This window comes from Lemur catta, chromosome 19 (assembly GCF_020740605.2).
Source record: "Lemur catta isolate mLemCat1 chromosome 19, mLemCat1.pri, whole genome shotgun sequence".
Lineage (NCBI taxonomy): Eukaryota > Metazoa > Chordata > Mammalia > Primates > Lemuridae > Lemur > Lemur catta.
This window is the reverse complement of record NC_059146.1, coordinates 18,258,111-18,388,546: the sequence shown is the minus strand read 5'-3', so window position 1 is coordinate 18,388,546 and position 130,436 is coordinate 18,258,111. Positions and strand designations below refer to the sequence as shown.

General features: G+C 46.0%; 7 protein-coding genes and 1 non-coding gene across 9 annotated transcripts; 2 read left to right on the top strand and 6 right to left on the bottom strand.

Moving 5' to 3' along the window:
* Window positions 1-5,476: 5,476 nt before the first annotated feature.
* On the bottom strand, window positions 5,477-11,060 carry LOC123624168 (zinc finger protein 587B-like). Its single transcript, XM_045531800.1, is given in 4 exon segments — window positions 5,477-6,021; window positions 7,689-7,778; window positions 7,781-7,811; window positions 11,028-11,060. Coding segments are annotated over 4 exon segments (699 nt in total).
* Window positions 11,061-14,789: 3,729 nt separating this feature from the next.
* Window positions 14,790-20,805, bottom strand: ZNF256 (zinc finger protein 256). The gene is made up of 3 exons (XM_045532475.1): window positions 20,547-20,805; window positions 18,427-18,553; window positions 14,790-16,747 (listed from the first exon to the last, which is right to left on the bottom strand). Exons 1-3 carry the CDS (start codon window positions 20,577-20,579, stop codon window positions 15,018-15,020), a joined length of 1,890 nt encoding a protein of 629 aa, XP_045388431.1. The 5' UTR covers window positions 20,580-20,805; the 3' UTR covers window positions 14,790-15,017.
* Window positions 20,806-28,128: 7,323 nt separating this feature from the next.
* On the bottom strand, window positions 28,129-36,338 carry C19H19orf18 (chromosome 19 C19orf18 homolog). The gene is given in 6 exon segments (XM_045531892.1): window positions 28,129-28,394; window positions 29,351-29,517; window positions 32,250-32,352; window positions 35,072-35,113; window positions 36,049-36,153; window positions 36,236-36,338. Coding segments are annotated over 6 exon segments (639 nt in total). The 3' UTR covers window positions 28,129-28,275.
* Window positions 36,339-50,916: 14,578 nt separating this feature from the next.
* Window positions 50,917-72,223, bottom strand: ZNF606 (zinc finger protein 606). Of its 2 annotated transcripts, XM_045531923.1 has the most exons (7): window positions 71,781-72,223; window positions 70,657-70,750; window positions 69,830-69,886; window positions 69,237-69,325; window positions 60,036-60,162; window positions 59,641-59,736; window positions 50,917-54,872 (listed from the first exon to the last, which is right to left on the bottom strand). In XM_045531923.1, the coding sequence occupies exons 2-7, from the start codon at window positions 70,685-70,687 to the stop codon at window positions 52,894-52,896; spliced, it is 2,379 nt and encodes a 792-aa protein (XP_045387879.1). In that variant the 5' UTR covers window positions 70,688-70,750; window positions 71,781-72,223; the 3' UTR covers window positions 50,917-52,893. The 2 variants fall into 2 exon arrangements, with proteins under 2 accessions (XP_045387879.1, XP_045387880.1); XM_045531924.1 differs by lacking the exons at window positions 69,237-69,325; window positions 69,830-69,886; window positions 70,657-70,750; window positions 71,781-72,223 and adding an exon at window positions 60,585-60,750 and having other exon boundaries at window positions 51,643-54,872.
* LOC123624941 lies at window positions 62,045-62,152 on the top strand. Its single transcript, XR_006730296.1, has one exon. It is a non-coding gene; the product is annotated as a U6 spliceosomal RNA (small nuclear RNA).
* An 8,105-nt stretch (window positions 72,224-80,328) lies between the features above and the next one.
* LOC123624167 (extracellular calcium-sensing receptor-like) lies at window positions 80,329-92,564 on the bottom strand. The gene is made up of 6 exons (XM_045531799.1): window positions 92,556-92,564; window positions 91,432-91,755; window positions 87,674-88,489; window positions 85,074-85,286; window positions 83,765-83,888; window positions 80,329-81,374 (listed from the first exon to the last, which is right to left on the bottom strand). Exons 1-6 carry the CDS (start codon window positions 92,562-92,564, stop codon window positions 80,395-80,397), a joined length of 2,466 nt encoding a protein of 821 aa, XP_045387755.1. The 3' UTR covers window positions 80,329-80,394.
* Window positions 92,565-106,817: 14,253 nt separating this feature from the next.
* On the top strand, window positions 106,818-117,326 carry ZNF135 (zinc finger protein 135). Its single transcript, XM_045532447.1, is given in 5 exon segments — window positions 106,818-106,866; window positions 107,504-107,654; window positions 108,943-109,069; window positions 110,175-110,270; window positions 113,398-117,326. Coding segments are annotated over 4 exon segments (2,010 nt in total). The 5' UTR covers window positions 106,818-106,866; window positions 107,504-107,594; the 3' UTR covers window positions 115,125-117,326.
* On the bottom strand, window positions 116,819-129,180 carry ZSCAN18 (zinc finger and SCAN domain containing 18). The gene is made up of 8 exons (XM_045531798.1): window positions 129,107-129,180; window positions 123,054-123,581; window positions 122,455-122,601; window positions 121,428-121,534; window positions 121,042-121,144; window positions 120,252-120,344; window positions 118,457-119,256; window positions 116,819-116,869 (listed from the first exon to the last, which is right to left on the bottom strand). Exons 2-8 carry the CDS (start codon window positions 123,460-123,462, stop codon window positions 116,819-116,821), a joined length of 1,710 nt encoding a protein of 569 aa, XP_045387754.1. The 5' UTR covers window positions 123,463-123,581; window positions 129,107-129,180.
* Window positions 129,181-130,436: the final 1,256 nt, after the last annotated feature.

Sequence of the window (130,436 nt, the reverse complement as noted above, 5' to 3'; positions counted from 1 at the left end):
ACTTACAGATTCCTTTAAGAATCTGATACCAATATCAAAAAGAATACAACAAAACAAATGCTATTATGGTACAAGACAATGGCTGTAGTGTTCAAATGTGAAGCATGTATGCCCAAGGTGTTCTGACACAGGTGGGAATCACTTGAAGTCCAAGTGGGTCCTTGGCTTCATGCAACAAATTCAATAGTGAGCCAACAGTAAAAAGTGAAAGCGAGTTTTATTCAAGAAGTATAGAAAATCTAATCCACAGAGTAGATGTTAGTTCTCCCTGCAGAGGAGAACAAGCCCCATGGTTCCTTTAGCCCCTCTATTTAGGCAACAGCTTAACTATAGGCTAAACAAAGGGAGGAATATTCATGTTATTTCTTGGAAGGAGGCAGTGTTTTCCTAAAATTAGGGTGACACCCTCCTTTTGACTAAATATGGTCAAACAGAAACTGTCATGGCATCAGGTGCATGATGGGAGTGAGATTTCTTTAGAAAGTTTTATGGTAATGAGGTATGTAATGAAGCTGCAAGGTCAAGAGGTCAAGAAGCAGTGGATTTCTCCACCACCTTGGTTCTAACCAGTTGGAACTTGTCTTGCCTCCATCTTGTTTTTTGTTCTTTTGTTTTTTGGTTTTCTTTTGAGACAGAGTCTTACTCTGTTCCCCCCACTAGAGTGCAGCGGCATCATTATAGCTCACTGCAACCTCAAACTCCTGAGTGATCCTCCTGCCTCACCCTTCCAAGTAGCCAGGACTACAGGCACGCACAGAACGCCTGGCTATTTTTTTCTATTTTTAGTAGAGACAGGGTCTCACTCTTGCTCAGGTTGGTCTTGACCTCCTGACTTCAAGCAATCCTCCTGCCCTCCCAAAGTGCTAAGATTATAGGCGTGAGCCACTGTGACCAGCCCTCCATCTTGTTTTGCTCAGGATAGCTCAAAACTTAGTTTCCAGACTTTCTCAGTTAAGCAATGCCTGCGCAATTAAGCAATGCCTGAAGCAACACCTAAAGTAGTGCCCGAAGCAGTGCCTACCAATTCCTGTCTCACTTCAACACTGAGATATTTTAGGTACTTTAAATCCATGATTTCATCTCTTTGCTGAAAGTGATTATCATTTCTCCTCTTTGGCTAGGACTAAACACTGTGGGGAATTGGGTTTGTCACAGAAAAAAGTTGGAAAATGCAAATTACAAAAAGCTACTAACAATGACTGTGTAGTGATTCAAAGGTGGTGGTAAAAATATGTCTGGGGAACATCAGTGGATGCTGAAAAAAGGTAATACCTCTGAGAAGTTTTAGCAGTGGTAACTGAGAAGAGATAAAATTAAGCTGAGCATATGACTACAATGGTTATTCTAAAGACTTGTCTCCAAAATGTAGTTGTTCTTCATTCTTGAAAACATTGAACAATTACCAGCATAGGAGAGCTAAAGTAGACATTCAGAGTAACCAGGATTCTGAAAATAAACGCAGAAGTTGAAATTTACAATATGGGATTATCCTTTTAGAATTATGCATTCACATGACTGTGCCAGAATAAGTGTATGCCTGTGTGTTGAAACTTGTTCCTATATAAGTTGTCTTAGTAAAAATAAAATCATACGTTATATACAGATCTGCACTTTTCTCACTTAATGATATATCTTGGCTATCCTAAACCTTCTTCATTTTACTCTTGATATGTCCATACCTCCATATTTAGTGGACCTCAAATTGACTTTTTAACATGTTTATAATTTATATTTTTAATTTTATTTTTAAATTTTCTTAACTTTTTAATTTTTTAAATAAAGTTCTTATTTTAAATTTTTTATATTTCAATTTTCACTCATATCCTTTGGGTAGGTATGAACTGACTCTTTTTTAAGACTAGTTTGCATTTCATTGACTATATGCTCCATGGCTGGCCAGCTGCAGGGGACAGGAGCCAGGATAAGTCTACTAGTCTCCCCTTGGCTCCTGCAAGGTCCTTCCTACAAGACCATGGAAAACTCCCATGAGGGACCTGGGGTTGTCCCAAGCCTATTCCTTCACATTTGGGGTTTCCCCAGGCTGAGAACCATGACTGGTTAGTGTTGGCATGAAGTCAGGGAGCATGGCCACGCTGTCACAGTCCTTGAGATTCAGACCCATTCTATCATGTGGGGTTGGGTCAAGTTTAGCCTAAGTGTTCCCTGAGGAGTCCAGGAGGCAGCGACCAGAGTGGCATCCTCCCTGCTGCATTGGGCCATGTAGGCTGGTCCCAGAGATTTTCCTGACACTTGGAGCCAGCACTGTTTGGGTGCCACAGGTGAGACATCAGCCTCTATTACAAGAAGTGGGGACTAAATCTCTGAGGCCAGCAGTGATAAAGGTGCCTCTGGTAGAGGAAAATGGGATTCAGTGGCAGGCTACACCTGACCTCTGATGTCACAGTGAGGGTCTCTTCCTTTGGGATAGAATCCAGGGGAGCCAGCCTGAGGCCTTAGATTGCTCCTATCCTGGGAGCCCCTCCCAAACCCCAGAAAAAATATCCTCAGGGTTTCCTGTCACCTCCTTAGCACTGGGCTCTGATCTCAGTTGTCTCCACCCTCTGCTGAGCTTCAGTTGCCTGTGCAGGTTTGGAAAGTGCCCTAGCAAGAGGACAGGAGGATGAGACCTCACATACTGTGCTGTCCTACTTGAATGGTTGTGTTATATCCCTGTGCTCTTTTCTGTCCTGTGCTGACAGTAGTTGCTGCATGTAATCTTTTATGTGCATAGTATCTAAAAAGAACTTGATATATGTACAAAAATATGGAGAAAATCACAAATATTAATAGAGAAGGTGCATATGTAGCAATAGATACATCTTCTTATATGATTTCATTCACATAAAGTTTCAAAACAGGAAAAGCCAAGCCACAATGGTCAGTATTTCCCGGCTATCAAGAAAAGCAAAACCAGGTGTAGTGGCTTACACCTGTAATCCTAGCACTTTGGGTGGCCAAGGCAGGAGAATATCTTGGGGCCAGGAGTTCAATACCAGCCTGGGCAACATAGTGAGATCCCATCGCTACAAAAAATAGACAAATTAGTTGAATGTGGTGGCATGTGCCTTTAGTCCTAGCTACTTGAGAAGTTGAGGTGGAAGAAAAGGATTGCTTAAGCCTAAGAGTTCAAGACTGCAGTGGGTTATGATAGTGCTACTGCACTCCAGCCTAGATGACAGAGCAAGACCCTTTTCCTAAAAAAAAAAAAAAAAAGCAAGAAACGCCATGTTAAATATAAGAGAAAGGCTTAACATTTGAGGTTTGGATAATTCAAAATGAGGGGAGTGGCCAATAATTAATAAAGATAATATAACATATTACATACTAAGTCATAAAGCGATAAGTTCTGTGGAAACATAGAAGAAGTGCAGCACCTAGTAATGACAAAGATGTACAGAAGAGAAAATTTAAGGAGGAAATACAGGTGTCAGCATTGTTCTCATAGGAGAGATGATATCTGCACAAACATTTCAAGAAAGAATATGTGGGGAAGATGTCCCATGGAGAAGAAACAGCTAGTGCAATGTCCTGCGGGCAGGAACTTACCTTGGGTTCATTCCTATATCCATTGTGTCAGGTCCAGGGTAACTGCTGATATTTTTCTGGTGGATTTTAATATACCATACAAAAATCTTCCCACTATACCTTAAGTACATCCACATGTCACAAGACCTCCTTATCAATTATTTTCCTAACTTCTCCTTCCTTTCTAGGGATGACTATTGACTACTATCCTGGGATCTATATATATTGTCACCTTCTGTTATATTCTGAATGTTTGTGTGCCCTGAAAATTTATACATTGAAGCCCTAAACTTTAGTGTTTGCAGATAGGGTACTAAAGGAAATAATTCAGTTAAAATTAGGCAATAAGAGTGAGGCCTTGATCCCATAAAATTGGTGTCCATATGAATAAGGAACTGAGAGTGCTCTATCTCCTTGCGCCTGTACTAAGGAAAGGAAAGGCCATGTGAGGATGTGGTGAGAAAGCAACTGTCTGCAAGCCAGGAAGAAAGCCCTCACCAGAAACCAACCATGCCCCATCCTGATCTTGAACATCTATCTAGTCTCCAGTACTGTAAGAAATAAAAAGTCTGGTTTTTAAGCCACATAGCCTGTGGTAACTTGTTATGGCAGCTGAAGCAGACTAATATACCCTGGGATACCTATTCTTCCACACATAATAGATGACAAGCTCATAGCTCTACCCAATGGAAAAAATTAGCTTATCCAATGTCTTTTGGGGATACCCAAAATATGCCTCTGGTACAGGCATCATGCCTTTTACTGAAACCCATAGAGCAAAATGATCCATGTGGAATCCAAGCTCATGATTTCTCCACTTCTGGCCATCTGTGCAGGACACACAGTAGCATTGGAGTGGCCAGTTACTACCGTTATATAAGACATGGGGTCTGCATACCTGTTCATGCAGCTTACCTGTGTCATCTGCACTTGCTCAGGTTCAATCTTAGCTATGCACTTGTAAGTTATAATCAAAAACAGAACGGTGCCTCTGCCTTTACAATGTAGTTGGTTCAAGAGAACTCTGCTCATAGTTGGCTACTATGGGTGCATGGAGATTTGATGCCACATATTCAAGTGTTTTCTCACATTCATTGCACTCAAAAGACACTTCTGGATAAAGGATATCCTACATTTGTCACACTCATAAGGCCCTGACCCAGTGTGACTCTTTGAAATTGAAGGAAGACAAACTTTTGGTTAAAGAATTTCCCAAATTTATTTCACTTGGAAGGCCCTTCTCCAGTGTGAACTCTCTCGTGTTAAAAAAGGGAAGAGCTTTGATGCAATGATATTCCACATTTGCTGCATTCATAAGGCCATCTTCCAGAGTGAACTCTCCTGTGTTTAATGAGACTGGAGGTTTCAGCAAAGGATTTCCCTCATTCACTGCCCTCATAAGGCCTTTCTCTACTGTGAACTCTCTGATGTTGAATGAGCACAGAGCTTTGGGTGAATCTTTTTCTACATTCACTACACTCATAAGGCTTTTCTCCAGTGTGAACTGTCCTGTGTTTCTTGAGTCTGGAGTGTACAACAAAGGCTTTCCCACATTCATTGCATTCATATGGCCTTTCTCCAGTGTAAACTCTCCACTGTATAATAATGTAGCTCCTCCGGCTAAATAATTTCCCACATTCCTCACATTTATATGGCCTTTCTCCAGTGTGAACTCTCTGGTGTTCAGTGAGGTGGGACTTTTTGATAAAGGATTTCCCACATTCCCCACAATTATAAGGTCTTTCTCCAGTGTGAAGTCTCTGGTGTTCAATGAGGTGGGACTTGCACCTATATAATTTCCCACAGTCTCTACACTTGTAAGGCCTTTCTCCAGTGTGAACTCGCTGATGTTCAATGAGGCTGCCCTGATGACTAAAAGATTTCCCACATTCTCCACACTCGTAAGGTCTTTCCCCAGTGTGAACTCGTTGATGTTTAATGAGGGTGCCCTTTAGCCTAAAAGATTTCCCACATCTCCACATTTGTAAGGTCTTTCTCCAGTATGAATTCGCTGATGTTGAATGAGGTTGCCCTTTCGAGTAAAGGATTTCCTACATTCTTCACACTCATAAGCTCTTTCTCCACTGTGAACTTGCTGATGTTTCATGAGGTAGCCCTCTTGAGTAAAACATTCCCCACATTCTCCACACTCATAAGGTCTTTTTCTAGTGTGAACTCTTTGATAATAACTGTAGCTATTCCTGTGGCTAAAGGATTTCCCACATTCTCCAATGTGCTGCTTTTGGTGCCAATGAAAGTTTGCACCATCATACAACTTTTTCCCACATGCCACATGCCTATTCAATTTCTGCTTGTGATATATTCCCTGGTGCTCAGCCAAGTGCAAGATGTCTCCCAGGATGGGGCCACACATTTCATAAGGGTGGACCTTCTTGGGAGACAGACCTGTCCTACAAGTCCTGATCAGAGACGCTGTTTGTGTAGAAATGCTCTGCTTTGAAAGTTCCTCCTCATCTTCAGCTCCACACCAACCGCCTGAAAGCAAGATGATGCTGGTGAAGTGAATGCTAACTCTGGAGGGAAGGCAAAATCCTCCCACAAATGTGTCAACAACACTGAGGAACTACTCCATGGACATATCTGTAGAATATTGGGTTCACATGAGGATGGGGCTGCTTAGCATTACTGGGCTATAAAGATCAAAGAATGTACAAGGCCTCATGATGCAAAGGATACAATCATACATGCAACCACAGGGAGTACAGGCAGGGTCTATAACTTCTTCCTGTGCAGAGAACTTGTTGCAGGACCTTATCTGCTCCTGACATGTGAGTACTATATAGAGGGATATGTCCAGGCCCAAGAAAATACAATTATAACACAGAAGCTGTTCTTTAGGGACAATTTAACAATGGGTACACACTTCCTAATATAAAATCTATATGTCAATATTGGGAACATGAGAAAAAAGGGTGAGATGTGGAGTCCAGAGACATGAGGATTAGCCCTATACTCAATATCAAAGTAGAAGTGACAAAGTATACAACTGACAAGTCTGAAACTCTCAAGAATGGAAAAGAAAATACAGAAATAGTGTGTGCCTACTTATATTGGCACCAAAATACTAGTCAAACAGGGTATATCTCTGGTATAATTTTTATAAAGCCTTGACATCATTCCCTCCCTCAGGGACAGGCTCCCTCTGAGCCAATCATGCTGAGGCCATATTCATTTGCATCTTCTGGACCACTGAGGACTCTCTACCCCACCACCAAGATGATTAAGTCCATGGGACCTGGATGATATCAGTAGTCATGGATAGACAGGACAAATGAATAGCCAACACTGAACAAGTCAGCACATGACAGCCCACAGGAAAGGAAACTAAATAGTACAAGGACAATTTCCAAGGAGGGTCTTATAAAAACAGCATGTGATCAGTATAAGTACTGACCATGTCAGTGGTGGCCATTCTTGGCACATGCAGGCATTAAGAAATGTCAGCAGCCGGGCGCGGTGGCTCACGCCTATAATCCTAGCACTCTGGGAGACCTAGGCAGGAGGATCGCTTGAGGTCAGGAGTTCGAGACCAGCCTGAGCAAGAGCGAGACCCCGTCTCTACTAAAATATAGAAAGAAATTATTCGGATAGCTAAAAATATATATAGAAAAAAATTAACCGGGCATAGTGGCCTATGCCTGTAGTCACAGCTACTCAGGAGGCTGAGGCAGAAGGATTGCTTGAGCGCAGGAGTTTGAGGTTGCTGTGAGCTGGGCTGATGCCACGGCATTCTAGCCCGGGCTATAGAGCGAGACTATGTCTCAAAAAAAAAAAAAAGAAAGAAAAGAAAAGAAATTAAGAAATGTCAGCTAGTGGAAGGAAGTAGAACTTGGGCACACAAGAGCCCTGGATCTGGACAATGTCACCAAACAGGCAGAGGGTAAGCAAGGTGGGATGGATCATGGTGACTGCAAGACTCCTGACCCTGAATCCTTTCCTGGGAGCCTGCAATGAAGGAGGTGCTGGGGCTGCTCCAGTAGAGGAGAGGGCAGTACACACACCTCAGCACTACCACCAAACCTACACAGAGAACTGGAGAAAGAAGCTGTGTCCATGTTAACAAAAGAATTTCCCCTTGTCAATGAGGAAAAGGTGAAGGGCAGAGACTAGCTCAGCTAACAGGGTGAGTATGAGGGCCTTACCCAGGGAGGATAAAAGTGCCACATTCTCCAGCATCACATCTTGGTACAGGCATCTCTGAGCCTCTCTAAGGAGACTCCATTCCTCCTTAAGTTCACAGCCACATCCTCAAAGGTCACAGGGCCCTGCTATGATGATGACAGACGAAACCACAAACAGTCCCTATGCTGTGGTCCCACAATCCATCTCTCCCACACATACACCCTTGCCTACCTCCTCCCAAGGGCCCCAACTCAGAGGAGAAACTAGGCTTACTAGTCACAATATACAGCCATCAGCAATAAGAAGCAGGTGAACAAGTAGGTATCTATGCTGTGGTCCTGACATAAAAGGGCTCATCCCTCCTAACAGGCAATTCCCCTAGTATGGCCAAGGTCATGTGAATCAGAATGCACTGCCCTGGGGACATCAGACATACTCTCTAAATACACATTATTCTTTAGACTGCACAGACATATGCCCATGGCCATCCCAGTGCAACCCTCCACACCTATTGACCTCGCTCTGGTCTTCACAGAAGTCAAAGCATTTTAATCCCCTCCTTTTCCTTCTTCTGTTGAGATTGGGATTGTCACCCTAGGGTTTTAGTGGTAGCCAAACAAACAACACCTTACACTGGACAGATGCCATCAACGGTGGTTTACAAATCAAATAACTCACAGCCTGGCAGAGGCAGGCACCACTCACCACAGAGGGCCACATGGGGGCTGTCCTATGGATAAGACTGAGCAACCAGGGAGTGTGGTATGCAAGCTTTGTAAGATGAAGAAGGCCCCTGATTCACTCCAGAGGATCCAATTAGCTTGTTTGAATACCTCTGGGGGTAGGGATGGAATTGAAACTCACTACAAAGTATAATAACCAAGAACTCTGCCTGGTCCCCTTGATGAAAGGGGTTGTTAGGCTAGGATATATTATTCAAGGGAACAGAGTGGGAAGGGGGTTTGCACTGAAGCTATTTGAGATTGTACCCACATCACCAGATGGTGAGGTGACACGTTACATTGAGCCTTCATTTTTAGCCTTATACCAAAACCTGGCTGACATCATGCTTGGCAAATTCAAATGGAATCCAGTATTACCACACAATTCACATAGTTCAAATAGCAGTAGTCCCAAATCATTCTATGAAGGCCTTGCATGGCTTCATAGCCATGCAGAGCCACGTGCAGCTTCAGATATCCCTGGCCCTATTCTACTTCAGTAGTGCTTTTCCTCACCCCTTAGCAGTATAGACCTTGTGTCCGGCTCAGGCCATTCAAAGCCCCGCCCTAATGGTCATCTACCCCCACTCTAATGACTCTCACAGAAAACCATATTTGCCCCTGACTATATCCACCAGGATGAATGAAACACCACAAGCCCCACCAATGTCATTTCAAAATCTTGGTGAGTTCACAGTGTTGGATAAACGACAGCTCTGGCCTGAGTGTTATCTTATCTTCCCTCAATCACTCCTATGCTTTTGCCTGCATTTCTTGTCTATTCTCTCCTTTGAAGCCTATCTCCCCCGCCAAACTATGCTGTCTGATACACCTTACCTTCATAGCCACTCACCTCCCTAACCTGTGTTTAGAAAGCCCAATAATGTCACCAAGGTACCCAGGCAAGAGATCCCAGTCCTCAGCCTCCAACCTCCCCTTCCTGGCAACCTAGTAGTTTTATCACCCTAATCTGAAGATTTCCCATGCTAAATGTGACCCATCGCTCACTCATCTTGGTTCACACAGCAGCTACCATATATTGGTTGTCTCCAATATCAGTCCATCCCCAGATATCCCGACTGTGTGTTCAGCTCTCTATTCGATGCCTCCACTTAGTGGTATTTAAAATACCTCAGACTCTTAACATAGCTAAAACAACACTCATGACATCCCCAGTGAATATTATAACTATTACAAACTTGCTCATCTCAATTGATGCAGTTTCCATCCGTATAGCTGTTAAGACCAAAATCCCTGGGGTCACACTTGATTCCTCTCTTTCATGACCTTGTCATCCAGATTAGAAAATCTAGGCCAGGCACAGTGGCTCACAACTGTAATCTTAGCATACTGGGAGGCTAAGGTGGGAGGATTCCTTGAGCTCAGGACTCTAAAGGTTGCAGTGAGCTATGATAATGCCACTGCACTCCACCCAGGGCAACAGAGTGAGACTCTATCTCAAAAAAAGGAAGGAAGGAAGGAAGGACGGAAGGACGGAAGGAAGGAAGGAAGGAAAATCTAGTTGTGCCTTTACAAAACACAATCCAGAATCCAGCCACACTCCCTAAGCTATGAGTCTGGTCCATTGGCCCTTACCTGGACTATGGCAGGAACACAGTGATCTTCCTTCCTCCTCCCTCAAGGCCACACCCTTGTTTTCCACACTGCATCCAGATGAAGCCTCTTCAGACCTTAATAACATCACTCTCCCCACCATTAAGTTGACTTCTGAGCATTTTCCCATCCTTTTAATAGCTCCTGGATAAATCTTCCACATGTGCTTACATCATTTGACAAAAATGGGAACACCCCCATATAACCTGCATCTTGGACTTAGGACCCTGGGTTTGGGGTTTCTCCAGGGTCCTCACATCAAAAAACTGGAGAAATGGCACTTAAGAGTCCCAAGAAACCACAATCTAGAGAACATGTGGGTGGCAGTCAGGGCACTGAGGAAGAGGAACATCTTTTGCTTCCCTGCATGGGTTTCTTAAGAGCTTCTCAGCCATGAGAACCTTGACAAAGAGGCCAAATTTACAGAAGTGTGTCCATTGTGGGATTTAATGGACTTGTCACTTACTGTATCCCTGCCTGATCCTGGGGTGAGGTGGCCTCTGGCTGGCTGTCTTATCTCCCCTTGCCTCAGTGCTCAATGTTACCTCCCACTAGCTATGTGAACTTGAACAAAGATTCCAACTCCCAGTCCCTCAATGTCCTCATCACTTCTCTCAACTCTGTTCTTTGATCAGCCTTTGGGAAACTATTACAATCCTTACATAGATTGTATTCTTACTTTATTCTACAATCTCCGTGTCTTTCGGAGTCCCCTCAATGAAGGCACAACCTCAACCTAGTATATTCCAGGAGTAACTCTGCCTCACACCCTTTGTTCTCTGCAGGCCCAAGACGACCCTGGATTCTGAATCCTCCCGGCGTTTGCACGTGCCAGTCCCTCTGCCAGTCACACTTCCACATCGCATCACACCGGGTGTCAGAAACAGGGACCCCACCCACGTGCGCCTCACTGTCCTGGACACCGGGGCCCGGGCTGCAGGGACGTGAGCGGGCGGCCCTCACTCGGGGCTTCAGAACTTGGGTGGGTGAGGGCGGGTGAGGCCTGGAGGACGCGGCACTTACCTGAGCCGGGTCCCTCAGCGCGGCCGCCGCCATCGGACTGTGAGCGGATCGGGGCCAGAACCGACGGTCCCTATGCCAGGCCCGGCCGGGCCACCCCAGGCTGCGTCGCCGAGCCTCAGACCGGACTCTGTGCCGCGGGGAGACGATTCTCCTCGTGCCTTCCTGGTCCTGTCATCCTGCTCTAGACACGGCGCTCCCGACTCTCCAACAGGGAGATTAGAGAGACGATAAACTAACCGCCACGAGAGGGTCGCCAGAAGTCCCGGCCTGATTCTAAGTGTACCTCCCGAAATGCCTTTTCTGAGGCCTCATTGGTTTGTCGTCGTTGTCGCCCGACACGGGACTTTCTGGGTAATGTGGTTTCCACAGACACACTGTGGGCTACTGTTGTCGCCTCCAAGGGGACTTAAGAAAAGGCCCAGGCCAAGCCCGGGGGCTCACGCCTATAATCCTAGCACTCTTGGAGGCCGAGGCGGGTGGATCGTTTGAGCTCAGCCTGAGCAAGAGCGAGACCCCGTCTCTACTAAAAACATAGAAATTAGCTGAACATCTAAAAATATATATACAAAAAAAAATTGGCCGGGCATGGTGGCGCATGCCTGTAGTCCCAGCTACTCGGGAGGCTGAGGCAGGAGGATCGCTTGAGCCCAGGAGTTTGAGGTTGCTGTGAGCTAGGCTGACGCCACGGCACTCACTCTAGCCGGGGCAACAAGTGAGACTCTGTCTCAAAAAAATAAATAAATAAATAAAAAATAATAAAAACCACATTCTCCAGGCCTCTCCTTTGTCAACGAGCTCTGTAAGCCTATGTAGCCTTTATTACTTCCCCAGGTCATGTGCACAAACATCTTAAGAACCACTGACCCAGAATATTCACTTTGTAAAATATGAACGTAAGTCTGTGTGCTCGGTATTGGTTCCCAAGATAATATTGGTTACTAATTATAAAGAATATAGGGCCGGGCACGGTGGCTCACGCCTGTAATCCTAGCACTCTGGGAGGCCGAGGCGGGTGGATCACTCAAGGTCAGGAGTTCGAGACCAGCCTGAGCAAGAGCGAGACCCCGTCTCTACTAAAAATAGAAAGAAATTATCTGGTCAACTAAAAATATATAGAAAAAAAATTAGCCGGGCATGGTGGTGCATGCCTGTAGTCCCAGCTACTCGGGAGGCTGAGGCAGTAGGATTGCTTAAGCCCAGGAGTTTGAGGTTGCTGTGAGCTAGGCTGACGCCACGGCACTCACTCTAGCACAGGCAACAAAGCAAGACTCTGTCTCAAAACAAAAATATATATATATAGGAATCATAGATATATAGTATATTAGGGGTTATAATAAAAATTATTATGATACAATATGAGAATAATACAATATACATATAGCATAAGTAAAATAATACAAAATTTATAATATCTAATGTGTCACGCTTTGGTACAGTGTAGCTTTAAAATATCCTAACATAATATATAAAAATAGCACTAACCCCAGGACTGAGAGAACCCATGGAAAAGCCCCAAATTCCACAGCTGAAGTCCAAACCCTGCTGAAGAGGACAAGGCTGGGCTCATTAAATGGCAAAGAAGTCGCCATGGTGCCGCAATGGCAGAACTTGCTAAATTCTGGTCTCTGGACCTGGACAGAACCCTCAGTCTGCACCTCCGCGGAGGTGCTCTGCTACACACCCGCCTGAAGGAGGGGAAGCTGCAGGCGGGTACTGAATCAGCTGCCTGCATTACAGAGTGGAGAAGCCATGGGCCCTGCAGAAGCTGGCACTGGGGAAGCCAAGTGCACTGTGGGACCTTCCTGGATCTTCATGACAGCCAACACCACAGTGACTTCTTTTTCTACATCCTCAAACTTGGTAACTTTTCTTCATTATGTTATCTCAAAAGACTCTGAATATCTCCCTTGAAGAACATAAATTTTGACTAAATAATCTTTATGTAACTATTATTATAATGTTTAATTTATGGCTACAAAATGATGATAGTGAGGGCAGTGATCAAGGATCTCTTAAACACATGGTATCCGTACTCCTAACCAGGTACCTGGCACTTAATAGCCACCAAAACTTAGGAAAGTGTAACTGGCTTCCCTGGAGAGAATAGCAGTCTTACATGCACAACCAGGGTATGCGTCTAATAAGAAGGTTATGAGATACATAAGCGGAATATGCATGGAAAATTTTCTTAAAAAGGTTATTAGAGAAGTATTTTCTTTCACAGCAGCAAAAGCAGTGAGACTCAGCTTCACACTGAAGAGCACACAGGGAATGAATGCTGGGAGACTGGAAGCTGTAGCACAGAGGTGAGCAGCAGGAATGGCCCTGGATTTACAGAGGGAACACGGAAGTCAAAATGGAGAGCACACAAAAGGAAACATGGAGCTCGTCAGAATTGGGATGGTGCACGTGGCTCTCACCTTGTGTCAGAAAGTCTGTTGTTATGAACATGTTGGACTTAATGCTTGTACTTGTGAAGGACAAGGATTATGGAATCACTGGCCCAGACCATGAGACCTAAACTTGCTTTATCAAAGGAAGAATACATGACTGTGTGTAGTTCACCTATAAATTTTTCCAGAATGCTGGCAGAGCAGTAGCCCTTGTATTAATGCTATTTGATGACCCAGTCATTTTTGGGGTACTTAAGAGAGGAACAATCCAGAAAAGAAAACAACAGAAACCAAAATACTTTGGAGATCTCACTGTGAGGTCCAACCCTCTAGAGTAATCAGGACAAAACATAATGGTCTGGACACTCAGGAGGCAGGTGGGGCTGAGAGAAACCCTCTGCCACTCTGAAGGTAAAAGACAAATTTACACACAGGATAATCCAGGAAATATTTCCATCCAAAAGATGACACCATCTGAGGGATCCCTTTGAAGAAAAGCATCAAGGAATTAGCTAGAAACAGTGGGTTGAAAATGAAATCTGTGGGGCTCACCGTGTGACTATTGAGCAGAATGAAGTTAAAATGACGAAGGAGGGAAAAATTCCCCAGGATTCTGACTCCTGTCTGAGGAAGATAATCCCCATTTGCAAGTTAACAGAACAAATCACATCAATTTCTAGAATGTCTTAGTCTATTTTCTCTTGCTTATAACAAAATATCTAAAACTGAGTAATTTATAATGATTTTTTTTTTTAGAGAAAGGGTCTCACTATGTTACCCAGGCTAGTCTCAAATTCTTGGCCGCAAGTGTTTCTCCCACCTCAGCCTCCCGAGTAGCTGGGATTACAGGAACAAACCACCACACTCAGCAAGAAAAGGAATTTATTTATTACAAATATGGAGGCTAGAAATCCAGGATCAAGGGGGCACATTTAGTGAGAGCAAATCTCCCACAAATATTGAGGGACAACTACATTTCACTCTTTATGAACTGCAGTTCTTCAAAAATAAAGGTTCTTAAATTTACCCAGATTATAGAGTCTCTATGGGCGCACAATCAGGATCTAATTAAGAATTTCTGGTATTCCACAAATGGGCTAGGGAGCTATCCATCAGATCAGAAGCTGAGAAGTGTAGTGAGAAGGGGGAGATAGGGAGATATTTGTTAAAGAATACAGATTTACAGCAAGATAGGAGGAGTAAGTTCTAGTGTTCTATTCCCCTGTAGGATGACTACAGTTAACAATAATATATTATCTAGCTTCAAATAGCTAGAAGGATATTGAATGTTCCCAATACAAAGAAATGGTAAGTGTTTGAGATGATGGATATGCTAATTACCCTAATCTGATCACTATATGTACTGAAACATCACTATGTACCCCATCAATATGTACATTTGTCATTTAAAAATTAAAAATTGAAAAAAGAAACCATTTGGTTTCATATGTATGAGACAGAAACAGTAGTATGCATGTGTATAAACTTATTAATATAGAAAAAAACTGGGAGAACACACACTGAAGTGTTATTTAAAAAAAAAGAAAGAAAATATAAATTTTGCAGAGACACTTTTCAATCCCTAACAACCTAACCTTTATCCCTGGTGAACAGTCTGGTGTTTTAGAAGATTACAGTTGAAGGTAAAAGACTTCCCACATTCACTACACTCATAAGGCCTTTCCCCTCTGTGAACTCTCTGGTGATTATTGAGGTTAGAGCTCTGGCTAAAGGATTTTCCACATTCATTGCATTCATAAGGCCTTTCTCCAGTGTGAACTCTTCGGTGTTTAACAAGGCTAGAATGGTTGCTAAAGGATTTCCAACACTCACTGCACTCATAAGGCCTTTCTCCTGTATGAATTCTCCTATGTCTAATAAGGCTAGAGCTCTGACTAAAAAATTTCCCACATTCCTTGCATCCATAAGGCCTTTCTCCAGTGTGAACTCTCTGGTGTTGCTGGAGTGTAGAGCTATGGGTAAATGATTTCCCACAATCCCCACACTCATAAGGCTTTCCTCCAGTGTGAATTTTCCAGTGTGCAATGAGGTAGGATTTACAGGTAAAGGATTTTCCACATTCATTGCACTTATAAGGCCTTTCTCCAGTGTGAACTCTCTGATGTACAATGAGGTCAAATTTCCTGATAAATAATTTTCCACATTCATCACATTCATGAGATCTTATTCCAGTGTGAACTCTCTGGTGTTGGAAGAGACGGGAGCTATAAGTAAAGAATTTTCCACATTCACTACACTCATAAGGCCCTTCTCCAGTGTGAAATCTCCGGTGTTTAATGAGGTGACAGCTCTGGCTAAAGGATTTCCCACATTCACCACACCTATAAGGTCTTATTCCAGTGTGAACTCTCTGGTGTGTAATGAGACTAGAGCTCTGGCTAAAGGATTTCCCACATTCACTGCACTCGTAAGGCCTTGTTCCAGTGTGAATTCTCTGGTGTGTAATGAGGCTAGAGCTATGGCTAAAGGATTTCCCACACTCACTGCACTCATAAGGCCTTTCACCAGTGTGGACTCGCTGATGTATAACGAGGGCATATTTCCTGCTAAATAATTTTCCACATTCATCACATTGATGAGGTCTTACTCCAGTGTGAACTCTTCTGTGTGTAGTAAGGCTAGAGCTTTGCCTATACGATTTCCCACATTCCCCACATTTGTAAGGCTTTTCTGAAGTGTGAACGCTCAAATGATCATTGAGGCTATAGCTAGTGCTAAAGAACTTTCCACATTCACGGGACATGTAACATCTTTCCCTACTGAGGGCTCTCTGGTGCTGAAAAAGTACATGCTTATAGCTGAAAGCTTTCATGCATTCTCCCCAGCTGTAATGACTTTTTACAATGTAAAAGGCCATAGTACTCTTGATTCTGCTGTTTGACATCTTCCCAGTGTGAGTAGCCTGTTGCTGGAGAAATCCTGAGCTGGCCAGGAAATCCTCCCCAACCTCCCTGCAGATAAAGGATTTCCCAGATAAATGGAATTTGCAGTTGTTTAAAAACAAGTCTCTGCTCATGTTGCTTCCGAAGTATTTCTGTCCAATGTACTGCTTCTGGTGCTGATGAAGGTATGTAGTGAATCGCAGTCGTTTCCTACATGCCCCATCCATGTACGGTTTCTGCCCATGATGTGACCCCTGGTGCTCAACAAAGTGCAAAATGTCTCTCAAGACTGGGCCACATATCTCACAAGGGCTGGCCTTCTGGGGAGAAGGACGGCCCTTGGCAGTCCTAACTTGCAACAGTCCTTGCAGAGAAATGCTCCACCGGGAAGATGCCTCCTCATCCTCTGTTCCACCACAATCACCTGAAAGGAAGGAAATACTGGTAAGGTACATTGACTGTTGAATTTAGTGGGAGGGGGCAGCCCATAGACAAATTGTGCTTTTGAAAAACCCAGGAACTGAGTCCATGGTATTGTTTTCAGGACCAGGGTGTTGGATTCAAGTTGAGGATGGGTCTGCCTAGCAGGACTGGGCCTCTAAAGATCACAGAATGTAGGAGACTGCATAAATTAAAAGATACAACCATGGGATGCAACAGGGAGAAGTGGTAGGATGTAAAACTCATTCCCCTAGAACAACTATTTTTTTTCTTTTTGAGACAGAATCTTGCTCTGTTGCCCAAGCTAGAGTGCCATGGCATCAGTCTAGCTCACAGCAACCTCAAAGCGAGCCTCCTGCCTCAGCCTCCCAAGTAGCTGGGACTACAGGCACGTGCCACCACACCCAGCTAATTCTTTCTGTTTTTAGTAGCCCAGCTAATTTTTTTTTTCTATCTTTTAGTAGAGACAGAGTCTCGCTCTTGCTCAGGCTGGCCTCAAACTCCTGACCTCAAGCAATCCTCCCACCCTGGCCTCCCAGAGTGCTAGGATTACAGGTGTAAGCTACTGTGCCCAGCCCCTAGAACAACTTTTAGCAGGCCCTTGTCTCCTGCTGACACATGTACATTATGTAGAAGGGTGTGTCCAGACACATGTACATTATGTAGAAGGGTGTGTCTAGACCCAAGAAAACGTGACAACAAAAAAGCAGCTGATGTGCATGGACTGTTTCAGAATCTGTGCACGCTTCATGACACATTATGTAGAGGCCAACACTGGAAAGCACTGCAGATAAAACCATGAGAAAAACAGGTGAGATATGGAGTCCAGAGATATAGGGATTAGCCCTGGGCTGGAAGTAAAGGTAGAAGTGATAAAAGTCTAGAGTTGACAAGTTGGCAAAGTGTCAACAACAGGGAAGGAAAAGCAGTAATCAAGTTTGGCCTCAACTGTCATTAGACCAAAATACTAGTCAAACAGAATAGGTTTCTGGTATGATTTGAATGCAGCTCTGATATAATGTCCTCCCGCAGGTGCCACTCCTCGAGGACAGGCTCCCTCTGAGCACACTGTGCTGTGGCTGGAATCATAGCCAACCTATGACCCCTGAGCATTGTCTACCTGACCTCTAAGATAAGCAACTACATGGCACCTGGAATATACAAGCACCCACGACCAGCCCAGAATGACTCAGCACATGACAGCCCACAGGAAAGAAAACTACTACAAAGAGAACTTCAGAGGAGGGTTTTGCAAGAGCTACTCATGGTCCACATAAGTAGTAACAATGTCAGTGATGGTAATTCCTGGCACAGACAGGCACAAGAAAATGTCAGGAAAGAAGGAGAACTTGGGACATAAAGATCTCCAGATCTTTTTCAGATCTGGAGAAAGAGAGTCAGAGAGAGGCAAACAGGTGAGATCCATGAGGCTGACTTTGAAACCTTTCCTGAGATGTTGCAGGGAAGCAGTTGTTGCCTGCTCAAGGAGAAATGCAGGCAACATACGACCTCAGCCCTACCAATGTACAACCTCAGCACCTACCCAGGGACAGGGAAGGAAGCTGTGTCCATGGTCCTGATGTCAGAGGGGCATACTTGCCCCTGGGGACAGGGGAAAACCACAGATTAGCTCAAGGCACAGGGTGGGTGTGAGGACCTTACCCAAGGAGGTTATAAGAGCCAGGTTCTCCAGCATCACATCGTGGTAGAGGCATTTCTGAGCCTCATCAAGGAGACTCCATTCCTCCCAGGAGAGGTACACCGCCACGTCTTCAAAGGTCACAATGCCCTGCCAGGATTGGGACAGATGAAAGCACAAACAGCTCCTCTTCTCAAGACCCACATTTCACTCCCCCCACACATCTACCCCATACCCATCCTCCTAAGCTCCCCAACTCAAGAGGAGAAACCAGGCCCTGGTGCTATTGTCTCCTCATGGGCCCACTGATCACTGGGTGCAGCTCTCAGCAACAAGAGGCAGGTGGACAAATACACATATCTAAGCTGTGGGTGTGGCACAGGCAACTACTCCCTCCAGACAGGCAATTCCCCTAGTATGACCAATGTCATGTAAGTCTCAATACCAGGGCCCTGGGATCGTAAGGCATACTTCCTCTCCAGGTGCATATCGTTATTTAGACTGTACATACCTCAGGTCTCCAGACCCCATAGCCACATGACCATGGCCACCACCACGTCACTGTCCCATACCACAGGCAACTCCTGGTCTCCCCATACGCTACTTGGCTGAAACAGTGGATGAACAATGGTTATGGGGATGGGCAAACATGGGACACCTGACACTGAACAAATGAGATTAACACCAGTTTATTAATCACATGTACTTATAGCCTGGGAGAGGACACCACACTCCACACAGGCATACAGAGGGAGTACTCCAGAAGAGAGAACAACCAGGGGCTGAAAGTTTTGTAGTATCAAGAGAGAGAAGCTCCCGATTCCCAAAGGAACACGGGATTGGCTTGTTTGAATAACTGAAAATTGGAAAAGAACTGAAACCTGCTACAAAGGTGATAAGCAGGAACTGTTCTGGTTCCCTTGATAAGAAGGTTTCATTGGCTAAGAGAGCTTACCCACGGGAACAGAGTGGGAAGGGGAATTTGCTCTCAGGCCATTTGAAGTGGTACCATTTTCACCAGATGTCAAGGCAGCACATCATATCAGGCCTTAATTTTTGGACTTATACCACAACTTGACAGATAGCATCCAGAGTATGGATTCAAACAGAATCTAAAATTATCCCAGACTTCCCATGGCTTCCACCAGTGGTAGTAGCCTCCCTGTCATGCTACATTCCTTGCCTCAGACTTAGCCACACATGTGAATCTCAGACACCCATGGCCCTATTCCACCTCTGTGCTGCACTTGGTGTCCTTTCAACAGTCACAACCTTCCTCTGTTCACTCATTCAAATACCAGCCTCATTAGTTGCCCACCCCACACACAGTGACTCTCACAAATAACCACATATGACACTGACCTAATTCTCCAGCCTGAATGAAACACCCCAGGCCCCACAAAATCCTGGATATCCATAGAGTGGTGAATAAGCACCAGCTCGGGCCTGAGTGTCACCTTGCCTCAATTACTCCTATGCCTCTGCATCCATCTCTGTCCATTCTTCCTTTGTGAGCCCTAGCCGCCTGCCACACTATCCTGTCTTTTACATACTGTCCCTTCATGACTACTTACTCCATCACCTGTGCTTATGATGGCCAGCACCATTACCCAGGTGCCCAACCAAAAGAACCAACCAGTCTATAGCCCTCACCCTCCCCTTCTTGGCCACCAATAGCTTCACAACCAATACTACCTAAATATGACCCACAGCTCACTGACCTTGGCCCACACAGTAGCCATGATGTTTTGCATATCTGCATCCTGAACCACTCCCCAGGTTTCTAGGCCTGTGTGTTCATCTCCTCACTTAACACCTCCATTAGTAGGCCCTGAAAGATCTCAGACTTTTAACATGGCCAAAACAAACCTCCTGATACCCCCAATAAATATTACCCCTACTACCAACTTACTCATCCCGGTTGATGGAGCTTCTATCCCTACAGCTGCTAAGACCAAAAGCCTTGGGGTCACTGTCCCACACCGCATCCCACTGAATATCAGAAACAGGGACGTACCACGAGCGCGTCACTGTCCCCGACCCTGAGGCTTGGGCTGCAAGGACGTGAGCAGGCGCCCCTTACTCGGGGCCTGAGGACTTGGGTGGGTGAGGGCGGATGAGGCCCGGAGGACGCGGCACTTACCTGAATCGGGTCCCTCGGCTCGGCCACCGCCATCGGACACTATGGGCGGATCGGGGACAGGAGCGGCGGTCCCTATCCCGGGTCTGCCGGGTCACCACCGCGGCTCCGCCAAGCCTCAGACACGGTTCTGTGCCTCAGGGAGACAACTCCAGTCGCGCCGTCTCGGTCCTCTCACTACGATTACGACCCAAAGCTCCAGCGCCTCCAGCCAAGGGAACAAATCCGAGAAAAGCCAAAACGACCGCCACTAGGAGGACGCCGGAAGTCCCGCCCCGACCTTGCAAGTATCACCGGAATCGCCACTTTTCTGAGACCTGATTGGCCCAGCGTCGTCGCCGGGCGCAGGCCATTCTGGGTAATGTGATTCCCACAGATCCACAGCCCGCTAGTGAGGTTGTGCCCCACGGGACTTCCAGAGGGAAAAGACCCGCCCCGCCGCGAGGGGCGCTGAGACATGGCGCCCCGGGTTCGCGGACAGAGACGGGGCTTCGCCCTTACTTAAAAGAACTGAACTCATTTCTGCGGATTGTTGTCCGCATGTGTTCATTCAAGTGTTTAGGGAAGTTATTTCAGATGTACCCAAAGGCTGTAGATCCAAATGCACATCTTTACATGCAGTTATGCAGTCACAAAATATGTCCACTGCTTGAGAAAGCAAATAAAAATTACCATGTTGCAATTCAAACGCATCACTCTGAAGCATTACAGTCAGTTTATTAGTCTCTGTGTGTTTGGTTACGACAGGAGAAAAAATACTCCACGTAGGGACGTGACAAGGAAGATGGAGGTGGGATGTCGAGGCACCCTGTAGCAGGAGTACATATGATCGCTGTCTCTGGTTCCCACAGAAAATATCTCTCCTGCATGTGTAATTATTGTGTCCCATTTAATGAGCAGCACTTTTATGCATTTAATCTCCTGTTCTATACCTTTATATTCACTTTCTTTTAGTACGCTGACATCAAGCTCAAAAAGAAAACAAAAAGAAACGCTATTTTCATAAGGCACAATGGCTAGAGTGTTCACAGGTGGAGCATGTATAGGAAGAGTGCTTTGAATCTCAAAATATATGGATTATCTTTAATCCATGATCTCATAAATGAAGTGATTATCATTGCCCTTGTGATTACAGGAACTGTTCTGCATCAGAAATTGATAGTATCTCAGAAAAAGAATTGTAAAATGCAAATTGCAGAAAGCTATTAATATTAACTATGTAGTGATTCAAAAATGGTGGCAGAAACTTGTCTGGGGAAATGCCGTTGGATAGTGAAAAAAGCAAAGATCTCAGAGAACTTTTAATAGTGATATCTGAGAAAAGAATTAGTTGAGCACAAGACAAGAATGGTCACTCTGAGGGTCTTGTATCCAAATATGATTCTTTGTTCTTCGAATCATTGAGCAATACCAGCATGAAGAGATAGTTAAACAGGACATTTATGATAGCCAGAATTGTAAAAATATAGAGGGGAGCTGAGTTATCATATTTGTTCACTGGGCTAACACAGATCAATGAGCAAATACTTGGCTTCAGGCACTTATCAGTGCACAGGAGACCCTGGGTCACCTGAGAGACAAAGATCCTTGTCTGTGGAGCTTATATTGTACTTAAAGAAGACAAACAAGAAAGTTGAAAGAATATATACTCATTTATATAGTATGTTACAGTGCAGATGGCACATGGGAAAGAAGATGAATGGTATTAGAAGTAGAGTATGGGGTGTATATTACATAGCACAGTAAGGGAGAACTCTTTCACAAGTGGGCCATTTCACAAACATTTGAAGAATGTGAGTGGTGAGCAATATGGGTACTTCTGGAATAAGTTCCAGACAGAGGAAGAAGGTGGTTAGGAAGGTTTGGTGGCTGGAGCTCTGAAGGGGCTCCTCAGCAGTTCAGGGCCTGGAACACCAGTCCAGTTGGCGATTAGCCTAATTTGCTTACTGCAGAGACACTCAGGGGGTGTGGATGAGAAACCCTGTCTCTGCCTCTGAAAGTCTGCAAATGTCCACAGTGGTTGACTGGAGCCTGGAACCAGGCAGCCTCCCTGGTTTCTTAGTTTTATTCCTGGAACTTCACCAACAGAGTCACTTCAGGACTCTTTACAAATGCACATTCTCATTTGGAACCCCATGTAGTGAATCAGACATTTTGTGGATCAGTCCCAAGAATCTGGGTTTTACCAAAATTCCAGGTGATTTCGATGTACATTTAAGAACATTCCAACCTGCTGGTTATTGTGTACCACGTGTCTGAATTTATTACAATTGTCAAAGTCAAATAAAATATAGAGACAAATCTCTAAATTTAAATGATTTATTTTGGGAAGCAAGAATTGCAATTCAAGGCATACAAATAGAGTAGGTAGTCTTCAGTATGACCGAAGAACAAAGAGAAAGCCAGAGATTTTCCCAGTCTGGCCATTGGGATCACAGACTGTTTCTGATAACTTACTTGCATACATGCATTAATCATTCCATAACTGCAGACTTGGGGCACCCTCTCGGTTTGGCTCCCTTCTGTGCCACTATCTCCTCTGAGAGGTGCTCTGCCCTGGGAATCTTAGCCATCTGGGTCAACGTCACTTAATTCTTTGTCTTTGACTCAAAGAATCAGCCTGATTCTGTTTGAATTTCCCTTCTCTGCAACACAACTTGGAAAAATTCTCTCCTGGAAGTAAGCTGGGACAATTGTAGGGCTTATCTCCTTAATTTTCCACCTCTCAGGATTCACTTTCATGCATTGTGTATTGTTCTTTGTCTGAAAACCATTGTTTTCATATATTTTTAATGGGCTGTCTGGTATGTATGGCTTGAAGTTCAATTCAGCCCTTGTTGCTCCTTTGTGGTTGAAAATGGAAGTTTCCATGTTTTTGGTTTTTTCCTCAGTGTGGTATCTCCTTTGGCGATCTCACCTCAAGGTTGTTATGGCATTTTTGTCCCCAAAAGGTTTCCTGACCTTTTAAGGTACAGGTTCTCTCAGTATAGGAGAAACTGGTACTAAGGTGCTATGGAGGACCCATAGCTATTTGCACTTACCCTTTGTCTTCCAACTAAGATAGGGTCAAGTGTTCTTTGAACCTCCCCCACTTCAAGGGACATTGCCTCTTTGCCTAGCTAATATGTTTATCATTAGAAAAAGGGACCCTGAAAACATGTGTGTGAATCATGTTCCAATGCCCTACTTACCCCTAAGCTACAAATTTCAGTTTTTCCCCTTACTATACGTGGTAGGCTGAATCATAATCCCCAAAGATGTCCACATCGCAATCCCTGGTATATGTGAATATTAGTTTGTATTGCAAAAGGGGCTTTGCAGATGTGATTACCGATCTTGAGGTGGGGAGATTACCCTGAATTTTTCAGGTGGGCCAGGTGTCCTCGTAAGAGGGAGGCAGCAGAGGGGGGCGTTCATCACAGGAGAGGAGAAGGAGACATGACAAGGAACAAGAGGTCCGGAAGGACATGAAGAAGGGATCCCAAGCCAAAGAGTGTGAGTAGCCTTCGGAAAACAGACAGACAAGGAAATGGGTTATCCCCAGAGTCTGTAGAAGGAACCAGCCCCAGTGACAACCTGACTTTATCCAGTGAAACTGATTTGGATTTCTTTCTTTTTTCAATTTAATAGACAGGGTCTCCCTATGTTTCCCAGGCTGGATTCAAACTCCTGGGCTCAAGCAATCTTCCTGCTTCAACCTCCCAAGCAGCTGGGACTACAGCCACACGCCACCATGCCCAGCTTGATTTTAGATTTCTGACCTTTATAACCGTAAGAGAATAGATTTATGTACTTGTACTCCACTAAGTTTCTGGTAATTTGTCATAGCAGCAATACAGAAACTAATACACTGTATATTAGGCTTGAGGCTGCCAAAAATTGTACTGTATAGAGTGAGTGTATTAGTTTTCTGTTGTTGCATAACAAATGACCACAAACCTACCGGTTTAAAACAACACACCCATTTACTATCTCACAATTACCTAAAGTTAGGGGTCCAGAGATGACTTAGCTGGGTCCTCTACTCTCAGTCTCACAGGGCTGAAATCAAGGTGTTGGTCAGGCCTGCAATCTCCTCCGAGGCTCGAAGCCCTCTCCCAAACTCATGTAGTTGTTGGCAGAATTCAGTTTCTTGTTGTTGTAGGACTGAGGTTCCCACTGTCATGCAGGTCACTTTGTTGCCCGGGTTAGAGTGAGTGCCATGGCATCATCCTCGCTCACAGCAACCTCAAATTCCTGGGCTTAAGTGATCCTACTGCCTCAGCCTCCCAAGTAGCTGGGACTATAGGCATGTGCCGCCATGCCCGGCTGATTTTTTCTATATATATTTTTAGTTGTCCAGATAATTTTTATTTCTATTTTTTTAGTAGAGACGGGGTCTCACTCAGGCTGGTCTCAAACTCCTGACCTCAAGCGATCCACCCACCTCGGCCTCCCAGAGGGCTAGGATTACAAGCGTGAGCCACCTTGCCCGGCCAGCACGAGGCCATTCTCAGCATCTAGAGGCCCCCACGGCTCCTTCCATGTGGCCATCTCGATTTTTCAAAGCCAGCCAGAGAATCTCTCTCTAATTTGCTAAGACAGTTTTAAATAATGTAACAATTAAGGGAGTGACTATCCCATAATCTTTGCCTAATCGCAGGAGTGACATCTGTCAAATTTGCAGGCCCATACTCAACGGGAGGGAATTACACAGCTGTGTACACCAGGGGCCAGGAATCTTGGGACCATCTTAAAATTCTGCCCGCCACAACGGTTTTTGCAGAGACAACTGCCCATGAAGATCCATGCTCCTCCCCCTTCCTTGCTTGTGTGATACTTGACACCAAGAAGTTCAGCCTCTCCATACCAGCATCTGTATAAGACATGCAATGTGTTGCCAGCAAAAGCAAAACTGGAGCACGAGCCATGCAGGCCACCAGCAACCAGAGGGCCTAGCACAGTCCCTGATGGATTCCAGAGGTGCCAAGGCATGTTGGAGCCTCCTCCAGATCCTCACTTTCTGGGCCTCTCATTGAATTTAGAACTCTGAGACTTAATTGCTCTGAGAATTATCAATGATGGAATAGATTTTACTACTGTTCTTCCGGGACCACTGCCTCTTACTGCGCTCCCAGGAAAATTTTGAATTGTGGGGCAAAACCAGGTGGCCTGCAGAGATTTTCTTAGAATTGGTATACTGTGTGTGCGTGTGTGTGTGTGTGTGTGTGTGTGTGTGTGTGTGTGTGTGTGTGTATAGTGGCTCAAACACATTATATCCACAACAGTTAATCTAGAAGTCATATTTGTGGAGAAATACTCAAACTTGCTTTGCCACATTGTCTGTGGTATGTACAAGCTGCTGGCACATGATAGTCCAACAAATATCTGTTGAATAGCCAAATATTTTTAAAAGCAGTTGCTTTGGATTAAATGTGTTCACCCAAAACTAATATGTTGAAACCTAATCCCCAGTGTGATGGTATTTGGAGATGGGGCCTTTGGGAGATAATTTAGTCATGAGGGTCGAGCCCTCATGAATAGGATTAGTGCCCTTACAAGAAGAGATGGGAGAAAGCTTGTTCTCTCCTTCTCACACTCCCTCTCTCTTTCTCCTCCTCCCTCCCTCTTTAAGGAATAGGGCCCTCAGGAGAATTCAACCATGCTGACACCCTGATCTTGGACTTCCAGTTCCCAGAAGTGTGAGAAATAAGTGTTTGTTGTTTGGGCCACCCCATCTACGGCATTTGTTATGGCAGCCCAAGTGGACTAAAGCACAGCCTTGCATGTTAGTGCCTCCCTGAATTAGGATTTTATCTCAGAAGGGCTGGGTGTGGCTCTTGACTAAGGGGATGAGGCTGCAGTAAGGGAATCTGGGGCCCATCCAGGCCCTGGGAGATGTGCTCTGCCTGCTCTCACCTAGCCATCTATCCCACACCTAATTCCTCCCTGGCTGCCCTGTCCAGGCAGGTTCAAGCCATTGGTTTAAAAGATTCTCTGGACTGTTCCAATCTCTAATCTTTGTCACATGGTTTGTTCTCATTTTGTAAATTCAATTTAGGAAAGACAAAAACTGAAAGGAAGGGCCAGAAGACCTGGGTCTGGCTTCAGCTCATCCTCAAGTTAGACTAAAAAATTTTTTAATGGCTTGAGATCTAATTCACATATCACAAAATTCACTCTTTTAAAGTGTACAGTTCTGTAGTTTTTAGTGTATTCACAAGGTTGTACAACCATCACCACTATCAAATTTTTGAACATTTTCATTACACCCAAAAGAAACCCCATACTCAGGAGCAGTCCTTCCCCTCCCAACCTCCCCCTGCTCCTGGAACCACTGATCCACTCACTGCACCTACAGATCTGCCTCTTCTGGGAGTCACACAATCTGTGTCCAGCTTCTTACTCTTAGCATAATGTTTTTGAGGTTCATTTATGTCGTATAATGCATCAGGACTTCATTCCTTTTTAATGTTTTTATTATTTTCTTTTTTCTTTTTTAAATTTTGAAACGGAGGCTTCATTTTACAAAATAGAATGAGAGCTCCCCACTTTATCCTTTTTTATTATTTATTTTATTTTATTTTTATTGTTTTAGAGACAGAGTGTTGCTCTGTTGTCCTGGCTAGAGTGCCATGGCGTCAAGCTCACAGCAACCTCAAACTCCCGAGCTCAAGCAATCCTTCTGCCTCAGCCTCCCGAGTAGCTGGGACTACAGGCATGTGCCACCATGCTCGGCTAATTTTTTTCTATACATATTTTTAGCTGTCCAGATCATTTCTTTCTTTCTTTCTTTTTTTTTTAGTAGAGACAGGGGGTCTCTCTCTCTTGCTCAGGCTGGTCTTGAACTCCTGACCTTGAGCAATCCTCCCACCTCGGCCTCCCAGAGTGCTAGGATTATAGGCGTGAGCCACCGCACCTGGCCTATCCTTTTTTATTGCTGAAAAATATTTCATTGTATGGATAGACCACATTTTGTTTATCCATTTGTCAGTTAATGGACATTTGGGTTCTTTCCACTTTTTGGTTCCTTTGAATAATGCTGATGTGAACATTTGTGTGCAGGTTTTTGTGTATACCCGTGTTTTCAATTCTCTTGAATGTATACACCTAGGAGTGGAATTGCCGGGTACTGTAGTAACTCTGCTTAACTTTTTAAGGAACTAACAGATAGTTTTCCAAAGGAACTGTACCATTTAGACTAAATCTTACCTCTCCTATATTCCCACAGCCTGGTGGCTCCCAGCTGACAGCACTCGCTTATTTCCCTCAACAGAGTGGGACCTGACAGGGATGATTGTGTCTTAATCTTGTGTCATATTAATTGTGACATCTTCAGTTCCCTCATGTGTACAATGGAGAGAAGCTATGGAATTGATAGGTAATATCACTGGAAAAGTTTTGTCTGATGCAAGCATTTCCCTAGCATGGTCTCAGGGACTGCCCAAAGAAATTTCTTGTACAGTATTTCCCATCAGGAGGAAGAAAAGAAAATCCTGGCAATTTCACTTTCACCCTTAACAAAGTTGGATATTTTTCTATTTTCCAATTAAGTTATCATTATTCATGAACTACAACAACCAAGAAGCAAGAATTGCTATATCAAGTGAGTTTATTTTCTGTTATATACCTCAGCCATAAAGTGCTCTTCTACAAGGTTCTCCAGGAGCAAGTTACTCACATTCTCAGCCCGTCACCCCTGCAGTTTTTCCTGCACTTTGGCCAGCACATCCTTCATCTCTTCCATTTGTTTTCACAAATTCTCCACGTTTGCATGGGGTGTCGTATTCCTTGGGTTTTTTCCCTTTGCTAACTTTTGCTCTTTCCTCAAATTCTTCTCTTCAATATTTTTCTTTCTTTTTGATCTGATAACTAAAACGTAGAAAGGATGCTATTGAGATAGCAATAAGTGAGGAATAGAAATAGAGACAAAAGGGGTGAAGAAACACATGGAAAAAGAAAGGTACAAACAGTAGAATTTTCAGGGATGATGAATGTTATTTGTCTGACAAGGATGGTGAAAATTGAATTTTAAAATTATTTTCCCACATAGTATATTCAAATGTTATAAATGCGCAGTTTAAAAAAAAAAGAATGTAGAAAAGCTGTAATTCAATGTCACAAAAAGACATTGGAAAAATGTTTTTTATAGGTTCCAGCAAGGGCCTTCTGCTTCAGTGAGCATCAGTGATCTCTTCCACCCTTGGCCTCCCAGCCTCTCTCCACTGTCTATGTCTGGAGTTGGTAGAGAGGAAATCCATGCGCTGTCTACATGTTTTTGCTCTAGAATTTTTGAAACAGGTATCCAGAAGCTCAGAACTTCTGCTAAATCTGGTTTACATGAGCACATGTGTCTCCTCACAAGGATGTGCAGAACATGCCTCTGGCGGACAACCCTCACACAGAGATCTTTCACCTGGGGGTAGTGACCTCTGTTTTGTGGGCCTGGATCTCATTTGCACATCAGACTGAGGCAGATGGTGCAGGTGGAATGTCTGTCTGTCTGTGTTCTAATCTTGGGAATAATGTCACATTAATATGTGTGTTTAGGCGAAATGTTTTGTCCTGGAAAGTTTGTTTCCTGAGCTCTGCGTGAGATCTGTGGAATGGCCCTGCCAAAGGAATTAAGCAGCCACACAGCTGTTTGCCCCTCTGTATGATTTGGTAAGAACAGTTTATTTCTGTAAGTATGGTCATAAATATTCGTCTTTCATTCTTCAAACCCCGTTAACTTCCACCTAACTTTGCCATCGGAAACCAAACCATCCTTGCCAGCCCAGCTGTCTCATGACTTGGGACCTGACAAATTAAACTGGTTGATCCTCTACCTGAGTGAATGAATTTTTCCAATTCCTTCTCATTCTCTGGGAGCAGGTGCATGGACTCATCCTGGCCCTCGTCCCCGGAGCTGCCTTCCTCATCTCCTAGTGATGGTATCCTGATGTTTCTATAAAGCAACTCAAGTTGCTGTCTTTCCTCAGCCTGGACCAGTCGACTGGAGAATAGTCCAAGCATATTTAGAAGCACAGTCTTCACAGTGAATCACCATGTCTTAATCATGCATCTTTTTGCCTGGAAAGAATTCACTTATAGGGGGTGGTAGGTGGAAGGTGAGGAATGGGAGGCAGAAATAGACTTTTAAACCAAACTACTCATAGTCAGAGCTCAACATTCTGTGCTGCCAGGCCATTTTCTGGAGTAAAGGGTAACCCTGATACCCCAGAAGCAGGGACCAAGGCCAGGACTAGGAGCCAATGAGGCACTCCCATTGGTACAAGCCTTAAGGGGTTGACAAAAAAACCCATGATCAAGACAAACCATATTTCAATGCAATATTTTACAAAATAAAAATTAATGACAAGAAATCCATGATGAACAAAACATCAACACGTAAATAAAAAAGATGGGTATTACCGATTTTTCCTTTTGCAGAGACTCCAATATGGCTTGATCCAGCACTGTTATTGATCCCATACTTAAATGGATTATTCTGTTCATTGTGGATATTTTGGGGCATTAATATAAATTTTAAAAATTACTAGATTAAAATTTTATTTATCTTGACTACTGAGTTTTCTTGACACTCCCTTAAATTTTGCACCTGAAGTGAACTCTTCATTCACCTCACCGGAGGTAGTAGGTCCAAACCTGCAAGTGGATCGCTGAACAGCTATTTCTGTTTGACGTGGAAATGGGTGATAGAGTGTTTTACTTTTTCTTAACATACTTACCTTCCTAGTTCTGTGTGACTTATGTAACAAAAAATATTTTTAGGGTTATCTTGTGTTCCAAGGGCCGGTGATGAAGGAAAGAGTGTGTGTCAGGGGCATTCCAGAAGCTGTGAGGCAACAGGAACTGGCCTAGTTGTAAATGTTATTAAGATAATCAAGAGGTTGGGGCACAGCCAGGATTTGGATGAGGAGAGTAAGGCAGGTGCAAAATGGAAGGAGGTGCCAAGACAACCAGCAATAAAGATAAATATCTTAACTCAACATCTTTAAAAATTGAAATGTATGCAAAACAAATTCATGATAAGCCAAATATCAAAAGTTTAGATAAAGACAGGATCCAGCAGTGCAGTGCTGAGCCATGTGGCAGCCTGAGTCAAAAGGGAAAGTTAGTCCCTATGTACATGTTTTTACATATTTTTAAATGCTTATTCTTTTCCAAAACACTAAAGAAGTTGAGAATACATTTAAAAATTGAAAACTGGCATATGAAAAGTCATGACACTAAGTTTAAATATTTTTATACCAGAAATAAAATTAATTATAATTTTACTTTCCTGGTTAAGGAAAGGCAAACTCACCAATAGTGCTTTCAAAATCTACTCCTGGAAAAAATGAACCACTAAAAATTACATAAAAATATGTACTTTGGGCCATGTGGATTTTTTGTTTGTTTGTTTTGGTTTTGGCTTTTGCCTCAGGCTGTAACACAGCTTGGCGAGGATACAAATGTGAAAACTATAAGAGTTGACTTTAGGCTGGTCCGAAGGTAGTGAGTTATCTCACTTGGTTGTTCATAGTCAGTTACAGATTGAACTCCTTGTTCTACTACTTTCCCCCCTCCTCACTACTGCACTTGACTAGTCTTTTAAAAAAAAAAAAAAAGAAAGAGTTGACTTTAGCTCAACAACTTGATTGAACATGGAAAGCCCAGGAGATATGTTTTAGTGAGCTATCTTAGAAAACTTTATATTTGTTAAAATTTTTGTCTATAATAAATATACAGAAACTGCAAGAACATAAATTCAGTGGATGTAGATTGCCACATTAGATAACCCAGAACCAAACATGCAGGTTACATTCTCTCATTAGCAAAATTTCTTCCATTTTACCTTTAATCTCATTTTGTCTTCATATGACATACTTCAAGGTGGCCTTAAAATGGCTACCTTAAAAAATATCCCATATTTAGTAATATATTCCTTGCTTTCATACTTAATTCTAATAGTGCAAATAATTTTGTACTTCCTCAAGCTGTTTCTGATGAGATATAATGGAATCCTAGAACTGCATCCTAGGGTAGGAATCAGAATATGTTGGCTCTGGTTAGAATAGCATGCTGTTGTGGGTGGCTCACCTTTGCCTACTACTAATTTCAAGATTATCACATCACTTCAAAGAGCTTGACCCCAAGCTTTATTTGAGAAGAAGGTGAAGTCTCTTCCCAAAAAGCTATGACCCCAGACTGCATTGACAAATTTCTAGTGAAAATGAGAATGGTCACTCTTTTCTGCTTGGTATTATTAAGATTCTTTCCAATGTATCAAGTTAATTTTAGAATATCCCACTTTGGGAGGATGCCAGCATCTCAAATAGTATCTTTCAGATGTTTTTCACCATGACCCACACTGAGAAATACGTTTTATTTCACAATGGGGTGTGTGTGTGTGTTTCTCATGTGTTTCTGTCTCAAAAGTTTAAAAATCAGCCTTTACTTTAACACTTTAAATAATGCTTTCCAATATTTTCTATTCTGGTAAATTGTGTTCTGTCCTGTTTCTTTTCTTTTTCCCATTTACATCATAACCCAATATGAGTATAATCCACATTTTGAAAAACACTGGTCTGGAAATTTATAATGACTATAATAATTCAGCAATTATAAGAATTACCACCATCATCATTATTATCATAATTGTCATCTTTTGACACTAAAAGTAACCTAGTTGATTAGTTATGTCTTTTTAAGGATAGTAGATGCTATGTAGCAAACACTTACTATATCATATAGGAGATCACAATCCCACATATCAGAGCAATGCTGAAGGCTATACTTGCAATTAACATTACTTGAATAAGAGCAGATCTATGTGGAATTGTTGCTAAAAATGAGGAAAAAAGAAGTTGTCAAAAAATTTCATTATAGCTGCTTCTCTCAGTTAATATATTTGTTAATAATATTGTTGATAGAAAGGGAATAAGAGACAAAATCAGAAATGTCTTCAAAGATAGCATGCTTAATTTTTAAAAATAATGGTTAGATTGCACAGGTTGTATGAACAAATATAATTTGAATTCCCAACAACCCCTGACTCCCTTTTTTGTCCACCTTCTGCCCTTGTTCAAAGCCCTCTCCCTTTCTCTGTAGAGATACTGGATCCCTGACTGCAGACAGCAACACCCATTGTCTAGGCAGCTGAAAGGCGAGTGGCCTTCCTCTTATGATCTAAGTTGTGTGGTGCTGTCATGAAAGATATCACAGGGAAGTTTAGGACAGAATTCCATGAACCTGTGTATGCCAGGAGTCGAACCTTAGGGCTAGAGAATGTGCTATAAAACCATGGCTGTTCTTTGTAGGCTCAGTTTATCATCCTACTTCATATTATCTGAAATTTTAAAAAATAACCAGAGAGTTATTGTTTGTACAAACCAAACAAAAGGGGAATTGGTAAAGTACATTACTCAGCCACTTGTAAAATCTGACAAACTGAGGCAGCTACTCCTTTTCTCACACTTGCCCTTCCTTCAATTTCTATTCCTTCCCAGGGCAGGATGAAGAATTCAGCCAACTGAGCTGAAACCTGCCCTGAAGCTCACACCTCAATGGATGTGAGACAAAAACTGACCTGGGCTATGAAAAAGCTAGGAGTGTACAATGATTATTAGTAGATTAGTAGTAGATTTGAGGCGTGGAGTATAATGGGTGTTTACAGTTTTGTCAACTTTTCTATATGTTTTCTAATTTTCATAATGAAGTATTGCAGGAGAGAAAAGAACATGGGTTACAGGTGGTTTAGGTATGATGAGAACTGAAAATTGACCATGGGATTGGGCATTGGGAGGTCATTAGAGACCCAGGCAAGGGCAGTATTAGCAGCATGGTGGGAGGGTGGGATGCAGGCTTGACTGAAACAGATTCAGAAGAGAACAAGAGGAAAGGGACTGGGGACAGTGAGATTTAAAAATCATTTTGAGGAATTTTTTATAAAAGTAGGAAGAGAAATGGGTGTATCTCCTGGAGGCAGCTGAGGGGTCAAGAGATGGATTTTGGTTTTTAGGATGGAAAAATTGATACCATGTTCATAGGAGAATGAGAATGAGACAGTAAATCATGATACTACAATGTCAGAATGCTAGGGCTGCCATCACAGAATACCATAAACTGGGTGGCTTATAAAGAATAGAAATTTACATCTCACAGTTCTGGTGCCTGGGAAATCCCAGAGCAAGGCACCAGCAGATTTGGTGTCTGTTTGGTTCAATAAATGGTTCCTTCTTGCTGCATCCTCACATAGTAGAAGAGGGGAGTTAGCTCTCTGGGGCCTCTTTTATAAGAGCATAAATCCCAATCATGAGGGTTCTACCTTCATGACTTAATTACCTCCCAAAGGCCTCACCTTCTAATACCATCACCTTGGGGATTAGGATTTCAACATATAAATGGTGGGGGGGAGGGCATAAACATTCAGACCATAGCATGCAGGAAAGGGAGATAGACTTGCCAGGACTGTCCTTGAGTTGGCCTAAGAGGATGGAAGCTGGTACACAGGTCAGCCTTGGCATAGACAATTCAACTATTGGCAGGAGACAGAGAATGAGGGTGTGATTGCAAGTAGATAGGAGGATTCAAACACTCTCTTTTAACTGCTTGTATTTTGTCAGTGAAGGGACCAGCTAATTCCTAAAGATAGTAGATCACTCGCCTGCAAACACACTTTTCACATGCAAACCAACCAATCCACAGCCTGTACCCCTAACGATCTCCTTTATCCAGCTCTCACCCTCAGGCCTCATACACTACCCACCTGCCCTAAACCCCGAGGGCCAGGCACCAGACATCCAGGGATGGACTCTGCGCCCCAGAGCCCACTCAAACCACTGAAACCAGCTGATCTTAACACCTAACCTGGCCCTTCTGGTGAAGACCAGAATAAAGGCTCTCACCCAATTTCCCCCTTGCTCCCTGCACCTCCAACACACCCTGGAGCCTCTCAATGTGGCCCCTGTGTGGTGGGCCATGCTGCCTGGTGCCTTCCTTCCAGTCATTTCCATGTCTGTGTGTCTTAATGTACCTGATCAAAACAAATCCTGGGTATGTTTTAAAATGACAGGGAGGGGTGAGGATCTGACGCACAGTGGCTGACCCACAGAAGGCTCTTAGCAAATGTGCCACGAAAGAGAAGGAAGGGTCCTTCAGTGGGAGAAGCAGCAGGGCATGAGGGTGGCCTTCTGCCTTGGAGGACTCTAGGGCAAGTGGTCTTGAGGGAATTCCAGGAGAAGCCAAGGAGGAGAGAAGGTGCTAAAAAGACTGCTCAGGGGCCTGCTGTGTATAACTGTGCATTTTGTGTGTTGCACAAAGGGATCTCGAATTCAGCTTGTGCTCAGCTGACCAAGACATGAGCCCACAGAGCTGTGCTACTTTCTAACCTGCCCCATGCAGCACCATTACTAATTTGACCGTCCAGAGGGCGCCTTTGCCTAATGTTCACAAAGGTGCTGTGTAGGCTGGTGTTGACCATCCTGGCCCCTGTGGCGCCACACACCATGGCAGCTTTGGGGATGTCCGTGGGCCCCACCCACATGCCCTGACCCTCCACTTACTTTCGTTCCTCAGGAATTCCATGGGGTTGTTAGGTAATCCAGCTAGAAGACCACTGAAGGGAATCAGAGAGGAGAGACAGGTTTAAGACAGATGCAGGAAAATCGGGAAGTAACGTGGCATTAGACAAGGAAGCCTAATGCATAGTTTTCAAATATCTAAGATTGTAAATGCTAACAAATTTATTCCAATGCCTAGTAGAAATATGTGGGTTAATTTGCAAAAGCATGGTGTCCTGTCACATCCAGTGTTTCTTTCATGAATATGGACCTATAAGAACATAATATGTTTGATTTCTGGTCTTTACAGGTTGAGAAACCTCCTCCCAGATTGAGGACCTGGAAAGATGTAAGGGGGACATGATCTCATCGGAAAGTCAGGGAGCTAGTGCAGGGGGACCAACAGCGACATCCTTTCCTCAGACATGAATTAGACACTGTTGTATCACACAGACAGCATTTCCTTTGTGTGGAATTGGTTTGCTTATAAGCAACAGGTATCTCCAAAAAGAGTAGCTGCCTGACTTCATAGATAGTCAGGGTTGGTTTTGCTCTTTAAAGATAAACAGAGTTCTTCTAGCACTCAAATTAAAAAGCAAAGCCTAGAAGACAAATAGTTACAAAGAAGGCTGTACACTCGCAAAACATGTGCCTGGACCCATATGCTCTGCAGAACGTGAGCACCAAATTACAATTAAAGTCATAGAGACACATTCATATAATCTGGATGGGATCAAGGTTTTTATGTGTGTTAATTAAAGTGAAATGAAAGAGAAGAAAATAGTAATCCCCAAAGAGAAAGCACAGCTTACAGAGTGAAGAGCGTAAGTTTTAATTTAGGAGCAAATGTTTATCTAATTACATTATATATTATGGATCTTTCTACTAACAAATAAATACACAAGGCACATTCACATAGCAGATAAGAGAACCCCAGCCTATAATTCTCACTTCACTGAGTGAGTAATTCAATGACTTACCTGCAAGTCTTGAGGAAGTCCCTTGAATCCCAAATAATCGAGTTTCACTAAAGAGTAGTTTGGCCTGGTTGGTGACTTTTCTGGGTATTTGTGATTGTTTATTGCCTTGAAAAAAAAACTTGTAGCAGTGAAATATAATTACCTTCTTTTTATTTTCCCTGAAACAGCTTTTTAATTCTCCTGAGACAAGTAGAACCAGTGGTTGAAGCTACCTAAGGCAAACATAAATGAAGTGGGCACTCCATTGAAAACAAAAATAAAAAAGTGAAAAAGCTTTGAACCTTGTCCATCACTCTAAAATTGTCAGTCTTTTATCATATGGATGAAAGGAAATGTTTAGCCTTAGTTCCCATATGAATCTGAGGAACTAAGAAACTCTGCTTCCTACGGAATGTTCGGGTTATGACTTAGAGCCACCAGTGTGAGGTCAGCCCCGTGGACATAATGGATTTCCTCCATGGAGCCCAGTCAGCCAATGGGGGACTACTAGCCTAGAGTCAGGCGCAGCGTGCTGGGGCAGGTACGAGTAAGACCAGGTCCCTGCCTTCAGCAAGTGCACAGATGAGTGAGGAGGCAGAAGGAAATCAGTTACAGTTGGCCCTCTGTGTCCATGGGCTCTCCATCCGTGGATTCAACCAACCTCAGATGGAAAATATTTGAAAAAAATTTTTGTCTGTACTGAACATGTACAGACATTTTTCTTGTCATTATTTCCTAAACAATACTGCATGACAACTATTTACATAGCATTTACATTGTATTCAGTATTATAAGTAATCTAGAGATGACTTAAAGTATACGGGAGGATGTACACAGATTATGCAAAATACAAGGCCATTTTATATCAGGGACTTGGGCATCTGCAGGTTTTGGTGCCTGTGGGAGGTCCTGGAGTCAGTCCCCCAAGGCTACAGTGGGATGAAAGCATTCAGTTGAGACATCATAAAAAGCCAAAAGAGAAGGTAGCAGAGTTACACGGGGGCAATGGGCTCACAGTCAAAATGCCTGGATTCTAATCCTCGTGTCTGGCTTCCTAGATGTTTGAGCTTGATCAAGTTACTCAACCCCGCTGAGCTTCAGTTTCCTTATCTGTAAAATGAGAGGAAGGATTAGTACCGACCTCACAGAGTTGTAGTGATGGTTAAATAATGCAATCCACGCAAAGCACAAAAAATCCAGAATAGGAGCTGAACAAATATTATATGAGATAGTGCCAATATTTGCAGTAAAATAACTCAGTCCCCCTCCACCCTCTGGGGACTTCAGAAACTGGGACCCAAGTGGTTGCCTCCAAAAGTTTCTTTGAAGGAGAATTCATTTCACTATATTAATTAAAGATGACAAATGTAAAGATTAATTAATAAATCAATTCATTTCACTATATTAATTAAAGATGACAAATTAGTATCTGTCTAATTCTTATATCAGCTAGCAGACTCACCAGAATGAAGCAGGGTACTTTCATTCCATCAAGCGATGTTGAATATAGAATCAGGAAGAAGAGAAATACAATGACTCAGGTGCTCCTCACGGCATTGACTCTCATCATCCAGTGGTTCTCAGAGGGCAGGTGGGCTGGGCTGGGGCCCACAGGGGCTTTCCTCCTGTGTCTGAAACCTGGCGGGGATGAGCTGGCATCTCCAACATGGTGGTCTCAGAGTAGTTGGAATTTTACATGGCAACTGGCTTTTCTCAGCACCAGCTCCCGAATAGCAGTCCTCCAGAGTGAACCGGGCAGAACCCGCCTGCCCTTTTAGACCTGGCCTCAGAAGTCACAAACCTTCATTTTTGACCTTCTCCTGTCAGTTGAAGCTGTCATAAGTTTGTTGACATTCGAGAGGAAGGAACAGACATCTGGCCTCTCAAGGGGAGGATTGTCAAAGAATTCAGGAGATCTTCATGGAGACAGCACTCCAAGGGAACCAGATGGAAGCCTCGGGCCTTTTATGACCTTGCTCTGGGACCCACATGGCCTTACTTGATCCATAATCTGCTGGCTGAAGCCATCAGGAGCCCATCCAAGTGGGTATAGTGGGAAGTGCATCCATGAATTTTGAGGCTGTATTTAAAAAGCACAGAAAACTCTGGAATGAGCATCCTAGTTCTCTGATGGGGGACTCTAAGAAAACTTTCTCAATTAATATTGATTACATGTCAATAAAACTGTCAAATGAAGTAACTAGGGATTCTTAATAGTTAAACCTTGATCTGGAGCTTGGCTACAATACTAAAGGTAAAAATATTTACTGAAGTAGTTTTCCACATGGTCGATTTAAAAATAAAAATTATTAGATGTAATAATTAGAAATAAGGAGACAATTTTCAAAACTGAGAGCTGAACTGGTGGAACACAAGAAACCGTAGAATTAAATGATGTTACGAGAATAAATAAAGAGTCTATAACATACACATATGCAAGACAACAAGCAAAACCAACAGATTTCCTGAATATAGGAAACATTTTATTTGAAAATTTAAAAAATATTATCTTACTATGAAGACAATTTAAATTATGAAAAATAACACTAAAATTAAAATAATAAAGGAAATTTGAAAAAACTAAAACTTTATTAAAGTCACAAAATAAATTCTAAATGAAAGAGAAAATTCATGTTACTATACAGTATGACTAAAGACTGTAAATGATTTAATCCACAAAAAAGGAACACACATAATATGTAAGGTAATTCACAGCAAATTCTGTTTTAAAAATCCATATGCTTATTACAAAAACCACAATGAAAAGTAAAAGTAATAATTTAAACATGTCATGCAATATAGAACACATATTAGCAACAGATTATCACTGGCAAAGAAAAGGGCCAATTAAGACAATTGTTCAAAGGGAAAATCTGGAAACAAGTCATTTTGTATCAGTTTTATAAGTATCTATAAAATCTTACATATAATTAAGATATTAAAGATGTTAAGTCATAAAAACTAGATTATGAAAAAAATGGCATTAAAATATTAGGAAAATTTAAAATAATAAAAATATACCTAAATCTATATGTCTCCTGTAGAGTGGTAAAAATAATATATGGAATTTAAACAAAACCAAAGACAGATCTCTAGATAATGCAAGAATATTTATCCTTGGGTTATGCAGACCATTAGTAAGCATGACTCCAACCAGACTCTATAAATACTTGTGAAAGATGTGAATATATGTAAAGATAATTACAGTAGCAACAAGTGATCAAAAACTGAAAAAGAAATCCAGTGAAAACATTTTAAACAAAAAATTTAGATTATCAAAATAATATTTAGTAGTCATATAAATTAGTTTGATAAAAATCCCCAAAAAAAAAAAAAAAAGGCTAGCCAACTTGTCTGAGTCCTGTGAGACAGAATACTCACACACAAGTCACACGAAGGAAGTTTATTACTTACAGATAGACAGGAAGAGACAATAGAAGCCTAGGATTCATCTCAGCCAGTCCCCTAAGGGTCAGGAAAACTGCCCAAAGTAAATGGAGATTCATCTGCACGTGTTAGCACTGCAGATGAGGGACCCCAGAGAGCAGCCTACGCTGGGTTCTGTACCCCAGGGTAATGTGAATCACTGGGCTAAAGCATTGAAGGACATCCTGTTTCTAGGGGGACTGGAACAGAGCCTGAGACGTTCCAGCCAGCTCCCTCTTATCTCAAGATGCTGCATTCCCAGCACACTCTACAGTCATTCTTGAGAACTGCGTCAGTCCAAGGCCACCCACAGAACTGTCCTGCAGAATGAGATGACAAAGAATTAAAGACCTTTAAAGAACTGGCAAGGCCTTAACAATATGGAAGAGGAGAATAATAAGGATAATGACAACAAATAAAATTTACTGGCCCTGCTTTAAATATTTTTAACTTATATAACTTACAAACCCAGTTATTTTATATATTACTTTTATCTATTAATTTCTTTTCTTTTCTTTTCTTTTTTTTTTTTTTGAGACAGAGTCTTGCTTTGTTGCGCAGGCTAGAGTGAGTGCCATGGTGTTAGCCTAGCTCACAGCAAACTCCTGAGTTCAAGCGATCTTCCCGCCTCAGCCTCCCGAGTAGCTGGGCCTACAAGCACGAGCCACCATCTCCGGCTAATTTTTTGTTTCTATTTTTAGTTGACTGGCTAATTTTTTTTTTTCTATTGTTAGTAGCAATGGGGTTTTGCTCTTGCTCAGGCTGGTCTTGAACTCCTGACCTCAAGCAATCCTTCCACCTTGGCCTCCCAGACTGCTAGGATTACAGGCGTGAGCCACCGCGCCCAGCCTTTTAGTTTCTATAATGTATAAACTAAGAGGTGAATAATATGTATATATTTTTTATATAGAAATGAACAAACTGTGAAAGATGATTAAAGCACCTTGACTAATAAGTGGCATAGCCAGGATTTGAACACAGGCAATCTTTTTCCAAAAATAAATTTGCCAATTTAGAAGGAAACAAGTTTCATGAAAAATGTGACTTACCAAAACTGATACAGAAGATACTGAGTATCTGAGTAGTCCAGTTCTATTAAAGAAATGGAATCTGCAATTAAAAATCTACAAATAGGGACAATGATTTCTCTTTAGGTTTGTTATGGAAGGAAAACTGGCATTATTTTGCAATATTACAAATGCAGGATTTTCACATTCTTTAGGGAAGAGATCTCTAGCAAGAGCCTTAAAGAAATGAAAGCACTTTGACAATTTCACTTTTAGAAATGTATTCTAAGGAAATAGTTAAGGACATGTACAAAGATTTAGTTACAAGAGAGACTGTTCTAAAACTGTTATAATAGCAAAAATCTGAAAGAACATAAAATGTCAAAAATGGGAAAGTTTACATAAATTATTGTACATCTATAAAATGGAATCCCATTCAACCTTTAAAATAAGTTTGTAGGTTAAGTATTTGACATAAAACATATATTAATGTAATATTAAATTATAGAACAGCACTTGGTATCTGATTTGGATAAAAAGTATTATTAAATATATACCCTATATAGGCATACTATATATATATAATAACCACAGAAAATTCCTTGCAGGGCCTTTAGTAACTCTGCATTACCAAGATTATGATTAGGGTTATAAGAGATCTTTTATTTATTTGGTTATCTGTATTTTTCTAGTTTTTCTATAATGAATATGGAATTTGATTATGGCAAATATAAGAGAATTTTTTAATTGAACCATTTCAAAAGGCAGGAGAATTTATTTTTAATTGAAACCAAACCCATAATGAGATGATACTACACCAAAAAAGGAAAGGACTGGCAGTACTTGGTGTTGACTGTGAACAACAATTGGAACAATTGGAACTGTTGCATTGCTGTGGAAGTATAAGTGTGGAAGTGTAAATTGGCCAAAAAAAAAATTAGAAAACTGTTTAGGAGTACCTACTAAAGGCATTATGTATGTACCCATCACCCAGCAATTCTCCTCCTGGGAATATAATGAACAAAATGAGAACATATGCCCATAAAAGACATGTACAAGAAGGTTTACAGCAGCATAAGCCAAAATAAACCTAACCTAGAAACAATCCTAAATCCATCAAGAATAGAATAGATAAATAGACTGTGGTATGTTCATACAATGGAATATTACACAGCAACAAGAAAGAATGAACTAATACTGCTACATGCAACATGGATGAATCACAAAGATATAAAATTTAATAAAAGAGGCCAGGTAAGAAAGAATATATGCTGTATGATTTCATCCATTTGAAGTTCTAGAACAGCAAAATTACTTTATGGTGATGAAAGTCAGACAAATGGTTGCTTCTGGGATGTGTTGAACAGAAAAGGGCAAAAGGGAGCCTTCTGGGTACTGGAAATGTGCTATATGTTGATCTGGGTATAACAGGTGCATGAAAAAGCCATAAGACTAGTACACTCTACTTTATGTAAGTTATACATCAAGAAAAAAGTAGATGATTTTTAATAAAGCACTGATCTGGTAAGGGTCTTGGAGCCAGAATATATGAAGAACTATTTTAACACAATAAATAAATAACTCAAAAATGAGCAAAGGATTTGATTACCTATTTCTTCAAAGATATAAAAATGTCCAATAGGCACTTGAAAAGATACTCAACATCATTAGCCAGCAGGGAAATGTAAATCAGAACCATGATGAGATACCACTGTATACCCCTAGGGTAGCTATAATTAAAAAGATAGATAATAACAAATGTTGACAAGGATGTAGAGAGATTGGAACCCTGACACATTGCTGGTAAGAACGTAAAAGGGTGAAGCAACTTTGATAAATGGTTTGGCAGTTTCCCAAGGTTAAATGCAGAGCTACCATATGACCCACCAATTCTACTCCTGTGTACATACCTGAGAACTGAAAACATACGTTCACACAAAGACCTGTACACAAATGTTTGTATTGTTAATATTTAAACTTCATATTTTCCTGCTGCCTCAACATCCCCTCAAACAGGCTGTGAGCCCCCCACCCAGGTGGCCAGGTGACTGGTGTGACAAGGCTCCCTTGCCCTAAACTGTGGCTCTTCTCCCCAAGCCCAGCCTAGAGACTCCACCCTCGTTCCAGGCAACCCACCTAAACTGAAAGAAGATGCTTGGATGACCCATAGGGCCTGGGTCTACTGGTAAAACCACTAGCACCAAAGAAACCCCACAAGGTGGCAGTATCAGCACAGTCTCATTGAACAGCGGCCATGGCGCAAGCTCCTGTTTGGAGTGTCCCTGTTGTTGGTGTAGACATGGCCTGGATTCCTCTGCTTGGAGTGTCCCTGTTGTTGATGTAGACGTGGCCTGGACTCCTCTGCTTGGAGTGTCCCTGTTGTTATTGTAGATGCTGGACCAGCCCCAGCCCTGGCCCTGCCAGCCAGAACTGCAGGGTGGGCCCTGAGGAGCAGTAAACAGCCACCATGTGGCCTGAAGCAGGGAACTGCTGGCCTCCAGCCTGTTACTCAAGATTACTCAAAGGAGGGGTAATTTTTCCCACCATTTCTCCTTTCTGTAGTCCTATCTGGCCAGTCTTAAAGGTTTCCACCAATGAGGGGTGCTTAACTATTGATCACTGAGACCTCCTGCATTTTCGTTTCGATCTTGAATGATTTTTCTTCTGCCTGGAAAACTACATTTAGTATTTATTTTAGTGCAGGTCCACTGTTAAAAAATTCCACTTTGGTTCATGTGAATATATCTTTATTTCATCTTCATTTTTGAAGGATTTTTTGGAAAGAGAGGTTTATTAATTTGCCAACATCCCCTTTGAAGGATTTTTTGATGGGTAAAAAAACACTAAGTTGGCATTTCTTTTCTTTCTGCACTTTGACAATATCATTTCATTGCTTTCTGACTTCCATCCTTTTCCTCGTGAAATCATATTGTTGTTTCTTCGAAGCTAAATTTTTTTTTCTTTGGCTGTTTGCAAGGTGATCTCATTGCTTTAGTTTTTAGCTGCTTGTCCACAATCTGACTTGTTGGGGTTTTCTTTGATTTGTTGCTTGCTGTAATTGATTTGCAGTCTTTCATCACTTTGGAGAAATTTCCAGCCATTACCTCATCAAATGTTGCTTTATGAGGGCAGGGGTCTTTAGACATTCAGGTTTGGATGTTCTCTTCAGAGCCCTTTTGTTCTGAAGATGAGGCTAGCCCTGCTTGTGGGGCCCACCTCAGAGACCTTCAGCTTTTCCAATTTCACCACCATCATCTCTTTCACATACCATTAGTCTCAGAGACACAAGGCCCCTCGCCTTCTTAAGCCAAGATTCCATTCTCCATTGATGAAGCCAACCCTTCTTGTCTTGTGTTCTAAACTACCAGCCTCCACTTTGTCTATTGTGCTGATCCCTCTCTTCATGGGCCAGTCTTTCTGTAGAATATCATCTTTCTGTGTATTTTACTCCTTTTCTTCCATTCTTATTGCTACATCTCTTTCCTTAAGGTATCCTCCCTATTTCTCTTCAGAATGTTTATTGCATTATATATTTATTCATTGTTCATCTACCCTCACCAAACTTTCAACTGCATGGAAGCAAGGGTGATATTTTGTCACTCCTGTGTCCCAGTGCCTTACACAATGCTTGGCACATAGTACACATTCCGTCAATGTCTGCTGAATGAATGAACAAATATGAGTAAATTCTGTCTCTCGCCCACACTGAAAGGGAGAAGCTCTGCTCCTCCTAGAGGTTCCTGATGAGGTATGTCTCAGTCTGGGCGGAATGGTTGTGGAGGGAAAGCAGTGGCAAATAGAGTAGGATGGAGAAAGGAGGGTGATTAGTGAGGAAGCAAGACTCCAGTGTTTGGGGCCACGTGGCTGATGGAGGAAGAGTTTCCATAGTAGGCTGGAACTAAAGCTGGCTGAGTCCCCCAGGCGAGGGACAGAGTTTGCCCTCTCTCTGCCCCATGTTTCCTCTTCAGTCTGCTTTGGGCCCCAGGCCTTGCTCCTTATTCTCTCTCCCCACCTTTCTTCTTGTTCTCCAGCTTAGGCCCACCTCATCCTTTGCTGCCTCTATAGCATATAGTTCAAAATGCAGAACTGAATGCGCATCTCTTATTGAATGAAACCTTGAGTCTCATGTTCTGAACTGAAAGGCAAGCTCATGTTTTCTTCTTCTCTCTCTAAAAAAAAATGTTTCAGGGCATTGGAAATGGCCGGTGGTTTCATTGTTAGTTTCTGGTCATGGACAGAAACAAGCAGTGGTTTCTTCTCCCTGGAAGGTACTCCCTAACTCCCTGTCTGACTGTGGTGCCTCTCTTGGTGCTCCCACCACATATGCTCATGCCTCTGTTGTGGCCCTGACATCCTGACTTGCCCTCACTGATGTACCCAATACCTCGCTTGTGGGACTATGACTCCTTTAGGGCATCCAGACCCTTCACAAGGGTTTGCTGAATGAATACATCAGTGAGTGTACAAGCATATGTGCTCAATTTTCCAACACACTCTTCCTATCATGTGAACCAAATGTACATGCTCACATCTCACAATTCACCTGTTTTTGTTCTTCATTTGTACATGCATCCAAGTTGCCGTCATGAGATGAAATCACTGCCCAGCGTCATTACCTACAGATCATTACTGTCCTCGGAGCTGGTTTCTGAAAGAGCCTGGAATTCAGTACCCTCCTCAACCCACATACATTCCCTTCACTATTTCTATTATCAGTGAGTAATGTACTCTATAATAGCTAGAACACACTCCACTTACAGTTGAGTGATCTCATTCCCATGAGTGTACTAGAAATGAAGATGTTCAGAGTTAGGATGATTGTGAATAACTGGGGCTATCTATAACATGATCTTAAAAGATTTGCTTATATGCATTTATGTGTCCTGTTAATTGTGTCTGTCCTCTATTTGGGGTGTTCTCACCCTGGCAGTGGTGAGGGAATGGAAGGTTCATTGAGGGATCAAGTGGTCATAGGGCAGTCCCTGTCCAGTTGACACCAAGGTCAAAAAGAATGAGCTCATGGCCTCCCATGTCCATCTGGGTTATTTATTCGACCACGAAAACATCCAGCAAATAGACCAGAGCAGGGACAATACCAGGGTGGAAGTTCTTAAGCAAGGAGGTTCGTTTTCACATTTATCCCAAGCCCAGAAAACTCTCTCCCATTGTTTCCTCTATCTGCTCTAAATAAATCCACCCCCAAGCACTTCCCTTTGACCTGGGCTGCCCTCTGTAGACCCTATTAGGACCCTTCAACTATCTTGTCATAACATGGAAAAATTATTATAGAGTTTGGTGCTTTGGGAATAACCCTAATGCCAGTTTGGTCATCTTGTCCAACGGACATTTGGTCAGAATTGGCTGGGTGGAGTGGCTCACACCTGTAATTCTAGCACTTTGGGAGGCCAAGGTGGGAGGATCGCTTGAGCTCAGGAGTTCAAGACCAGCCTGAGCAAGAGTGAGACCCTGTCTCTACTAAAAATAGGAAAAATTATCCAGGCAACTAAAAACAGAAACAAAAAATTAGCCAGGCATGGTGGTGAGCACCTGTAGCCCCAGCTACTCAGGAGGTTGAGGCAGGAGGACCGCTTGCGCCCAGGAGTTTGAGGTTGCTGTGAACGAGACTGATGCCACAGCACTCTAGCCTGGGCAACTGAGCTCCTCTGCTTGGAGGGTCCCTGTTATTGGTGTAGACATGGCCTGTCTCAAAAGAAAGAACCTTAATGTGTGCCAGACACTGTGTTCCAGGTCTGGGGATATATCAGTGAACAAGTAAAAATCCCTGTCGTCCTGGAGCTTTTAGCTAGGAAGAGTGATACAGGCAATAAAGAGAAACATAATGAATAGTTGATTATTTAGTGTGCTTGAAGTTGATATGCGTTAGGAGTAAAATAGAAAAGTAGAATAGGATAAAGGAATCCAGAATTGGGGGATCTGCAATTCTAAATAGATGTCCCTGGACCTTGAACCTGCCAGTGCTCTGTGCATGCTACTCCTGTGGAGAAGCTGAGAGAATGTGAGGCATGATGGGGTGTGATCCCAAGTATCCTTCCACAGACCTCATATGAAGACAATCCACTTAAAGAGAATTCACAACTGGTTAAAGAGAATTCACAAATTCTGGTTCCTACAAATCAGCTCATGTGCAAACACCTACCTGAGGTAAGCCTAGGCATAACTTAAGAGGTAAAAGAAAGGACGTATCAGAAACTTCAAGAAAGCCCTGGGGTTCATACCTGATTTAAGCTGGGTGGGGGACTGGGGCAGGAGGCAGCATAGCTCAATTGCAAAAGAAAACAGAAAAGGAACTGCCAGAGTTCACTCTTGCTTCTCCCCTGCCTTTTCCTTGGAACAGTGTCTGTCCCCAAATCTGCAGTGACCCAACCTCTGGTCCAAGTATCCTGAGTGAAATCAAGGCAGCGTAGTAGCTAAGAGACAGATGGGAACAACTTTACCTCAGGCACATGTTTCACCACTCTGCCTCCCCGAAGTCCAGGGCTGATGAACCACATTCCAGGTTATCTTGTGGGAAGAGGAGTCAACTGGCTTTCTGGTGCTTGGAACTCCCAACCCTAGGATCCATCCCTCAACCCCTGAACTAATGGGATTTATGTCATATGTATGCATAACACCTGATAGGGGAGCCGATGGCCCCAAGGGAAATGAGCTCACTGGCCAAGGCAGTAAGCGATTTTCTGACCACAACTATTTCAAAAGAAAAATAACACATGGCATTACAGATTCCATCAGAAGCAAATATATTAGAACAAATGGACCAAAATTTAAAATTAGTATTAAATAACTTAAGAGATAAGGCACAGCACTGGAAATAAGACATGAGAATAAGAAAACATAAAACAGAACCAAATAGAAATACTAGATACGTAAAACAATTGTTGGGATAAAAATTCAACAGAGGAAATAAATAGCAAAATGGATTCAGCTATGGAGCAAATTAGCAAACTGGAAGAGCAGACTGAGAAAACATCCACACAAAAGGAAGAGATAAAGGAAAAGGAATTAGAAAACAAAAGAAATGCTAAGAGATATGAACAATAGAAATTAAATAAGAAAAAGAAAGAAATAGACATGCTAACATCCAAACAACAAGCCTAAAAAAGAGAAAGATTTAAAATGGAAAGGACAAAATATTAAGAGATAAACTTCACAGAATGTAAAACAGATTAAAGAGGCCGGGCGTGGTGGCTCGTGCCTGTAATTCTAGCACTCTCGGAAGCCAAGGCGAGAGGATTACTCAAGATCAGGAGTTCGTGACCAGCCGGAGCAAGAGCAAGACCCTGTCTCTACTAAAAATAGAAAAGAATTAGCTGGACAACTAATATATATATATAGAAAATATTAGCCGGGTATGGTGGTGCATGCCCGTAGTCTCAGCTACTTGGGATGCTGAGGCACGATTGCTTGAGCCCAGGAGTTTGTGGTTGCCGTGAGCTAAGCTGACACCATGGTACTCTAGCCTGGGCAACAGAATGACACTCTGTCTCCAAAAAAAAAAAAAAAACAAAAAACAAAAAAAAAACCAGATTAAAGATAACAGATCAAAAGGCCCACAGACAGTGTCTTGTGAAGTTAAATATACACTTACCAAACCACCAGCTATTCCACTCTTAGGTTTTTACCCAAGATAAATGAAAACTTGCATATACAAAAAACCTTGTAAAAGAATATCCATAGCAACTATATTCATAATAGCCAAGAACTGGAAACGACATAATGTCCATCAACAGGTGAATAGAATAAGTAATTGTAACTCACCTACCCAATGAAATCCTACTCAGCAAAAAAGAGCAAACCACTGGTGTGTGCTATATGGATGAGCCTCAAAAATATACTGTTGAGCAAAAGAATCCAGATACAAAAGACAGTGTATGAATAGAATACTGTATGATTCTATTTATATAAACACTTTAAAAAGATAATTCTAATATATAGTGTCAGACAGCAGATAAGTGGTTTCCCAGAACTTGGAGAGGTGGAAGTGTTCTCTATTTTTATTATAGTGGTGGTTACAAGGCTGTAGACATTTTTCAAAATTCACCAAACTGTGGCCTTAAAAGAAAAGTCATCGGGCCAGGCGCGGTGGCTCATGCCTGTAATCCTAGCACTCTGGGAGGCCGAGGCGGGTGGATTGCTCGAAGTCAGGAGTTTCAGACCAGCCTGAGCAAGAGCAAGACCCCGTCTCTACTAAAAATACAAAGAAATTAGGTGAACAACTAAAAATATATAGAAAAAATTAGCCGGGCATGGTGGTGCATGCCTGTAATCCCAGCTACTCAGGAGGCTGAGGCAGAAGGATTGCTTGAGCCCAGGAGTTGGAGGTTGCTGTGAGCTAGGCTGATGCCACGGCACTCTAGCCCGGGCAACAGAGACTCTGTCTCAAAAAAAAAAAAAAAAGAAAAGTCATCATGATGCATACTGGTGATATTTAAAGCATGGGTGAGATCACCAAGGAAGTGCAAGAAGATAAGAAATAGGCACCTGACATTAAGAAGAGAGGTGAGGAGGAAACAGCAAAAGGGGCCTGAAGTAAAGGCCAGAGGAGCAGCGGGAAAACAGAGAGGTGCCCTGAAAAAGCCAAGTGAAGAACACGTTTCAAGGAAGTGACCCAGTGGCTAAAAAGCTGCTGATAAAGTCAAGCAAGAAAACTGAGAATTGAACACTGGATTTAGCAATGTGGTCATGTGGCAGTGAGATGGGTTTGAAGTGGGCTCAAGAAAAAATGGAAAAAAACAAAAACCAAAAAAACAGCAGAGCCAGCAAGAACAGACAACTCTTGAGAAATTTTGCTAAAGTGAAGCAGAGAAATGATGCACAAGCCAAAACGGGATGTAGTATTGAGTTGTTTTGTCTTAGAAATATGTTTGCATGTTGATAGGAATCATCTAGTACATAGAGAAAAACTAATGATAAAGGAGATGGCACACGGGCCCAGCCAGCTCACATAAAGGCACTTATACTGCTGAAGGAGATAGAGGAGGTGGAGGGATGTTATGGAATGCCTCTGTGGATTGCTTCTATTTTCTCAGGGAAATAGGAAGCAAAATCACCTGCTGGGACTTGGCTTGAGGGAAGGTTCAGTCGGGATTGTTAGAATCTAGGCATTAGTCAATTACCTCAGGAAGGGATAATTAAAATGCATTGGTGGAGGGTTTTGTCACTGGTGGGATGGTTCTAGGGATCATAATGGGAGTGACTGGCTGTGGGAAGGTGCTGAGCAAAACTATCAGCATAGAGGAAATCAAAGAACAGTAAGATTGGGACAGTGGAATCAGTAAGTATTATCATGGGGATGGTCTTAGATGCAGTGAAGCAGGAGCTGAAATCTTTTGAGATATGCAGATGAGCAACCCATTGGTAGATGACTGCAGTTAGAAACAGTGGGTGATCACCTGGTGACCCCAAGAGCTGGAGCTGAATTTTAGAGAGAAGGGACAGGGAACAGTCTGAAAGCAGAGAAGAGAGGGAGAAAAAGCAGTCAGCCTTGGAAAGGAGACAATGTACACAAGGGAGCCACAGCAAGACAGTGAAGAAGGACTTCTGATGGCTGAATGGGAACAAGCCCAGTGAGTTTCAGAGTTGAGGAGGAGTGAAAGACAGGGGTCCAAAAGGAAATGAACTAAGCCATACACATGTTAGAATGAGGGAAACATTGGGGACCTGAGCATCCTGGCCATATGAGAACACTGAAATCAGTCTTGATAGTTTAGTGTCATATAAGGCTGTATGTGATAGGTGGTAGGGTAGGAAGAACCAGAAGTCTGAGACTTTTTTTTGACTCATGGATGTGGGCTGAGCCATAGGCCACTTTAGAAATATTTCTTTTAAAGATAATAAGCTTGTTAATAAGGCTAAAAATATAAGTTACCAGGATGCTTGTGGAATATTACCTATGACTTATAAAATCCTTTGGAATCCCTAAATCAGAGAATTTAGACTCACTTTTGGTATTAGAATACAATATCCATATCATATTGGCAATATGATTCCGGATACATCATGCTGCTGTCTCTTTTTTTTTTTTTTTTTTGAGACACAGTCTCACTTTGTTGCCTGGGCTAGAGTGAGTGCTGTGGTGTCAGCCTAGCTCACAGCAACCTCAAACTCCTGGGCTTAAGCGATCCTACTGCCTCAGCCTCCCGAGTAGCTGGGACTACAGGCATGTGCCACCATGCCCAGCTAATTTTTTCTATATATATTTTTTTAGTTGTCCAGATAATTTATTTCTATTTTTAGTAGAGACGGGGTCTCGCTCAGGCTGGTCTTGAACTCCTGACCTCAAGCGATCCACCCGCCTCGGCCTCCCAGAGGGCTAGGATTACAGGCGTGAGCCACCGCGCCCGGCCTGCTGCTGTCTCTTAACAGAGATAATATTGCTAACTCTATTCTATCCTAGGGTCTTTGCACATACCACATGAGACATCTGTCAATAACCTTAATTTGCTCCTACAACATTCAACCACCAATGGTATCAGTCCCTGAAAGGTAAGGAATCAAATAGAAGTCAGAGGGTGAACACAGCCTCCCCACGACACCAGTAAACCATCATTTCTCAACCACCAGGGAGTCATGGACCCCTTGAGAATTGGAATAACCTTATGTACCCCAGATTTCTATTCAACACTCTTGAAGCCTATCTAGGAAGGATCCTTGGCCCCTAGTTAGAGCCCCACTCCAGGGAAAATATAGGAAATATTTATGAATTGGACAGAAGCTATCTGAGTTTTCTGATCCATCTTACCCTTTTTCTCCTGTGAATACTCAGAGACTTCCTCACTCTAGGTGGATTGGCTATCTCCCTTCTCTTCTCCACTGCCCTATCAAGCAATCTTTTCATCTGGGGAAAATAAGGAAAAATTAAACAATGAATTCAAGGGAGACCTTGAGAAATGGTGCTCCAACATGCAGTTGTGTCTGCGTAAAAGAACAAACACCCTCGCCCTCTGCTTTATCAGGGGCATTTTAAACCCATAAAGGGGCTTGCGTAGACCTCCACTGAGTCCTCCTCCATGGCCTATAATCCTCAGGGTTGTGGGCAGTGAAATCCTAGGGAATTCAGGTCCAAGAAAATGCAGTGATTCTAAATGTCCAATCCAGACTTCTTCATATTCCAAAAGGATCTTAACTCTTGTGTTACCAGAAGTCTTTTAGGTCAGAGGGACAAGGTAACTTAATTTCTCATTGTTTAGGATTTTCTTTTTATTATCAAATCCCTACTACAAAAACACTGAACAGAAGGAAAAATTAAGGACAAAAATCACTGGGGAGGAAGCATAACATATTCGTTAAAAACATGGAACTCTGGAGCTAAACAATCTCAGCTCCACTCCTCATTAACTGAGGTCCTTGATCAGATTCCTCAACACTTCTGTTTCAGTTTCCCCATTATTAAACTGGGATAGTAATGTGTCTACCTCATAGAGTTAAGGGGTTTGAACAAGCTAATACTTGGAAAGCATTTAAAACAAAGCCTAGCACATGATGAGTGCTATATGAATTTGTGAAACCGTAAAAAAAATCTTAAATTAACTGGGTTAATTTCTCTATAAATCTTTCAGATCCTTATCCATATACCTTTTTAGATCTGTTATAGCAAATATGTAAATACAATTCTGTGTTTTTTACTCCTTCATGTAATGTGTACTGATGCATGTCCATAATTATAATTTATAATGACTGCCTAAAACAAATTACAAAGTAATTGTCCAACAATGCAGTGAATAAACAATGGACACTGACACACTGGGTTATCAAGTATCACCTTTTGCTCCCACATCAGTCTCATACCTATAGGCAATAATTTTTCCACCATTAGTAATCTCATTTACTAATCTTTTCTAAGGTTAATCTTGATCAGCAGTAAATACACCATTCAATACTATTCTTTTCTTAAATTCAGATTTAGTATTTCATATTCTATTCCTTAAAGGGCACCTAGATTCTTCCCTTATAGTGGCAAAATCTATAATTATGCACAAAATGTTATTATTGTAAAGTTTTCCACCCAATACTCCAGCATGATGAAAATCAGTGTATCTCCAGTCAAAACACTTTTCTCGACATAAGAGTTTTTTCCCTTAATTCATGGTGATCTACGAATAGGTAAGAGCTCTTGCTAAAAGATGCCTCATTCCCCACGGTCATGTTCCTCAAGTATGTATTCCTGGTGGACCGTAAGGGGAGTTTAAAGTTTCCTTCACTGTAATTATTTGATGTTGAATTAGGGCTACATAACCGCTGAAAGCTTTTCCCTATTCCTTTCATTCATAGGATATCTTCTAAGACATTTCCTATTAAATAATAAGGGCAGAAGTCTCACTGAACTCTTAATGAAAATTTTCCCCTCTTGATTATTCTTATAGGGTTTTTTCAAAGTATTATCAAATGTACAATAAAAGAAAAACCTCTCATCAATTCAATTCAGTTTCTCTTCGTTGTGATTTCTCTGGTGTTGAAGTAGGGCTGAGTGCCCACTAAAGGCTTTTCCACATTCATTGCATATAAAGCGTTTCTCTCCACTATGCATTCTCTGATGAATAATAAGAGAAGAATTCTTACAGAAAGCTTTCTCACAATGATTACATTTGTAGGGCTTTTCTCCAGTATGGTTTCTCAGGTGTACAATAAGGGAAGAACTTTCATTAAATGCTTTTCCACATTCATTACACCTGTATGGTTTCTCTCCAGTATGAGTTCTCCGGTGTGCAATAAGGTGAGAGCTACAGTTAAAAGATCTTTCACACTGATTACATTTATATGGTTTCTCACCAGTGTGAATTCTCCGATGAGCAACAAGGTGACAGCTCTGACTGAAGGATTTTCCACATTTATTGCATTCATAGGGTTTTTCTCCAGTATGAGTCCTTTGATGCCTAACAAGGTGAGCCATCTGGCTACAAGATTTTCCACATTTATTACATTCGTAGGGTTTAATTCCAGAATGAATTATTTCATGTTTAGTGAGGGCTGAACGTTCTCTGAATGCTTTGCCACATTCTTGACAGTTATAGGGTTTCTCTCCTGTGTGAGTTCTCTGATGGGCAATAAGATGGGAGCTCCAGCTAAAGGATTTTCCACATTCAGTACATTTATATGGTTTTGCTCCAGAGTGAGTTCGTTCATGTTTACTAAGGGCTGAGTAATCTCTAAAAGCCTTTTCACATTCATCACATTTAAAGGGCTTCTCTCCAGTATGCATTCTCATATGGGCAATAAGATGGGAGCTCCAGCTGAAAGATTTCCCACATTCAGTACATTCAAAGGGTTTCTCTCCAGTATGAGTTCTCTGATGTCCAATAAGATGGGAGTTCCAGTTGAAAGATTTCCCACATTCATTACATACATAAGGTTTTTCTCCTGTATGAATTCTCTTATGTACAATAAGATGAGAATTCCAGCTGAAGGCTTTTCCACATTTATTACATTCATAGGGTTTTATTCCAGTGTGAGTCCGTTCATGTTTAGTAAGGGCTGAACGATTCCTAAAAACTTTTCCACATTTATCACATTCATAGGGTTTCTCTCCAGTATGAGTTTTCTTATGTTGAATAAGGTAAGAGCTCCAGATGAAAGACGTACCACATTCATTATATTCATAGGGTTTCTCTGCAGTGTAAGCACTTGTATGTTGAGTAAGGAATGAGTCATACCCAAAGACTTTTTCCCACTCATTGCATTTATATGTTTTCTCTACAGTACCAATTTTTTGATGCTCCATAAAGGATGAGAAGTAAAAGATATTCTCATATTCTTTGTAATCATACTGGTTTTCTCCAATATGAAGTCTTGGATGTTCATTAAATGATGGGCTCTGGTTAAAGATTTGATGGCATTCCTTATATTCATAGAGTTTTTCTCCAGCATGCATTCCTTTATGATCACCAAAATGTATTATATGATTGAAAGATTTAACAGCATCAGTACATTTGAAAAGATTATCTCCGGATTGCACTCTTACAGGGTGAATAGGCTGAATGGATTGGTAGAAGCCTTTGTCATAATCATTATTTTCATAGGTAATCTTATCTGCATACATTATGGCTGAGTTACATCTCCAATTTTCAGCATGTATATCAGGCTTATAGAAATGTTCTATCTGAGAAACTCCCTGAGATGGAACAAAGTTTAAGTTCTGGCTACACTCTGCCCCAAGTTCAGAGAATTCAGAGCTTCTTTGAGACAGTACTTGCTTTTGCATGAAGACCATTTGCCTCATAGCTGTACTCTGGTTCATGTGGTACATTTCTAATTGGTCTTTACATCCCAAAACTTGTAACCTGGAGAACCAAGGATCATTCCATATGTATCTTTCCAACTTCATGCCATGGGATTGTTCTTCCTCAAAAATGCTCTGTGTTGGGATCAATGCTTTGCTTTCAAGATTTCGCATCCATTCTAAAATAGACAGAAAAAAGCTGTGAGAGCATAGAAAAAGGCTTTAGAATAGAGTGAGAAAGGTGAGATTTATTGTCCATATTATCAAAAAGGCAAGTATGAATTTCTTTTCTAATACAGACTTGGAACCCAGAGAAAGATCATAATCAGGAAGAAGAAAATAGTAAAAAGTGAACACTAGTTAACCAGAATACATAGCGTGTGTTGAAAACTAATAAAATCACCTAAAAGTACTTTCCCATGAAGAGGAAGACCAGAATAACGGTGTGCAGGAAAAAGTTAACTCTGTGGGCCTGAGTGGCTTAAAACTTGCACATTCCCAAGATGGCCTGTTTTATGACTGGCCCTTAGACAACTTCTGGGAACTGAGATCTTGGAATGTTCTAATAAGAATGTTTCACATGCTCAAAGTATTGAAGCACACTGTGCCAACTTCTCTAGATAGTTTGTGCAAACAGTGTCATTTATAGTGAGTGAACACTTGCTTTTCTTCTGGAGGGTCTGGAGTTTCAGTGATTGCAATCAAGTCACATAGGCACTGTGTGCCTAGATGACCAACCCCTAGTAAATACCCTGGATTCCTAGGCTCAGACAAGTTTCCTAGTAGACAATATTTCCCACCTGCTGTCACAACTCCTTGCGGAAGGAATTAAATGTGCCCTATGTACCTCCACTGGGAAAGGACTACTGGAAGTTTACACTGGGTCTAACTCCGTGCACCTTTTCCCTTTACTGATGTCACTGTGTATCCTTTTATAGTAACAAACGATAATCCTGTGTATTATGAAAAAAGCTCAACATCTCTAATCATTAGGGATGAAAACCACAATGAGCTATCACCTAACTCCAGTGAGAATGGTTTTTATCATAAAATCCAAAAACAGGCTGGGTGCAGTGGCTCACGCCTGTAATCCTAGCACTCTGGGAGGCCAAGGCGGGTGGATTGCTCGAGGTCAGGAGTTCGAGACCAGCCTGAGCGAGACCCCGTCTCTACTAAAAATAGAAATAAAAATTATCTGGACAACTAAAAATATATATAGAAAAAAAATTAGTCGGGCATGGTGGCGCATGCCTGTAGTCCCAGCTACTTGGGAGGCTGAGGCAGTAGGATTGCTTGAGCCCAGGAGTTTGAGGTTGCTATGAGCTAGGCTGACGCCACGGCACTCACTCTAGCCCGGGCAACAAAGTGAGACTCTGTCTCAAAAAAAAAAAAAAAAGAAAAAGAAAAAGAAAAAATTAGCCAGGCAACTAAAAATAGAAAAAATTAGGTGGGCATGGTGGTACACGCCTGTAGTCCCAGCTACTGAGTGTCTGGCACCAGAGACAAGGCAAGAAAGTATAGTTTCTTCCTCCAGGAAGTTACAATCCATGTGATGAGAGGACATACCAAATAGTGATGAAAAATACACACAAAATATCACTTAGAGATTGTGGGTTGTATGTGCTACGTGGGTAGGAAATTAGAAAAGGAGATCAGCACTAACAGAAGCATTTAAGAATGGTTGCAACAAAAGAAACAACATTCAAGCTTGGTTCAGATACAGACTGCTAGTTCAGCATTAGCAAAGGCATGCATGATGCAGCCAACCTGTAAAGAGAACAATCAGGATGCCAGTTGGATGAACGATAAGGAGCTACTCAGGAAATGGGAAAAATAATAGAAAAAATTGGAAGATCTTGAAATCTGGTTGTTTTGTTTGTTAAAGGCACTATAGGTTTACTGATAGGAACCTCATGATGGAAGATTTCAGGGAGATGAATCTAGAAATAACATCTGAAGTGGCTAATAACAAGTATTTCCTCATCAACTGGAGCTGGATTTTTACCGGGAAGAGGCTTGACTTAGGGTGATGGTGGAAGCTGAATGACACCACGGACATTTCAGAGAAAGAAAATCTCAGTAATTAGAAGAGAGATTACTTCTTGGAGAGGAAAGAACAGGAAGTCAAGATGACTTCTCCATCTCCAGTTTAGGGGAACTGAAGAAGGCTAGCACCATAAATACACCTCAGAAAAATGGGAAAACATCTAGAAGGAATAGAACAGATTCCTGTTCTATCTACTGAGATCAAGGAGACTATTAAGATGCTTTGTGGCCTGGCGCGGTGGCTCACGCCTGTAATCCTAGCCCTCTGGGAGGCCGAGGCGGGTGGATCGCTCGAGGTCAGGAGTTCGAGACCAGCCTGAGCAAGAGCCCGTCTCTACTAAAAATAGAAATAAAAATTATCTGGACAACTAAAAATATATATAGAAAAAATTAGCTGGGCATGGTGGCGCATGCCTGTAGTCCCAGCTACTCGGGAGGCTGAGGCAGTAGGATCGCTTAAGCCCAGGAGTTTGAGGTTGCTGTGAGCTAGGCTGACGCCATGGCACTCACTCTAGCCCGGGCAACAAAGTGAGACTCTGTCCCAAAAAAAAAAAAAAAAAAAGATGCTTTGTAAAATGGGAGAAGTGCAAGGATGGAGGTGTTGGAACCACAGGGCTCAGGATGGTAACTGAGAATGGGCAGCACTGAGGATAGAAGAATTAAAGATAATGGAATCCCTGAGTTCTTAGAGCAAGGTTTCCAATCTGAATAGGCGGCAACTGGTAAGACTCTCCCCAAAAGTTCCCTTCATTAGAGTGGGTGGGAGATGTCCAACTTCAGGACTCCAGAAGAGGCTACGGCATATTGTCAAATTAAAAATAACAAGGCAAAGACAGTGTATATGGTATTCCACTTATGGAAAAGTAATAATTAACTACAATTCCTTTATGCTTGTAGTTGCATAAAGAAACTCTGTAAGCACACAATAGAAATCACTGTAGAAAGTGATTAGTTGGAGCAGAATGTCAGTGAAAATGGCAAAGTAAGGACATCTAAAATTTTACCCCTCCATAAAAGCAACTAAAAAACTGACAAAAACTGTCACAATACTTTTTTTTTTTTTTTTTGAGACAAGGTCTCACTCTGTTGCCCAGGGTGGAGTGCAGTGGCATGATCATAGCTCACTGTAGCCTCAAACTCTGAGGCTCAAGCAATCCTCCTGCCTCACAGAATCAACTTTTTCAAAATTCTGTAGATTATCCAAAGCTTTGCACCAACCAGGGAGCATTTATTCAAGAAAAATAACTGAATTTCATTAAGAACAGAGTGAGCTTTGTGGCATTTTAACTAGTCCCATCTCTGGCTCCCCAGCTCAGCAGTAGCCTTTGAAAATAACAGCCCCCATTTCTGGTACTAGAGTGAGCTGAACAAAACTGGAGCTTTCTCAAAACCTCATTCCCCAAAACACAGTTATTACTAGAACTGCCTGGTGGCTCCCTGGAAGACCCCACTGGAAAGGCTTATCTGTGTTTTCCCTGGAAAACTCTGACAGTAAACTCACATAGTGTTAAAAGCCTATAGGGAGAAGGTACTTGTCAAACACTTACAGGCAATTTTGTAAAGTCAGCACTGCCTGAGGTGATGGCATACAGGTGGGTTCAACAACACACTAACCAAAAAGATGAAAAGGAAAAGCTGAGGAATGAGATGTCCTAAGGACTCTGAAAAGCTCCAGCCTATAAGGCCACATGCATACACATCATAATTAAATTATCAAAAGGCAAAGCCAAAGAGAGAATCCTGAAAGCAGGAAAAAAGAAGCACCTCACATACAAGGGATACCCAATTATATTAACAGCTTCTCATTAGAAAGCATGGAAACCACAAAGAAAAAAAACTGAACCAAGAATTCTATATCCAGCAAAATTATCCTTCAAAAACTAAGGAGAAATCAAGAGAGTCCCAGATAAACAAAACCTTACAGGGTTTGATGCTACCAAACCTGCCCTACAGAAAATGCTAATGGGAGTCCCTAAGGCTGAAATGAAAGAACACTAAATAGTAGCTAAAAAATACCAATAAAGGGAACTATATAGGTAACTATAACAAGACAGTGTATATTTTTTGTTTGTAACTCCTTTTTTCCTATGCTTTAAAAGACAACTACATAAAGCAATAATTATAAATCTATGTTGATGAACACACAATGTATGAAGATGTAATTTGTGACATTAACAGCATAAAAGGAAGAGGACAGAGCTATACAGAAGGAAAGTTTTGGTATACTATCAAAATTAAATTGGTATTAATCCAAGTGAGATTGTTATAAATTATAATGTCAATTGTAATCCCCAGGACAAATACTAAGAAAATAACTCAAAAATTTATAGTAAAAGAAAAGTGATTACCTGAGTGTGCGCCTCTGTGTGTTGCTCTGTGGGTCTATGTTTGGTGGGTAAGAGTAATATAGATAGCAGCAGGGAGTATAAATGAAATTTTTCAGCTTACACATTTCATGTGGCTTTGAATTTTTTGAACCATGTGAATAAATTACCTATATAAAAAAACCTATTTTTGTTATTTTTTTTTTTTTTAAAGAAGCACCTGTGGCCACAGGCTTTAAGTTTGGCAACAGAGGAAATTAGAAAAAATTTCAAAGTAGGTAAGTGAATGAGAAGTAACCTTAGAGAAAAGGACAGCAGAAAATATGAGAGCCAACAAGAGAGTAGACGTCAAGGGAGAGAAATTGTAGCATACAAAAACTGCTACCTTATTAATAAGGTAGGGCGTCTTTGTTCTAAATCAATAGCAGCAAGAAAGTCAATACAAAGAGGGAGAAAGCTTCTCTAGCCGGAATTCTGAATGTATCTGAGGATAGTAACTCCGCATGGTCTTAGCCCATTTCTCAAAAAGGAGGCCTTGGAGGGAAGTTCCCTGCTCGCACTTGGGGCCTACCCTCACCTGGACAAGTGCTTTGAGGATATGCTTGCTCCACCGACCATGGCTCTTCTCCTTGCTCCAACAGGGAGATGACCTCAGGCTTGGTGATCTGATTCCCTACGCATGGAGGAAAAACATGGGACTTGTATAATGAGGCTTTGGGGCAGCCAAAGAAAGCTTCCCTTGCCTACTCCTCCCTGTGACTTCTCACTTGGGCAAAATAAGCATGGCTCCTCCCGCTCTCCCACTTTGTGCTTCATAAGCATTAGGAATTTCGTCCCTGAACCTCAGGGCTCAAGATCATCTCAGCCCTTCTGAGACACCTCCCTCACCTCCCCAGTAAGCTTTTAAACATGGAATAGCTAAAAGCATTGCAATGGAAACAGTTTCATTTACTTGGGTAGCAGCCGCCTTACCCACAGAAAGCAGGTGCCCATAGGTTTCCAGCATCACATCACGGTACAAGGTCCTCTGAACAAGGTCCAGCTGTCCCCACTCTTCTTGGGTGAAGTCCACAGCCACATCCTTGAAGGTCACTGGTTCCTAAAAGAGCAAACATGTTCCTTTTTAGCCTGGGGCCATCCCCTCCAATGTTTCTGGGGATGGAGTGAGGCTGACAATCCTGGGGAGAGGAGACAGGATGTAGAGGAACTGTCCTAAATATTCAAGATTCTGACTAATGTGGGTCAGGCCTCATTGAAAACCCCCAGGACCCCACATTTGGGATGTACTCTTAGAGAATCAGATACCTGGGCCCACAATAACCACAGCAAAGATGAGGAGGTCTCTCCTAAGAATCTTGCCCAATTCTAGTGTGGACAAGATTCCCACCTGGGCAATGATTCCTCCTCTGGAAATATAGCATTTAATATGGCCTGGATCAGAGTAGAAAGAGGCTATGAGCACTGGTTTTGGGCCAGAGACCCTGAGGCTGGAGTCTTTGGTCCAACATGCAGATCTAGGACCTGGAAGGGTGATCTGAACATCCACAGGCTGTCTTCCTGGCCACAGCAGAGAAGCTTCCATTCCCAGATCATCTCTGTCCAAGGACTGGAGCTAGGGGTGAGCATAATGTCCCAGAGCAGCCCGGGCCAAGGAGAGTCAGTCACACTTGCTGTCAAAAGCACTTGGGTTAAAAATAATCCAAACTGATGTTTTTTTGAAAAGTGAAACCCAGAAAACTCACTGGAAAACTAGAGGAAAAGAAGAACAATAACCTAAGTCTGATGTTTGCAATGGACATATCCCTTACAGTCCTTTTAAGAAATCGACTAGAGCCTCAAGTATCTGGGCATTCCTGGGGCAGAGTGGGGAGTGCGTGGAGGTATGCTGCAAGCCCCACATCCCCTGCTCACTCCTCAGCCCCCACAACCTATCCACACACTATGGTCCACCCCAGCTTCTGATCACCCTCCATCACCAGTGCAGAATCAGCCCCAAGACAAACACCCACTGATGTCTGCACAGACTGATGCATGTGCAGTACGTGTTTCCATCCCAAGGATCCTCTGGACCTCTACTCCTCCTGTTCACAGCTACATCACTTCTCTTCTACCCAAATGTGGCCTTTCCCATGGCCCTCCTTTCTGCCCCTCCTAGTCACTGCGTATAAATCGAGCATGTCACCTCTGATCTGGGCCAGCCCTCGCAGCTGGGTCTTGTTGACTTTCACCATGTCCACCTGAACTGTTTTCCCTCCACCTTCACATAACTGGTTTAAAACAAAGAACTGATTCTGTCCCCTATGATTCCCTTACCCAGAAAAGTCAACTCCTGCTGACACCTCACCATGCTCAACCTTATTGTAGCCATGGGGAAGACAGTCCATCCTCTTGTCCATGGCTAAACTTTGTCTGTGTCCCACCTCCTCAGAGACTATGCCCTGCCAAGAACCATCTCTCGTATCTTCGCACCCCCCTTTAGAGATGTCTCCTCCGACCTTGCCAGCTACCCCTCCTCTCATGACAGTCAACTTCCTACACAGTACATTCCACCCTCACTTCCCTTTCCTTGTCTTCTAGCCTTTACCCCACTGTAGTTCCTTCCTGCCTTTATTATCCATTTTCCTATTCCTTGGCATTGGAAATTTTTTCTTTATATTCATCATTCTTGCTGATCTACAGTGAAACATTTTGGGGCAATAAATAAGCATCAATTCTATGATTCTTATTTACACCAAGCTCTCACCAAGATCTCCAATGATTTGTGATTGCCAAGCCCAAAGTTCAATCTCTGTCTTCATCTTCTTTAACCTTCTGCAGCATTTGAAAGTGCTGACCACAACCTCCCTCTGTGAAACACTTCAGGGTTAATGCCAATTTCTTGGTTTTCCTCTTACAGACCTGCCCAGACCTAGTACCCTTGATTGCTACTGCTTCTATATTTTGTGGTAATATAAAGTGTTTTAATTTAAATATAACATATGGTGCTTGCTTCGGCAGCACATATAATAAAAATTGGAACGATACAGAGAAGATTAGCATGGCCCCTGCACAAGGATGACATGCAAATTCGTGAAGTGTCCCACAAAAAAAAAAAAAAAAAAACAAAAACAAAAAATAAATAAATAAATATAACATATGGACAGAAAAGTGCCTAAAAAAAAAAAAAACAAAAAAACCCAAGCTCAATGCACTTCCACAGAGCAATCACACCTGTGGAACTGGCTGGGGGACTGTGCTTACTGTCCAGCATGCTTCTGGCCCTGTACCTGTCTCACACCACCTAAAATCCCTGGGTGTGGCAACTTCTTAGATGGCTTCAGTGTTCACCTACACTTACCATCGTCCAAACCCACACCGTAGCAGCTGTCAAGCTGGTGAACTAAACCAGAAATTTGTTTCCCACCTCTCCCAAGACCCCAATGAAACCACCGTATGTTTAAAGAGGAATAGAAGAATTACATCTAACAGACACAAGTGGCATGAAAATTCAGAGTGGTTCTGCAACCCCTAAAGAAATAGTGGACAATGACAATGGTCGTCAATGACTGCTAAGCCACAGATGAAAGGCAGACAGGGAGCTTTATAATGGAGGGGTCAGTCTGACAATACCTGTACCCACTAATCCATATCATCCGAAAATATGACAACCAGACACTGTGTGCCCACTGATGCAACACAGTAGGAAGGATCCAGCACCACCTACAGAGTATTCTGTACCAAATGAATCTACTCAGGCCTCTAGTTCAACTACCAGTTTACAGGAGATGAGGTAATAGAGGAACTCATTCAATGACATCATAAAAGCAAAAGTCAGGCAAGCTAACAAGACAAAACACCTAGTCTCCTCAGCATGCAAAGCACACGGAATGTGTGGGCCTTGTTTAAATCCTGATATAAATGACACAACAACTGTAAAAAGACATTTTAGGGACAAGTGGGGAAAACAGAACGTGGACTGGGTATTAGGTAATATTAAGGAATTATTATTAATTTTGCTGGGTGTGATAAAAGTATTGTAGAAGGTATGTATCTGTTAGATATATACACAGTATTTAAAGGTGAAATGATACCATTCTGAGATTTGTTTTAAAATACTCCAGTTTAAAAAAAAAGGTCGTGTTGGAATAAGATGAAAAGAAAGGCAGCAAGCTGAAGGCTGACTGGGCCTGAGCTGAAGCTGGTGAATCTGAGTGCCTGTGGTGGGCTAAATAACACGCCCCTCTCCAAGGGTGCCCATGTCCTAATCCCTAGAACCTGTGACTGTGACCTTAATGATAAAAGGTGTGAATAAATTAAGGATTTTGAGATGAGGAGATTATTCTGGATTATCCAGGTGGGCCCGATGTAATCACCAAGGTTCTTGTAAGTGAGAGAGGGAGGCAGGAGGGTCAGATAAGGCAATGCAAGCAGAGTTTGAAATGCTGGACTTTGAAGATGGAGGAAGGGGCATGGGCTAAGGAATGAAGGCTTCAAGAAACTAGAAAAAGGAAGCAGATTCTCCCCTGGAGCCTCCCGAAGGAACACAGCCCTGAGACCCATTCTAGAGTTCTGAGCTCCAGAACAATAAATTTATGTTGCTCTAAGCCATTAAGTTCGTGGTAATCGGTTACAGTGGCAACAGAAAACACAGGGTTAATGTTCTAGTTCTACGTTTAGGTTTAAAAAACTCCTAAATAAAAAAAGGTTTCTTTAAAGAAAGTAAAAGAAATAACCTAGCCAATGAAAAGAATGGGCCATCAGCACCCAGAGTTCCACACATTCCTGCAAGATGCAGATCAAAGTGAGGCTGACCAACTCAACACAGCAGAGGTGACCCCAGCCCCTCAAGCCAGGAGCTGTCCACAGGACCCGCAGGAAGCAGGAATGAGAATAAGCCTGAAAACAGATGTGACAAAGGCCTGTAATCGGGACAGCTTTGCCAGCCCCCACTCTGCTGGCAGCCCTGCACTCATACCTGGGCAGAACTCCCAGGAGCCTTCTCAGGCTCAAGTGTGGGAGGTTCTCAAGCTGCCCAGGTGAATTAAGACCTCTTCAGTCCCACGTGGGGGAAAGCGAATGGAGTCTGTAGCCTGACAGCTTGTGCCCAGCAAATTGAAAGCAGAACTGACCTGCTCATCCTGGCCCACCCAGGCACACAAGGCCTAGAGCAAGCCTTGGGGAGAGAGAGCGCTGGGGAGTGGCAGGCACCCATTAGGAACAAGAACTGCTCAGATGCAGCACAGGGGAACTCCCATAGCCTCACAGCCCGTCCCTGGCAAACACAGGCTCCTGGACACAAGGAACACTTGCCTCACAGGTAGAGAGACCGAACTCAGTGGCCAAGAGGAAACAGAATCTAGACAGCAGCCACATCCAACTTTCAATGAGCTGTAATTCCTATTTTCAGATTCTCAGACCAGGGAGATTTCAGTATAAAATGGGCAGGATGCTACAACACAGGCTCTCTGAGAGAACAGGAAAGAATGCATAGAATATGAAGGAACAAAAGACACAGCAATCAGTTCAGTAGGCCCCAGAAAGAGTTCTCTGGTGATAAGAATCTGACTGCCATGCCCCTATAGCCTGCCAAGAAAAGGACATGGAATGCAAAGAGATGAGAGACACAGCAATTCATTCAGGAGATCCATGATCTAACAGACAACCCCAGAAAGAGAATATAAAGGAAAAGGACAGGAGGGAATTATTATTTTTTCAATAACACAGGACTTCCCAGCTACTTGGGAGGCTGAAGTGGGAGGACTGATGGAGCCCAGGAATTCAAGGCTGCAGTCAGCTATGATCATACCACTGCATTCCAGCCTGGGTAACGGTTCAAGACCCCATCTCAATCAGTCAATCAATCAATCAATAAATAGCACAGAACTTTCTAAAAGACACAAAAAACACTAGCCATAAACAAAGACAGATACATTTGACAAAAACATACCAAAAAACATTTGACTGGTAAGACACAAGTGGAGACATGCTACAGACAGGAAGGTAATTTATATATGGCAAAGAATCAGAATCCACAATGCATGTGAAATACCCACATAGTCTCTAGAAATCTAGGAATAGGGGGAGAGAGACAGAGAGAAGGAAATACACATGGCCAATAAAGATATCAAAAGATATTCAACCTCAGTGGCAATCATGGAAATGCAAATTAAAATAATGCAATACACCTTTTTGGTCTTGAGGTAAGCAAAAATTAAAAGGCCTGATAATGTCAAGTGTCAGCAAAGATGCAGGGAAATGGGCACCTTCTCCCACAGCAGGAAGACTGATAAGTGGCTATGCCCCTGTGTCAAGCAACGTGGCAGCACTAGTAATACTGAAAACACACACACCCTAAAATCAAGCAAAATTGTGCTTCTACAGATATGCCTAAACACTAAACATGTGCACAAAGTCAAACTACAGAAATGTTCACATAGCTTTGGTTGGACTAACAAAAACAATGGGGGGAACAGGGACTTATAAGCCCATCCATAAAAGAAAGGGTAAGTAGGGAGATGCACTTCTCTAGTGGATACCACCTGGTAGTGCAAAAGGAATGAATCTGACCTATCTATATCTATCAACATAGATGGACCTCAAAGTTGAACAAAGAAAGCTACAGAAAAACATGTAGAAAAAAATGTTCAAAAAAACAGGCTGTATATGTTATGTTTATATAATCTACGTATGAATATGAAAATGGATTAGCTGTGTACACGCTGAATCCATGAGCAGTCACCTGAGAAAGGGTGGGAAAAAATGTTATTGAAGACTACGTAAAAAAAAACAAAATGTAAGAAAACATTAATAACTGTTCAGAGTGATGGGGATGGTATTTGCTCATTTATTTTTTATTTTCTATAATTACTAAATTTGTCAAATTTTAAAACTAAATAAAAGGAAACACTTCCAGAATTGAAAAACGAGACGTTATCAAACTGGAAGGCCTGTGGACTACAAAAAGCAGGAAGAAAAAACACCCCCCAGCTGAGTATGCCCCCATGTTGGGGCCCACAAATCACAGACGCCTCACCTCAGGTATGGTAAGAGGACACAGTAAGTATCTTCAGCCTAGAATCCAAAGGAAAATGAAAAACCAAGAGGCTAGAAGGAAGACATGATGGAAGACAGGCACCTAGTCTCATCAGCCATGGAGATGAGAGGGGTACTCCAACGGTAGGAGAAATGCAGGCTTCACTGTTACCTGCTGAGGGGTGAAGATGCAGCAAAGAGAAGGGCCTCCGCCTGAGGAGGAGAGAGCCCCTGGGTTCCAAAGGTAACCCTTATGAGCTGAACTTGCACTTACCAATCATATCCTAGGATGACTTGCAAGATGTTTCACCCAAGTATTCTTGCACATATGCATTCTCACACATATCACTTTGCACACACGTATAAGCGTTTATCTAGGCATTCTAAAGCACTTTACAGAATCTGCTAACATACCAGCCACATGTTTAAACCCTGTGAGGGTCTGAAGGAGAGGAGACTAAGGGTTTTGGGCTGGGTCTCAGATCCCCCTTTGCCAGGGATCTTGCTCAATTGTTCAGTGAGTTCCTTAACAGTTGGCCCCTTCATGGAACCTGGGGCAATTCAGATGGTCTCTTTGGTAGAATTTCATTATTAATATTTTAGTACAAACTCATTGCAGGGAAGGAAAATGTAACTAGACCGTGCACATCCTCAATTTTGACCAAGAATGGGAGCAGAATATTACTGGTGTTTTATGTACATTATGTTTATAAAGCAGAAAGCCTTGGTGGATCATTACAGAAGGGTTTGAGAACATTTTCATATTTGGGATGCTAGCTGGGGGTTTTACATGAACTGGGATATTATCACTACTATTATTCTTATTATTTTCCCCTATTCCTCAAAAATGGAAGCCAGGTTCCTGCTAGCTAAAACTTCACTATCCAACACACTTCCAAGAATGGACTATTCCGATAATGAGGGAAGACAGCATTTGATGTTTTCATCAGGTAAATGCTTTATTTCAATAAATATTTAACCTGGAGGGAACAGTAAAAGGACATGGGGCTCATTTGTGTTCCTGAAGATCTCAATTAAAAACTCACATGATTCAAGTCTGAGTTTCCCACAGGGAAAAATCCAGAGTGTGTGGGGGGCACCAGGAGCATGTTCTCAGAAATCACAACTCTTCAGACATTGGAGGGTGTTGTTATTTTAATTCTGTTTTATTTTCTCAGCATTAACTCTGATAATTCTCAGAAACCCTTGTGTAAATCAAGAGTAGAGTGTAGCAAAGTGGTTAATAGGGCTTCTTCACAGCATTTTATTACAGCTAACTTCCGTTCCCACGAGACTGATTCAGGGCTAGTCTTTCAGCCTAGCCTAGCTTCACTACTGATGATTCTGTTATAGGATCTAATAATGACTGTACCTCATAACAGCAGCAAACCTCACAGTCCAATTCTGATGCTAGACAACAACCACCCTGCATCACGTAGTTCAGGCCCTTCTGCTTCCAGGGGACAGCAACGCTGCCATGTGGGGACAGCATACTTACGATGCACTTCACCCACCAGCTTTGAAACTGTGGGTGGTTTTATTAATTTTTTTTAATTTGGGAGAAGGCATAGAGATGTTATGTTAAATATTTTTATATCATAGTATCTGACATTTGCTTGATTCATTGTTTTAACTTACAAATAAAAGACATAAATAAAGCCAGATATAAAAGGCCACATGTTATATTACTTCATTTATATAAAATGTCCAGAATAAGCAAATCAATAGAAAGTAGATTAGTGGCTGGTGGCCAGGGGCTGGGGGTAGGGGGAATAGCAAGTGACTACTAATGGGTATAGGATTTCTTTTTGGGGTGGTGAAAATGTTCTAGAATTAGATACTGGTGATGGTTGCACAATTCTGTAAATATACTAAAAAACCACAGAGCTGTATACTTTAAAAAGTAAACCTTATAGTATATGAATAATATCATCTCAATAAAGCCATTATTAAAAAAAGTTTAAGTCTCTGCCTCTGCTGAGGATGCTGGGCAGGGGAGGAGGGAGATGACACCTCTCCCATACCAACTTCACTGTCTTATTTCTCTTGGGAGCCACCCTGTGCCCTTACTGTTACAAAGCCCCCTTCTTTGACTTCCTTATACATCTGTAATCTTACTCTCCTTCCCAGCTCCCAGGCCATGGTCAGACTGAAGTCTGAAATCCCAACCTGCTTCCTACAGCTCCTTCTCTCCTCACCCATCAGGGGAATCTTACCAGCCATATTCTGGACCCTGGTGCCTCCTGTTCCCAACACTTATGAGGCTCTTTATTACCACCAGGACGGAGAACAAATTCTGCAGCAGGCATTCAGGGTTCAGCTGGATTCATCCTGGCCTCTCCATCCTAAAATCTAACTGGGGTCAGTCTGCATCCAAACACTGGTCACACAGTGTGCCTGCCACCTGGCCTCCCAAACGCACACTGTGGTGTGCTACAGGAGGTCAGACTCCTGCTCACCAGGCTGTACCCATCTGGCTGACACATTTCCTTCACCACTTGGCCCAGGCCTCCCAGGCAGCCTCCCACTCCACAGCATAAGGATCCCAGCTGCTCTGTGCTTCCAAAGACCCCTGCACAGACTCCATCCCATATCCCAAGGCATCAGTTGGCCTAAGCTCCTGCAGGGCTCGGGACCTCCCTACATGTCTCAGGCTTCTTATGTCCTGCACTGCATGTGTGGCCCCAGGCAGGATATGAGGCATCATTATCTCAGTGAATAACCCTGTAAAGAGGTCTGGGAGTTCCTCAGAGTGGTAGCTCACATCTGTCCTTGTTCCCCTCACAGCAAGCCCAGAGCTCAGTGCACAGCATCAGCCTAAATGAGGCACTGAACATGTGAATAAAGATGGGAGAAGGAAAGAGAAGGGGGGCTGACTGCCAAGAGGGCTGTCCCTCATCAACCACAACAACCTCGGGCACAGTCGGGGCTCAGCACTGTGGAGACGCTGATAGACAGCAAGGCTCCAAGTCATGAAAAACTGCCTGAATTCTCCTTATTTGCACTCAGGAAGCATTAACTTCCAGCTGATTCCTTCTTTACACAAATTCTAGCTATTGTAAATTGAGGAACCACATGGACTGGAATGGCCAGGGATAACCAGGACACTCATCCTTTGGGAATAGGGCAGCCCTTCAGGAATAAGTGGAGGCCCCATCTCACCTGGACCTGGGCTGTTGGGAGCCCAGTGGCCCTCCTCTCCTCCTCGCGACTTCCCTCCACATGCCAGGCAGGGTCCTGAGAACACAGAGCTGGGGAAGGAAAAAGAAGTCACGGAGGCAGCTCTCCCTGCCAGATGCTTGCCAACATAAGCCCTTCCTCCCCGGGGACTGAGGAGGGCCAGCCCCTGCCATCCCCCTTGGACACCCTCATTTTACAGAGAAAGGAATTAGGGCTCAGAGAAGGTTAGGAAAGTGCCAGAACACATGAATCCCTCACTGACTCCTATGCTGAGGCACCATCTCTGAGAAGCAGTGTCTTTTCACAGCCTTTCTATGCCTGAGCCCTAAATGACCACACATTAATTCTCACGCATCCTATCCTTGAGATGTCAACATCACCTTATCCCCCAGCAGAGGTTTTCTGCTCTTTCCTTGTTTCAACTCTGTATAGAGACAGATCTGGACCACAAATCCCCTTCCCTAAAGCCCCATCTGGTCCCTAGTTCTGATCCTCAGCTGTGGCACATCACTCCAGGGAAAGGCCACAACATGGCAGCCAATGTGCCCTGACAGAAACACAGGCTCTTGACTCACCCCAGGAGGCCCACGGATCAATAGCTGCCATCCCCCAAGACTGGTCCGTAAGGGCACCTGCACAGAAGGATCAGGTTAGGACTGAGACACCAAACCTAGCGATTAAAGGTGACAAAATGGAAAAAGAGACTGTCTCACTAGTAGGCATGACAAAATTCCATAAACAGAACCCAAGCACATGCAAACAAAATCCAACATAAGCTAGATTAATACAGAAATATATAGGTGGGTCACTCTTAGTAAATTTATTGATATGATGTAGCCACAGAACAATTAAAACCAGAACCCTTTAAATGGCTGAAGAGGTATCTGATAAAATGTAATATTATCTAATTTTTTAAAAATATAAGTAGTGAAAGGATACTCCCTTGGTATCTTCAGTAAATGAAATCTCACTTAAAGATAAAACACAGCAATGACATCACACTGAGATTGTTTTTAAATTACAGACCAATGCCATGTAAGTGAAAAACATTAATGAAAGTAAAAAAAAAAAAATACGGGAGCAGCAGAGATAACATTTTGATTGTATGTATGAATGTCTTCTAAGAAACCCCACAAATCACGAGAAAATCTTTTAGAGCTGATGATGCTTCTCAGGAGACAACTATGAAATATATAAAAGTTACACTGTCTTTTATGACAACAGTTTTCCCCCTCTATCACCAGCCAGTTCCAATTCTGACTCCCAATCAGTTCTAGGTCTGTACCAAGACAAGCAGACCCCTTCCCATCCCTAAAAGTCCTCAGCCCCTCCTCAGCTCTGACCCACAGCTACAGCAGTTAACAGCTAGGTGAGACCCTGAAGAAACAGGATTTAAACTCACCCCAGGAGGCCCATGGGTTGATGGCAGCCATCCTGAAGGATTGATCAGGACTGACCTGACTGGGGGCTTGACCAGGAACACTGCAATTCCCAACCTAGTGACAAAAGTGGAAAAAGACAAAACTGGCCCTTTCTCAAGAAGATCCAGTGGGAACAAGGTAAGAAACCCATCCACAGAAGCAACAAAAGACTCCTAAGGAGCATTAAAAGAAAATAGAATTTACACGTCAAAAATATGACAGAATTCCTGAAGAGAAATGAAGAGTAACTTGCATAAACTGAAAAAAAGGGCACCATCCTGGATGAAAGGGTAGAAATTTGTCAGCCGTTCCCAAGAGAGGGCAGTCACAACAAATGGAACTTCTCAGTTAATTTGGCACAAAAACATTGTCAAATCTACCTGCAACCCTCATATATTAGCGGTTGCCTCAAGGTAAGGAAAGAGGGAAATGGGGTGTGACTGCTTAATGGGTGCAGGGGTTTCTTTGAAGGGGTGGGGAAATGCTCTAGAATTAGTGATAAGTACACAACTTTATGAATATACAACAAAACCACTGAAATGCACACTTAAAATTGTTACAGTGATGAACATTATGTTATGTAAATTTTATCGCCCCCACTCCCAAAATAATCCACTTACAAGGTCCACTAGGCCCAAGTTTGTCTGTCCCCTCCTGGTGTGGAGGAGTCAGAGATGGGTCCGGGCCCAGACCCCTAACTCCCCAGGTTCCAGATCTTTGTATAAGGCCTTTTCAGACCTCTCAGTCCTGGGTATGTGCTCCAAAACTCTGCACTGGGATCTGCTCCAAAACTCAAAGCAGACAAACTGTATTTTTGCACTGTTTTTTTACAAATTGATAGCCCCACCCCCACCCCCGGTCACTCCAAGTTTAAAGGAACGCGGGGCTGTTGCCAGGCCACGACTGACGTCTTTCACAGCACATAAAATGAATGTGCACGGATGAGAAATGCCTGTTGGGGAATGAAACGGGGTTATTATTCCCATTAACAGCCTCAGAGGCGACCTCATCACCTGCTTCCCGCCTCCCGCCCCAGATATCCTCCTTAACCCCCGACGCGGATGCGACGCTCCAGGAGCTCGTCCCAGCAAGCGGCCGACCTTACCTGGCTTACAGCCACCGGTCCCCCCACCCTTGGAAGACGACTCAGCGGGGTCGAGGTCGCTTCGCCTGGGGCGTCTGGCTTTTGTCCCGTGTCGAAGTCTGGCCCAGCCGTGCGCTTGTGAGTCCCACGCGCGACCTCGGGGACAAAGGCGCGCCGGGCCCGACCTCCAGGGCTCCCCGGATCCCACCCGGCCCGACGAGGCCGCGCGCCCGTAGGTGGGAGGCGGGCGGGCGGGCCGAGAGCAACGGGGTTGCGAAGCCGGCGCGGGAAGGGCAGGCGCAGGACCCGCCCTGGCGCCGCGCCGGCCCCGACCGCAGCGCCGCCTCTCTTTGCCGCCTCTGTCGACCCTTCGTCCCCGCGGCGGCGGCGACAGCAACCCCACAGCCGGCCTAAGGCCTCACCTCGGCCGCGGACAATGGCTGCCGCTCCCCCGGCGCCGACCGGGACGCGGCGCGGGGACTGCTGGGAGTGGTAGTCCGACAGCTCACTTCCGGTGTCGGGCCTCGGCGCAGCCTCGACAGGCGCGCTGCTGCTCCGCCCGGAGTGCCAGCTGCGAGGCGCTGGACCCGTCAGGGCGCTGGTGTCAGAGGCTGCGGCGAGGTGGACGGTGTTGTTGCAGCCCCAGACCGCCCTCCATCGCGCCGCTGCCCACCTTGAGAGGGCCTGGGTAAGTCGCGGCCCCCGAGCCTCAGTTTGCCCGTCCGTAAAATGGAGGCTTAATGATAGCCGCGTTCGCAGTGGGAGCTTGACGGGTCTGAGCGCTTTCTGCGTCCCAGACGCAGGTCTGAACGCTCCGGAGGGATCATTTCACTCATCATTCAGAAGATTGTGAGAAAGCGGCTGCTATTATACCCTTTTTTAAAGATGAGGAACCTAATTCTGAGCTTCCGCTTGCCTTTGAAGCCCCACTTCAAAGAGATCGTTCCCAAATCTCTTTCCAGACGGCAAAACGTTACGGGCGTATTAGTTAGCATCGACCTATTTTGTAATTTTTTTCCCCTTGAGTCAACATGTATTGAAAGGCACTTGGGAATAGAGCGGCGAACGGGGCTAAGGAAACCGCCGCCTTGGCAGCTGCCATTCAGAGCCACTGTTCAAGATCAAAGACGGGGGATAAAAAGGCTGCTCACCCAGGACCCTTGGACACCGACCCCCAGCCTCCGGCCCTAACTGACTCTGGAGGATCCCCCACAGCAGAGCACACTTAGACCCCTTTGGGGTCCTCCCGGAGTCTCTTTCTCACCTGTTATGGGGGTGACCCTCTCCCGGTACATCCTCCCAACCTTTCCTCCTCACTCTCCTTCTCTGTTCTTCTGTCCACCTTCGTTTCCACTGCTCCTAGGGTCTGCTCTGGTTGTTCCCATGCTCAGCATCTCAGTGGGAGATCAACTTCTCACGCACCACCCTGCTTCCTGAGCATTTATTGAGCTCCTATTATGTGAGCCTGGTATGGAGGCTTCCAAGGCAAGTCAGACCTGTCTGCGGCCTGTGAGGATCCACAGTATATGGAGGTTGACAGGGAAGAAATGCAATTAGAGTGGCTCAATTTGTGTGACTGTGTGCATGTGTGGGTTCCAGAGAAGTAAAGGATCAGCTCTGTTAGGAAAGGGATAGGTGGCCTCAGAAAAGGCATTGTCCAGTGGAAATCAATTAGACTGGGTATCTGACAGATGGAAGAGGTTGTCCAGGCAGAGGAAACAGTGAATGCAAAGGGCTTGGGAGCATGTTAGAGTTAAGTACGTGGCTTAAAGTTGTTAGAGAAGAGAGTATCAGAGATTGACAAGAGTGGGAGGAGAGATGCAGCTTTTGCTATGTAAGTTACAGGGAACCATTGAAAGGTTTGAGGCAGGGAAGTGGTGAGGTTATTACATGTGAGTTTTAACGAAGTAGTGGGGCAGCTAGCGTAGAAGAAGGGACTGTAACGGGGTGAGACCAAAGGCAGGGTGGCCATTTAGGAGTCTGGACTTGAGTGAGCAGTGGGCAAGAGAGATCCTGGAGATATTTCCGCTAGAGAAGGAGGGTCATTTAAAGAAACAGGCCTGTGGGTTGGGCTTTTATGGGCGGTGTTGGCACTCACTGTGGGTGGGCAGAGGGGAGTAGCCCTTTCAGAAGGAGAGAAGTTCCAGTAGGACAGGGTGAATTTGAGGGGGAGGCCCAGGAGAGAGGTAAGGTGGAAGGGACAAGGTGCTGGGAGGGGCCCCGGCTGGCAAGAAGGTGAGCCCATACAGAGAGCGGCACCGAGGGGAAAGGAGTTTCTGCATGGTACACCCACACTTCCCACCTCTCACAATCGAGCGATTGAGTGGAGAAAGAGATGCTGGAGAACAAGCAGTGACAAAAGTAAGAGGAGAGTGTCTCTCCGTTTCCCTTCCATCTCCCTACAGCTCGTCCTCCACCAGGCAGTCAGGGCAGTTTTTAGGCTCTCACATCAGGTCCCTGCTTCACATTCTGTACTGGCTTCCCATTGTAGTCAGAGTAAAACCCAAATCCAGTTCAGAGCTTAGAAAACTCAGCAGGGCTGGCCTCTGTCCCACCTCACTCCCCACCTCAATCCCTCAAGCTCATCTCCTGTCACCCCCGCCGGATCCTGGATGCCAGCAATTCCTCCAATAGGGCAAGCCCATTCATGCCTCACAGCCTTCTTGCTGTTCCTTCTACCTGGAATGTTCTTCCTTGTACAACCACAGGGTTACTTTTCTTCTTCATCTGGATCTCAACACAGATGTTACATCCCAGTAATAGCCAGCTCTGACTCATCCTCTCTGATTCTCAATCACATTACCCTCTTTTGTTTTCTTTATATCAGTACTATCTAAAATCGTAATTGTCTTCTACAGAAGCTAAGTTTTATGATATGCAGTCATTTAATACCTGCTCTACAAACCTTAGTGTTCATACAAGAAAGGACTAAAATTCATGTCCTAAAGAGAGAGGAGGTAGCTCTGTTCACGCTTAAGAGAGAACTCACTGACTTCGACCCAAGGATATCAGGAAACTAGATGAAGAAAAACATCCCTACTATAGTATGAATATTTTTGTTCCCTGCAAAACTAATGTTGAAATTTAATCTCCAATGCAACAGTGTTAGGAGGTAGGGCCTAATGGGAGGTATTTAGGGCCCTCATGAATGGATTAATACCATTATAAAGGGGTTGATGCAGGGAGTTTGTGTCTTTTTTTTTTTTGGAGACAGACTCTCACTGTGTTGCCCGGGCTAGAGTGCTGTGGCATCAGCCTAGCTCACAGCAACCTCAAAAACCTGGGCTTAAGCAATCCTCTTGCCTCAGCCTCCCGAGTAGCTGGGACTACAGGCATGCGCCACTGTGCCCAGCTAATATTTTCTATATATTTTTAGTTGCTCAGCTAATTTCTATTTTTTTTAGTAGAGATGGGGTCTTGCTTTTGCTCAGGCTGGTCTCAAACTCCTGAGCTCAAACAATCTGCCTGCCTCGGCCTCTCAGAGTGCTAGGATTACAGGCGTGAGCCACCACGCCCGGTCTCAAGACTCTGCTTAATTATCTATGTTCATTTCTGTTTCCTACTATGCCTTTGTCCAAGTGCACACAGAGGGTGATACAGTTACTACAGGCTCTGCATATTTCACTACATATCACTAGGCATTTTCCATGTTTCTGCACAGTGTTTATAACTATAGTTTATAGTCACTTCCTGAAACAAACTAGAAGCAGCCAAACTTTCCAGCACTGGAGGAACAATGAAGTAAAGAATGGTACTATGGCTCTTTGGAATGCTACATTCAGTCATTTAGCCAAACATCAGCAACCTATTTTGACTTCTCAGCAATAGCCCTCCCTGTACTAGTTGATTGCATTAACTAGTATTATCAAAGAGAGTTCATCATTACTCACTGGCAACTTCCGTATGTATCAAATGCCACCCAGGTTCAGCCCTTCTCTGAGAATAAGTCAAAAAGACAAAATCTAAATGTATTTGCGTAGCTTTTATACATTAAAATGAAATGTCTAGTTCTTTTCCTCTCATATGAGTTCTTTGGTGCCCAATAAAGGTAGAACCTTGATTGAAAGCTTTCCCACATTGATGACATTTATATGGTTTCTCTCCCGTATGACATTTATATGGTTTCTCTCCCGTATGGATTCTCCTGTAAACTATAAGGTGAGAGTTGTGGCTGAAGGACTTTCCACATTCATTACATTTGTAAGGTTTCTCTCTAGTGTGTGTCCTTTTATGTTGTGTATATGATGAGTGCTCACGAAAGGCTTTCTCACATTCATTACATTTGCAGGGTTTTTCTCCAGTATGTATTCTCTTATGCATATTAAGATTAGATCTTCCACTGAAAGATTTTTCACATTTATAGGGTTTCTCTCCAGAGTGAGTTCTTTGATGTACATGAAGGTGAGAATTTTGACTAAAGCATTTTCCACATTTATTACGTTCATAAGGTTTCTCACCAGTGTAAATTCTCTGGTGCAAAATGAGGTGAAGGCTCTATCAGAAAGACTACCCACATTCATTACATTCATAAGCTTTCTCTCTACTATGATTTCGCAGACAGTGGGAAAGTGACGAAAGCTTCTTAAAGGCATTCTCACACTTATTACATTCATAGGCTCTTCCCCCAGTAGGAGTTCTCAAAACCTGAGAGAGGTGTGAGCTATGGGTAAAAAAAATCCTCACTTTTTTGCATTCATAGAATTTCTCTCCTGCATTAATTATTTCATGTGCAGAAAAGTGTATGCTCTCGTTGGTATAATTACTATGCTCATTCAGTTTATACAGTTTTTCCAAGGCTTGTCCACAAGCATTGCCTTTACATTGTTTCTTTCCTGCCAAGATTACCAGATGATTTGCTACAGGAAAATTATGCTACAAGTTTTGAAACCTTGAGTCAATTTGATGGAAACATTCTTCAATAAGGAATCTGTGTGAAGGAATACAGTCTGAACAGAAGGTGCATTTTCCCACAACTTCAGCACTTTCCCAGTTCCTGTTCTGAGTCTTTGCTTGCCCTTGTTTATATTCCATTGGCCCCACACTGCCATCATGCACCTTCTGCTTTTCAGATTCATCCTCAGATTCCCAGGCATCTGCCATGGTGGAACACCAGGAATCACCCATCATGGATCTTGGGAGGTTCATGCCGCTGGGTAATTTCTCACCAGAAATGGTCTCTGTTGATGGACACTCTTGGCTTTTAGGTCTACTCTTCCGTTCTGGAGGAAATGAAAAAGAGTTTAGGTGCTTGGAAAAAAACTCCTAGAGTGAGAAGGATGAGATAAAAGCAATAAAATGTGCAAGACATGGGTTGAAGTTTTTAAATAACAACTAAGGGAAGAGATGGAGCTTTGAGAAGACAAGTCAAAATTTACACACAGAACAAGAGGAATTCACAGGAAGACTGATCAACGAAAAGAGTGATCAGCAAAACAGGCAGAGGGGACACCACTAGAGGAAACATCATGGAAGAGGCAGACATTCCCTAACATAAAATATTCAGGACAGCCTCCCTTCTTTAATGCTTCGATGTCTCAGAATTCTAATCCATCTGCCTTCCTAATATCCATTCCTCTTGCAATTGACACCAGGTAAATCTTACTACCAAATTGGTTTTACAATGCCAACCATCCAGAAGCAGGGTCAAACTGCCACATCTATTCTTTGTTCTTTCTTCTGCTGGGTTTCTTTAGTTTTCACTATACATGACCATTCCGCCATTAAGATACAGCTTATTCTCTGCTCAAGACCTTCCTTTGATCCCCAAGGTCTTAGCTATCAGCAACCTTTCCCTTTAATCTCATAATTTGGGTCCCAACTCCCAGGTCATCTCCTCTAAGAGACCCTCTGCAACATCCCAGCCAATACAGGAGCCAATAAAGGTTCCTCCTCACTTTCCATCTCGTTGTCCTGTCTTTAGTTGCCTCATTTTACTGTTTAGCACTATTTATTAAATATCATCACTTTGTTCATTTGTTTCCTTATTATCTGCCCCTTCCCAAAACACTACACACTAGGCTTTGAGCTCTGTATCATCAGGCCTGTTCATATTGTCACCAGTGCCCAGCATAGCACCTGGTACACTGTGGGTGCTTGAGACATGTCTGCTGGGCACGGGGTCTCCGGGGATTTGCAGTCCAGTCCCCTAGAATTCCCAGTCAGCATCAGGCAGGCGTCCTGACCCCCAGGAGCGCGCGGTCGGTGGCTCCGAAGAGTCCAGGAAGCCTCGAGATGAGGATTCGGGAGTTGCAGTCACGGTGCAGGTCCCAGCTTTGCCCACTGGGGATTGCGGGTGGGTGCAGAGGTGGGCGCTAAGCACTCCACATCCCAGAAGGCTCCACGGCGGGCTGTGGGTGCCCGAGCTGCGCACGCACATCGGAGGCTGCGTGGGCGGGCGGCATGCTCGGTTGGGGGAAAGGGTGTGGGCTAGCGAAGGCCGCGGCCTCCGCCTCGGCAGATGCAACCTCCTGGGCAAGCAACAGAAACAAGTGTAGCGGTGTCCTTTTTATATGAGATGAAGGTATTGCGCTGTCATGTTCATGTCTGAGTGTCTCTGATCATTGGGTAGGTCATAAAAGCAAGCTTCGTGCATGAATTATTTGATATTCAATTACATGTAGGGCTTTTTTGCCTTTTTCAACTAAATCACTAAGTATGTTATAATAAAGGTTCTCACAGCATTTGTGTTCTATTAAAATCAGATAATCTTGCTTGAGTCATTTTTTTCTTAAGTTTATTTAGTAGTAGTATTTAACTTGGAGAATCTTCCCATGCTGTCAACTAGAATTGTCTATAAAAGTCTTAAAGCAAAACAGAATTGGAGACGGAGCCTTGGATTACCTTTTCTCATAGACCTCTCAAAACTCTCTGAGAAGGAGCTGCTCGAGGTGAGCCGTATGTTTGACTGAGGTGAGGCATGTTTACCATTTGAAATGTGGATATCTGCAAAGAGCACCCTTGATAAAAGTGACTCCATCTTAGAAAAAGACTTTGCTTTAAAAGGCACCATGCCAACAGAGACAAGATGTTTACAGCCTATACCCAATCAGATAAGGGCATAACACTTTACAGTCCCCACCGGACAACTCGAGGTCTATAAAAAGAGGATTTTTCTGGCCAGCCATTTCTATAGCAACTGTCCTGCTCTCACTCTGGTAAGCAACTAGGCATGTGCCAGCAAAGGTTCTGCCAAATTAAGAGCTCTTCCTTGCAAGACACAGACTGCTCTGCTGACGACTGACCAAATCAGTCCAGGATGTTCTTGTCCACCTCACTTTCCTTGAACTGCTTTGTTAACCCCCTTTCCCATCCCCTTTTTCTCTTGATGCTAAATATTACTTTGATGTGGAAATTTTAATCTAACATATATTGATTAAATATATGATTATGTATGGTTTGTAATATTGACTGACTTGTAAAGTGGCTTGTGCCTGTGTGTTCTATAGTCAGAGCCATTCACTCTGACTATTGAGTTGAATGGGCAGTACTAAGGAGAATTGCCTCCTTGGGAACTGTACCTAGCTCGTGATTTTTATGATTGAAATAGCATCAATAAAAGCTTGACATTGTAGAAAGAGAAACATGCGTGGATCTGGTTATGTCTGACCTTGCATGGCTCACAACAGTATCTTACAGAGCTCTGAGTCTGAGTACTATGGTACTTGAAGTGAGATATTTTTCCCTTACATGACTGTGTACTCCCTCATTCCTCCTGCCGTGTTTCTGTACGTGGTGGACCCACCAATCCATGTTCTCTAAAGTCCTCTTTGAGATCCTGTAAGAAATTTTTCAGGAAACTATTTATTAGAGAGAATTTTGGACATAAACAAGAGTGGACAGCAGAGGACAGTGAACCTCTATGTCCCCATCATGTAGCCCTGATCAACCCACAGCCAATCCTAAGAAGCCTCTCCACCGTTTTGAATCATTTGAAAACAAATCTCAGACCCTACACCACTTCACCTACTATATGTAATTCCAAAAGATAAGCACTGTTTTCTCACATAACCATAATCCCATTATTAAAACTACAAAAAAATTTACCTCCTTTACATCACTGAATAGTCAGTATTCCAATTTGTAATTCTTTTTTAATAGTTTGATCTTTTCAAAAAATCAGGATATAACAAAAGTCCATACTTTGTCATTGATTATCCTTTTTTCAGTAACAACTTGAGAAATAGTTCACATACCATACAATTCATCCACTTAAATTGTACAATTCAAAGGTTTTTAGTATATTCACAAAATTGTGCAACACTCACCAAAATTAATTTTAGAACTTCATCATCCACAAAAGAAGTGCTAAACCCCTAAGCCATCACCCATCAACCCGAAATCACCCTCTTCCCCAGCCCTAGGCAACCACTAATATATGTTATATCTCTATGGATTTGCCTATTCTGGATATTTCATGTAAGTGGAATCTTACAGTATATGGTCTTTTGTGCCTGGCTTCTTTCGCTCAACATTATGTTTTCAAGGTTCATCCATGTTGTAGCATGTGTCAGTACTTCATTCCTTTTTAATGTCCAATAACATTCCATTGTATGCATATGCCACATTTTGTTTATCAATTCATCAGTTGATGGGTATTTGGGTTGTTCTCACTTTTGGCCATTATAGATAGCGTTGCTCAGCGAGGACTGGCTCGTGAGGATGGGCCTTGGGGGAGACGCCTGCTCTGAAGCTCCTTGCTCTGTCTTTCCTGCTGAGCCCAGCGTCCTCGCCTCAACCAGTCTGGGGTATTTTGCTCTGGCTTCAGCAGGATGATGTAGCACTTGGGGATAAAGATGCCACCCAGCAGCCCTGCAGTGGAGGCCAGGATAGAGAAGATCTCCACAGCCACAGTGGACTTGCCCCGGGCACTGTGGTACAGGGGCAGGAAGGCTGTCCAGACGCTGCAGAAAAGCAGCATGCTGAAGGTAAGGAACTTAGTCTCGTTGAAGGCATCGGGCAGACCCCTGGCCAGGAAGGCCACAGAGAAGGTGACCCCGGCCAGGAGGCCCAGGTAGCCCAGCACGCAGTAGAAAGCGACACCAGAGCCCTCCTGGCACTGGATGACAATGTGGCTGGGCTCTGAGGCTGTGTCCCTTTCTGGAAATGGCGGGGAGGTGCCCAGCCAGACCCCACAGAGAACAACCTGCACCAAGGAGGCAACAAGGACTACCGAGGTAGAGGCGCCAGGTCGCAGGCACACCTGGACCCTGTCCCCCGGCCTGGTGACCCTGAAGGCCAAGACCACAGTGAGGGTCTTGGCCAGGATGGAGGAGACAGCCACAGTGAACACAATGGCAAAGGTGGTCTGGCGGAGGAGGCAAGTGGCAGCAGTGGGACGGCCAAGGAAGAGCAAGGCAGAGAGGGCGCAGAGGGCCAGGGAGGTGAGGAGCATGTAGCTGAGAGCTCTGTTGTTGGCCCTGATCACAGGCGTATCCCGGTGCTTCAGAAACACCCCAAGGACCAGCAGCACCAGCCCAGCCAGCATGAGTGCTGCCGAGGCCAGCGTGAGGCCCAGGGGCTCGTCAAAGGCCAGGAAGATCTCTGTCCTGGGCAGGCAGTGGTCTCTGGTGTGGCTTGAGTACTGCTCCTCTGGGCACAGAAGACATTGCTTCATGTCTGTGGGAGACACACAGATCCCATGTCTGCAACGTTATAGTAATGACACCAGCCATGTAGAGGGAGGCTCCTTATGCACCCAACAGAGTGTTTCACATCTGTTAATGTGTTGATGGATTATTCTGAAGTGCTAGTGCTAGGATGGGCCACATTGGGAGCCTGAGGCACAAGGTAGAATGTGCATCCTATATACATGTTTGTATTTGGGCCTTTTAATGGTTAATTTTTTCCAAGTGGTAGTTGTAACTATTCTTATTAGCAATTGTTATGGGCTGAGTTGTGTACCCCCAAAATTTATATGTTGATGTCCTAACCGCCAGTACCTCAGAATGTGACTTTCTTTGGAGATAGATAAATTGGATATGAGGTAATTAAGGTTAAATGAAGTCTTTAGTCAATATGAGTGGTGTCTTTACAAGAAGAGGAGATTAGGCCACAGGTACACACAGAAGGAAGACATGGGAGGAAGAGCAAGAAGGCAGCCATCTGCAAGTCAAGGAGAGAGGCTCAGAAGAAACCAAACCTGCCAACACCTTGATCTCAGACTTCCAGCCTCCAGAACTGTGAGAAAATAAGTGTCTGTTCTTTAAGCCACCCAGGCTGTGGTATTTTGTAATGGCAGCCCGTGCAAACTAATACAGAAATTCTCACCAACTCTGCCACCCATCCTTTAGGATTGTTTCAAATTACTGCTCTGAACCACAATGAGAAAGCTCCATGGCCCCACCAAATGGCTGAAGACTCAGAACTTGATGGCCAGTAAGGATGGGCACTGTGGTAGGCAGAATAATGCCCCTTCCCCAGAGATGTCTAAGCTGTGGAACCTGTGAATCTTACCTCACATGCAAGAGACACTTGGGGAGACTATCCTGAATTATCTGGGTGGATCCAGTGTCATCACATGAACCCTTAAAAGTGGGAAAGGAAGGAAGAAGGCGAAAGCAGAGAAATGTGGCAGAAAAAGAGGCAGGAGAAATATGAAGCATGAGGGATGGGACCCACCAGTGCTGACTTTGAAGATGGAGGGAGCCTATGAGGCAAGGAATTCAGGCAGCTTCTAGAAGCTGAGAATGACCTCTGATGACAGCCCTCATGGAAATGGGGTCGTCAGTCCTACAACCGCATGGAACTGAATCCTGCCAAAAAGCTGCATGAGCTTGGAAGCAGATTCTTCCCCAGAGCCTCCAGTAAGGGACACATTCTTCCCAACAACTTAATTTTAGCCTCGTGGAACCCTAAGCAGTGTACCCAACTGAAGCATGCTGTACCCACACTTTTAAACTGTAGAAATTGTGAGATAATAAATGTGTGGGGGGTTTTTTTTGTTGTTTGGTTTTTTTGTTTTTGTTTTTGTTTTTTTGAGACAGAGTCTCACTTTGTTGCCCAGGCTACAGCGAGTGCTGTGGCATCAGCCTTGCTCACAGCAACCTCAAACTCCTGGGCTCAAATGATCCTCCTGCCTCAGCCTCCCGAGTAGCTGGGACTACAGGCATCCACCACAATGTCCAGCTAATATTTTCTATATATTTTTAGTTGTCCAGCTAATTTCTTTCTATTTTGAGTAGAGACGGGGTCTCACTCTTGCTCAGGCTGGGTGTGTTGTTTTAAGCCAATAAGTGGGGGGTAATTTGTTGCAGTAGCAACAGGAAACTAATACAGGGGCAATTGGGCATTGCATACACTTGTAGTGGGAATGTCAACTGGGACAACCACCAGTGTCTGTTCAAGCTGCATGTACATCTACCTGTGGCCCAGTAATGCCATACCCAACAGAAATTCATCCATATGTCCCCAAAAGACACAGTGGCACTGCTCGTTACAGCCCCTGATCAAACCCCCCTCCCTGTTGGAATGGATGAAGTAGCCGTGGCCTATGCACACATTGGAATCTTGCCAAGGAGGAGAGCAAGAGAGCCACAGCTACGCATAACCACTGTGGTGAATCTCACAAACATAATGCAGAGGAAAAAGTGAGAAACAAAAGGATGCTCACCATGTGATTCCACTTATAGGAGGTTAAAAAACAAGCAAAACTCATTGAAGCCAACAGAAGCCAGGATAGCGGCTATATGGGCAGGGAAATGACCAGGAGGGGCACGAGGGCCTTCTGGGGACAGGTCATGTTGTTTCTCGCTCGATAAGGGGGACCAAGGACGCTGAGTATTTGTTAGGGGAGGATTCATCAGGCTGCACACTTATGACCCATGCATTTATCTGTGTAGTTCAATAAAACATTTACCTAAAAGTACTTGTAACAGTAGCTTCCTAGCCAGCAGTCCCATGTCCAAAGTCCACAGAAGGCTGGAGATTGTGCAACAACTGGATTGGGAATTTGAGAGGCTGTGGGGGCTTTGATGGCCCCTTAGGATTCAGCCTCCACAAGCCCTCACCTATTTGGTCTGCAAAGTGTCCCTCCGGGCAGCGGCTGCACTCGAAACAGCAATGTGGGAACCCCTGTCGGGGAATCTGGCTGAATCCTGGAGCACAACTCCTGCTGCAGACAGAGCTGGGGACCTGGGGACAGACCAGCAGGGGTGTGATCAGTGACTGGCCCACGGGCACAGGACACATGTCCTGTCCCGAACCAGCCCAGAGAAAAAATCCAGTGATCTTCCCACCCACAGGATGAGGCTGCTTTCAGGGGAAAAAATCATCGCAGTTACATAGAGCAGGCAGACTGGAGAAGCTCCCATAAATGTAGCAAATGAGTAGACCCTTGGGAGGGGCTCCACCTGGCTCACCTGGCTGATGGTGGGAAAGCTTAGTCTCAGTGTGAAATGGCGCCTTTCCAGTCTCTCTGAGACTCCTGCATCAAGAATTGCAGGTGCTGACCACCCCCCGCCAACACACACAACCTTGCATTGTACCACCAGTGGCCCTCCCATCTACACAGGATCTGACAAGGGGCAATTCTGCCTCCCTCAGCTTCCCTCCCACCTCCAGGCAAGAGTCAGAGGGAGGAAGAGGGTGAGAATGCCTTGGAGGGAAGTGTGGAATGCTAGGTTTCTCCCACCCTCAGAAAGGAGAAGAAGGCCCTTCCCAGCTCAAGCCAATTGGAAGGCACTTCAAGAGAATCCTCTGAACACTCATCCTGTGTCCACTGGGTTTGTGGGGTGCAGAGCTAGGAGCCTGATTCTCACTTGGAAGACCCAAAGTCCAACACTGCAGGCGCCCCCAAGAACAAGGAAGGCAAGGTTGCAGTGCAGGGGGCCACATGTCCACTAATGGTGGCCAGAAGGATGGGTGTGTCTATGAGCTGGAGTGGACACCTATACACGCCTGTCCCAAGACAGCAACTGAATTTGTTAATAAGTAAAAGGAAAACACTCATTATGCCCACCTCCCAGAATCCCCACGGGAATGTTTGGTGAAGAGTATTGCCATCTTCCCAGGAAAACTATCTGCCTTTCCACTCAGCAGATCCTTAAATACAGACACAATGAAAAATACAAGAAACTCCTGATGCAAACTCTGATTTAACTTCTGTAGCTCTAAATTTTCATTTTTAGTGGTGAGTAAATGCTTTCTCTCCTCAGAGAAGGGTCTAGTATGGCAAAATGGCATCTGAGTTACGACTCACTCAATCTGGAGTCGGATCTGCTCCATGCATCAAATAGGGACATGGACCACCGGCCTCTGTGTTTCCCCCTGACTCTAATACACCAGGACTGGGGTCATTTGTGCACCCAGGGAACTCACCTGGAGCTCCTCCTTCATCAAGTGGATTGTCATTCTGTCCCCCAAAGATGCTCTGGGGTTGACTGTGCCTATGTGGACAAAGTGGAATGGACCCTCCGCAGTCTTCTGCCCACGCAGAATATCAAATTCTGTAACTACATCTCCGTTGGCATCAAACATGATCTCTGTCCCATCAGGGGTCTTGAAATGCACCTTCCTGAGGGATCGAAGCAGCTGGGGATGGAAGGGTGGCATGGTAGGTTGGCAAGGGCCAGTCCCTGGGGTCTGGCCAAGATGTCTCAGGCCATTAGGTGCAGGAGGCACAGGGCCCATGACATCTGCAGGGGCTCATGAAAAAGTCAACAAACATCATTGTCCATCCTGCTCACAACCATATGTATCTTGTGTCCTTAGAGTAGCACCTGGCACACAGTAGAGGCCCAGGAAACCTGAGTGAAGCTAATGAAAACACCCCTTTCCTTGGCCTCGTCCTCCATGGTAACCTCACCAGCCAGCACCACATCTCCTGAGAGATCTCTTTTCAACTTGGCCGCAGTTTTCCACCTGCACCCTGAGTGGCTGGAGAAGATGCCCCGTGAGCTGCCTCTCTCCCCTAGCATCAGAAGATGGTAGGTCAGAGGCTCTGTGAAAATTACATGCTTGATGAGTAAAGTTAACAAGCCACAATGTTTCAGACACTTAAGGTGGCTCATAACAGGCCAAGTAGCCTGGCCATTGAAAGGTTGGAGTACTCGCCAGCTTCTCCGTTCTGTGGAAATGGTTGGAGAGGACAAACACCTATGAGCTTTCCTCTTAGAGGCGTCACCACTAGGAATATTGGAGAGGAGAAGCCACAGATCAAACACTGAGCACGTGGCCGGGCGTGGTGGCTCACGCCTGTAATCCTAGCACTCTGGGAGGCTGAGGCAGGTGGATCGCTCAAGGTCAGGAGTTCGAGACCAGCCTGAGCAAGAGCGAGACCCCGTCTCTATTAAAAATAGAAAGAAATTATCTGGCCAACTAAAATATATATAGAAAAAAAAAATTAGCCGGGCATGGTGGCGCATGCCTGTAGTCCCAGCTACTTGGGAGGCTGAGGCAGTAGGATCGCTTAAGCCCAGGAGTTTGAGGTTGCTGTGAGCTAGGCTGACGCCACGGCACTCACTCTAGCCAGGGCAACAAAGCGACACTCTGTCTCAAAAAAAAAAAAAAAACAAACAAAAAAAACACTGAGCGCATCCAAGGCAACTGGCAGAAGGTGTCTAGAGGCACAAGTTAGCGGTGGTGGGAAAGGGCTCTTAGATACTGTTTATTAGTAGAGAGGGTATGTTCACCAGGATGCGCCCTGGTCTGCAATGCAGAGAGAAGAGCAGGAGGCTCTTTCCCAGACACGGGAGGCCCCTCTCTGGGAAACCTTAGCTGGCGCATGACCTCCTCTTATCAATAAAATGATAATGAGAAAAGCCACATGATAGGGTTGCCTTTCAGATAAAATACAGGTCACCCAGTGAAACTTGAATTTCAGATAAACAATAACTTTTAAGAATGTCTTATGCAATCTTGGGGACATACTTATACTAAAAGATGATTCATTGTCACGCTGAAATTCACATTTGATCAGGTATTTTGTGTTTTTGTTGGCTAGATCTGGCAACCCTCCATGCAGATGAAGCATTTGGCTGGGGGCTCTGAGGAAATCATCTTCTCACCAGCTCTTCCCTGGAGGAGGGTTGGGGTTGGCCACCCCTGCAGGCACCACAGGCTCCTGCCACTTGGCTGTGCTGGGAGTCAGGATCCCAGGGTGTGCACATAACCACAGAACTAGCCCTTCGGTTGGATTTTGTGTATAGCTTGAGTTACAATAATAACAGAATACAATTCAGTTCTTACCACCTGCTGGGCTCCGTTCTAAGTGCTTTATGTATATTAACTCACAACCATCCAAGAGGTAGAATTAATATATTCTCTGTTCTACAAATGAAGTAACTGGGGCCCAGAGATGCAAGCACAACAATTTCTGCCTTGATTGTTCCCCAGTCACCAGCAACTACAGGAACAGGTTGGCCTCACCCAGGGTGCCAGTGGGTCTATATGGGTCACCTCCTATCTGCAAGGAATTTTTAGTGTACAAAGGGCTTTTGCACTATCATCTGACTTAAGGTTCCCAACAACCCTGTGAGTGGACCCTTCTTTCTCCTATTTTGAGATGAGCTTATTGAGATTGAAGAAGTAGAGTTGCCAGATAAAATACAGGAGGTCCAGGTGGATTTCAATTTCAGGTAAAAGGACGACTACTTTTAGTACAAGTATATCCCATATAGTATTTGGTATATACTCATACAAAAAATTGTTTGCTGTTTATCTGAAATTCAAATTTAACTAGGCATTGTGTATTTGCTGAATAGAGCAATGCCACACGGACGTTACTCATCTGAGGTCATACAGCTAGGGTGGACTTAAGACTCTTCATCCAGTGCTCCCGCTGAGATGCTCAGGGCTGTCAGCATAAGGCCTCCTCCCTGAGGAGCGCTGTCTCTGTTCTACCTCCATAGCTCAGGGTGAGTGAATGCCTGGCTTTCTAACCTTCCCTGAATTGTCCACTCCGCACGTTTCTTTCTCACCTGCCAGGGCTGGAAGTGCCGAGTGTCTGCACACACCTCATCCTCACTTTCACAGGCCACCAGATCCTGCAGGGCGTGGGCGATGCTGTAAACTGCCGAGTATGCAACATCTAATTTAATCACTTCCTGGAAAGGATGTTCCTGGACTGACAGACTCTCATTCCCAGAGCAGAATCGGACTCCCCCTTGCATCGTGCTGTTACTCGCTGACCCCTGGCTCCCTTGGGGCCACGTGCATCTGAAGGTGACCTCCCAGAACCTCTTCATGAACATGTCTTCTGGGGTCCTGGTGGGGTGCAGGCGAGAGAGGAACTCAGGAAGCCCAGGGGCCAGGCTGGTGTGCTGCAGAAGGCTGAAGGAGCCCTGCAGGACCTGGGAGACACCTGGTGTGTTCAGGGCAAACGCTATGTGCAGAGTCTCTCGGCTGACCCAGACCTGGCCCATGGTGCCACGGCCCAGCAAGCGCTGCAAGATGAGCTGGAAATTTGAGTTGCTCAAGAAGACCAGAATGATAGTGGCAGTGCAGTTCTCCATCTTGTGGACGATGGTGTTGATCTTCTCCAGGGACTGTAGGGAGGGGATGTGGAGGTGGAACTCGATGCAGACTCCGGCCTTGCCCAGCTCCCGGGTCACCAGAGAGCTGCTCTGCTGCCCAAAGTCATCATCCTGTGCCAAAATGCCCACCCAGGACCATTGGAAGTGGAGCACCAGCTGGGCCAGTGCGTGAGAGGACATGAGGTCACTGGCCAGGGTCCGAAGGAAGGACGGGAACTGGGTCTTGTCACTGAGGCTGGCCAGGGTGGATGAGTAGCTGACCTGCAAGGGAAGGGGCCAGGGCAATAGGAGAGGGTGAGAGTCGGGAACTCAGGCACAGGTGATGGTCAGGGTGGAATGGGGGAATGTGGGCAGAGTGAGAACACACCGCGGGTGACTCCTCATCCCAGTTTTGCTACTGAAAGCCCCACATCCCATGAACACCTTCAGCGGGCAACGGGGGATCAAAGCCTGGGGTGCAATCGTCTCTCAGAAGGGAGCAGCTGTTGGACTGCCCAGCCCAGTGTGTCTCCAGTGTCAGTGTGGGACCTTGTTAAGGCTCTGCTCAGAAGGCAGGGGTGGGACCCCAGGGTTTGCATCCCTGACAATCTTCCAGCTGATGATGATTCCCGGTCGACACTCTTGAGTAGCAAGGTCCTAGTGCACCAAAGAACCATCTAGATTACAATTTTAAAAATTTAGATGCTTGGACCAGCTCTCCCCTCCCCGTTCCCTCATTTACTACTTGGGTAAACTGTGTCACTGAGGGTCCATCCCTCATTGTAGGAGAGTTTGCATGAGAGTTTCTGGAAATGATGCTCCTGTGCCCCTCACCCTCTGGACAAGCCCAGACACACCCCTTTGTGGCTCCTTCAATGCAGCCCAGGGGAAGCTGAACTTGACCTTCATTCCTCTCGGTGTCCCTCCTCTTTGCCCACCTCCACGCCATGTTGACGTCTCCGTTTCCTGCCAGGTGGTGTTCTGAGTCTAGCTCTGTCTTGCACAGAGCTGAGAGGTTGTTCTCCACTGGTGCTGGCAATGATTTGGAACCTGCTCATGTGGTCTGGCCATTTAGTGACCTTTGTGGCCTGAGAGATGACAGGGAATCTGGTCAGTCAGTGTTGGCTTGTTTGTCGATTTGTCAATGAAGACACCACTCCACGTGCCCCAGAAGAGAGAAGAGCTCTGTGAAACTGGGGCCAGCGGAGTTTTGTGTGTGTGTTTGCTTTTGGGCCCTGGCTCAGGTACAGAAAGAAGCTGCTCCATCTGTGGGTGTCTGTGGTGGATAAAGGTCTTTCATGCCCCTTATATGAGTGCAAACCACGCTCCCACCACCAGAGGGCAGTAAAGACCTGGGTTACCTGGAAGTTACACTGGGCCAATGGTCCTCTGGCCTGACTGGCTCATGCAGACCTACTAGGCTGACTCAATCTCATAAGGCTGCCAGATTTGGGGAATAAAAATACAGGATCCTCACTTAAACTTGAATTTAGGATAAACAACAAATAATATTTTAGTCTAAGTATGCCCCATGCAATATTTGGGAAAAAACTTATTCATTGTCTATGTGAAATCCAAATTTAACTGGGGTCCTATATTTTACCTGGCAACCCTACATATATAGGAAAACAAGAGTTTCTTGAGTTATGGTCAAGAAGTAGAGTTTCTAATCCTTTAAATGTGCTTGAATTTAAAAGGAAAAGAAGAAAAAGAACAACAAAAAAAAAAAAAAAAAAAAACCAACCTCCTCACAGAAACCTCCAGCTCAGAAGCATTTTACGTAAGAATCCAAGTTGGAGGTAATTAGAGTAAATAGTTGGACAAATTGGGCTGGTTGGATCATTTGGAGTTAAAACACCTCTGATGGCAGTGTGGTTATTTGCAGAGGTTCTTAACAGTCGGTCCCCTTCTCATCAGGATAGAACTGGACTAATTGATTGTGCGATCGGAGCACACACCCGAAGCGTCTCACTTTAGAAGAAATCCCCTCCGCCCAACAACCTGCCAGGAGGAGCAAAAGTTGGGCTTTGCTCTGCGGTCCCAGCACCCAGAAAGTCCCCCAGGCCTAATCTGTGACTTACAGAGCCCCAGCTACACAAGCAGGAAGTCCTCCCCCGGCAGGCCAAGAAACCTAGTAAATTTAAGGCATTCAAAGATAGAAGAATTCACCAAAATTTATAGGTTACACAGTCAAAAATGAGTAAATGTAAAATGGAGTTGTTATACAATGTTAGTGGGAATGTAAAATGGTGCAGCCACTTTGGAAAACACTGACAGATCCTCTAACAGTTAAGCATAGACTTTCCATCTGACCCAGGAATTCTACCAGTACACCCAAGAGAACTGAACAGCCACTGCATGGACGTTCACAGCAGCATTATTCACAATACCCAAAGCGTGGAAACGGCTCAAATGTCCATCACCTGAGGAATGGATAAACAAAATGTGGTCTGTGTACACACTGGAGTATAATATTAATCACCAATGGAAAGGAACAAAAGTTGGACACAGGCGACAACGTGGATGAACCTTGAAAACATCACATTCCGTAAAAGAAGCTTACCACAAAAGACCATTTAGTGTCTGACCCCATTTATAGGAAATGTCCAGAACAAGCAAATCCATAGAGACAGAACACAGATCAGTGGTTGCCAGGGGTAGGGGTGATGGGAAATGGTGGCTAGCGTGGTTGGAGTTTCTTTGTGGGGTGATGAAAATGTTCTCAAACTGATTGTGGTGATGGCTGCACAGCTCTGCATGTACTAAAAGCCACTGAATCACTTGAGTGAGTTGTATGGTAAGCAAATTGTATCTCAATTAACCCGTTAAAAATATAAGCAGAAAAGAAAAGGTGGCCCTTGGACACAGCCACTATTGTGGGCTTGACGCTGAGGACCTGAGATTCAGGAAGTGTCAACGGTGAAGAGACAGAGCTAGTGGCAGGAGCCCATGGCCCGCATCCAAACCCCAGCTCCAGCACCTCTCAGCTGGGTGAGCTGGGACCCGTCACTGAGTTTTCTCTAAACCTCAGCTTCATCATCAGCGCACTGGCAATTATAGTGCTCCCGAAACAGGGTTATCTCGAGGAAGAGAGCAGTGTCAGGCCCATGGAGCATTAGCAGGAAACCTAGGCCCATAGCGGCAGCATCTCAACATTACCTATCACTACTGTCCTGGTTACCATCCTCATTGTTTGTGACAGGAAAAGGCTGTGGATGACTCACCTGGGGAAATTTGTAGAGCCCCAGAAGCCTGGCCATGGGGATGGAAACCACTGAGCGAGTGTCTCCGACCAGGGCAGCCCGGGGAGGGCTGAGCCCACACGTGTAGTTGGGGATGGGCTCCTCGCGCCCTGTGAGAAAGCCCATGGTCTCATGGAGGGCTCCGTGCACTGAGTCCCCCGAGTTCCGGATGGAGAAGCCCAGCGTGAGGTTAGGAAGCAGATGGGGGTCTCTGTTGATCTCCTCAATAGCAAAGACAAAACCCTGAGCCACCTGGTATCCCCACGTGGAGACACTGAGGGAGAGATAAGCCGTGTGGATTGTTTGCTGTGGTGCAGATGTGGCCAGTGACTATGGGGTACCCACATACTCGAGGGGGGTGACCACATCCGGCCCCACAAACACTGTGCACAACATGTTAGGTGCAGCATCAATCAGAACAGGCAAAGGGGTGGGAGGATGGGGAGGCATTGGTCCAAGGGTACCAAGTTCCGTAAGACAGGAGGAATAAGTTTCAAGATCTATTGCACAGCATGGGGAATATAGTTAATAATAATTAATGTCTATTTCAAAATCTCAACAGAATACATTTTAAATGTTTGCATCACCAAAAGAAATGATAAGTATATGAGGTGATGGATGTGATTAACTTGATTTGATTATTCCATGTTATATACATATATCAGAACATCATATTGTGCCCCCCAAATATATACAATTATTATTCATTGATTAGAAAAAATAACGTGACTATATCAATGGATGGCAAGAATGTGGGACAATAGGAAGTCTCATGCATTTCTGGTGGGAATGCAACATGGTACAGTTACTTTGAAAAATACTTTGGCAATTTTTTAATAAAGGTAAACATATTCATTGCATAAAAAAAAAGAAAGAACAACCAAAAGGACTGTCAGGAACTCCCGATGTCAAGAAAGGCACGTTGGGAACACAAGACAGAAACGGGAGACGAGCATGTGGTACAGGAAGCCCAGGGGCTGATCCACTCAGGAAGAGATTCGTTCATTCCACCAATACTTATTCATTCAACAAACACACCCACTGTGTGCCTGGTGCTATTCTAAGCACCAAGGTCGGCAGTGGACAGGAAAGAAAAGAATCCCTGCCTGGTCCATGTAGCGCAGACACAAGGAGGAAACCACGTTTCAGACAAAAGACAGACAAGATAGCAAAGGGGAGAGAAGGGCAGAGGTTGGACCTAGGGAACGACTGACCTGGATTCAGACAGAAAGGATGACCCTGAGAATTAGCCACTGCCTGAGGCCTTGGAGGAGAGCTCTGGAGGTCCCCTCGGCCTTCAGGGCCCCCCCCCAACCCCAGCAGCCGCTCACCTGGAAGACGCCAGCCCGGCTGGTGGGGCAGTGAAATCGAACAGGGTAACATTGTAGAAGTGAAAGATGGAGAAGCTGCCTCCAACCACCACATCCCCAGGACGGTCAAAGCGGGGGCTCTGCCCTGGCTCCCGCCAGCCTATTGGCCCACAAAAGGCCACCCCAGAGAGAGACCCCACAAGGGTGGGAAGCAGAAAGCACAGCCACATGACTGGAACAGCAGCCTAACAGCTGGTGACGCAGCAGCCCCTGTGTGGGGCGCTTTGGATGGACAGTGAAGGGGCTTTTACCTGGGAGCTTACCCTCGATCTGGGACCTGGGGGCTGGGGACACACCTGGAGCCCCGGCCTGAACTGGGGCTGGGTGGCCACTAAACCCCAGGGCCATTAGAAGTTGTTCTTCCTTCTCCTGTGGCTTCCTTGCCTCCCCTTGGCCAAGGATAACAGCTCTCAGGCCGCCTCTGCAGACTTTGGGGAGGGGCAAATGAGTACTCACTGTGTCCTCAGGGACCCTGCAAGTCCAGGGGCAGGTGCTGTAGTTCCGGCTGCTGTTTCTGGAGAGAGCCCCCAGGAGGGTACAAGAGGCCGAGAGCCTCCTGAGCCCCTCCTGCCTCATCTGGAGATGGGGACATCCCCAGAGCTTCCAGAGGCCCTGGGCCAAAAACTCCCACCCCAGGGTCCCCAGGCAGGGACAAAGTGTGTTCGGTCCCAGGAGGCAGCTGCAGGGCTGGCCCAGGCTGAGCTGGCATCTCTGTGGTCGGAGAGGCTGGCTGTGAGCAACTCCCTAACACAGAGCAGGACGGCTTGTGCTTACATCCCTCAAGGCCTGGTTGCAGCTCTCTGTGCCAGAAGAAACACTCAACTAACATCATTAGCCATCAAGGACATGCAAAGAGGGCGGGGGTGGTAGCTCACGCCTGTAATCCCAGCACTCTGGGAAGCTGAGGTGGGAGGATCGCTTGAGCTCAGGTATTCAAAACCAACCTGAGCAAGAGTGAGACCCCCATCTCTACTATTAATAAAAATAGAAAAAATTATCTGGGCATCGTGACATGGGCCTGTAGTCCCAGCTACTTGGGAGGCTGAGGCAGGAGAACCCCTGGAGCCCAGGAGTTTGAGGCTGCAGTGAGCTGTGATGATGCCACTGCGCTCTACCTGGGGCAACAGTGCAAGACTCTGTCTCAAAAAAAAAAAAAAAAAGGACATGCAAGCAGCACAGTGAGGGGATACCCCTTCACATCCACTAGGATGGCTGTGATAACAACAACAACGAAACATTAAAAGAGGAAAAAAACAAAAACTAACAGATGTTGCCGAGGATGTGCAGAAATTGGAACACTTGCACATTGCTGGTGGGAATGTAACATGGTGCAGCTCCTTTGGAAAACTGTCTGGCAGCTCCTCAAAATGTTAATCACAGAGTTACTACAGGACCCACCAGTTCCACTCCTTCGTACATGCACAAGAGAAATAATAACATAAGGCCACACATAAATGTTTACAGAAGCATTAACCAAAAGAGCCAAAAAGAGGGAACAATTCCCAAGGCCCACCAAGGAATGGGTGGAATGTGGTTCATCCACCCAGTGGAACATTATAAAGCCACAAAAAGGAACAAGTCCCAATACATACTATTATACAATGTGGCTGAGCCTTGAAAACACCCAGCTAAGTGAAAGAAGCCAGACAAAAAGGCCACATGTTATATGACTACATCCAACTGAAATGTCCAGAATAGGCAAATCCATCTACCTAGATAATGTCTACATAGGGTATGTTTCTCATTAGAAAGTGGCTGCCAGGGGCTGGGGAGAGGAGGGAATGGGGAGTGACTGCTAATGGGCACGGCGTTCTTTTGGGGGGGATGGGAAGGTGTTGGAATTAGATAGTGGTGATGCTTTCACAACTTTGGGAATATACTAAAATATTGAGTTGTACATTTTACAAGAGTGAACTTAGTGGTATGTGAATTATATCTCAATGAAGCTCTTATTTAAAAAAAAAAAAAAAGAGGCAAAGAGAAGAAAATCAAACTAATGGACATTCCAGAGCTTATCACTTTGGAAAAAACACATTAGATAAAAAGCATTAATAGAACTGGCCGCTGGGGGCACCTGTGAGGCTTGATAAAGGTGCGCTCCCTTGTCCCTGTAGCCTCCTCCCTCCTACTCCGGCTAGTATACGAGGACAACAGGACTGTCCACTCCACGGGTGGCAAAGGGGGCCCACGGAGGTGCTTGGTTTGGCTCTCATTATTCAGAATTGAGAAAACTAGATCAGGGGTTCTCAACCTTGAACTATTGACATTTTGCACCAGATAATTCCTGTGGTTCAGCGCTGTATGAGATTTAGCGGCACCCCTGGCATCCACCCAATGAATGCCAAAGTGACACCATTTACCCCAAGGTGTGACAACCAAAAATATCTGCAGACATTGCCAAATGTTTCACGGGGGGTTGAGGACCAGTCCCTGTTAAGAACCCATGTATTAGAGAATCCAAATTTCTAGCTTTTCCCCAAGTTCAGAAGATCTTGCACTGAGGGGTGCAGCCTGCTCTGACAAACATGGGCTAGGGCTGAGCTGCAGGTATCCCTCAGCCGGGGTCCTGCCTCACTCACCACAGTACCCACTGCTCCCTATTGCCTCCCAGTCCCCAGATACAGGCCTGGCAGCAATTCACACGGGTCTGAACTGCACGTCTCCTTAGCACAAACACTTCTTTTTTTTCAATTCTCTATCCAGACATAAAATTCCAACACCATAGTGTTCTAAGAACAATAGGAGAAATGGAAACCTTTGTAGAAATGTGTTTCATGAGTATCTATGGTGGATCTGACCATTCTCACTACAAGATGATTTAAGAACCAGCCAGAGGAGTTGGGGACCTGGGTCTTCCAGGGTATGTTGTCTCTGCCTACAAAGCCCTTTCAGGGGATAGCTGTCCAGGGGGTGCCAGGGGTTCTTCCAATGAACTCCCTGCCTTCAGCACCCAGACCCAGCCCATGAGGAGGCAGAGAGTGCTGAAGGACCATCTCTCCAGCAACTCTAAGAATACACTCAATGTTAACTTTAAGCCTAATGGTGCAGGGAAAAAAGTAGTGTTTTCACACAAAAATACAAACCCTCCAGTCCTATTTGTAAACAAGCTCTGCTGGATCGTGGTTTTCTCCCTCTGTGTTAACAAGGCCATTTGTCAGTCTCCCAAGACCTTAATCTGGAAGAGTTCATGGAAAAACCAGACAAACATCATGCATGTGGGGTGTAAAGGCATTTGTCACAGTGTTATTTGTAACAGTGAAAAATTGGAAATGAGAATGGTTTTGGACTGATTATGAGAATGAGGATAAATGATGATGATGATGATGATGGTGGTGGTGGTAACAATGGTGGTGATGACGTGTTGGTAATGGTGGAGGTTATGACTTCAACTTACAGTCATATAGGGATGAATATGAGGCTGACACCACCCCAGGGGCTTTTAAGGGGTTCATTCATTTTGTCTGCTATAGGGGTCTCATTGTAGGGTTACTCAGCACAGCTCTGATTGCTCAAGTAATGAACATATTTCCATGAGTTATGTGACCATTCTAGTTCCCCTTCTTTGAATTACATTCACAGAAATTTCAGACATTTAGGTCATTTAGTATATATTTCTCTTGATGATTCCCATTGTTTTAAAAATTTAATCTGTAAACTCAGGACTCAGTCATTCTCCTAGCAGGTATTTCTAATGGAGAAATGAAAACCAATGTCTACACAAAGACTTGTACCCAAATGTTCAATGCAGCTTTATTCATTCAAGCTCCAAATTGGAAGCAACTTAAAATGTTCATCCCTAGGTGAATGGAGAAACAAACTATGGTAGATCCATACTACTGCTTTCTGTATTGGTGCTTTTCCACTGCTGTATAATATTCCAATGTGTGAATAGAGCACAGTGCAGCTAGGTTTCTCCAGAGGGCTCTTGGCTCTTCTGTAGAGTGATGCTGCCACATTCTTATGCTTGTATCCATTGCCCATGTGCTCAAGTGTTTTCAGGGAGCTAGCCTAGATGCAGCAAGTTTGGGTTACAGTGTATGTGTGTGTTCAACTGAAGTAGAAAATGCCAAAATGTTTTCCAACGCTCACCACTTTACACTCCACCAACAATGTGGAAGAAGGGCTGAGAGCCACAGTCTCTCCATCCTTGATTTATGAGATCTCTAAGTGTTTTCCAACCTAGTGAGTGTGAGATAAAACCTCACTGTGTTCTTAATTTGTGTGTCCCTGATTGCTAATCAGATGATCCTCTCTTCACAGGTTTGTTAGCCCCACGTACATAGGAGAGTGTCTTTCTAAGCTTGGGGCAGGGAAAGTGAGCAGTTTTTGTGTCTTGTTTGAGAAAGCCATCCCTACTCCCAAGTTTGAAATATTCTCAGATATTTCCTATTAAAAGCTTTAATATTTTGCGTTTAGTTTCATGCCCCAGATCCATTTGGAGTTGATTTTTTGAGCATTTGTGATCACATGAGGTCTTCCTTTAAAAAGATTCAAAGAGCGGTCCTTCAAACTGGGACCCTGGGTCTTCCTCCCACCAGCTTCAACAGAAACAGTTCTGCATCTTTTAAATAACAATTTTATTGGGATGTAATTCACATAGCATAAAATTCATCCTTTTACAGTTCAGTAGGTTTTATTTCTTATTTATTGAGACAGGGTCTTGCTTTGTCATCCAGGTAGGAGTACAGTGACACCATCACAGCTCACTGCAGCCTCCAACTCCTGAGCTCAAGCGATCCTCCTTCCTTGGCCTCACAAAGTGCTGGGATTACAGGTGTGAGCCACCCATGCCCGGGCCCAGTTCAGTACCTTTTAGTATATTCCCAGTGTTGTGCATCCATGACCACAATCTAATTCCAGAATATTTTCATCACCCACAAAAGAATCATCATTCCCCCTTTCTCTAGGTCCTGGCAACCACAATGGTTCTGCTTTTAGCTCATTTATTTTTTAGATTGGGGTTTCAAGTAAGATTCCATCTGGGACAAAGGTTTCTGCCGCTTACAAAATGTCTGGAAACCTCTGCCTGGCTCCAGGCTGCCTCCCAAGGGATCCAGAGTTCCAGTGGCCTGTGGCAGTATCTTTCATTATGACTCTAGAGACAAATTAAGTCAATATTCTCTCAACGGAGATTTTTCCAGTGGGTCACAGAGTTTTAAATGCACAAATGAGCCTTCACTAGCCCAAAGAGCCAGGCCAATTTCAGCTACCAAGAAGATGAACCAGGGACCCATGTCATTACAAGTCCCTAATTTATAAGGAGAATAATAAGCCCTTAGCACCCTTATTTTGTTTTTCCAACTGTGGCTTTTGCACATAGTGGCACTTGCATACAACACTCCAGGGACCACCAGCTAGCAGGAGATGATACAGAGGCATAGCCCTGACCACTTAGCTAAGGCAGCTCCTCTCTGCCACTCCTGGGACTTTCTATTTCCAGGCCCCGTTTTATTTTCTTCTAGGCACTTACACTTCCAGCAAGCATCTGCTTTGTTTACTGGTGTGTGTCCACTGCACTGTGGGCTTCCGAAGGGCCCAAGCTACGTCAGTGCTGCTCACTGATGTGCTCCCTGCCTCAGTGCCTACAACAACAGCTGGTACACGTAGGCACTCAATAACCAGCTGTTCAGTGGATGAATAGTACTCAGTCCCAGGCCCCAGGGGGTGAGTCCTGGTTTCCTTCCATACCTCAACCCTCTTGCTTCCTCATCTCAGCACTGGGCAGCTCCAGCCATCTCCATCTCAGTCCTAGAGCTGAGCCATCTCCTTAAATATTTATCTCCCCCCATCTGTTCTTCAGATAAAAAATGAGTAATATTTTAATACATCTCCCAAATACATATTGGAATGTACTTATACTATATCATTAGTATTTAGAAGAGGATTTGGTATTAGAATTCAGTATAAGTGTGCTCCAAATATATTTTGGAACATAATTATAAGATATACTATTAATATTTAATATAGTATTTAGTATTAGTATTAATATTTAGTATAAGTATATGCCTCAAATATACCTCTGGGACATATTTATACTAAAAAAATTATTAGTCATTTATCTGAAATTCAAATTCAACCAGGTGTGGTCCTATATTTTTATTTGCTAAGTGTGGCAACCCTACACTGGCACATATTTATATTAAAAAATTATTTGTATGAAATAACTTATATAAAACGTATTGTAAATATGCTAAACACGGGACACACTGATACTAAGAAAGTATTCGTGGTTTATCTAGAATTTACATTTGAGATTTCTTTTTGTTAACTACATCTGGCAACCCTACTATGGGACATAGTTACACTGAAAAGTACTTATGCTCATATATTTACATTAAAAAGTTTCAAAAATATACTAAATATGAAATACACTAATACTAAAAATAATATTCATTGTTATCTGAAATTCAAGTCTAACTGGGCATCCTGTACTTTTATTACTTAAATCTCACAATACTATTCTGGGACATACTTATACTAAACATGTTTATATTAAAAGAACTTTTAACATACTAATATGAGACAGAGTAAAAAGCAAAAAGATCCATGTTTACCGGGAATTTCTGCCCTGCGGTGGCCGGCACAGTAGTCCCGCCGCAGGGCGCCCCCAGCCGCGGCCGCCGCAGCTGCGCTCCGGCCCGCGCGACTCGTTGCCAAGGCGACCGAAGCCCCTCGGCGGGGGCGGGACACATCCCGGGCACCTTCCGATTGGCTCTGGCCGCTCGTGCGTCACAAGCCCGCCCTGCCGGGGCCCGCGGTGTGTGACGTACCGACGGGTGGTGCCCGCCGCGCGCTAGGTGCTGGGAGGCTGCGCTGCCCAGCGAGGGTCGCCACGGCGGAGCGCCCCGGGCCCGAGCGCAGCCCGTGCGCGGTGAGTCCGCCGCGGCCCGGCCGGCTGTCCGGCCTGTGCGCCCGTCGGGCCAGCGGACTCCGGGCACGGGCTGCGGGCGCCACGTCGGCGGGAGCTGGCGGGGATCGCGTTAGCGGAAGCGCGCGGGGACAGGAATAAGGACCCGGTCGGGGGTCGCCCCCGAGGCCGGCAGCAGGGCCGGGACCCTCTCGTGGGGTCCCGATGTCGCCAGGAAACGAAGCGGGAGGCTAGAGGCTGCGCGAGGGGCTTGAGGTGCTGGGAGGCTGAGGTCGATGTGGGGCGGGGGCGGTGGGCCGCCCGTTAACGCCGGGCCCTCGGCCCACTTGGTATCCCGTCTGTGGGGGCAGAAAGCCCCTCCACCCGCCTGCCTCTGTCCGCTCCAGACCCGCTCAGCGCAGCCCACGTTCTCCCCTGCCGTTTCCCCGCACCCGACCAGTAGCCCCCACCGGACCGGCAGCCTGTGGGAACCACCGTCCTCACCCCACCCCACATTCCCAGCCTGCTGCCCTCTCACGCCTCCCTAAATTTTCTCATTTAATTATGGTGCTTCCTCTTGTGTCCTCCTAAGCTCCCAAACCCTGCACGACCCCTGCCCCCTGTAAACTATCTCAGATCCATTCACTTACTCCTGCAATGAATTTGTCTACCATCTCACTAGGCATCCAGTGTTGCCCCTGCCTCCAATAGAATTTGGGGCCTGGGCTTCAGATCTTAGTGCCCACCCCTGGTGAACTTGGCCCTTCCACATGGCATTGAGCTGTCCACTCAGACACTCCTGCCCCATCAATCCCAGGTGCCTCCCAAAATAGGCCTCTAGGACCTCGGGGCCCCAGATCCTCCTGTAGTTACATAGACCTTGGCCCACCCTCCTGATTATCCCAGGCCCCCCTCCCAACCATCAGCCAGGACCCTTTCAACCCAGGCACCTCCCCCCCACTGGTCCAGGGTTCCCACACAAAGATGTCAGCACCCCCGTAGACCCCTGGTGCCTTCAGCTAAGAGTGCCACTTGACCCCAGTCTCCCATAAGCTTACGCCACCCCATGGTGCTGAGGGGCTGCAGCCCTCCTCCCTGGAATCTGCCCGGATTTCACTCCCTGAGCACCTGACAGAATAAGGTCTAAGACCTCAGGGCAGGGAGAACTGCTTGAACCTATGGGGCCCTGAAATGGGCCCTTTCTTTTTTTTCAAAAATACATATATAAAAGTGTCAATACAGCATAAGAGTGTTTCTGCCTGTGGCCTTGGCAGGAATGACCAAGCTTGTAAACACCCAGTCAGCCTGCAGGTGGTGAGGTAAGCAGGCTTGAAGATTACCAGCGGGGCACAAGCCTGGTGAGTTGCCCTTTCTGCCTCCCTGCCCTTTTCCTTTCTCCTGGATTGTGAAACCCACGCACAAGAACTGTAGAACTTATGAAAAATGCACCAGAGGATGGAGAAAGAAGAATCACGTGGAAACCCCTTCTTTTCACTTGTGATATCATAAGCATTTGTCATTACTTTAAAAATCCTTCCTAAAGATTCCTTGTTTTGTTTTGTTTTTCCATGCTGATGAAGGTCACACATGATGGGGACACCATTTGGAGGATATTCAGAAAAGTATGAAAAACACAAAGCACTTGGCTGGCCACCTGTGGGCCTCTTTCCCCAGCAGTCCCTTTCCAGACACTCCCATCATTTTGCATCGCACTTTCCCACTTCTCATGTCATCTATACATCATGTATATACTTCCTTTGATCATGTTATGATGTTACTGTGCATTTTGCATAGCTGAATACTCCCATCACATGATTGGCGGGAAGGGTAATTGATCCCACCAAGCTCAACTGTTGGGTACTTTTGTAATGACTCTTGGTGCCTAAATCTGGCATGCAAACTTCTGGAATATTGTTGATATACAAGCTGCCACAGTGCTTTCCAGAAAGCCTATGCCAGTGAACACTCGTACCAGTGGATCAGCACAGGGTACAATTGACAACAAAAAACCTTCCTGCTTATTTTCATTTTCCTAACTTTTAACTTTTTTTTCAGTTATATGTTCACCATAGCTCAGGAAATGCACAAAGGTTTATGTTTTCACTGCCTTTCCCTCTGCTTTCACAGTCTCGCTCCAGTCCCTCTTGTCCTCTCCGTGCCTCCTCCCCCAGCCTGCACTTGGAAGGAAAGGTGGAGACTGCAAAGATACTACCCCTGGCGAGGCAGGAGGCCTCTGCTGGGTGATCCATTATTATGTAGCACATCTGGCTGTTTCCATCTAAATGGAATTTAAATTTAAAATTCAGTCTCTTATTTCAAGTTCTCTAGCCACGTGTGGCTGGTGGATACTGAATTGGACAGCATGGGTGGAGAACATTTCCATCCTCAGGAAGTTCCTTTGGACAGCACTGGCCACCGTGTATGGGCTGGAATTCTGTTCCTTGGGCTCTTTAGTAGATGTGTGTTGAATGACTAACTGAATGAGAGAGAGGTAAATACTAAACTAAGTAGGGAAAAAAGATGTATTCAGGAAGGGATGGGGGTTATGAGGACAGCACTTTGAAGATGATGTTCAGGACATCTGAGCTGGAACAAGCAGTGAGGAGGAGCTGGGCTAATGCAGCAGGTGCAAAGGCCCTGGGGCAGCCAGTGGTTGGACCTCAGCACAAAGTAGCCCACGAGGGGCATGTGGAAGACTAGGTCAAAATGAGTTGGGGAGAGGTTGGGTCAGTTCCTTGGGATGCTGGAGGGCAGGGCAGGGAGGTGGGGAGCTGAAGGGGGATCCTGAGCAGCGAATGGTGCCTTCTTATGTGGGCTATCTGTCCCTGCCCCTCTCTGCAGGCCCCTGACTACTGACTGTGCCCAGCTGCCACGCCTGGCTCTGTCCAGAGCCACTGGTTCTGTCCAAGGATCTAGCTTCCTTGCACACCCTCTCAGAGGGGTCCTGTGGCCAGAGAAATGCTCCCACTGGCCAAAGCCCCCACCTTCCCCAGAGGCCCCCAGTCCCCAGACTCAAGTGACCAGGATGAGGCCCCTGGGCCAGCCTTGGGGACACCAAGGCCCAGCGCCTGCGCTTCTGGCACTTCCAGTACCATGTGGCCACTGGGCCACACCTCGCACTGGGCCAGCTCTGGGAGCTGTGCTGCCAGTGGCTGCAGCCCGAGGTGCGCTCCAAGGAGCAGATGCTGGAGCTGCTGGTGCTGGAACAGTTCCTGGGCGCACTGCCCAGCAGGATGAGGACCTGGGTGCAGTTGCAGGGCCCCCGCACCTTCAGGGAAGCCGCCAGCCTGGTGGAAGACCTCACACAGATGTGCCAGCAGGTAGGTGAGAGCCCGGAGGCTCAATGGACCCTGGGGACCAGCTGTGGGGTGGTGCCAGGGCAGTAGGGGCACTGGACATCTGAAGATGGAGCTGCTCCTCTTCCCCTGCACTGCCCCACCCGCTCCTGACCAGCAGCAGCCGATCCAATCAAACCTCTTTGCCTGCCCCTCGCCTGTGTTTTTAATTTTTAACGCATAAATGTCATTGTGCTGCACACCTCATCTGCCTCCAATTTCTCGCTCAGTGATTAAAGATCCCTCCATTTTTCACATGCCCATCTGTCCTGTGGCCTTTGTGTCCAGTGTCTCCTCACTGTCGACTCTCCCAGGAAGGACACCAGCCAGCTACCCACTCCCTGCCACACACAGCGCCTCAGAGGACTCTTAGGAATGCTAGAGATCTTTAGTCCCCCCCAGGGGCACAGACCCCACCCTGGAGACTTGACTGGCTGGTTGTGGTTAGAGACAGGTCTGCACCATGGCAGATGGGACATCCCCGCTTGGGGAGCCCCAGGAACCGGTGTTTGTTCCCTCTCTCCCTCTCCTCTTCACTCTGAGCTTCCTCCTGTGTTCTTGGCCCTCTGTTCCCACGACAAGACTTCATCCACCCAGGGCTCAGTCCCACAGAACAGGGCTCTCTCTTTCCTAGTAATGTCGCCACAGTGCAGGGATTGGATACTGGGAGGCCAAAAGAAGCAAGTGTGGATGGTGAGAGCCCACCGCGGCAACGTGGCATAGGAAAGGCTTCCCCAGCGAGTCTCAGTGAACCTGTGGGGAGAGGGAAGGAGGCACCTGGTGGGGGCGCCACAGGCCAGGGGGCGAGAAGGGCCCTTTTGTGTGCAGGCGTCAGAGGCCCCTTAGCCCAGGGAACGGGGGCTGGAGAAGGGAGGAGAGACCATTCCCCACCTCCCGCTGTAAGTCTCCCACAGACCTACTGGTAAGTCTACCCGGGTCACAGAGGGCCGCCAGGGACATGCTTGGGAGAGCTCTCCCAGTCACGCTTTGCAGAGGCTTGGGGATAGCCCTTTAAGAGCTTGAAGACAGAACAGTCTGGATAAACAGGCTCTCCGAACTTACTGTTCCTGGAGCAAAGGGGCCAAAGAGCATTTGCTTAGGGCCCTCCGTGGTCCACCTGAGCCCCAAAGGACCCTCACGAGCTCTGGTGTCTTGGAATGCTCCATCATTTTTGAGCAAGGGGCCCTGAGATTTATGTCTTCCAAAGTGGTGGTTTGCTTTTCATATGACATCTTTTGAGCCTACGAAGCAGTATAGAAAATACATGATGAGGCTGGGCTCGGTGGCTCACGCCTGTAACCCTAGCAGTCTGGGAGGCCGAGGCGGGTGGATCACTCGAGGTCAGGAGTTCGAGACCAGCCTGAGCAAGAGCGAGACCCCGTCTCTACCAAAAATAGAAAGAAATTATATGGACAACTAAATATATACAGAGAGAGAAAAAATTAGCCAGGCATGGTGGCGCATGCCTGTAGTCCCAGCTACTCGGGAAGCTGAGGCAGGAGGATCGCTTAAGCCCAGGAGTCTGAGGTTGCTGTGAGCTAGGCTGACGCCACGGCACTCACTCTAGCCCGGGCAACAAAGCGAGACTCTGTCTCAAAAAAAAAAAAAAAAAAGGAAGAAATATGTCCATGGAGCTGTAACTGCTACATTATATTTTAAATGTATGTGTTGAACAAATTAACTTTTTTAACACAAAATGCAGTGTGACACAGTTCTGCTATCCATGCTATGATAATGGAATTGCTTGGAAGCTACACTGATTTGCAGTGCAACTGCTCATGGTGGGGGATCCTGTCACAGGCCAGGCAGACGCAACTGCTGTTCTGCGAGATGCAGAGAGATGCAAAAAGCAGGCAGAACTAAAAGGAAGCTGAGAATGAGCTGAGAAGGACCCAGCCATGGTTTGGAAGGAAGAAGACTGGAGAAGAGGAGGTGGCTCAGACCACAGTGAGGGCAGCACAGGAGTAGCCCTCAGCTCACCTTACTTGACTAGTAGTATGTTTTCTAAAACCTTTGAAATCCCTGCCAGCTTTTAAAAATCAAGAGATTTCACACAGAAATCCAGATCTCTGGCTTCTCTGGAGAAACCCAGACATGGGACACTGGGCTTACCAGTCCACATGATCCCGCTTGGCTGAAGCCAAGCAGCATCTGCCTCTTTAGAAAAAGCCCAGGTCCCTACAAGCACATTTTTAGGGACCTGGCTGAGAAAAACCAAGGATTAGAAGGTTGGAGAAAGGAAACAAAGGGGAAAGTCTGAGACAGCTAGACAGGGCCACCTGGCTCCACATCAGGGCTGGGGTGTATCCTTGGCAAGTCCGGTGTGGAACCACCAACAGCTCACCAGGACTCTGCCCAGAACTTTTGGGGAAAAGACTGCATCATGCATGAGTTGTGTGTTCATGCCTTTTGATCAAGTAAATCAGGGAAAAGAGAAAAACAGTACATATTTTGTGGATGAAAAAAATAACAAAAAATTAAATATTTTGTTGCATTTGGCTTGTGGGTGAGGGATCTGAAAAATGAAATTATATATATTTTAAAGCCTTTTTATTGCAGTACAATGAAGAGCAGGCTAGCACTCAGTATGACAATCACAAATGTGGGAGTTTACAGTCTTCAAATACACAGGACATTTTTAAAGAAAGGCCAATAAGCTTGCCTTTGCTTTGTTTACATCAGTGCATTATGATTTTCAGTCCTATCTTTTCATAATCACCGCTGTTTTAGAGATTATGAAATTTACAGTTTTAACTCATTTGTGAACCAGCCAAATCTTTGCAAGTGTCTTTGTGTATAAAGAAAATGTAACCAGCTAGGTTTTTCTTTTAATATGAGAATTTTTATCGTGTTCTCTACCGTTTCCAGAGTCCGAGTTGTTTCAGTCAAAGAAAAACACACCGGTGTTTTGAAACTTTTTCTTAGCTTCAAATCCAGCTCGAAAGCCCAGACTGATTGGAATCAATCAGTCCTTTTAAAAGGGCAAAAGCACAAGGTCCAGTCTTGGTTTTCTTACATTATCTCCACTCACGGCTCCATGAATGTCTGATGTACACTGGTGAAAGTAACTCCACCTTAAGTGGGGAACAGTGAATGCACCCACCTCATCTACTGTTTGCTGCTGTACCTGGGCCTGCTTCTAGCAAGCTTTAGTGAATGTCCACAAAATGACAATTCAGTCTGTGCATGCACATCAGCTCTGAATATCACGCTGCTGTTCAAATGCACAATTTCGACAATTACATAGCCATGTGTAGTTATAAATGTTAAAGTGTCTTGATGTGATGTTTCTTATAACCATGTAATAAATACAGCACAAGAACTGTCCGTGGCTGGGTCAGTATGGCAAAATGCAAATCGCTCTTGTGTTTGGGATCTTGGTGACTGTGCTTTAAATTGGTGTGTTCTTTACATCACTGCTTTGGAACAATAAAGTTTACACTGTACTTTCCAACATGAACGCAGTATGTAGTTATGCCGGGTGACTCAGGGCGCTCCCGTATCCTCCTCACTCGCCTCTCGGCTCTTCTTCAATCATGCGAAGGCCCTCCCCACCAAGGCCTCGGGCGGGTAGACCGTGCCCTCCTCTGCCCCACCGAGACTCCCGCCTATCCCGACCGCTCGGGCTCAAAGGTCCCCCCCAGTCAGTCCCCGGCTCCGGAAGCGCGGGGCCGACGTCCGCAGACACCTCAGCAGGCGGGCAGCGTCCACGCGCCTACAAAGCAGGGTTGGAGCCCAAACCCCAAGGCGCCGCCGGGCGGGCGCAGAGCAACCGGAAGTGCGCGCGCAGCCCTCTGGGAGATGCAGTCCGGCGCAGGCGCACTGGCGCCGAAGGCGTCCGGGCTTTTGTGTCGCCGTCGGGCGGGTGAGTGAAGCGCGGAAAGTTAGGCCGCTCAGAGGTCTGGGACCTTCCCTGGGGCCCCAGCCGGGGCCGGACCCAACCATGCGCGCGTCTGTGTCGAACCTTTTCGGTGCTTTGGGCCTGGGGAGTGTCGCCGGGGGTGGGGGCTGGTGTTGGTCCCCTGGTGGTTGGGTCCCAGAGGGGGCGGGGCCGGGGACCTGGCTTGAGCGACAGAGGGCGGGGCCTCCATCTCGAGGGGCAAGGGCCCTCGGAGGCGGCCCGCCCACCTGCCCCAGCCAGCGCGCAGGTGTGAGCGAAGGTGTGGGCGTCCGGCACCCCGGGGCCTGACGCTGAGCAGGCGTTCATTGAGGGAGCGTTCCCCCCACCTCCACCCCTACCCCCGTCCCCCGCCGCCGTGTGCACACGCCCCCCAGGAGCAAACCTTGTTGTGCCCACCAAGGCGCCACAGACCTAGCCCTAACCCTAACCCTTCCTTGTTTTACGGAAGAGGAAACTGAGGCACCCTGGAAGCCATTTGTGCAGCCAGGCAGTGTGCCTGTGTGATGGGACAGGAAAAGCTAGCTCATCCTTCACCTGGCCTGGTTTGGCCGGTGGGGTGAGGCGCCCCTGACCCAGCCTCCTACGTGCCCTTTGCCCCCAGAACGAAGCTGACGTTCTCGCTGAAGCCACAAGAGAGGTAATGATGACTTGGCCCGGCCAGGCCTCCGTGAGTACGCACGTTCTGGCCTCACATGCTCTCCAGGCCCAGGCACCGCCGCACTGGAAGACGCCGGGCGCTGATTCCTGTCTGGGTGGGTTTTATGCTGCTCTTACACCTGCCTGAGGCCGAGGGGTGATGTTAAATGAGTACAGATTGACTCACGGTTCTGTAGGTCTGAACAAGATGGCACTATGAGTGCCCGTCCCAGAGGGCTGTGCACGCAGTCACCTCTTCTTACCCAGAACGTAGCCCCTCCCTCAGGCCGCCAGAAGAAACCAGCCTTGGTGGGATTCGCGCACATCCTCAAAAGGGTCATGGGCTGGGTGTGGTGGCTCACGCCTGTAATCCTCACACTTTGAAAGGCTGAGGTGGGATCTGTACAAATTATTTAAAAATCCTGCCTGTAGTCCCAGCCACTCAGGAGGCCGAGGCAGGAGGATCACTTGAGGCCAGGACTTTGGAGCTGCAGTGAGTTATGATCCGGCCACTGCATTCCAGCCTGAGCAACATAGTGAGACCCCACCTCTTAGAAAGGAATGAAATTAGTGCACCAAGTACATCACATGTTGTACATACATTTCCTGGTTGGCCATATAGTCTTTGGATTTGTTTATGGTATTTTTTGTAGCATGTGGATTTTTATTTAATTGTATGTATGAACTCTTATTGTGGGCAAAATGAGACAACTAGAATTCTTAGATGGCTTCCAAGGTTTCCTGCCCCCCAGTGTGCATGCCTGCACTAATCCCCAGAGTCTGTTAATATAATGTAGCACTCCTATGACTAGGTTATACCATATAACATGATTGACCTGAAGGAAGGGAGATTACCTGGGTGCACCTGACCTAATCACATGAGCTGTTTAAAAGCAGAGTTTTTCCTTGCTGGTTGCAGAGGAGACAGTTAGAGAAATGCATTCTGGCTGTCTCAGAAGAAAGCAAATACCCAGGTTGTGAGCTGTCAATGAAGGGGGTGGCTTCTAAGAGCTAGAGTGACCTCTGGCCAACAGCTAGCCGGAAAATGGGAACCTTAGTCCTACAAGTTCAAGGAATTGATTTCCGTCAACAAAAAGAATAAGCTGGAAGTGGATTTTTCCCCAGAGCCTCCAGATGAGAATGCAGTTAGGATTTTAGCTCTGTGAGACCCTGAGCAGAGAACCCAGTAACTCTGTGTTGGAGTTCTGACCGAAGACCTAAGAGATAATAAATGGATATTGTTTTAAGATACTAACTTTTGGGAAAACCTGATCCAAATCCCCAGACCAAAGAGAACTCTATCCCACTCAGCCTGGCTGATGCCCTCATTCACCAGCTTCCACCCCCACCAGCAGCCAGTACTGGGCTGTGCTTGGCTAGGGGCACTCATGTGTCATGTTTCAGGAGCAAGTGACCTTTGAGGACGTGGTCGTGGACTTCACCTGGGAGAAGTGGGGATGGCTGAAGCCTTCCCGGAGGACCCTGTACTGTGATGTGATGCTGGAGACCTTCAGGCTCCTGGTCTCCGTGGGTAAGCCTTCACCCATGTCCCTGATGGTCTGCTCCAGCATGGATGCTAATTCTCCTGGGTTAAAAATGGGGGTAGGGTTGGGCCTTCAAAGCAAATACCTGGTCTATGTCTTGGGCTTCAGGAACCTGAATGTTTTAGTGTAGGAAATATCAAGTAGGACCAATATTAGCATGTCACAGACCCAATCTGAAAACACCAGAAGCAGAGAAATATGAGGTGAGGGAGACATACTGGCTCTAGACACAAACCGGATCTGTGTCTTCCTGCAGTGTGTCAGGAGCCCCTCCCTCTTCAGCACTTCCCTCTGTACTTTTGTCTTAGTCCATTTGGGCTGTTATAACAAAATACCTTAGACTGGGTAATTTATAAACAATATAAATGTATTGCTCACAGTTCTGGATGATGGAAAGTCTAAGATCAAGGCATCAGCAAATTCAGTGTCTGATGAGGGCCATTCGCCATTAATGGTACCTTATTGCTGCATCCTCCCAGGTGGAAGGGGCAAGTGAGCTCCCTTGAGCCTCTTTTATAAGGGCTGTGATCCTATTCATGACAGTAGAACCTTCGTGACTAAATCATTTCCCCGAGGCCCCACCTGTTAACACTATCACATTGGGCATTAGGTTCTAACATGAATTTTAGGGGGACACCAACATTCAGACCATAGCAACCTCTTTCTGGCTCCATTTCCAGATAGGTCCCTCTGGAGGTGACAAGACAGCTGCCAGTGTGCCTTTCCTGGGTCTAGAACTAGCAGAAAAGACAGGATCTGTGTCCTAGACATCTATCAAAGGCTCCTGGATTGTCTTGGTTTGGCTGCCAGGTCCCCTTGATAGTGGTCATCATTGCCAGTGGGCAGAGGAGGAAGCAGTGCTCTGATTGGTCATGCCTGGGTCACATGTCCACCCCAGAACTAGGGGTGGGATCAAGGACTGAGAGTGGGAGAATGGAGTCCTTGAGGAGCATCAGAGGCTGTTACAGTGACAACTGTAGCCATTCAGGACCCCAGCTACTTGGGACCTGGAAAACCAAAGGTGGAGTGGGCAGAGGGATAGGGAGGGTCCTGCGACACAAAAGCTCACTCCATGGGTCTCTCCCTGAGCAGGACATTGGTTTCTGAAGCCATACATCATCTCCCTGCTGGTGCAAGAGGCAGAGCTGTGGGCAGTAGACTCCGGAGTTCCCCAAAGCGTGTGCCCAGGTGAGATGGAAGCCCTGCAGGACTGGGAAGAGCCCGTCCAGGGCTCTAGAAACCTTGCCTCAAGGTATCTGCTCTCTAATTCTTCATAGCAAGTTAACTCCTCAGTCTTAGTGAAGGTTCACCAAGCACTCATTTTGCTGTGAGTGAGACCAAGTCCCCATCTTCACTGAATTTACAGGTTAGGGAGGGGGAGACAAACAATAAATAGAAAAAATAATAGTAGCAATGAGTAATATGATTACAGATTGTGATGAATGTTAAGAAAATGAAAGCAGGAAATGAGGTAGAGACTAGGATGGGCATGGGGGGGACTTTAGAGAGATGAGGGATATCCTCTCCATGGAGGTGACAGGTGACCTGAAGCCTGAGCCATGAAACAGTCTGAGAGAAGAGTGTTCCAGGCAGAGGAACAGCAAGGACAAAGGCTCTGAGGTGATGGATTAGTTAGCTTTAACTGTGTAACAAGCGTCTGACCTCAGTGGTGCAAACCAAAGAATCATTTATGACTTGTGCATCTGTGGGTTGGTGGCTCTAGGCTGGGCTCTGCCATGTGCTTGCAGGGTGACTGGGTGGTTCTGTTCTTCATGCCACTTGTCCAGCTTCTGGGATCATCAGGTAACTCTGTAGGAATCAGGGGTATCCTCGCCCTCTGACAGGTAATTTCCCAGTTTTGAACAGTTCCCATCTCCAGGGTCTGAGAGGAATGGCCAGTGTGGAAGGGGGTCACAATAGGGTCCTTCAGCCTCACTAACAACTGGCCCTTATCCACTGTTGTTAGCTTCCTGTTGCTCCTGCTGTAATAAATTATAGTTGACCCTTGAACAGCATGGGTTTGAACGATGCGGGTCCGCTTAAACATGCTCTTCTTCCACCTCTGCCACCCCTGAAACAGCAAAACCATTCTCTCCTCTTCCTCTTCCTCAGCCAACTCAGTGTGAAGATGATAATGAAGGCATTTATGATGATCCACTTCTACTTAATGAATAGTGAATCATAACATATTTTCTCTTCCTTATGATTTTATTAATAACATTTTCTTTTTTCTTACTTACTTTAATGTAAGAGCACAGTATATAGACCAAGCGCAGTGGCTCACACCTGTAATCCTAGTACTTTGGGAGGCCAAGGCAGGAGGATTGATTGAGGCTAGGAATTCGAGACCAGCCTGAGCAAGAGTGAGACCCCATCTCTACAAAAAGTAGAAAAATTAGCTGGGTGGAGGGGCACGCTTGGAGTCCCAGCTATTTGGGAGGCTGAGGCAGAATGGTTTGAGCTCAGGAGTTTGAGGTTGCTGTGAGCTATGATGACACCACTGCACTCCAGCCTGGGAGACAAGTGAGACCCTGTCTCAATTAAAAAAAAAAGTACAGTGTATAATACATATAACATACAAATATGTGTTAATTGACTGTTTATGTTATCAGTGTAGTCAACAGTAAGCTATTAATAATTAAGGTTTTAGGGAGTCAAAAGTTATACGCAGATTTTCGACTGCACAGGAGGTTGATGCCACTAATCCCTGCATTGTTCAAAGGTCAGCTGTACTACAAACTTAGTGGCTTAAAGCAAAGCAAATTATTGTACAGTTCTAGAGATCAGAAGTACAAAATAGGTCTCACTGGGCTATAATCAAGATGTCAGCAGGGAATTGTTCCTTCTGAAACTCTAGAGAAGAATCCATTATTTTGCATTTTCTAGCTTCTAGAGATTGCCCACATTCCTTGGCTTACAGCCTTGTCCATCTTCACAGTCATCAATGGCTGGTCAAGTCTCACATCATATTCACTCTTACTCTGACCCTTCTGCCTCTCTTCTACATTTAAAGACCCTTGTGATTGATTACATTAGCCTACCCAGGTAATCCAGGATAATCTTTCTATCTTAAAGTCAGATGATTAGCAACTCTAATTCCTTCCTGCCATATAAAGTAACATATTCACAGGTCTGGGGTTTAGGGTGTGGATGTCTTTGGGAGCCACTATTCTGCCTATCACACTTGGCTTCACCTTTTTTTTTTTTTAACTTTTCACTGCAGCATAACATAATATGGGGAAGGTGACCATGTCACAGCTCTAGGCCAATCCAGCATCTTGATGTGGGTGGCATACACTCTGGCCAGGGTTATGCAGAGGGGGCTGGGTACCAGGGCAGTCCTGCCAGGAAGGAGGAAGAGGAAATACATTAGTCTGTTCATATGGTATGTCTATTGAGCTCTTCTGTGGGCTGGGGGTTGAGTGGTGACTGAACCTCCTGCCCTCCGGGGGATCCCAGTTAGTGAGACAGACAAAATTAGGCAGATCAAAGTACTCTGACACACCACAGGTCATTTATCATCTTCCTAGTGGTAGACATTGCAGCTGTTTCTGGTCTGGGGGAGCAGATGGGTTTCTTTACATCTGGGGTGAGGTCCTACAACAGCAATAAGCCACTAAGAGGAAACTGGGTCTCAGCAGTGGGAGGGCTGGGCCAAGCATCTTTCCCCACGTGGCAGCTTTTCCTCCATTGTCACCTGGCCATTGTACTGCTCCTTCTAGGCTCAGTGCCTCTGTGGACCTGAGTGCTCTCCTCAGCACCGTTTCCCCCCTTCTCTGTGCTTCCCTCTAGACTCCAACCATGGCCCTCATGCCAGCCCCCCATTTTTAGTCTGTTTTTCCTTTCTCACTTCTGTTCCTTTCCTGGTTTACAAAGCTGCATTTTTTTTTTTTTTTTGAGACAGGGTCTCACTCTTCCACCCCAGCTAGAGTGTGGTGGTGTCATCATAGCTCATTGCAAGCTCAAACTCTTGGGCTCAAGTGATCCTTCCGCCTCAGCTTCCCGAGTAGCTGGTACTACAGGTGTGCACTACCACACTTGGCTAATTTTTTTATTCTTTGTGGAGACAGGGTCTCTCTGTGTTGCTTAGGCTGGTCTTGAACTTCCAACCTCAAGCAATCTTCCCACCTTGCCCTCCCAAAGTGCTAGGATTATAGGTGTGAGCCACTGCGCGTGGTTGCAAAACTGTATTTTTAAATGGTCAAAGCCACTTGTGCCTTGAACCTTTCAAAATTATGATCTCTGCACCCACCACAAACTCTTTTCCTCCACAACAGTGATTATTAAGGGACATTTCCATTTTTGTTTCTTTCAGACTTGGAAACTAGACCCAAAGTCAAACTGTCAGCTTCAAAGCAAGGCATCTCTGAAGAAGAATGAACCTGTGTTGTCCTGGTAGAAAGATTCCTGTGGAATGGTCTGTGGTACTGCAAAGGTGAGAACACCAAGGGCTGCTGGGAATGGAGTCGTGAGTTCCTAGAGAGCTGTGTGGTGCAGGTGGCCTTCATGTCTGAGGACACACTAACTCAGGAGCAGTGGCAAGGGAATGAATTTGGGGAAAACTTGAGTCTGAGCCCCAATCTCACAACTCAACCAGTGACTCCTAAGAGGTGTGGTCCCCACACATGGGGAATACACGGAAAGATGGAGAAACCAGACTCAAAGTTAAATGCTCTACAGAAAACCTATGCAAAAGAGAAACCTTACAAATGTCAGGAATGTGGAAAGGCCTTTAGTCACAGCTCAGCACTTGTTGAACACCACCGAACGCACACAGGAGAGAGACCTTATGAATGTCATGAATGTGGAAAAGCCTTCCGAAATAGCTCAGCACTTACCAAACACCAGAGAATCCATACTGGGGAGAAACCCTATAAATGCACTCAGTGTGGGAGGACTTTCAACCAAATTGCCCCGCTGATCCAGCACCAGAGAACTCACACGGGTGAGAAGCCCTATGAATGCAGTGAATGTGGGAAATCTTTCAGTTTTAGGTCCTCCTTTAGTCAACATGAGCGGACTCACACAGGTGAGAAGCCCTACGAGTGCAGTGAGTGTGGGAAAGCCTTCCGCCAGAGTATCCATCTCACCCAGCACCTGCGAATCCACACGGGGGAGAAACCTTATCAGTGTGGAGAGTGTGGCAAAGCCTTCAGCCACAGCTCGTCTTTAACCAAACATCAGCGAATCCACACCGGGGAGAAACCCTATGAGTGCCATGAGTGTGGAAAAGCCTTCACCCAGATAACGCCACTAATTCAGCATCAAAGGACTCATACGGGAGAGAAGCCCTATGAGTGCAATGAGTGTGGGAAAGCCTTCAGCCAGAGCACACTCCTGACCGAGCACCGGAGGATTCACACGGGAGAGAAGCCCTATGGATGCAACGAGTGTGGGAAAACCTTCAGTCATAGCTCCTCACTCAGCCAGCATGAGCGGACTCATACAGGCGAGAAGCCCTATGAGTGCAGTCAATGTGGAAAGGCCTTCCGGCAGAGCACTCACCTCACTCAGCATCAGAGGATCCATACAGGGGAGAAACCCTATGAGTGCAGCGACTGTGGCAAGGCCTTCAGCCATAGCTCATCCCTAACCAAACATCAGCGAATCCACACTGGGGAGAAGCCCTACGAATGTAATGAATGTGGCAGAGCCTTCAGCCAGCTTGCTCCCCTCATTCAACACCAGAGGATCCACACAGGAGAGAAGCCCTATGAATGTAATGAGTGTGGCAGAGCCTTCAGCCAGAGCTCCCTTCTCATTGAACACCAGAGGATTCACACCAAGGAAAAGCCCTACGGGTGCAATGAGTGTGGGAAATGCTTCAGTCACAGCTCTTCACTTAGCCAGCATGAAAGGACACACACCGGGGAAAAGCCCTATGAATGTCAGGATTGCGGAAAGTCGTTCAGGCAGAGCACCCACCTCACTCAGCACCGGCGGATCCACACAGGAGAGAAGCCGTATGAGTGCAGGGACTGTGGGAAGGCCTTTACACACAGCTCTTCCCTTACCAAACACCAGAGAACTCACACTGGGTAGACCCACTACATGTGTGCTCTGGACATGAGGAAGCCTTAAGCCATAGCTTATCTCTTCCTAGACTTGACCCAGTCATACTCTCAAGAAACAACACATATTTATACACAACACACTCCTCAGGCACCCTCAGAGAGTTTGCGATGATGGAAATGATTTCCATTCCCTGCACCTTTGAACACAGCCCCCTTCCCACACCCTGGATGATTCAGCCATGAACTCTGCCCATTCTCAGTGCCAGCATACGTAGGGCTTCCGCTTGCCCTCCAGATATCCTATGTCCTTTTGAGTCCCAGCTCAGCAGCCTGTGGTCTGTACTTTCCAGACTCCCAACTCCATTGGAAAGATCTGGGCCACCTGCTTGGGCCTCCCATCAGCTGCATCTTTCTTTATGGTTCAAGTTACTGGACCTTTGTATGGGAGGTGAGACCTTCAGGACAGACCCACTGTCTCTGATGCCTGAACCTCCCCTGAGGTTAATCAGTGGGAAGTTAGCTGTATTTTTGTTTCTCTCTAGAATAAGTTATCCATTTGTGCTCCTTACCATGTCTTGTGCAGAATTGTGGTGGTCCTGAAATCTCAGTAAGTCTGTTTTTGGTAGTGGTTTGGGAAAGGAAATTTAAAACTATTTTAGAAGTATTTTAGAATTTATCAAATTAGTAAATATAATTTTGGGGGTGCCAGGGTTCTCAGTGCTGAAGGGACATAGAGTATGGAAGGAGTCACAGATTGGAATTGAAGGTCTCACTGTATGTGTACAGGCACACGTGTGTGCACACATACACCTGTGTACCTCCATGCATTTATATATGTACATACATTTCATAGCTCAGAAGACACCCTAGTAGCAATGAACACAACTGGCACCCTGGTCTCCAATACCATTGCCCACTAAAAGAAACCAGTTCTTGGAGACATGGCTGATTTCAGGGCTGAGGAAGGACAGGACAAGATGGGCTTGGAATGTCCTTATGACAAAGCAAGGAAGTATTCAAAGAAATGGAGCCATGTCATAAGGACACAGGAGCCACCCAGAAGGGAGTCCTGTTGGCTGTATGTGGGGCGACTTGAGCAACAAATAACTAAGAACAGCAATAAGCTATAACCCATTGAAAAAACAGAAATCTATTTTCTGTTAAATACCTGGAGAGAAGTAAGGGTGCTGGTTGGCAGCAGAACGCTGAGGGCCAGCTAGTCAGTGCAGGGAGGGCTGGTGTTTGGAAACCACCACCACTCTGCAACCACCACAGTAGAGACTGACAGGCAAGAATCATCAACAGGGTGTAAATTTAGGGAGGGAGTTTTGATGAGCAGCATATTTACATGATCTTAAGGTGTTTTCCCACAGATTGCTTATTCTCTAAAAGGAAGAAAACAGTTAAATATACAGTACAGAAACTGAACGCTCTGATCAGGTGAGCAAAGGAAGCATCGCCAATAGGCAAGTGCACATTGTGCACCCTGAGATCATGGGCAAGTGGGATGTTAGTAACAGGCAGGTCTGGGTGAGGCATGTGTGGATGTTCTTTGTACTATTTTTATTATTTTTGTGCCTTTTATAAGTTTGAAATTATTTCCAAATAAGTTCTAAAAGTAATATAAACAAAAAATAGGGCACAGCAATTTAGCTGTGCCCACTAAACCAGAAATGAGATGGGACACTGAAGAGATGGAGGGCTGGGCTTTACAATAACGATCTATCTGTGGCCCTGACGGCTGAGAGTGAGACACGTCACTGGGGAATCTCCCTGTGGCAGAGGGAGAGGGGGAGCTCATGGGATTAGACTGGGAATGAGAGTTGAGAGGGTACATTTAGGCGTTTTTGTTTTTTTTTTTTTCCTTAAACAGAGCCACACTCAGCTTGGGATTTGGTGGCAGAGAGGCTAAGAGAAGAACTAAACTTAGTAACTGTGGCAGAGACAGGCACCCGGTAGACACCTCTCAGCCCCTTGTGAGTGACCAGGGCCATGGGATCATTTCTCTCCAAGTACATGTAAGTGGAAGTTATGTGTGTTGTCTCCCAGTGAAGGGGTGTGGCCCTCCCCACATGCCCCAAGGGTCCAGTGAAGAGCAGAGCTACAGCAGGGTCTGCGCCTGGGTCCCTGCATGGAGTAGAATGCCTCTCCCACCGACACACAAGCAACAGCAACCACTACCACAAGATAATGGACTATAATGTGAGTGAATAAATATTTATTATGTTAAGCCTCTGTGATTTGGGGGTCTTTACAACAGATTGCCTGCTCAAACACAGTGACAGAAAGAAACAGCAGTTTCTGTATCTACGAGAAGCAATTAAATTTATGCTCGGGTAACAGGAACAATGCTGTAATCTGAGAATAAATGCAGGAAATCAAAAGATCACCTTATGTAGCCCAAGGAGTTTAGTTTCTTCCCTTTGCTCAGGCAGATAGACCTTTATTAGTGTTTTCAACCTATTTTGATCATAGGCTCCTAGTAAGAAATACATTTTACATTGTAACCAGTTCTCATATTTAGATGGATGGCTGAAAAGTTTCAGAAAACAATATTTGCCTTTACTACATGATGCCTTTAAACCTATCTTATTCTACTTCATTGCTTTGTAATGCTGGTGGCCACCCACTAATTTGATTTCACAATTCAGTAATGGGCTAGGACCCATGGCCTGAAAGCCCTGCCTTATTAGGCTGCAGGCATTTTTGTGATCTTTGTAAGCTACTCCACACAGGTAAAAACACAAGTTAAACTAGGAAACAGTTTCTGCTTTTGTGGATTCAGAAGTGAACTTGACATCACGCATTGACAAGAAGGCTAAAACAGCTGACAGGATTTCCACGTGAACAGCCCTTGGGGAGCTCACATGGGAGGCATCACGGCAAGGGTAACTTCAAGAAAGCACTGGCAGATTACACACTTTGAGGCAACTCTACACTTTGCACAACTTCAAATGCTCTAGCATGGGGGTGGTGCTAAAACGGCTGCAGAGGAAAGGAGAGTCTTCTTTCAAACCTGGGTGTGAGCATCTGCCCAGGGTGTGTTTACAAGGAGTTGAGGGTTTCCCATGGCCCTTCCCAGTTCCGAGTGCCTCAGCCACAAGAGCTCACTGAGGAACAAGCAGGCGCCACGGGGAGCCACCACTCCTCGCCAGCTGGCTGCCCACCCGAGAGCCCTCACAGCACAGAGGCTCACCTCTGCGCCTCTGCCTCTGCCGCCTCTGCCTCTGCCACCTCTGTCTCTGCCTCTGCCGTTTCTGTCTCTGCTGCCTCTGTGGCCTCTGCCTCTGCCGCCTCTGTCTCCGCCGCATCTGCCTCTGTCCCCTCTGTCTCTGTCACCTCTGCCTCTGCCTCTGCCACCTCTGCCTCTGCCGCCTCTGTCTCTGCCGCCTCTGTCTCTGCCGCCTCTGCCTCTGCCACCTCTGCCTCTGCCACCTCCTCCTCCTCCGCCGCCGCCACCTCCGGTGGCCCAAGGCGAACTTGGCGCTCTGAGCTCTCCGGGAGCTCGCCGGCCCTGCCACTGGCGTGGGCCTCGCTGGTGGTAGGGTGGGAGCCCAGGACCGCCCCCAGCGCATAGCCTTTCTCCTTCTCATGGGTCTTCTGATGCTCGGCCAGTGCCAGGCTGAAGTGGAAGGTTTTCCAGCAGTCCTGGCACGCGAAGCGCTTCCTGCCCCCGTGGCTGCTGTGATGCTCCATGAGGTGCGAGATCCACACGAAGGCCTCCCCGCACTCGCTGCAGGTGTAGGGCTTCCCCTGGTATGCGTCGGGCTCTTCGGCCGCGGGGCAGCCTGAAGCTGAGGGGCCCGGATCTTGCCTGGCTACGTCAGGCTCCCTGCTTGCCTCGCCAGGCTCAGGGCCCTGCTCTTCCACATCTTCGGGGTGGGGCCGCTTCATTCCGTGGCCCTGCTGGGGGGTGGCCACCATGGCCTCGTCCTTGTCCTCCGCTAGCTGCTGGACGAACGACTGCCTCTGATTTTCAGAGACAGGGCTCGACTCTCCATCCTGAGGATCTGGAGTCTTCCGGGGCTGCTGCTGCTGCTCCTCCTCAGTGACACCCGAGGGGTCAGCAGGACAGTCCCCCTTGAGCCTTTCTGTCGGCGTCTCACTTGTGGAAACGTCCTCACCCTTGTTCCTTGTGCCTTCCTGCTGCTTCTCGCTGCCTGAAACAAGGTCAGAACGTGAGCTGTCCACACCCAGGCTCAGACACGGGGAAGGGCCAGGCAGGGAAGCCCGTGTGAGGGACGGAAGCTTGGTACATGTGGTCTTGGGAGCCTGCTCCAGGCTGTCTGCCTTCCATGAGTGTCCACTGAGCTTACAGCTGCCGAGAAGACTGTCACCCTCAAGCTAAGGAGACCAAGGGACCAAGTCTGCCAGCGGATGCCAGGGTGTGTGGGAGCTCCTGCTTCCTGTTGTGGATGCAGGACTGGCGCAGCCCATCTGGGCCACCAGGTGACTCTGGCAATGGAGGCCACATGGACTGGAAGGACCAGATGGGTCCCCATGGCCCCCGTGTGGTAAACTGACTGGCTGCACTAGAGGACCCTGGGAACCACATCTCCCAGGAACCATACCCCTGGGAGGTGCCCCCAGCTGGCCTGTGAGACCCCCTGAGCCCAATGGGACATCAGCAGGCACAGCAATGCACAGCAATATGTGACAAGGCACAGCAGGGGTAGAGGCTGATGAGCGCTTATCCTCTTGGAGCTCGCTTGCCTTCTCAGAACCCAGCTGCCAACAGTGGGGAAGCACCCCCAGCCTCTTGGGGAGGCAATGTGAAAGGGCGCCTGGCCGCCAGCCTCAGCTGAGCTCCCTCAGAGCCGGCACCACTGCCAGCCAGTACGTAGGCCACCCAGGGCCATCTGGCCCTGGTCCAGCCTCTAGATGCCAGTGGCTGTGTAGAGCCCCAGCAACCTCCAGTGGTGCTGGGCCCAGGCAACACCCAGGACGTGAGCAGCACTGCTGCTATTTCAGGTGGCCACGTTGGGTGGTCTGTGACGCAGCACGAGATCATGGAAATAACTGGACTCCTGCCTCCGCCTCTGGGACGCGGTCAGGAGAATGATGGGTGAACTTGAAGTTGTGGAGCTGTGACAATCCCCCTTCGAGAGAAAACGCCTGCCAGGCTCCCAAGCCCTGCTCCCCAGCCCAACCTCACCTGGGAGGTTGCCTCCTGCCGACTCTCTTTCCACCAACCGAAGGTCCTCCGTCTCCAGGCTGGAGGCAGCATCAGGCTGGGAAAACTGATACCCTGAGTGGGGTTGAAAAACCAGAGAAACTAAAAGAGGCATTGAAGCAGAAAGTTGCTGATGGGCCTCATGCCACGTAGGCTGGCCAAGGCCAGGCCTGCAGCTCTAAGATCCCCACCAAAGCCCCTCTCTGTCAGAGCCCCTGGAAAGCTGGGGGTTGTGAGACCACAGCAGCAGGGACAGAGGGGAGGGTCTGCTGGGTGAGGCTGGAAGGGCTGGCGGGGCAAGGCAGGCAGTGGGGGCACTTAGGGAAGCAACGTTGAAGAGATGAGAACATAAAACTATGAAGGGCTCAGGAGCCTGTGCTGGGGCCTCCCTACAAAGGAGGGTTTCTGGGGCAAGAATGTCTATGAAAGAGAGGGAAGACCCTTTGCCAGGCCACCCAGGCCCAGAGGCCTTGTCTCTATAACCAAGAGCGGAATGTCTGTGCCTTGGGGTCAGAGGGCCTTTCCATATTTGGAGGCTTCAGGTCCTATGGGCAGGTGCTGCAAGCCCCAAGGCCCAGGGAGAACTCACATTCGAAGGCCAAGAAGGGTGGGACTCAGCAAATGAGTGCAAGTTCAAACACACTCAAGTTGAAATACATTTAAAACACCACAGTATCCCAACCAAAGCCCCTGAGGGGTCAAAATTCCCAACACCAACAGTTGTGGAAGGGGATGAAGGGGGGGGCTCTAGCCTGTGGCAGGCGGGTCTCACCCCACAGGAGCAGCTTCCCGTAGCTCTCCATGTTCTCCTCAGTGGGGTCCAGGTGGCCCCACTCCTCCTGGTGCAGAGGCTCCTCCAAAAAGGACTCTGGCTTCTGAAATGGCAGCACAGCTGTGGCTGAGGCTGCCGCCTGCCCCACGGGAGGGTGAACCCACAGCCCTATGGCCCATGGAGCGTGTGAGAAGGGCTCCGACCACATGCACTGCAGAGGCGGCCCCCGGGCTCCCCCTAGAGTGAGTTTCTCACCCTCAGCACTTTGGATACTGGGCTATAACCCTTTGCAGGGGCCGGGCATTAACACAAGGGAGGGAGATGTCGCTAAGCCAGGGTGGGCTAAAGCCAGCCCCACGCTCCCAGGACACCCGTGCCCCACTCACCTCAGCTGTGGCAGGGTCGGCCTCTTCAGTCTTTTCCTCTCCAATGCTCCCCAGCTCTGGATGCAGGGGTTCCATGGAGGGCCAGGCTGGGAGAAGGGCAGTCACAGCTGAGGAGATGAATCCTTTGTGGGTGGGTACCCCCAAACAGTTGGGGAGACCCCACACCTCCCTGAACAGGCCCCAGCGTGCTCATGTGCCAGCAAGTCCCCAGCTCCACCGACTCTGCGTCTGTCCTGCCTTTACAGAGCAGAACCACCAAGAAGACAAAAGGGGCTCCAGTTCAGGGTTGGCCTGGGAATGCCAATTCAAGCCAGGAAGAGAACACTTTTTTTACCCACTGGATTGGTAGAAAAAAAGCAACAACACACAGTGCTGGCACAGAGGCAGCACATGGGCACCCTCCTATGCAGACAGCACGAAACTTCTGGAACACCATGGGGAAATGTATATTGTATGTGAAACATAAAACTCACATGCGCTTTGGCGATCCTGAGGAGCCCACCCCACAGTGACCAGAGCCCCCCCATGCAGACACATGCATGAGGACACGTGGTTCCAAGGGGCAGAGATTCCAACTCTAGGATGAGGACAGGCCAAGTACATGGGTCGCTGGGCAGCTAAGGAACCAGATCTCTGCCCAGGGCCAGGAGGGGCCGCCCACACCATGCTCCAGGGAGCCCGAGCCCAAGCCCTCCATGTGCGCGTGTGACATGCAGAAAGATGCTAAGGGACACACTCTGGGACACTCGAGACACTGGACTTTATTTTTAGAGAGTGGGGCAGGGTGGGGAGATTCCTCTTTTCGTTACGTATCAATGCCTTTTCACTATTTGTGGGAAATATGTATAACCTGTGTGACCTCTGAAGAGGAATTTAATAAACAATACTACCAATGTTCACAAAAACCTACAGGAAGAAATCCCAGTTCAGCAGAGTCTCAGGCCCTTGCTGCTGGCCTCCCCTCGTTCTGGCCCCGACTCTCCACCCACCCTGGCCACCAGAGGTGTGGGGCAGGCCAGTCACTCACGAGTCTCGACCCGAGTCGGGGGGTACCCACGTCCCAGGTACTGGCTGGGGCTCGGTAGCTCGAATGGAAACAGCAGTGGCTCGGGGAACCTCTCGTACACACCCTCGCTTGGCACCGAGGACCCAGTCGGTGAATCCAGCAGCATCCCTGTCCACAACAGAGGAACAGTGACCCCACGCGGCTGGGGCATGTGCAGCAGCCACACTGTAAGCCTGCAGGGGCAGGCTCCAGACGCAACACCCCCATCCCTCAGACCCGCCCTAGACATGAAGCTGGTCCCTGCCCTGGACTGCCCTCCCCTGCTCTTCCTGCTTCCTCACATCAGTAGGGCAGATGTGAGGGCAGGAGTCCAAGCAGCTGTCCTGGACCCTGAGGCGACCCTAAGGGTGATGCCATCAGACAGGATGGTGGGGGCCCAGCCCCCTGCTGACCAAGGAGCAGCCTCACCAGCTAGAGAATGCTCATCGCTGTGCCTCTTACCTGCAGGGGAGCCAAACTCTCTGAGGTAAGTAAGGCACAGCTGGGTTTGGGCTCCATCTTCCAGGACCCCTGCCCCAGCCTCCTCTAAGGCATGCTCCCCTCTGGGGCGGCAGCCTCACCTGGCTCATCCAGCACATCAGCGAGGCCCTCCACCAGGGAGGCCGCCTTCTTGCAGCTCTCGGGATACTGCGCCACCACCCAGGGCCGGACCCTGTCTGGCAAGATGCCCAGGAACTGCTCCAGCACCAGCAGCTCCAGTATCTGCTCCTTGGAGCTCGCCTCGGGCATCAGCCACTGGCGGCACAGCTCGTCGAGGCGGGCCAGGGTCTGGTGGGGCCCAGCAGCTTCCTGGTAGACAAATTCCCGGAAGCGCAAGCGAGAGAACTCGAGGTCGGCAGGGGTCCTCTCGGTGACAGTCTCAGTCTTGGGTTCCTCCTGCTGGACCTCAGCTGCTGACTCTGGAGTGGGCAGTTCTGGGGGAGTCGGGGAGCCTCTGGGGGAGGCAAATGCCTTCTCCAAAGGCAGCATCTTTCCAAACCTGCACTGGAAAATGCAAGTGTGTCTGGCTGGGGACAAGGCAGCTCCAAGGGAGAGACACCAGGGATGACAGGATGCCCAGGGGGTACAGGTGTGCCAAGATCAAGGACCTGCAGAGGATACAGACGAGACAGATGCCTATATGTGAGAACCCGGGCACAGGCACCCATGTCCGAGAGCATGGTAATTTTTATGTTAAATAAAAAATTAACATAAAAAGTGGGAAGAACTCATTTGAGAAGACGAGTATTATGAGGATTAAAAGTAGGACAAAAAAATTACAGGACAGTCTCAACTGTAAAACTAGATGTAAAAATCTTAAAATATTAGTAACCTCATTCCAACCATGCATGTTATATACATGATGTAGTTAACAACACACCAGATTTGGGTTTATCCCAGAAAATCAAGGTCTGTTTAATATTTAAAAATACATATTATGGTAGATGTTAACTAGGCTAGGCTAAAAAATAAAAATACATATCACGAAGACTTTAGTTCCTAATAACATGAAGGGGCTAGGTATTGGGACTGCTCCTCCCATTAAAATAGACAAAAAATATGAAATATATGTTTAGAAAAATACGTAGGGAGTGGGAAGTCCACTCTGGAGACTGGTGGAAAACCGCCACCTGATTCTGGAAACGGCACAGATCTGCAGGCCTGGACAGACCATCTACAGAACCAGGCGAGGGGACAGCAGGCCAGGAGTGGGGTCGATAAGGGCAGAGAGGTCAGGTCCTGGCCAGCCCTCCCCACGCCCAGCTGAATCCCCTTGTACAGGGCAGTGTGTCATTCCAGAAGAGTGGGAATTTAGGACCTCAGGTGAAATCTCGATTGTAATTGTGGGTGAAAAACCAAGCCAGCTAAACAAGAGCCCAGCGGGCCACAGTGGACTGGGCCTGCGATGTTCTCACTGGCCGTGGACACACAGGAATGTGGCACACACTGACACACACGAGTGTGAACCCAGAGCTGTGACCAGCCCCTCCCAGAACACACAGGGTTCTGCAGATCCACAGGCCCAGACGGCACCACCAGACACAAACCAAACACAAACAGAAAGTCACACCCAAACCCTGTGTGAGCACTCCCCTGACTGAACTGCAGAAGGGAACCACTTTTTCTTCCAAACTCAAGTTTGAGGAATTCAAGAAAATCCATGCATGGGCCATAGTCACAGCAGGAACGTTTTCTCAGCAATCCTACTTTTACAGAGAAAACTCTGGAAAATGAACTGATGTGGGACCAGGCATTGTACCTCTTCTCACAAAAAAACAGTCTATCTACTCTGATGTTTCCCCACCAAGATATGGAGCACAAGGACCTCATGGTTGTGGGGTATGGGCGTTTGATTCTACAGATAAGAAACTTCCAGAAGAGGCAAATACAGAGCACAGTGTAGATCAGTGGTTGCCAGGGGCCGGAAAGTGACTGCTAATGGGTACAGAATTTCTTTTTGGGGTGATGAAAATGTTCTAAAATTAACTGTGGTGATAGTTACATAACTATGAATACTGTATACTAAAAACAAATCAATTGTCTACTTTAAACAGGTAAACTTTATGGTGTATAAATTATATCCACTTCCCTCAAGGAAAAAAGACCCAGGCCATGCCTTCATCATGCCACCTCCACCATCATCACCACCAACACCAGCTACATCACCATCTCCCCCGCCCGCCCCTCTGCTCCTAGACCTGGAGGACTAAACTCCCTCCTCCTGCCCCCGACCCCTCAGAGTCACTCTGTCTTTACCTCTTAAAGCTCTGGGCTCTCAAATGTCCCCTCTGGGAGATGCTCCCTGCACACTCCCTGCCTGCCCACTGGAACGTGAGCCCCAGGAGAGCAGGGGTTCCTCACAGGCAGGTGTCTGGGCCTGGGAAGAGCCTGGCTTGGCATCTGCTGACTGTCTCTAGCCACGAGTTCTGCTGCTGGGCACGCTGGCTGTACCTAACTTCTTTTTGGCCATTATGGACCCCCATGTCCATCTATCTGGGGTCAAGTTTATGGTCTATCTGCAGGATATATGGAGAAGCAGGACACTGGGGCCATAGGGTACAATGGCTCCACCACCACCCTCATGGCAGCACACGCCATGGCGCCCCTTCCTCACACACCCCACCCCCACACCGAGGACCCACAGACCACAGCATCTGCCCAGTGTCCATCTGAGCACTTTCTCAGGATTTCTTGATCTCTGAGGGGGGTAAACCACTCACTTTTCCACAGTGTTTTCTTTACAACTCTGTCAGGTAATTAATGAGCTCTCTACCTGGCTCCATCTTGCCATTGTCCCCGTCTGCAACTTCATGCTGACTTCTGGTCACACATAATGTTCTAATGTTTATCATCAAATTGGACCTTTTAAAAAATGGATTTCTGAGTTTGGAAACCTGTTTATAAAGGGTTTCTTGCCCCATCTCAGGATAGGAAATGCATTCTCTGTCGTTCTCCTAGGGCAGGGGGTAGCAAATATAAAGAGACAGATAAAAAGTACTTTATAGGCTCTTAAGGCCAGGCCATCTCAGTTGTGACAACTCAGCTGTGCTTAAGTGAGGAAGCAGCCGGAGCCCTGGGTGCCCCATTGGGTCTCGCGTGCTTCCATACAACTTCATTTACAGAAACAGGCCATCGGCTGGCCTGTGGGTTGGTTTGCCAACCCCTGTTCCAGGCTGATTCATCTGAAGCCTCTCCTGACAATGAGGAGTGGTACCAGGTCCAGCCAGTTGGCACTGGACCCATGGTTGTGGTCACATGAGCACGTAATTTTGGTTTTCTCAGGACACCACAGGCATGTTCATCCTGTCCCCAGAAAGGTAACTGTGAGCTCAATACGTGTGCACAGAGCTCACACCACCGAGCCCTGCCTCCAGACTCACATCTCCTCTCCTCAGAGCCTGGCAATCTGAGGGGCGGGAACCAGGAGCAGCTCCAAGGTGCAGGTCGGGAATCAAGCGTAGAGTGGGCAAGTGTTGGGGCTGGGGGCCCCACCTGCAATGCAACACGGATGTCCCTCCTTCCTGCTCCAGGTTCCTTGTAAGCCCTGCCTGTGGGCAGCCTCTTGCTGGCTCTCACTATGTGGCCCCCAAGCCCCATGGCCTTCACAGTGGTCTTGCAGCCCCAAGCCCCTCCTCCCCCTGCAAATTCCCATCTGTACGCATGGTGCAGGTGTGGGAGTCTGGGTAGAATGAGCAAGGGCCCCTTGGCCATTGCCAGGGTAGAGTGGGGAGCATGGAATACTCTGGCTGGGTTGGTGGCTAACATAGAGGGGTATGCATGTCAGCCCCTGGGGACAGGCATGGGACATCATCGGCTCCTCTGTGCCCTCTCCCTTCAGCACTGCAAGCTGTGAGCCTCTCCAGGAAGGGACTTCAGCCTCCATTCACTAGCAGAGAATAGCAGAGGCACCCGGGGGTCTCCTCAGAAAGATCCCTCAATTGCAAGGAGGCTGCTGCATTCTGTGAGAATATCATGTGGCTTCCTATGTCTGAGATCTACTCCACCTTTCTTCCTAAGATGACCCTGATGGTCAGAACCAGGAAGCTGAGCCATCTCTGGAGCCTCCAGGGACCTCTGGCCCTGAGCTTGCCTTGCTTGCGTCCTGCATGCCCATCCGTGGTTATGCTGCTATGAGGACTTTTCTGTTAAACACAGACACCACCAGGACCCTTTCCTGTCCCTGGCTTGCTTGAGTGAGGCCACACCCCTCAGAAGTCCAACTTGGTCACCAGGCAGACCTCCCACCACCTTGGGGCTGTCCAGGATTTTCCTTGGATGGGATTTTCCTGGAGCCCGGCGCTCCTGGCATCAGCAGAGGTAGAGAAAGCCACGGTGGGTGGCTGAACTTAGGGGTCCCAAGCCTAGCGGGCCTCCAGAGTCCTGTAGCAAATCCCCTTCACCCTGACCTGAGCAGAGCTCAAGCCTGACAGGGCCCTCCCACAGGCCCCACCAGCCTCCTCCGGGACACTTAACCACCTAAAGGACATTCATCATCAGCTCTCCGCTCTGCTCCCCACCACCACCTGGTCTAGCAAACACCCCACAGCCACAGGCCCCAGGGTCCTCCACAGAAGCTCACTGGTGGGGAGGGGAGGTTGATGGGTGGCAGGATACACACAGGGTCTGCTCTGGCTTCACTTATAGGTTACTTATTCATTATAAAAGGGGAGAAAGTGTCTTTAAAAGAATTAAAAAACATGAATTGAGGATCATCATTAACATCCCAGCTGCCCTCTGTGGTTCCTGATCCACTCAGGAGGACCGACAGAACCAGAGAGACATCGTGCACACTGGCCTGGGCTCCCCAAAGGCTCAGGGCCAGGAATGCCAAGGAAGTCCCAGATCCGAGGATCCACTGGCAGAGAAACAGGACTCGATGCAATGAGTGGCCCTGTCCTTGCTCCCCAGCAGGAAAAGAAACATCTACAGGACACTGTTGGGATTGAGGAGGTGAAGATGATGAAGGCTAGACCATAGTGTGGAGTTGAGGATGATGTGACTGTTGATTTAGCCTCCCAGACTTTGCCTCCCAAAACTCAGGTATGTGTATGATACAGGTATGTGTATGAGAAAGGGAGGAGGGAGGCAGGTAGAAGAAGAGACAGGAGTGGAGGGGAGAAAAGGGCAGAGAGGGGGAAGAGGAAGAGGAGAGAGAGGAGAGGTGGGAAAGCAGAGGGGAGATGGGGGGAGAGGAGAGGGAGAGAGAGAGGGAGAAGAGAGAGAGGAGATGGGGGCAAAGGGAGAGGAGAAACGAGTAAGAAGTGACACGGGGCAAAATACTAACAGGTGAATCTGGGTGGCAAAGGGTATGGAGAGATTCTATGGCCTTTCCTTAAAATTCTATTAATTTCAGTTTAAAAAAAAACCCACAATCCTCCGTGGTCCCCACTCCCTCCCTTGCCCTTGCCGCAGCAGCACCCCAGGATCCTTTCCATCTGACCCGGCCCCGGAGGCCAGGACCCGGTACCGTGCCCCTCTCCCAGGACGGGGGTTCCCAGGGTTGGGGGCAGGCACCTAATTCAAACCGAACCCACCCCCTGGCATCCCGAGGGTGCTGGTGGGGGAGCAGAGACAATGCCTCAGCCCCATCCTCAGCAGCAGCCCAGGTCCCTCGCCCCCGGACGCGCCCCCCGCGCCCCGTCCAAGCCCCAGCCCGGGGTGCCATAGCCAACCCCTTCTCTACTAGGAGCACCCTCAGCCCTCACACTGGACACCTCAGCACTGGACACCCCTGCCCCCACACTCAGGCCTTAAGGCCCTCGCCTTCCCTGGCCTACACCCAGGCGCCCACACGCCCTCTCCTAACACCCCTCCCGGCCACAGTAGGGGTCCCTCGACCCTCCCAGTCCCCAACACCCGGGCCTTGGCCCCTCTGCCGCCGATTTCTCAGCCCTGCCCCCTCCAGCCCACCCCGAGGAGATCGCACCCGGGGGGCCCGGCCCCTCCCCCACCGCACTGCCACCCGACTCCCAGGTCCTCTCCCGCCCAAGGCCCGCCAGGAGAATCGCACCCCCATCCCCGGGGGCGCCCCGGGCCTCTCCCCCACCCGGAGCGTCCTCATCACCTCTCCAGGCTGAGGTCGCTCCCTGCCCGGCCTCCTCGGCCCCGGCGTTGGGCGCACGGCCCGACCCACCTGCTGCGCAGTACCCAGGAGGGTCCCAGCAGCCCCGAGCCCTGGTGGCGTGATGGCTGCTAGCCAAACTGCGCATGCGCGCTGTGCCCCGCCGCGGACTACGACTCCCAAGATGCAGCACCCGGGAGGGCGGGGCGAGGCCGCTATGACAGAGCGCACGACCAATCAGAGGTAGGCTGGGCCTCTCGGGTCCCACCCACCCCAGCGCCTGCGTCACCATCGATGCCAAGGCAACACGGCCAACAAGCGGGTAAAAAAAACCGCCCCTGCCAACCAGAGATCCGAGACCCGAGACAAAGAGGGAAGACACTCAGAGGAGGAAAGGAAGACACACGCACCAACAGAGGCACAAAAAAAGGAGAAAGACCTGGAGCAGGGAAGATCCGGAGACGAGGAGGCAGAGAACACAGGCGGAGAGATGCCCCGAAACAGGGAGGCCCAGGAAAGGCGCCCCGCAGTTCCGGGGACTGAACATAGCTCGAACACCGCCCCTGCCGAAGTGGAGGAAGTTGGGAGGCGGCTGAGGTGAGGGGTTGCACAGAAGCCACAACAGATGTGGCCACTGCAGAAGACAGGACAAGGGCTAGGAAGCCGCTTCCCACTTCAGTTTTCCAGATAGCAGAGCTTGTGAGGATGTCATTTTGGTCGTCTTGTGTGAACTGATTTTTTAAAATGTATATATGAGCAGTTTATTTTATACATTTTATTTTTAATTCACGTACAGCCACACACACTTTTTGGTATTCAGTTCTGTGAATGTTAATTCACATACCCCAACACAGGACAAAGAATTGTTCCACCGCACAAAACAATTCTTCCCGCTGCCCCTTTGTGGTTACACCCTCCCCCACCCATAACTCCCAGTAACCACTGATCTGTGCAGTCCTGGCTACAGTTTTGCCTTTATAGAATGTCCTATAAATGGAATCATACAGTATGTGGCCTTTTGAGATTGGCTTTTTTCACTGAACATAATTCCCTTTAGATCCACTTAAGTAGTATGTATCAACAGTTCGTTCCATTTTATTGCTAAGTAGTATTCAATGGTATACAGTAGTTTAAACATTCACTCCTCGACGGACATTAAGGTTGTTTTGAGTATCTTGCTATTACAAATAAAGCGGCTATGAACATTTGTGTATAGACTTGTGCGTGAAAGTAAGTTTCATTTTTCTGGGGTAAATGACCAAGAGTGCAACTACTGGGTCATACAGTAAACACATGCTTAGAGTTGTAAGAAACTGCCAAACTTTCCTAGAGTAACTGTACCATTTTATTAATACATTCCCACCAATGTATGTGTGAATCAGTTTCTCCATATTCTTATCAG

Coding starts and splice junctions, on each gene's coding strand:
- LOC123624167 (XM_045531799.1), bottom strand. Junction 85,287..87,673: donor GGCACTTCCAGCCCTGGCAG/GTGAGAAAGAAA, acceptor TTCCATCCCCAG/CTGCTTCGATCCCTCAGGAA. Junction 81,375..83,764: donor ACACTTTGCAGACCAAATAG/GTGAGGGCTTGT, acceptor TGTCTCCCACAG/ACATGAAGCAATGTCTTCTG.
- ZSCAN18 (XM_045531798.1), bottom strand. CDS start 123,462: ATGCTGCCTTTGGAGAAGGCATTTGCCTCCCCCAGAGGCTCCCCGACT. Junction 121,145..121,427: donor CCGACCCTGCCACAGCTGAG/GTGAGTGGGGCA, acceptor CTGCCATTTCAG/AAGCCAGAGTCCTTTTTGGA. Junction 120,345..121,041: donor CGGGAAGCTGCTCCTGTGGG/GTGAGACCCGCC, acceptor AACCCCACTCAG/GGTATCAGTTTTCCCAGCCT.
- ZNF606 (XM_045531923.1), bottom strand. CDS start 70,687: ATGGCTGCCATCAACCCATGGGCCTCCTGGG. Junction 69,326..69,829: donor TGATCCGTGGGCCTCCTGGG/GTGAGTCAAGAG, acceptor TTCCTTCCCCAG/CTCTGTGTTCTCAGGACCCT. Junction 54,873..59,640: donor TCCTCAAAGCACTTGTCCAG/GTGAGGGTAGGC, acceptor TGTCTATTTTAG/AATGGATGCGAAATCTTGAA.
- ZNF256 (XM_045532475.1), bottom strand. CDS start 20,579: ATGGCGGTGGCCGAGCCGAGGGACCCGATTCAG. Junction 18,554..20,546: donor AGCCGAGGGACCCGATTCAG/GTAAGTGCCGCG, acceptor CAATCCTGGCAG/GGCATTGTGACCTTTGAAGA. Junction 16,748..18,426: donor GGCTCTTATAACCTCCTTGG/GTAAGGTCCTCA, acceptor CCTTCCTTTCAG/GTGATTGTGGTGGAACAGAG.